Source organism: Stenella coeruleoalba (assembly GCF_951394435.1).
Source record: "Stenella coeruleoalba genome assembly, chromosome: 17".
NCBI lineage: Eukaryota > Metazoa > Chordata > Mammalia > Artiodactyla > Delphinidae > Stenella > Stenella coeruleoalba.
The window spans coordinates 18,287,750-18,431,928 of record NC_137163.1 but is presented as its reverse complement, the minus strand read 5'-3'; the positions used below and the strand labels follow the sequence as shown (position 1 = coordinate 18,431,928).

At 37.7% G+C, this 144,179-nt stretch overlaps 2 protein-coding genes across 7 annotated transcripts; both read right to left on the bottom strand.

Moving 5' to 3' along the window:
• Positions 1-44,270: 44,270 nt before the first annotated feature.
• TAF2 (TATA-box binding protein associated factor 2) lies at positions 44,271-123,980 on the bottom strand. 6 transcript variants are annotated; one of them, XM_079902186.1, is made up of 27 exons: positions 123,056-123,980; positions 120,198-120,336; positions 114,388-114,548; positions 106,637-106,755; positions 105,164-105,305; positions 103,708-103,939; positions 102,329-102,513; positions 100,904-101,017; positions 99,203-99,302; positions 97,487-97,572; positions 94,236-94,371; positions 93,074-93,228; positions 92,305-92,419; positions 91,844-91,953; positions 89,907-89,972; positions 87,622-87,874; positions 86,052-86,192; positions 83,348-83,458; positions 79,053-79,246; positions 78,046-78,185; positions 75,124-75,193; positions 68,928-69,037; positions 59,308-59,537; positions 57,841-57,996; positions 57,246-57,351; positions 54,747-54,869; positions 44,271-44,851 (listed from the first exon to the last, which is right to left on the bottom strand). In XM_079902186.1, the coding sequence occupies exons 2-27, from the start codon at positions 120,210-120,212 to the stop codon at positions 44,589-44,591; spliced, it is 3,633 nt and encodes a 1,210-aa protein (XP_079758312.1). In that variant the 5' UTR covers positions 120,213-120,336; positions 123,056-123,980; the 3' UTR covers positions 44,271-44,588. The 6 variants fall into 6 exon arrangements, 5 of the variants coding, with proteins under 5 accessions (XP_079758312.1, XP_079758311.1, XP_079758313.1 ...); XM_079902185.1 differs by lacking the exon at positions 120,198-120,336 and having other exon boundaries at positions 123,056-123,110; positions 123,529-123,980; XM_079902187.1 differs by lacking the exons at positions 57,841-57,996; positions 120,198-120,336 and having other exon boundaries at positions 123,056-123,110; positions 123,529-123,980.
• Positions 123,981-126,040: 2,060 nt separating this feature from the next.
• DSCC1 (DNA replication and sister chromatid cohesion 1) lies at positions 126,041-143,172 on the bottom strand. The gene is made up of 9 exons (XM_079901574.1): positions 142,891-143,172; positions 140,247-140,415; positions 137,660-137,794; positions 135,442-135,532; positions 133,227-133,365; positions 132,717-132,769; positions 132,371-132,525; positions 129,837-129,985; positions 126,041-126,595 (listed from the first exon to the last, which is right to left on the bottom strand). The coding sequence occupies exons 1-9, from the start codon at positions 143,067-143,069 to the stop codon at positions 126,487-126,489; spliced, it is 1,179 nt and encodes a 392-aa protein (XP_079757700.1). The 5' UTR covers positions 143,070-143,172; the 3' UTR covers positions 126,041-126,486.
• Positions 143,173-144,179: the final 1,007 nt, after the last annotated feature.

Genomic DNA, 144,179 nt, shown 5'->3' with positions numbered 1-144,179 from the left:
TTCTTAGACCACATTACACAGCAACCTGGTAAATTACCAAATTCCTGAGCTGGGGGAAGGAGGATACAGGGATTAGCTACACCTGCTACCGCAGAAGAAAGGGACAGCGGTTGGATTCCCGGATGGCTCAGCTCTGCCACACCAGTCCCGTCACAGCCAGGCCACTGGGACAGGACTTCCTGCACCAGAAGGACGCCACATCGAGGACAAACTGCCTGGATCAGACTCTGGCTTTGCCACATGTTAGCTGTTACTCTTCATTCCCAGCTACCTCATTTCTAAAAAGAGGATAAAAACAACCCTACCTTATAAGCACCACATCATAGGATCGTGATAAAGATGAAATGAGGGGATGCATAGCAAGTGCACGGCACAGCACTTGGGCCATTACAAGTGCCTGATAAATATTTATGGTGTGGTACTTGTCGATGTTTGACTACAGCTGTTTTCACATTGTTCTTCTAAGTAAAATTTAATATGCGAAGAAGGTTCTGCTGCTTTACAAAATAATTCAAACCGTTATTCTGGGAAAATTTCACACACCATGCAGATACCCACTGCCAGATGGTCGTCTGTGTTTTGCTTGATGACAGTAGGGACAGTGGCAAGATGTAGCTGAAGCCAAAGAGTACTTGTCAATGGAAAGTTGGAGGGAGGAGACGGATTAGGTCCATTCCTGGCATAAAAAGCTGATGGAGAGAACCTACTTCTTCCCACCAAATGCTCATCAGTGCCATTAGCAGGCAGAGGATGTAGGCTAAATGGACCCTGTGTCTTGTCTTGTTTATCTGCACTCCTCTCCAGCAATTTCTTTACTTTCCTTGTACTGTTATGTGTCAGCCCTGCCTCTGGCATCCTCTGCTAAGCCCTCCTACGGTGTCTCTTAGGTACATCTGAATTCAACATGTAGGTAGCTACAAACAACAAATGCTGGAGAGGGTGTGGAGAAAAGGGAACCCTCTTGCACTGTTGGTGGGAATGTAAATTGATACAGCCACTATGGAGAACAGTATGGAGGTTCCTTAAAAAACTAAAAATAGAACTACCATAAGACCCAGCAATCCCACTACTGGGCATATAGCCTGAGAAAACCGTAATTCAAAAAGACACATGCACCCCAATGTTCCTTGCAGCTCTATTTACAATAGCCAGGTCATGGAAGCAACCTAAATGCCCATTGACAGACGAATGGATAAAGAAGATGTGGCACATATATACAGTGGAATATTTCTCAGCCATAAAATGCAACGAAATTGGGTCATTTGTAGTGAGGTGGATGGACCTAGAGTCTGTCATACAGAGTGAAGTAAGTCAGAAAGAGAAAAACAAATATTGTATATTAACGCATATATGTGGAATCTAGAAAAATGGTACAGATGAACTGGTTTGCAAGGCAGAAATAGAGACACAGATGTAGAGAACAAACGTATGGACACCAAGGCAGGAAGCTGGGTGGGGGGGTGGTGATGGTGGGATGAACTGGGAGATTGGGATTGACATATATACACTAATATGTATAAAATAGATAACTAATCAGAACCTGCTGTATAAAAAATAAATTTAAAAAAAACCACGTAAGTGGCTGACCCTTGGTAGGCAATCCAATGGTCAGACACATCCATCTGTAGCAAGTGGGCACAGGATCTACCCATTTTGCTATCAAGTGGTCAATTATCCTGCCAGCTCCAGGGGTGCTGTTCTTGCCTATAAGCATCCAGTGTCTATTTCGAGTTACAGAGGGTAATTCGCGGACCTTCATCTGACTTCTGCTGCTTTGAATGGCCTTTCCTGCACATCTGGCAAACCTCTGTACAGATTCAGCTCAACTGTCTCTCTTTCTTGACTTCCTCCCCTCTGTGATCTCACAGCCCCTGTACATGCCTGTGGGGCAGAGCCTAGACAGTGTCCAGTCATCACCTGTGCGTATGACTGTGAACAACTAAAACACAAGGACCTTTTTCATTTATTTCTGTGTCTCCTATTAATAGCCCTGGGCCCAGCACACGAGGCTCGCTCCTCCAATTTTACAGATATATATTGAGAGCCTACTATGGGCTGACACTTCAAAATGCAAATATTTCAGAGAAGCACGGGAGTTTCACTTTGAAAGGAGTTTTGAGACAAGCAAATGAAGCCCAGAAAAGGTTGTGTCTTATCAAGTTTCTACAATGCCTGAGAAAGGAAAATATTGGGGATAGAATTCAACTCTCCTGACACATTGTTCTTTTAAGGCAGGGATTTTTTTTTTCCTCTGGTTAAAATAACAGATTTTGGGGGACTTCCCTGGTGACCCAGTGGTTACAACTCCATGTTTCCACTGCAGGGGTCACAGGTCGATTCCTGGTCAGGGAACTAAGATCCCACACGCCGCGTGGTGAGGCCAAAAACTAAATAAATAAAATAAAAATAACAGACTTTTGAACATGGTTAGAAAACTGGAGAAAATATGAATGATTCTCTTGTTCATTAATGGTTTTTCCAGATCAAACACTAGCGCTCAAAGCACCCCTGAGTTGGTGAGGGAGGATATTAACACAGACCAGTGCAGATCTGCAGTGTGGCTAATTCCCTTACCGTCTGACTCCCTGTCCTTCTCCCACCCACCCCTGCTGGCTCACATCTCACCCACCCCAGGCCAACCAAGGGCCTGTAAAAATTTAACTTGGTGCGATTGCACAACCACGAAAGCTCAAATTGCTTTTTGGGGTAATGAATGAGATTCTTCAATTGCCTCGTGAAAATGTTTCCGATGGGAGGAAAAACAGAACAAATTATCACAAACATCAATGTGCCCCTCAGGCTCAGGTGAGGTGATTATACAACAAAAGGTCATAGGCGATACTCATTTGGGCCAGCTTGGAGGACAAACAGAATCTCATGCTGTTTCTCTACCTGCTCCTTTGTTGAATGTCTATTGTTAAGAGTCCTTTTGGAGGTTATGGTTATGTTTGTTAACTTTGATTTGGTGTATGCATATGGCCAAACTCATCAGATTATATCCGTTAGATATGTGCAGGTTTTTTATGTCAATTACACCTCAGTAAATGTGTTTAAAAAGAAAGAAAAAGAAACTATTTCCTCACTGAGTCAAAATCATGGTGGAGCAAATCCACTATTCTGTGTCTCTCACCAAGGTGGGCTTTTTGTAAGAAAGAGCAAGACTAGAATTCCTGCCTGGCTCCTCGAAGGCTCCTGCTGAGTTTCTCTTAACTCCTCATGTGTTGGCACTAACTCCAGTGAATGCCACTCCTTAAGGCCAGGCCACCATAACCTCTCATAGGGACCGCTGAGAAAGTCACCTAACCATTCTCCTTGACTCCAATTTGAAGTCTTTTAACCTACCCTCCATGCTGCAGCCGGACAGATCGTCCTAAAATTCCAACCTGACCTAATTCCTCTGCTTAATACACTGCATGGTTTCCCATTGTCCCAAAGATAAAGTGTTAATTCCATAATCTAGTTTAGCGATAATCTGGTCAAGGTTGCTGCCTATAGACAAAAGTTTCTAGCTAAGGAGTCTAGTGAGCTAGAACCTGGTCCGTGTTCCACATGCCAAGCCATGAGCCCTAGCACTGGCCCATTCTGCCTAAGACACAGGAAGGGCTGGAGATCCCCCCTGGATGACCTATTACTTCCTGCTGTAGGTGCATATCTAATAGCCCCTATACGTGCTTCCATCCTAACCTCAGCATTATAATCCCGCCATATTAGCATCTCAAAATTCCCCTCTGTCTTGCTTCTGACTCTTTGCCCATGTTCTCCTCCACTTGAACTTTTCTTCATTCTTCTCTTCACGTAGGTAAGTCACATTCTTCTTTCTTCTCTCCACTTAAATATCGCCTTCCCTGACCCTCTTGGGTTAGATTAGGAGCCCCCAATATGTGTTCTCAAAGCACCATGTGTTTTTCATAACAGTGTGCTCATTCTATGGTTTTATAATTGCCTATTTATCTCTTTACTTGAGAGCAGGGACTGTACCATGGTTCTTTGTAACTTTCTTGTCTAGGTATTCAATGGATATCTGTTGATTAAAGAAATGAATGAATAAATGGATGGATGCATAAACATATTTTTAAAGAACCTTGAACTCATGTTTCCAATCAACATCACATTTTGACTAAAAATGCTCCAAAATCTTATTACCTACTGTCCTATAATGGGCTTAAATGTATTTTTTTCTGCCTTCACAGAATGCATTTCAAAGGGTGGAACTCTAGGTATTGGGATCTCATCTTAGCTCATCCAAAATCACAGCTTTCCCATTTTACAGACTAAAAATGCCAGACTTCTTTCTTTGTAGCCTTGATGGATGTTTCCAAATGAAAAGATGATGGTCTTTCCAAGGTGTCTTCAACTCATGGGCCTGTCCACCTTCCCCCAACATGGCACCCGGGGCAACACAGGGAAGGCCTTGAATATTTTCATGAGGAGTTTTGCATTCATCCTGCGGGTAAGAGGGAGTTCATGAAGAGTTTTAAACAAGGGAGTGTCATATTCATTTTTGTGTCTTGAGCAATTGCTCTAGAAGGGGTAAGGAAGATGAGAGCCTGTGGGCAGGGAAGTGAGAATGAAAGCCACTGGAATATTCTGGCAAGAGATGATGAAAGCCTAGACCTTGATCATGGCAATGGAGATAAGGATGCAAATTTTTTTTTAGAAATTGAGGAGGAAAAAATCACTTGGACTTGGTTAAATATGGTAATAAGAGAGGGAGAAGAATCAGAAAAGATCCTAGGATTTCTAGCTTCAGCAACTGGGTCACTGGTGGTATCATCATCTGGGCTCAGGACTATAAGGATAGAGAGTTCACTAAGATGTATTCAGTTTAAGTTATGGACTTTCCTAAGAAGTAAAGGTAGGAATTATCTCTGCACACACAGTTTCAGACATACCTCACACATAATAGGTGTTCAAAATGCTTCTTAAACTGAATTGAAGGTGGAGAACATCCTACATATAGAATTTTCAATAACTAATTTCAACTGTGTCTTTTGTCAAATTCCATGCAAAGACTCATCCAACCATGCTGCTCTCATATTAACATAAATGTAAGATTTATCCGTATGACAAGCTAAGAAATTTCAACCCCCTGGAAAGTATGACTAAGAAACTTTACTGCAATAATAATTTTCACTAAGTGGTGGAAGGAGTCAGGGAAAGGGATAGTTATTATAGCAACCACAAATTGGTCCAAGGGCTACACTTGGCTTTCAATTTCACTACAAATTTCAGAGAAGCCATAAAAGATTCTAGTGAAATCTGGTTGGTTGATTAGAAACATGCGAAGGAACCCCAAACAGGCACGTGTTTCACATTTCCTCCTCCAAAGTTTGCCAAGTATTAATCATCATCTTCTCTGTGTTATTCCAGAAAACATAATCACTCCAGCTGGTCTTTTGGAAGGACAGGACTGGGGTCAGGAGAGCATCCACAAATCCAGAACTTCCACAGAGGATTAGAGAGTAAACGCCACGCAGAGGGAAAGCTGCCACACATGACTTTCCCCATCTTCCCAGACCCCGCTTCCCCAACATGGCCCTCCATATCCCTGCCCTCAGCCCCGCCCTTGGTCACCTCCACAGCAGAAGAGAAAAGAGAGTTTGGAGATGTAGCCTCTCAAGTGAGAATACTGTTGCTTCAGCCGAACGTCTCCCTCCCCAGAACACAGATTCCAGAATTGAACAGGGACAGGCTTTGGAGCCAGAAAGTCCCAAATTTGAAACCAAACTCCACCATCTACTCTGGGTAATTTATTTAACCTCTTTGAGCCTCAGATTTCTTCATTTCCAAAACGACGATAATAAGACCTACTTTGAAAGGTGAAGAATGAATGAGGTAATTTATGTAAAACACATACGTGTGTGATATTAGCAAACGTGTCCAGACCCTTCCTGTCCCCTTCCTCCTGTATGGTGACCTGCCCAAGCAAGCATGGAGCCCAAACTGGCATTCAACACAATCCCTAATCGCGGAAGTCCCACGGGAATGAGTCAATTCTCCCAGCAACTGGAGCCCTGATCAGGTGCTCTGAAGGGGGCTCAGATTCACCTGCTCTTCCTGGGACTCACAGAGCAGCTGAGAAGACAACAAATCTAGCCTCTCTCAGATTAAAGTGCTACCAGAGCAAGGATGATGAAAAAGCTAGTTTTGCCTGGAACAGTAGGGTCAGAGCTCATAAATGAGGCATCATTTGAACTGGGCCTTAATGGATGACTAACAATTTTCTGGGAAGGAATCAGAGACATTCATGCAAAAGGGGGAAATAAATAAAGACAATGAAGTCATGACGTGCTCAAGAAACTATAACAAGATAGGTATGGCTAGAGGAGAGGCAATGTCAGGGGTGGGTGGGCAGACCCATGAGTGAAGACATCTTAGAAAACCCAGCATCTTTGCATTTGGAAACATCCATCAATACTACAAGGAAAGAAGTCTGACACTTTTAGTCTGTAAAATGGGAAAGACGTGGTTGTGGATGAGCTGAGTTCCCAGCTCCTAGAGCTTCACACTTTCAAATGCATTCTGTGAAGGCAGAAAAAAAAATACTTAAGACAAATACAGGACAGTACACAGTAAGATTTCAGAGCTCTTTTAGTCAAAATGTGATGTTCATTGGAAACATGAGTGCAAGATTTTTTTTAAAAAAATGTTTATGCATCCATCCATTTATTCATTCATTTCTTTGATCAAAAGAAATGCTGGGGAAGAACAGTATGGAGGGTCCTTAAAAAACTAAAAATAGAACCACCATATGACCCAGCAATCCCACTACTGGGCATATACCCTGAGAAAACCATAATTGAAAAAGAGTCATGTACCACGATGTTCTTTGCAGCTCTATTTACAATAGCCAGGACATGGAAGCAACCTAAGTGTCCATCAACAGATGAATGGATAAAGAAGATGTGGTACATATATACAATGGAATATTACTCAGCCATAAAAAGGAACAAAATTGAGCCATTTGTAGTGAGGTGGATGGACCTAGAGTCTGTCATACAGAGTGAAGTAAGTCAGAAAGAGAAAAACAAATACCATGTGCTAACACATATATATGGAATCTAAAAAAACACTATGGATGAACCTAGTGGCAGGGCAGGAATAAAGACGCAGATGTAGAGAATGGACTTGAGGACACGAGCAGGGGGAAAGGGAAGCTGGGACGAAGTGAGAGAGTGGCATGGACATATATACACTACCAAATGTAAAATAGATAGCTAGTGGGAAGCAGCCGCATAGTACTTGGTGCTTTGTGACCACCTAGAGGGGTGGGATAGGGAGGGTGGGACAGAGATGCAGGAGGGAGGGGGTATGGGGATATATGTATACATATAGCTGATTCCCTTTTTTGTACAGCAGAAACTAATACAACATTGTAAAGCAATTATACTCTGATAAAGATCTTTCAATCAATAATTAATTAATTAAAAAGAATGACCGACCATCTCAAGCGCTGGCAAGGCAATGAAGCAACTGACCCTCTCATATGTTGCTGGTGGGGCATCAGTGGTCCAAACACTTTGGGAAACTATTTGATAGTTTTTTATAAAGTTAAACATATACCCATCCTATGGCCCAGAAACCCCACTCCTAGGAATATGTCTACAGGAATTAATACATAGAGCCACAAAAATACTAGTACAAGAACATTGAGTAACTTTATGCATAATAGCCGAAAAAAAGAGAGAGAGAGAGAGAGAGAGAGAGAGAGAGAGAAATGCTGGGAGCTGGTGTTCGCAAGGTCAGCTGGGTTAGCTAACCATGAGAGGCAGAGCTTCTGGATTTATTCTACAAGTAATGCAGGATCATTAAAGAGATTTGAAATGTTCTCTTTTGAATTTGATTGTATTTTGTATTTAGCCTTTTTATTCTCATTATGAAAACCATACACATATTTGAAACATTATTCAAGCAGTACAAATGGAGGCCATAAACAATGAGTCCCTGTCTTCTTCCCAGAGTACGGGGCTTATTCCTGCTTCTCAGTCTGGGCTCTGTCCAGTTCTTAGAAATGTCTCTTCCTTTCCAATATTATTTTAAAATCCACCCATTTTTTCTTTCATACTTTTATGACTTCCTATTTTATGTTTACAGTTTTAATCAATCAAGAGTTTGTTTTGCTATAAGGTGTCATATATAGATTTGATTTTAGTTTTTCATTCTTTGTGTCTTTCTTTTAAAAGATGATGTTACCCTCATTTCAATTTATTGACAGGATAGAGGTGTTTGTCCTTAGTTACATTCTCTTTGTTATGTTTTCTATTCTTAATGCTTCCTCTGTTTTCTAACTTTTGGTCCGTGGTCTGTTTTTATCTTCTTCGATATGTCTGCTTTTCTTTTTTTCACTTTTTTTTTTTTTTTTTGGCTGCACTGCACAGCCTGTGTGATCTTAGTTCCCTGACCAGGGATTGAACCCAGGCCCCCTGCAATGGAAGCCTGGATCCCTAACCACTGGACTGCCAGGGAATTTCCTTTTATTTCTTTAGAGAGAACTACCTGCTGGAAGAACAAGGAGTCTGCCTGGCATACAGTGAAGGCTCTTATGTCAGCAGTGTTTGGTGTGTACGTGTCTACCTGTATATGTCAGTTGACCCTGATATGATTTTCACCTCTCTAGTGTACACTCTCACTCTGAGAACTCTTGTAGAGATGGCATATCTGCAGGATTCTCTTTTGATTCCACTTCCTATGACACTCCACAGTGGGGAACTGGAACTTAGATACTTTCTTAGTCCATCCACAACCCCACACATTGCTGTTTCAGGCACAGTTGGCTCATTAATGATGTGCTGCCTCTTTTTAAAGACGACTGTGGAAATACAGATTTACTATTACTGTCTTTCCTCAATTAGATCCAAATTTTACTATGCTTAGCAATTATTCTTCAGAATTTGAGGTTATAGGTATTTCCTAAGTTCTTTGAAAATAAAAATTCTCTTTTCTTTTTTTTTCAGTTGGTTTTAGAAGATGTCAATAGAATTGGAGTAGAAACAGCTATCCACCCCTGTCTTAGCCAAAATTTCTCCATTGAAAATAGTTAAGTAGAAGAGAATATGTTGATATAAAACTAATTATGATTTTGACAGATGGACTGGAGGGGAAAGATAATGGAGGCCGGGAAACCAATTAGGAGGCTATCGTGCTCATTCAAAATAGAAGAGAGGTGAAGCAAACCCGAACTAGGGTGGTGGTGGCAGTGATGGGGAAGAGAAAAAGTCTGTGAGAAATTCTGCAGGCCAAACTGACAGGACTTTGTAACCGATTAAAAGGGAAGATTAGGCCAAGTGGAAAAGAAAAACATAACTTGGTGGATGGCCATGTATTAGCTGAGAGAGGAAATATAGCAGAGGGAAAAGTTTATTTTTTAATCTGTTGAAGTTCCTGGGACATTCAGAGGAAGATAGAAAGCAAGCAGTTGGAAACACAGAACTGAGATTCAGGAAGGAGTCAGGGCAGAAGGTGTGGATTTAGAAGTCTCCAGCACATTGAAAGCTGTAGTGGCTGGAGCCATGAAATAGATTAATTTGCCGAGAAAGAGAGTATAGAGTAAGAGGAGGATGAAGATGGAAGCAGGAGAACACCAGTATTTAAGGGGCTGGTGGGGAGAGCTGAGCCCATGAAGGGTAGAATTGTAAAGGCCGGAAGAAAACAAGAAACAGCGGCATTATGAAAAACAACAGGAGAGAGAAGCAAGAAAGGGTGTACAGTCAGCAGTGTCCAGTGCTGACAAGGGTTATAAAGCAAGCCCTGAAATTGTCCCCAGAATTTGGCAATTGGTGAGAGCAATTTGGGCAGGAAGGAAGGAGAGTGGAGGGGAAAATGAGAAACTAATAATAAGTATCTAATACATACCAGGCAATACACTAGTGTTTTGCATACATCATTACAGTTAATCTTCACAAAAATCTCCCAGAAGAGGAAACAGAGGCTAACAGACATTAAGTAACCCTTGTGCCATCACACAGAAGCTAAGGAGGCAGCTAGATTTACACACAAGCTTGTCCTGCATTCAAAGCACCATCCTGTTTCCACTATGCTAATTTCCAAGTCAGATTACAATAACTTAACAAATACCTGTAAACTAAAAAATGTAATATACTTCAGATCATAGTTTCCTAGTGATTGTCATGCAAAACATAATCACTGTACCCAGGGCTGTGTTGGTACAATGTTAGCCTATTAGCCTCCCTCCTGTAAACCAGCCAGACTGCATTGGCTTCATCCCTGTCAATAGTTAAGTGCCCAGGAAATGGTAACTAAACCAACAGAGGTCACAAAATAGTGACAAAAGAAAGGCCACAATGCAAATAGCTTTATATTTTTCCTGCTCATTCTTTAATAGAAATTTGTCCAACCTGAGTTCTGTACACATATTCATTTCCAGCTACGTTGTACAGAGATGAATATGCAAACTTTCTTGACCTGAGAGCTTCTGTTATCATTATGCTTTATCTGGGTATCATCTCTTCCCTTGGATTCTGTCTCTGCCACAAGATATCAATGCTGTTCATTGCTCAATACGGTGCCTGCCACATATTCAATGGATATTTGTTCTACTGAGTTGTTTTTTTCTAGGCCGAGGTCACTGCAGGTGGTTCTATAACCTATTTGCCTCTGTTAAAAAGAGCCTGAAAACACCAAGGTTGGGGTAAATAACTAGTGCTCAACCTCATCGCTCAATTAATTCAAAACCAACCAACCAATGAAGATTCTGGAATTCCTGTATGCCATTTCCATCCAGGACACCTGCCCTGCAAACACAGAGGATCCTACAAGTAATGGCATTTCCCATGGGGCTACACGACCAAGACCCATATATACAGAATATTCACAGCAATGATTCCCCAGACCAACTCAATTAGAAGGAAAAATACAACTCCTTGTTTTGGCACGCTGGTGACTGCAGCTTATAAGGTATGCATCCTCCAGCTGATGGATGGTATATCTTTTACTAGACATGTTTTGAGGTATATATTTTCTCAACAGGGAAATTAGTAAGAAAAAAATGACAATAAACACCAGCATTTATTGCACATTGCATCTGTGCCAAGACTGTGGCTTAGTTCTTCCAACAATCTTATGAGTTAAGTTCCTTAACCAAAGTCACACACATGCAGTAATCAGCAGAGCCAGAGTACAATCAGATGTTTATTATTAAATCTACAATCTTAGTCATAAGACTAGAGATGGCTGACCTTCCCCTGATTAAAAAAGAAAAAAATACTGAAATACTGCAGTGAAATACTTTTTTCAGGAGCTTGAAGTTGTGTCAGATCCTGCCAGTTTTCTCCCTGATCTTCCTTCTCCTCCAGTAATTGAATCCCTGATTTTTTTTTTTTTTTTTTTTTGCAGTACGCGGGCCTCTCACTGTTGTGGTCTCTCCTGTTGCACAGCACAGGCTCCAGACGCGCAGGCTCAGCGGCCATGGCCCACGGGCCTAGCCACTCCGCGGCATGTGGGATCTTCCCGGACCGGGGAACGAACCCGTGTGCCCTGCATCGGCAGACGGACTCTCAACCACTGTGCCACCAGAGAAGCCCAAATCCCTAATATTTAATTGAATTCTTATGGTCCTGGCGGGGGGGGGGGGGACTACATTTCCCAGCTTCCTTTGCAGCTAGCTATGTCCATGACTAAATTTTGGTTAATGTGACATAAGCAGAAGTGGGGTATGCAATTTCTTGGAAGTATTCTTTAAAAAAGGGGGCATATCATTCTTCCTCACTTCCCTCCCTTCTGCTGGATAGGATTTACATGTCATCGCTATAGTTCTAGCAGCCATTTTGGAATGGAAGTCATACCCAGCAGTGCAATAAGAAAGAAGATGTCTAGACCAGTTGCACTGTGAAGCGCTGGCTACTGCCTACAGACCTCTTGAATGTGGGGTGGAAACATGTCTCTTCTTGTTTAAGCTACTGCTTTTCTTTCCTTTTTCCCACAGTTGGGTCTAGATGCCTTATGACATCTTGTGTATTATGAAATCTTTCTTGTATTGTTGTTAAATGCAAGTTCATTGAGTTAAACTGGTATTGGACATGATAAATATTGTAGATAGAAATGACTAAGATACAGTTTTACTTCAAGGAACTTTCCATTTAGAAGGGGAGAGGAGATGTGCCCCTGAGACTAAAAGAAAGGGAATACCTGGTATGCGAGTAGAAAAGTTTTATGCTTAGTGTATTTTTAGGTATATACTGGAGTGTTTATATCTAGTTTCCCTACATGGATGATGGAGAAAGCATAGAAAGAGTGCATTTTTCTGGGGCTCTTTTGTTTTTTATCTTTGCATACCAGCAGGTACTCAGTAGTTTGACTGATTGATAAAAATATTCTTCAGTTGATCCATTGCATGTAAGTAAAACTGGAACTTTGGCTAGTTTCTTGTTGGAATCCCTGAGCCCTGTCTCATCATCCTTCTGTACAAAAGGAAGATAAAGATTCCAAGAAGAGTAGCCCCAAACCCCACGCTTCCTTCCCCTGGGAGATAAAGGGCCAGGGCCCCGTTAACTAGCTCTGTGCACAGCATACACTCAGAACATCCCGAGAGAAATCCTGGAGGAAGGCTCTCAGGGACTTGGAGAATAAAGATGTAGGTTCTAGATCCTGGCTCTGCCATCAATTCCCTGTGCCCTCAGCAGACTGTCTCACCTTTGTGGGCTGCAAGTCCCTTAATTAACAACAATGAAGTAATCAATTATAACAAGAGGATTTGACTCAACGGCCTCCGAGGTCATTTAGCACAAATGCTCTGTGACTCTCTAGTTGGAACAAGCCCAAAATAGGAAGTTGAGGAACCTTGAATTCAGTTGGGTTAAGTCCTGATTCTTTCACTAATTCACAGGATAATCTTAAGAGAAATATGCCACATCTGCTAACCTCAGGTTCTTCACCTGTAAGATAAGGGAGCTGAACAAAATGCCTTACAATACGTCATAGAGTTCAACTATTCTATAAATGCATTATGAAAATTATTCTTTCTCGATGGAAAAAATCAAGTTAATAACATTACTAGATTTAAAATCCATATAAATTGTACTATCTAAATAACCTCAATCTAATATTCCATGCACAAAATTAGGATTTTTTTTTAAGTTACCACCCTGTGATAATAACAAAATCGACTCAGATATAGAATTTTGCATTATCTTTCATCTTTTTGCACAGGCTCTTATATGTCATGACTAAGGTCATAAATGAAAATGACCTCTATGGGAATAGAAGTGCCTTTAATAAGCATAGCGGTTCCTGTTGATAAGCATAACCAACAATCTTAATGTCGCGTTCTTCCCCTTGATCCCAAGTCAAAATGTTTCCTTTTATCCAAGTCCAAACAATTTGCCTATGTCCATTGGAAGAAAATTATTTAGCACCATCCATCCCATGTTTTAACACCCTTGAAATCCTTTTTATAGCAAATACCCTAAAGCCAGCAAAGTATCATGTTTTTTCTTCTTTTAGAGCTTGTACAATGTGTACACATTTCCAGAGTAAGATATTCTACATCAACTCTAGGCTGTAACTAAGGACTTAGTAAACAAAACAGTCAGGGCTGGTTAATGGAGTTTAGTGCCAAAAAAAAATTTTTAAATCACTATCTTTATCAAACAATCAAACCCTGAGTGAATGGAAAATTTTAATGCTTTGGATTCTTCAAGCTGGTTTTCATTTTGTTAAAAGAACCTATATTTATTTACCTATTAAAGGTAAATTTTAATAAAATAAACACCCCCAAGCTTTTCCCCTTCCCGAATTGAGGCTGAGTGTTTGAAGCTTCATGTTATGGGCTACATTTTGTCCCCTCAAAATTCATATGTTGAAGTCTTAACCCCTAGTACCTTGGAATGTGACTATATTTGGAGATACGGGGACTTTAAAGAAGTAACGAAGGTCAAATGAGGACATTTGGTTGAGCCCTAATCCAATATGATTGGTGTCATTATAAGAACTGGAGGTTAGGACGCAGGCAACACACAGAGGAAAGACTGTGAGAAGATAGAAAGAGAAGATGGCCATCTGCAAGCCAAGGAGAAAGGTCTATGAAACAACCCTGCTGACCCCTTGATCTTGAACTTCTAACCTCTAGAATGGTGAAAAAATAAAAGTCTCTTGTTTAAGCCACCCCTGTCTGTGGTGCTTTGTTATGGCAGCACTAGTAAACTAATACACTTTGAATATTCTGTCACAGATTTACAGAAATGGTGAGTTTCTGGGGTCTCTCAGAGCTTAGCACATTGCCTTGGACATTATCAACACTCCATTTGTGGTTGTCAAACGAATGAATTAATTTAAAAACGGAACCACCACTCACCTAGACTTGCCATGCTTAATTCTCTGTGAGGTGATATATGGAAATTAAAAGACTAGCCTATTCTTTTTATTCTCCTCGCCTTTCCCCCTCAGTCTCAGGCCAGCATTTCCATCTGAGTTCTTTTTCAGTCTGTGATAAGAACCAACACTTTTGTTATATTGTTTTCATACATGTTCTGGATTCTTCTAGAATTAGATACACTTCTGCCCACAAGTCAGGAAGTGATCTGAGTCTTTGGATACAGCCTTACAAGATGCTGGAATAGTGGAGAAAACTTGAGTCAATATCCAAGGTCTAAGGGTACTAATCCATTTGAGAGTTGGGGAACTGATATGACAAAGAAAATCACCTAGTTATTTGGGGCTATATTTTCCCATTCTATGTCTTCTCTTTAGGCCTTATTGAGTTGAAAATTTACTTGCACCCTTCCTTCTAGTCCATCCAAATTGGAAGAGTCTCAATTACAAAATTTCTCTTGAGGAATTCTTCCCTTCCTACTTTGCATTTATGAACACGTCCCCATGGGACTATGGAGATACGTGAGAGCAAGATCAATCTCACTTTAATCTTTGCACGTGGTGCCAGGCCCACAACGTGTTCAACTGAGGTACTGTTGTTGTTTAAATGGGTGAACAAACATCTCCAAAATATAACAACATTCATTCAACCGATTATTCGCTAAGTGCATCGTTGCTGCACGCACTGTACCAGATATGATGATCTAGAAGTGTCATCTAGGAATTCCAGATCAACTCAAAGTGCCAAGAGTGAACGACAACGATGTGATGTGAAGTCAGTCACAATGTGTTTGAAGTGTTAAGGGGAACACAGAACAATGAAAAACCAAACTATACTAGAGCAAGGACTCCCATCTTTTTCCCTACCCATCCTGGCTACCTTTCAACTTCTGTACTCCTGTAGCATTTGACTCATTACAAAGAGCATATATGCAATTTGTCAATTTTTGCAAGTCTGATTGTCTGAACTTTTTATAAACCCAGCTTACACTTTATCCTCTTGGGTAAATCCTTTCAGATGGCACCAGGGTTGAGTCATCTCTACACCTTCCTTACAATCTTCACCACTCATTTAGCAACGACTCCAAGACCACCTGAAGAGAGACCTCAATCACTCACTTGAACTTCTGTTTACATCATGCATTGCTTGTATTTTTACACCTGCCTTAGAGGCTGCAAGCTTCTTCAAGGCAGGAACCATACATACAGAATGTTAGAAACTGAAGGAATTTAACGGTTATTTGCTCCAGCTCCATCTTTTACAGATGAGAAAACCCAGAGTCAAGGACATTAGCACTTGCTAATAAGAACATAAAGAGTTAGTGAAAGAATAAAACTAAAATACCAAAATGATTTGAAACAGTATCAGAAGGCTGACAGCCCTGACCTATTTTCCCAAGTGTCTGGGTTCTTTGTTTCAGCTTCTAATATCCTCTCTCTCTTTATTTTATTTTATTTTTGGTTATCTTGGGTCTTCATTGTTGCAGGCGGGCTTTCTCTAGTTGCAGAGACTGGGGGCTACTCTTCCTTGCAGTGCACGGGCTTCTCATTGTGGTGGTTTCTCTTGTTGCGGAGCACAGGCTCTAGGCACACGGGCTTCAGTAGTTGTGACTCATGGGCTCAGTAGTTGTGGCTCGCGGGCTCTAGAGCACAGGCTCAGGAATTGTGGTTCATGGGCTTAGTTGCCCTGTGGCATGTGGGATCTTCCTGGACCAGGGATCAAACCCATGTCCCCTGCAATGGCAGGCAGATTCTTAACCACTGCACCACCAAAGAAGTCCCTCCTCTCTCTCTTGAACCTGGTCCCTTTAAAATGGAAGGCAGTTATGCTCACCACTATACCACCAATGCCAGTATAAAAAATGAAGTAAAGGAATAACTTGTCCCTAAGGAATAATCATCCATCTGTGTGTGTGTGTGTGTGTGTGTGTGCGCGCGCACGAGTGTGCATGCCCATAGCAAAGTACTATAGAAAACTACAAGCTTATGGTTGTACTTACTCCACACACTTTGGAACCAGATGGTCTAGTTTCAAGTTACAGATCTTCCACTACTTTTTGCTGGGAAGGGATTAACTTTGGTCATCTCCAAGTCTCAGTTTGCTTATCTGAAACATAAAAATTAGAATACTTAACTCTTTTGATTTCTTACAATATCAGACTTCTAAAGCAATATTATAACGCTTGGCATAAAGTAAATGCTCAATACATTTACAACTATTATGAAATTAAGTGGCACAGCCTCTGCTATGACCTTGGTCTGACTAATATGAAAAGGAGAGGTAGAGCTTCCCTGGTGGCGCAGTGGTTGAGAATCCGCCTGCCAATGCAGGGGACACGGGTTCGTGCCCCAGTCCAGGAAGATCCCACATGCCGCGGAGCAGCTGGGCTCGTGAGCCATGGCCGCTGAGCCTGCGCGTCCGGAGCCTGTGCTCCTCAATGGGAGAGGCCACAACAGTGAGAGGCCCGCATACCGAAAAAAAAAAAAAAAAAAAGTAGAGGTAAAAACTGTAAGAAAATTTATGATGTATAGAGTCATGTAAACTATTTGTAAGCAGTTACACAATTCAAACCTCAGCATTCCTTTATTACTACTTTTCTTTAAAAAACATTTAAGACACAAAAATCGTTCCTTGCATACTCTTCTATAAAAAAAGTTTTAAGATACAAAAATCCTTCCTTTCCAACCAGAAATGAAGACCACCAGAGATGCCCCTTCACTCGGTTAAACTGGTTCTCTCAGAAAATACTTCTGAGAGAGGGCATTTATTTCTGTTTGCAAGTTTGGAGGACAGGCATCAAGGTAAAAGCACTATTCATAACTTCTAATGCTCTTTCCACCTGCGTACAAAAACAGGAATCAATTCATTTCCTTCAGACACCAACCAGTCAAGTCCTACTGGAGCACTGAAGGGTTCTAAGGACTTTCCTTTGTAAATGATGTCATTAAAAGCCTTGTGAGTTTCCTTCCTCCTGCTTGTGTCTTTCTTAAGAGCAGAATATTCAATCTACTGCTTCTTGTCTTTCCTGCTGGATAAATAAAAATTTATGGTAAAAGTACGGGAAATAACCCCCATGATAGTTTTCCTCCAGCTCTGCCAAAACAAAACAAAAAGCAAAAGATCACCACAGAACTTACGGAACATGCAAACCAGTCTTACAAAATTGGAACGGGGTTTAGTGTGTTTCTGTACAACAGATTGTGGCAACACTTGCTCCCTGGAGATTTTTTGTCATGGACTGATGATCTTGTAGGGAGCTGCTAAACACTTTTTCTCTCCTCCTTGAAGCTCCAAACAAAACAATTCAGATATGCTCACAGTGGTACTCTACTGAACACAACTGGGATCAAAGGACCTGTGTATTTCTACCTGGGAGTGATGATTTTTGTTAGTGCAGAATAAGGAGTGAGTGTAGAGGGGATAAGGAAGATTATTCGCCCCCCTGGTCCTGCCTCTCCGTCTCAAGTCCGTTGGTACAGGCATTCCTTGCATGGAAGAGAAATAGTACCAGGATGCGCTCTACAAAGATGCTGAGGTACAGTAGATGGAATTTGTCTTAGGGGCAATTATGTAAGCAAATCTGTCATACATTTGACTGATTGAACCTTAATGTAGTTCACCCCTGGGGATTCTCCACCAGGGCAGGGACTCTCGAAGCTGTGATCAAATCACTCAAGCGTTCATTAAATACGCAGATTCCCAGGTCTTGCCCCTGAAAGATTGATTTGGTAGGGCACAGAAATCTGAATTTTTAATAAGCAGTCTAGGTAGGATTTGTGATATAGGTGCTCAGACCACACTTATTAAAAGACTTCCCAGAATAGTGCGTCAGGCACCACATCCTCCTCTTTCAAAATCACAAGCCCTGTGTTCTCAGCCCCACCCTCGGCAAGCTGTCTCACTGGAAAACACCCATCTGACACACAGCAAAGTAGGTAATAACTGGAAAACTCTCCTGAAAAGATTTTTCTTTTTTATTTTAATGAGAGACAAAAGGGTGGTTGGTTCAGAAAAACACCTTCACGTGAAAGGCAATTATGAGCATTTCAGCAGGTGAGGGAGGGATAAAATTGGGGGCTGAGCTCAGGAGTTACGGAGGTACCGCTCAGAAATCACTGCAGGTGCAGCTCCGTCAAGCAGAACAGATGAACACAGAACACCCATGCTCACGCCTCTCGGTAGAGCCCGGGGATGGTGCTTCTCCAGGGCAGTCTGGGTTCCGGGAACCCTGAGGAAGCCACTATGCCTGGTCCTTTGGCCTTTCTACCTATCTCTCTGGGGCTCTCAAACTTCCCTTTCTTAACTCTCAAATTTTCTCAGGAGACTTAAGCCCACACTGTAGTTGCCTCCCATCTCACGATCTATCTACTAGAACTGTGAATCAAGCCTGATTTGTTTGGCATCATCAGTTATTGCTTTCCTTTGCGGTTGTTTTTTTATTTTACACTTTTCCAATGCAGAACATCAGTGATCATTGGAAAGCCCAGGAAAGGGAAAAAGATGTCATCCTCAGTTCTCTGCTCGACTTGCCTCCCAGAACTTGCCGTATGATAAGAAAACTACTGAAGATTGCTCCCCCTGAACTAAAGACACCTAAATGCATGATGTGCTAATTCAGACTGTACAGATGTGATTCATTATTTTTGCTCATCAAGGCTGTTAAGATAGTAGAGGGTGTTGATCTGGTGTTCAGAAGCACCCACTAATTCCCAGACACTGAGCTGAGTACTCAACATTATGCAGTTTGAATCTCCTAACAGCCCTGTCCTGAGTAGGAGATGTTATTATGCCCACTTAAGGGATGAAGAAAGAGAGGTTCAGAGAGATGTAAGTGACTTGATGAAGTCAGACACCTAGAAAGAAAGCAGAGAGCTGGGATTTGTCCTCCTGACTTTGATGCCCATACTCTTACCGTTATACCATGCTGCCTCTCCCCTTTAAGCACATTATAAATGATTTAATTACAAGAAATTAACTTGCAAGTCTCAAGGTCCTGAATCGATGGAGTGGACCCTCTAAAAAAGCATTTAAGTACCGAAAACCTACACTACATGGATATGTCAGGGACATTTCTCCAGAAATGTGAATCTAATTTAATCAAAACCATACTGTACCCAAAGAGCCAACAGATATTCATAAAGTGTTTAACACTCTAGAGAAGGGTATACTGCAACATAAAGCCCATCCAAGCAACATGCTTAAAACCGCATTTGCAAACTTCATTCTCTATTCAACCAGAGACAGGATGACTTTTTAATTCCAGGGCATCTGTTCTAGATTTGAACTGACGGAAAATTGTTCCCTCCTGACAGCCATTCAGCAGTCCATATTCATTCTCAGTAAATTGGTGCTCCCAGGAGGCAGTGTTGCCTGTGCACAAACTCTGGATGCCACTGGCCTCTGCGGAACCACATGGCAGAGCTGGGAAAAACCTGAGGAAAAGATCAACTTCCTTTAAAAACATCCCCTAAAGGGACCCCATGCTTAAGGCAAAACAGATGCTCCCGAGAAACAACATCAGGCTGAGAGAAGCTTGTGTCGTGCCACAAACTATCCCTTAATTCGTCCCCTTGCCCAGGTCTCCTCTTTTTCCAATCCTCTTCTTTGCTATGTCTTAGCAGCCATGTCCACGCACGCACGTGAGCATGCGCACTCAGAGACCAGAAGTCAATCATAGACTTCCTCAAAGTAAAATCGCAGGATGATGGGGAATCTTCCAGCTTTGCACGAGACTAGTTGTGTGGGACTCTACTGAGCACTTACTGTGCCTGGCCCTGGACCATGTGCTTTCTGTGGATGTGAGGATGAGGAAATGAAGGCTTGTGGAAGTCATTATTTCCAGGATAACACATCTAGCAAACAGTGGTCCTAGGATACGAACCAGGTCAGTCTGACTCTAAAATCCAAGCTGTAAGTCCCCAAACTACACAATCGCTCATGTCATGGCACCTTTATAAGACTCCTCCGAGGAACTTCCCTGCTGTTGCAGGGGTTAAGAATCCACCTGCCAATGCAGGGGACACGGGTTTGAGCCCTGGTCCGGGAAGATCCCACATGCCGCGGAGCAACTAAGCCCGTGTGCCACAACTACTGAGCCTGTGCTCTGGAGCCCACGAGCCACAACTACTGAGCCCACGTGCCACAAATACTGAAGCCCACGCACCTAGAGCCTGTGCTCCGCAACAAGAGAAGCCACCGAAATGAGAAGCCCACGCACTGCAACGAAGAGTAGCCACTGCTCGCCACAACTAGAGAAAGCACGCATGCAGCAATGAAGACCCAATGCAGCCAAAAATAAATAAATAAAATAAAATAAATTTATATAAAAAGAAAAGACTCCTCCGAAAAACGAGCAAGTTGAACCAATTTGAGATTCCAGAGGGGCAAAAAAGCCCATAAGGCATTGTGGAATGTTTTTATTTGTTTTGTTGACTAATTGTCATTGTTTGCCGGAATTTTTAAAAATTCTGAATTTGACTGCCTTTTAGTCAAGACATCCACACTCTGGGCTCATCTTCCCACTTGGTCTCTACTCTTTGCCTGCTGTCCACTTGTCCTCTGAAGGCATTTGAGTTTTCAACCCCTAAACACTCTATAAATACTCTTTTAGCTTGACCATTCTGTGATCTCTATGTGGATGACAGTTACACAGCCATGAGCGTAGGGTGGCTGTAAAGTAGAAACTAGTAAAGTCAGTGAGAGGCATTGAAATTTACTGATGGCTGTGTGATAAGACACCAAGTTTGGACTTACATGAGGAATGGCAAACATTGTCCACCTAAAGTGCCAGTTCTGACCTGTTATTCATAGATAAGTGGAATACTTCGTTGAGAAGAACTCTGAGGCTGCACCTTGACTGAGCAGAGGGCCCAACTGATTCACAGACGCTTGTTAGCCACAGAATGCTTTCCCTGGACAAACGACTTTTAAAGACTCTATTAATAAAACAGGTAAAAGTGAAGTTGCTCAGGCCGAAGCAGAGATGGGGGAGCCTAGTGCTACCCTACTGGTTTCCTTTAATTTCTATAATTACTGACATGGAATCTTCAGAGAGATCCCGTGACTCCTTAGAGAATAATTTAGAAATCACTGACAAAGATGCTCCTCAAGGTTCTTTTATGCTCTGACACACTTTGATTCCTTGAGGCATCAAGAGCCTTTGTAGATGATCAGAAGTATCACAAAGGAAAATAGAGGCTTCTGCTTAAATTCATTTAATCAACTTTCACACAGTGGCAAAATGACATTAGGTAAAGATAGGCTTCCATTTCTGTTATTCCAGAGATATTCCAAGATGTCCTCTGTGTCCAAGCCACCGTCATCTCTCACCTGGATGATTGCAACTGCCTCCTAGCTGACCTCTCTGCTTCACCCTCATCCTCTGTAGTCTGTGCTCCACAAACACAGAGAGTGAACTTCTGAGATGTTAGACCAACTTATTTCTCTGCTCAAGACCCTACGATGACTTCAAATTTTACTCAGAATAAATTTCCAAGTCCTCCTCACAACCTGCAAGTTCCTACATGGACTCTCTGAGGACACCTTCACCCACTATTTCCTCAATTACTATGCTCTAAAGCAATGGTTCTCAAAACGTACACCCTGACACCCTTTTTGGGGTCTGGAGATCAAGATTTCTTTTATCCTAATACTAAGATGTTGCTTTCATGTCTATTTTCTCATGTCTGTGTCCCCAGAGAACAAATATTTTGTTGATACGGTCTCAGATCCCACTTTGCAACTACCCTGTGAAAGACTATCACTTGTTGAGTTTTTTTTTTTTTTTTTTGGTGGTACGCGGGCCTCTCACTGTTGTGGCCTCTCCCGTTGCAGAGCACAGGCTCCGGACGCACAGGCTCAGTGGCCATGGCTCACCGGCCTAGCCGCTCCGTGGCATGTGGGATCTTCCCGGACCGGGGCACGAACCTGTGTCCCCTGCATCGGCAGGCGGACTCTCAACCACTGCACCACCAGGGAAGCCCACTTGTTGAGTTTTGATGCACTATCAAAAGAGAATAACCACAAATATCTGAAAAGGCTATTATAATACCTTCCATTTTCCAACCACGTATCTGTGTGAGGCCAGATTATTTTCATATACTAAAACCAAAACAACACACTACAACTTATTGGATGCAGAAGCAGCTATGACAATTCAGCTGTCCTCTAGCAAGCCAGACACTGAAGAGATTTGCAAAAAATGCAGAACAATGCTACCGTTCTCATTAAAATTTTTTGTTTTGGAAAATACAGTTATTTTTTATAAAAATATTACTTATATTAACGTGTTATGTTTATTATTATAATTTTAAATGAATCAGTATTTTTAAATTTCCTCAATTTTAACTTCTAATATGACAAATATAGCTAGAATCCATATAAGCAAAGTTCTTGGGGATCCTCAGTAATTTTTAGGAGCACAACAGGGTCCTGGACCAAAATGTTTGAGAACCACTGCTCTAAACCTCTTGGCCTTCTTACTGCTCCTTCCCATGCCAAAAAGAGATCTATTCTAAGGAACTGGCACATGTGGTTATGGAGGCTGAGAAGTCCAAGATCTGGAGACCCAGGAAAGCAGATGGTGTACCTTCCATATACACACTACTGTATGTAAAATAGATAACTAATAAGAACGTACTGTATATAGCACAGGGAACTCTATTTCATACTCTGTAATGACCTATATGGGAATGGAATCTAAAAAAGAGTGGATATATGTATAACTGATTCACTTTGATGTACAGCAGAAACTAACAAAACATTGTAAATCAACTATACTCCAATAAAAATTAATTTAAAAAATAAAAATAAGATTTACAGTAAAAAGAAAGAAAGAAAGAAAGAAATTCCTGACGGAACCGTGCATCACTGGCATGATTTCTTTAAAAATTGTTTTAATATGTTACTTGCTATTTAATAAAGATTAATTTCTGATGTGAAAAGGAAAGTGTGTATGTTTCTGCCTCAAACACGTATTTTTGAAATTTTGCCTCCTTTGAAAATCTCCACCTGACCAAGCTGTCTTTTCCACTATCCCTGCCCACCTCTGCCTGCCTAGTGCCCTCATCTTTGTCACAGGGCACCCTGGCTGCCATCCAACATAATATTTCCCACATTGTATTGAAATTACTTGTTTCTAGGACAACCTGTCCCTTGAGATGAAAATTTCCTTGCAGAGAAGGGACTATTCTATCTCATTTACCTTCATATCTTCATACCTCCAGCACTTAACCTCACTACTTAGCATATAGTAATGATTATATTAAACCTGGTGTTGTAAATACATACCCACCATTTTTTTTTAATCACCACCTCATGATGAAGGGTTTAAATTACTCTTTGGAACATATCAGTTAAATATGGAAGTGGAAACTACAATACTAAAGTAACTAATTATACCACAATCACTGTTTAGCTGACTCAATTAGAATAAAATTCTCAAAAATGGAATTGCTGAAAGGTTTTTAAAGCAAAATCATTCCCAATTAGCAGGCCAATGCCTTTACTTTTAAATACATCTTAACAAAGATCAAATCATAGGAATATACAGACAAGGCTTAATTTATCACTGTAAAATTCATATTGCATCAAAGGATTTTTTTTTAAATTTGGTTCATTTTTGCATGAAAATGGTTTGAGGTCAGTAATTTCCAGAAGTTTCTCTCCTTGAGATGAAAAGCAAGGTCTGGTGCAAACACAGAGCCTAAGCAACCAATTATTCCAACTGGCTGTGTTTCAGCATCAAAAAATAAGTTTGCCTTCTGGGACATAAGTAGATATTAAATCAAATATAAATTTTTCCAGTTTGCAAAGAGAAAAACATGCAACTTAAAGCAATGCAAGCAGGTGCCATTTGCAAGTACTGTAGGAGAATATTTTCATTTCCTCAAATCCCTAACATCCATGATTCTCCCTCCCACTCCTCAACTCTTTGCATGCATACTTGTGAAATTTCCAATTCCAAGTCTTCTCTAACAAAAGCCTCCCACCCTGCATACTACTAACCTTCTTCCTCTCCTACTTTATGATCCCACGTATTGACAAAGCCTTCTCTAGCTCTTCCTTATAATTGTCTTTGCCATCTGACAGGCATGTTTCTCTTATCACCCCTCCCCTTTTAATAATGGCTTTATTGAAATATATTCATATATTTCACCCATTTAAAGAGTAAGATTCAATAGTTTTTAGTATATTCAGAATTGTGCAACCAGCATCACCATCAGTTCTGAATATTTTCATCACTACAAAGGAAACCCTGCACCCATTAACAGTGACTCATCTCCCCCACTTCCCAACCCAGCCCGAGGCAACCACTAATCAACTTTCTTTATATATATAGATTTGCCTATTCTGGACATTTAATTTAAATGGCCTCTTTCATTTTGCATGATGTTTTCAATGTTCACAATCCTTTTCATTTCTGGAATCTTGGTAGTAATATCTCCTCTTTATATCTAATTTTAGTAATCTGAGTTTTTTCCCCCTTGGTCAATCTAGCTAAAGACTTGTTAAATTTGTTGATGTTTTCAAAGAACCAACTTTTAATTTTGTTGATTTTCTCTATTGTTTTTCTATTTTCCACTTCATTTATTGATGCTCCAGTCTTTACTCTTCCTTCCTTATGCTTGATTTGGGTTTAGAAGGTGATTACTGATATGAGATCTTTCTTCTTTTTTTATGTAGACATTTACAGATATAAATTTTCCCCTAAGCAATGTTTAGCTGTATCCCATAAGTTTTGGTATGTGAGCCTCCATTTTCATTCATCACACAGTATTTTCTGAATTTTGGTTATTTAGGAGTTTGTTAATTTCCACCTAATTGTGATTTTTCCAAATTTCTTTGTGTTTACTGATTTCTAATTTTACTTCACTGTGTTCAGAAAACATTGTATGAATTCCATCCCTACAAATTTACAGTGACTGTTTCATGGTTGAACATATGGTCTATCCTGGAAAATGTTCCATGTGCACTTGAGAAGAATATGTATTCTGCTTTTGTTGAGTGGAGTATTCCAAGGATGGCCATTAGATCTAGATGGTTTATAGCATTGTTCAAGTCTTTTTTAAAATTTTATTTTGCGGTACGCAGGCCTCTCACTGTTGTGGCCTCTCGCGTTGCGGAGCACAGGCTCCATACGCCCAGGCTCAGCGGCCATGGCTCACGGGCCCAGCCGCTCCGTGGCATGTGGGATCTTCCGGGACCGGGGCACGAACCCGTGTCCCCTGCATCGGCAGGAGGACTCTCAACCACTGCGCCTCCAGGGAAGCCCCTGTTCAAGTCTTTTATTTACTTCCTGATCTTTTGCCTAGTGGCTCCATGCATTATTGAGAGTGGATATTTACATCTCCAGCTATTACCATTGAATTGTCTGTTTCTCCCTTCAGTTCTCCACTTTTGCTTCATGTATCTTGGAGCTCTGTTGTTAGGTACATATATAGTTATAACTGTTATATCTTCCTGATGGATTGAGCCCTTTATCGTTATAAAATGTCCCTCTCTATCTCTAATAACAGACTTTTGTTTTAAAATTTTTTTACCTAATATTTGTATAGCCACTCAGCTTTTTAAATTGACTACAGCTTTTTCATCCTTTGCAGGATATATTTTTATCCATCCTTTTACTTTCAACCCATTTCTATCTTTGAACCTAAACTGTGTCTCCTATAGGCAGTATACAGTTGGATCTTGTTTTTTATTTTTTAATCCAGTTTGACATCTCTGCCTTTTGATTGGATTGTTTAATGCATTCACGTTTAGTTTTGTTATTGATATAGTTGGATGTACATCTGCCATTTTACTTTGTGTTTTCTATATGTCTCATGTCTTTTTTTTCCTTCTTTATTCCTCCTTTATGGCTTTCTTTTGCATTAAGTGTAACATTTTATTTCCTTTAATTGTTTTCTCTATATTTTTATGAGTTATTTTCTTAGTGGTTGCTCTAGGGTTTACCATATACACCTTAACTTATCAAAACCTAGGTTAGATTTATATTAACTTAATTTCAATGAGATATAGAAACATTACTCTTACACGTATCTATTTCCTATTCCCCTTTTTTGTGCTATTGTTGTTATACATATTACATCTCTATATATTACAAAACCAACAATATATTGTTAAAAATGTGGCATAATATAATCTTATGTCTATTAAAGAAATTGAGAAATGAAAGAAAATATTATTTATAGAGTTTGATATAGTAACATTTTTATATACCACTTCTGGTTCTCTTCATTTTTCTCTTGTGGATTCAAATTATGATCTGGTGTCATTTCCTTACTTCAATACAGCTTTATTCTCACCTACTTTCATTGTGCTGTTATGTTAGATGTATTAAATTTCTACATGTTTTAGGTCCAACAATTGCTTTTTAGATCAGTTAAGAGTAGAAGGAGGGGAACTATGCATTTATATTGTCTTTTATAATTACACAATTACTTTTACCAGTGTTGTTTTTTCATGAGGGTTTATATTACCATCTGCAGTCACTTGCTTTCAGCCTTAAGAACTCCCTTTATTATTTCTAGTAAGGTGGGTCTGCTAGCAACAAAATCTCTCAGATTTTATCGAGAACTATCTTTATTTGCCTTCATTTGTGAAATATAGCTTTGGTGAATGTAAGATTACTGGTTGATAGTTTTTCTCTTCAACACTCCAAATATGTCATTCCACTGCCTTCTTGCCTCCATTGTTTCTGAGAAGTCAGATATTAGTCTTAGAGGGATTCCTTTATATGTGATGAGTCCTTTTTCTCCTGCTGCTTTCAGAATTTTCTCTTTGTCTTTGTATTTTAACATTTTTACTGTGATGTGTCTCTTTGTGGATCTCTTTGTGTTTTTCCTGCTTACAATTTATTGAATTTCTGAGATATGTAGATTGACTTTCATCAAATTTGGGGTGTTGTTTCTAGCCATTATTTCTTGTGATGTTATTTTCTGTTCCCTTCTCTCCTCTTCTTCTGGTACTCCCATTATGTGCATGTTTATGCATAAAGGTGTTGCACATTTCTCTGAGGCTCTGTTCATTTTTCTTCATCCTTTTTGTTTTCTGTCCTTTGGATTGCAAAATCTCTATCCATCTAACTTCCACTTCACTGATTCTTTCAAACTTGTTGGTCCCTCTAGTGAATTTTTCATTTCAGTTATACTTTCAACTCCAGAGTTTCCATTTGCTTCTTTTTTATAATTTCTTTCTCTTTATTAGATATTCTTTGTTTGATGAGATATTGTCATCATACCTTCACTCATTCCTTAAGTATAGTGTCTTTAGTTCTTTGAATATATTTATAATGGCTGCTTAGAAGGCTTTGTCTATTACATTTGAGATCTAGCCCCTCACAGTTTATATTGACTGCTTTTCTTGTAGGTATGGGTCATACTTTCCTGTTTCTTTCCATGTCTTGTCTTTTTTTTTTTTTTTTTTAATGGGACATTTTAGGTAACATATAGCAACAATTCTGGATACTGATTTTTCTCCTCTCCTTCTGGGGCTTCTTGTGTGTGCATGTGCGTGCACTTGTTTATTTGTTTAGTGGCTTGGCTATACTGCTTTAATGAAATCTAATTCTCCTTTCCCACCCCCCATAATGTGAAGGCTTGGCATGAACACAGTCATCCTGGGATGACAATGGTTTTAGCAGGGCTCTCTTTGACCTTCTTTGCCTCTGATCTCTCTGTTTAGTTGTCTGTCTCTTTCGTACCACACTTGGCTGTTAGGCTCCACTAATTACATGAGATTGTCCTATTCTTTTTGACAATGCCCTGGGACATAAACTGCTCCTCAGTTTTATCTAATTAAATTCAGGCATGGGTAGTTTGAGGCGAGTCTTTGAGGCTTTTTTTCTCAGATCAGGAAGGCTCTTAGAAGCTGTCTCTTTTCCTGATTCTAACAAACTACCTGGCCTATGGTTTAACTTGATGCTCTCAGAGCTACCAGCCTCTCTTAATTTCTTACCACCAAGCCTCCATTGTTTTAGAGAATGCCTTTAGGCTTGAACTTCCCCTCACTCTGTTTCAAATAAAGTCAACTCTTTTCAGGGACACGCTCAGAGCTCTTTGTTCTTATTGGCTGCATCTTCCCCCCTGGGCAAAATCTCTGAACCACTGTTCCAGGTGCTGGACAGTGACTGTGGCCTGCTTCTCTTGGAGTGACACCTCTGCTTTATGAGCAGAGATCTGGGGAGGGGTAGTAGCCACTGGCCTTCTCAGCTTGCCTCTTCTGGCATGGAATCTTCATCCTATGAGTTAGCTGGCGTGGCAATAATTGGTGCTGCATTATTCTCCTACTGCCACGCTTAGGGTAAGCTTCCACCCTTTACTCTGTGGGGGAGGGAGTGGGGAGGAAAGGTTGGCAGACAGAGGTAGCCAAATTTGTGGATGCACTTACCAGGAACTTAGCCTCTGTGACGTGAAGTTGGATGGGATTAGAAATGTTGTTGGCCTGTTCCTTCTGGTAAAATACTACATCCCTTGAATGGGAACTGAGGGAATGGGAATTCTGTCTTTTTGGCCACACCTGCCTAGACTAGAGTTTTCTTCAAGCTCAGCTAGTGGGGAGAGAGAGTGAGGGAGAGGGTTATGATTCAAGTGCCACTGATTCTCACTAGTCTTACACATTTGATAGATTTTGCCGAATAAATATTTCTCCATTTGCTATATGCTCCTAGGACAATTTCCAGAGACTTTAAAAAATAATAAATTTATTTATTTATTTTTGGCTGCATTGGATCTTCATTGCTGTGCACGAGCTTTCTCTAGTTGTGGCGAGCTGGGGCTACTCTTTGTTGCAGTGCACAGGCTTCTCGTTGCGGTGGCTTCTCGTTGCGGAGCATGGGCTCTAGGCGCAGGGGCCTCAGTAGTTGTGGCTCGCGGGGTCTAGAGCGCAGGCTCAGTAGTTGTGGCGCACGGGCTTAGTTGCTCCGCGGCATGTGGGATCTTCCCGGACCAGGGCTCGAACCCGTGTCCCCTGCATTGGCAGGCGGATTCTTAACCACTGTGCCACCAGGGAAGTCCCTCCAGAGACTTTAAATGTTGTGTTTTTTTATCATTTTCACCAGCTATGGTTGTTTCACTAAAGAATGGGTCTGTAGATCTCTTCATACCTTTCCAGAAGTTTTAGCCCCTTTTTAAAAATAGAATTCTGTAAGCTAACATTAAAATTGCCAGTTTTTGTTGTCATTGTTGTTGACTGTTTCATTTTTAAGTTGTAATGATAATTGCTAGTAAGGTAGATGCTATTTTTTCCTGATCAAGTTGACTTGACTCCTCTCAAATAAATTTATATGCAAATCTGAAAACAGAAATGGGGAGAGGGAACCAAGTGGGAATGACATTTTATAATTTGTCAAGTTAAGAGTACACTTTTTTTTCTTTGTAGTGTTAAAAGGCAAATACCAAGACTTAAAGTGAGTTTATATATATATATATATTTTTTTTTTTTTTTTGCAGCACGCGGGCCTCTCCCTGTTGTGGCCTCTCCTGTTGCAGAGCACAGGCTCCAGACGCGCAGGCTCAGTGGCCATGGCTCACGGGCCCAGCCTCTCCGCGGCATGCGGGATCTTCCCGGTTCTGGGCACGAACCCGTGTCCCCTGCATCGGCAGGCGGACTCTCAACCACTGTGCCACCAGGGAAGCCCGTGAATTTATATTTTACAAAAGAAAGCAAGCATGTAGGAACTGGCTACCAAGCTAAGACTCCCAAGTTTTTATTCTGATCCTATTATATTTGAATGTGGGTAAGTCACCATGAATCCACACTTAAATTTCTGCATCTACTACAGGAGAATCTTGTTTTCAACATGGCTTAATTAATTGGAGCCACTTTTGGCAGGGCACATATAGATTAATAAAAATAATTAATAGTTGTAAAAGCTAACATCTGTTGAGTGCATATACCAGGGCTTTACAAAAATTGTTTTAATTGTATTATTTCAATTAATTCTAACAACATTACTATGAGGCAATTTGGATTATTATTATCCCTTTCTTACAGATAAAGCAACTAAGGCACAGAGAGATTAAGTGATTTACCTAAGGTCACACAGCTCATCAGTCAGTGGTGGAGGCTGGATTTGAACCAAGACAGACTAGTTTCTAGAACTTTCACTGAACTTTTGTACTATACTGATACCAAAAATGTATACAGTAACCTCCTAAGTGTGGTACTTGAGAATTTTCTTAAAGAGAATTATTCATTCACTCATTCAACAAACTTACTGAGCATCTACTATAGTCATGAAACTAGATTGTTCAGTTAAGCATGGAAACAAAATACTGACCTTGCAGGATAAAAGCTGACTCCTCTCTGAATGGAAAATAACTTCATCAAAATCTAAACCTAAGGATTATGTTGTTAAGCGTTAACAAGGAGCTGTGGTTTGGGGAAAGGTCTTAACACTTTAATGAGCATGTACTACAAGCTGGGCACAACACTTTAATGAGCATGTACTACAAGCTGGGCACCATGCTAAGCTAAAATGCTTTATATAAGTAATTTCATTTCATTCCTCCGCAAACCATAAGGTAAGTGGTTAAGAGCTCAGGCTCTAAATTCAGCCTTGTGGGGTCTGAACTCCAGTTCCATCAATGACTAGCTATGTAAAGCAGACAAATTATTCAACATATCTGGGCCTCAGTTTCCTCTGAGATAAGAATGGTACTTCCTGTAGCAGTTAGGAATGTATTCAACTTCAAGCAAAGGACTATATGAATATCATGGCTTAAACAAATAACGGTTTATTCTTCTACATAATTGACAATCTGGAATATGGTGAATGCAGATGTTGGATTAGCTTTTCAACAATGTCAGGGGGCTGGTATCTGTGACTCTTTCAGCCTTTTCTGCAGAAGCACATGATAGCTGCTGCATTTCCAGACATCATGTCAATGTTTAAGGCAGAAAGAGAGCAGAAGAGGGTATGAGCCATAAGCGTCCTCTTTTTATCAGGAAAGCTGTGACAGAACCCCAGCAGATGGCCAGGGTTCTGTCATATACGGCCCCTTGAGCTGAAGTGAAGCTTGAAAGGAAAATAAGTAGGAGACACATTTTCACGCACACAAAATTAAGGTTCTGTAAGCAAGAGGACAGAACGAATACGACTGGGTGAGCACCTAACCAGTGTTTTACATCACAGAGGCAAGATTCAAAGGCAGCCTTCTGGACTCCAAAGCCTAAGCAGTAACAATGTAGAGTCATTAGGACAACTGCGTAGAGGTCTTTAACCGGTTCCATTGCTCCTGAATTACTTTTTGTACTCTACTTAAGATTCACATTTTTTCCCCCTTATAGACATGCTAAGGCACGCCTCAGCTGGAGCCCCTGCAGGAATAATTGGAAAAAGAAGTGAAGAAGTAGCCAGCTCTTGCGTTAAGTCTTCTGAAACACCAGGCAATCACCTAAGATGCAACAGAAGGACATCTGTTTTAACAACAACAAAAAAAACCCCTCTGTATTTAATAGAAAAACTGTCATGAAGCTCGATTGCTTGATTAAGCATGGAAACCAAATACTGACCTTTTAGGATAATAGTTGGCTCCTCCTGGAATGGAAAACAACTGCATGAGAATGAAAACCTGATGTGTGAAGTGTCCCCTCAAAGCAAGATATTCAAAAGATGTTAGAAGTTTTCGCCAGGAAAATAGACATCTCCATTTTTCAGTTAAAAAAACCCCTTACCATTACTAATTAAAACCACAATATTTAGAGAATGATGCCTCCCTACCGCATGAAAGGACTTGGTCCCATATTTGCAAGGTGTAAGGGACATGTGAGGTCTGGTGACCTCATATATAACTCTATGCATATAATGACTATGTACAGAGGTGTCTGGAGAGCAGATTTTTAATCAATGCCAGGACAAGCCTGTATTACATTAATAGAAAATGTAGAACACATGGTTCCAACTCTGTTTGTTCAACCATAAAATGAGCAGAGTATTACTGGCTTTACTTCCTCAGATAGGGTGAAAGAGCAGAAGATAAGTTCCATGGAGACATAAGCTAAGTCTGCATAGCACTGACAGCAGTGGTTACTACACTTGGGGAATTCAAGGATTATCAACTTTGACCTTGCCAAGTAGGAACATTAAAACGACAATCATAACAATCTACCAGCCAACCAAACAAACCACCTACCACTGTCATCATTTCAGAAAAGGACTTTTTAACACAAACAACTAGGATGGACATACTTATCCTCCAAGTAAAAGGAATGAGTTTTATTAAAATTTCACTCCCTCATCCTATTTTTTTTTACTTGATATGCACAGATTAACAGTGAAGAGTCATAGGATCTGTCCTGGCATTGTTCTCTCAGTCCTGGATAGACTTCCTAGACACTGGATTTCAAGGGTAAGAGGGCTCTCTGGTATAGAATTACAGGCAGGGACCAAGAATTTTAGAAAGTATGCAATTAAAAATCTTCACCAGGAATTTTTAGAGCATATCTGTAATTGGAGAAGAGAACTTGGCAAGGTTTCCCCTACTCCCTTCATGGCCTGCCTTAAAGTACTGAAGGTCCCCAACTTTCAATGGTTCACTCTATGATTTTTTGACTTTATTATGGTGCACAAGTCATATGTGGTCAGTAGAAATCGTACTTCGATTTTTGAATTTTGACCTTTTCTCGGGCTAGTGATATGCAGTATGATACTCTTGTGATACTGGGCAGGAGTAGGGAGCCCCAGCTCAGCCATGTGACCACGAGGGTAAAGAACCCATACATTTACAACCATTCTGGACCCAAACATTCTGTTTTTCACTTTCAGTTCAGTATTTAATAAATTATATGAGCTATTCAATACTTTATTATAAAATAGGCTTGTGTTAAGATGATTTTGCCCAACGGTAGGCTAATGTAAGTGTTCTGAGCATGTTTAAGGTTGGCTGGGCTATGATGTTTTAGTAGGTTACATTCATTTTCTATCTACAATATTTTCAACTTAATGATGGGTTTATTGGGATATAGCCCATAACAAATCGAGGAAGGTCTATCTATATCTCAATAGTTGAAGCTTAGACTCCAGGTTCAAGTTCCTATTACTGCTACTTATGTATTGATTTTAACTCTACTACTAGAACCTAGCCACCTTGAAGGCAGGGGCTTTATATTCTCCATGGAATCTCTCACTCAGCAGGCATTCAATGACACCTACTGACCTGGTGTGGGTTTGATGACTGTGGAGTCTGTAAAAGTTCTAAAAACGAATCATAGCAGCTGATGAGCATCATTGGGAGCCGGTCTTGGGAAAAAGATGAGTCTCTCCAAAAAGACAAGAAAAAATAGTTTACAGTCATTTGAAAACTTTCATGTTCACATATCTAACTACAAAATGTCTTAGGCATATGCTCCTAGCATTTGCAGACAGTCTGAAGTGGAAATATAAGTCCTTTTTAGAAAGTTCAAATAAAACCCATCAAGGCTACCTATATTTAAAAATGGAAATAAGGGCTCTACAACCTAGATTTCTTACCCAATGTGTAAATTTCCCTACGCATTCACTCTAGAGTGGTAACAGAATAATCACAGGATTTTGGAAACTTTGAGCCAATCTTATCCAGTCTTCTCATTTTTCAAGAAAACTGGCCCCAGTGAGGTTGGGTGATATATTTGAGGGCACAACACTAGATATTCCAGTTGGGACATAGAATCCAGGTTTCCTGTTTTCCAGAACCATGATCTCTCAATATTATTCAGAAGGTGATGAAATCACCTTCTGCTCTCATAGTCAATTCAATACAATCTGAGCCCATGTGAAGTTCCAACAGTGACTTGCAGTGATACTAGATGGTTAAGGGAGAATAAGCATCATAAACAGGATAGTGACATGACCTCTACCCTCAGTGACTCATAATCAAATGGGAAGGACTTCACATAGCCAAGGAACATGTTTTAGGGGTAAAAGTTTATCTTGAGAAATTAAAAAATTTTTTTAACCTTTCTGACCCATCCCGTTTGCCGAGTCCTTTCCTCTGTCTCTACTATATGCATAATAACTAATATGTGCATGTTACATAGAACATCTGATATAGGCAACTAGCTGAAAAAACAAAGCCCTCTAGAGCCTACTCCTCAATGTCTGAAAGTAAGAAAATGAAATAATATATTTTATGCAATTCTCCTTTGTACCAAACCCTGCACATCAGCCTATACACTGGCATACAAACTTGCAGCTATCATGCCAATCAAAATAAGAAAGTCACGTAAGTGAATGCCCATCAGTGTTACTCTAATCAATGTTCCAAACAAATGCCATCATAGTAAAGTACTGAAGGGCACACTAGTACCTAATAAACTATGCAGCACTATATGAGTTATACACACGATGAGAAAGGTGGGAGTGGAAAGACTAGTTCTGAGAGGTGTGATCTTTGAGGATAGGACTGTCTATCTTATTGACACTATGATCACAGTGTAGTGGGCATTCAAAAATACTCGTATGCATGAGTGAAAGGAAGGAAGGAAGGACGGATGGAAGGGAGGGAGAGAGGCAGGTTGGTTGATTAGAACATGAAAAACCTATGGGTCAGAGGAGGTATTTTAGTGGAGTCTCAATACAAGGTACAACTTCCTTAGTCAGGAAAGCATTGTATAGGAAAGGGGAAAGTATCCCAGGCAGAGATGTCTCTTGCTCATTTACAGCCGTGCAGGCTGTACACTGCACTACCCTCAAGAGGGCTGTTCACATGGACCCCAGCAACCCTAAGGAGGAGAAAGAACGGAAAGCTTACTGCCGAGTGCTGTTTGTCACCTACATAGATTTACAGTTCATCAGTTACAATGACTCTGGCTGACTAAATTCTTCTTCAGGAAGACAATTGGGGTAGAGGTAGTGGTAGAAATAGGAGACAGTTTTAGAAATGACAGATCTGGGTTAAAATCTTCATGCTTCTTATTGAGCTGTGTAAACTCAGGGCAAGTTCATTGAGGGCAAAATGTGTCTATCTTGTTCATGAATTTATCTCAGTGCTTAGTACGTAGAATGTACTTAACAAATATTGGATGATAAATTTTAATCACATATTATGCATTTAATAATTGTTTCCTCATCCATCTGTAAAATGAGAATACTGCCGCTCATGTCACATGTTACAATGAGTATGAAACAAGAAGATGCACATAAGGTATGTAGCACAGTGCCAGGCTCATGGTAGATGCTTAATGAGTAAGAGCTATTGTTAGAAATTATAAGGCTTTGTTTTGTTTTGTTTTTTATGAATGGAAATTTTTATTCAATTTTAACTAGAGATTTGTCGTAATATTCTCTCCCTTAAGCTGAGAGACAGTAATGAGAGTCTGGAGAAAATACTGATAGCCAGACAGTCCACAACCCGAGCAGCACCCACTCCAGGGGAGGCATTTGAAGATAGGTAAGAAAGTTCTGACTGTTGCAATGACTGGGCCTGTTATCGGGCTGGGACCAGAGTGTTAAATGTCCAGTAACACGTGGGACAGTCCTTCACAAAATACCCCAGCTGCCTAATCGTGCTCCCATTGAGAAGCACAGTGTATTCTCAAGAGATAATGAAGTCTACTAGTTTCATGTCACCTTTCACTTTAAAACACTACACAGACAACTGTTTGACAAGTATTAGCAAAGCTCAACTACTGAGCCCGCATGCTGCAACTACTGAAGCCGCACACCTAGAGCCCGTGTGCCGCAACAAGAGAAGCCACTGCAATGAGAAGCCCGCGCACCGCAACAAAGAGTACCCCCGCTCGTCGCAACTAGAGAAAGCCTGCGGGCAGCAACGAAGACCCAACACAGCCAAAAAAAAAAAAGTATTGGCAAAGGAATTACATTAATCCCAATTTTATTGTCTCATACACATTAAAAAAACAAATATCAGGCCCTATCAATTGTGAAATAAATTCAATTAAAATGTCATATTTTTTTATGATTGCATGGAGGAATTTCTAGTGAAATGGTAAATAAACAGAAAATGTGACACTAAGTTTAATACAAAGAAAGAAACAAGACTCAGACATAGAGAACAAATTGGTCATTATCAGCAGATAGAGGGAAGAGGGGAGAGGCAACATAGAGGTAGGGGATTAAGAGGTACAAACTATTATGTATAAAAGTTACAAGGATATATTGTACAACACAGGGAAAATAGCCAATATTCTATAATAACTATAAATGGAGTATAACCTTTAAAAATTGTGAATCACTATATTGTACACCTGTAACATAAAATATTGTACATTAACTATACTTCAATTAAAAAGAAGTTCAAAAAAAATTATCCACCAAAAAAAAAAAAAACGAGTGGTGCTAAAAGAAGAAAATGTGTTTGCAAGAAATGTTAAGAAGAAAAGATTTTTATCTTGCCAAAGAAGCAACCACAATTTTTCTTAAAAGAATCAAAGAAAGCAACTTTGAAGAACTCTTATTTTTATCCTTTTATTTATTGTCTCCTTCTGGCCCTGTATCCCACATAGTAAACATCTGTGTCCTGTTAAGATTTCAGTTCCCCTGCTGAGCAAATCCTGCTGGTCTCAAGCCCTAAGGTTTGCTTATTCTTTTGCAAAGCACAGGCCAGAGGAACAATGATTTAAAAAGCGAGGCACTGAAGAAGGATAAACAGGTCAAAAGTGTAAGGTCAAAGATCTACAGTAGGGACCTTACAAGTAGGGTGCCTATGTACTACAAGGAGCATGCAAGAGATCTAAGAAGACTGTTTAGAACATCTGCTTATATGGATCTATCTACATACAAATGACATTGAGATTCTCACTTGAATCCTGTGTCAGACAATATGTGAGGTATTTCACAACAGCAAGGGGTTGGGGACAGTGGTATCCTCGCTCGTTCCTGTATTTTGACATATTGCAGTTTATATGTGCCCAGTTAAATGGACTTATGGGTTATATCCTCTAGGTTTAACTAAACCAAACACAACAAAGTAGACAACTGTCTTGCAAAGATTCCTATAAAAAAAAAAAAAACACACTGGATTGAAGACAATACCAATCATATAAGCACAGACAAACAACTGAAAAAGAGCTACGCCCATGCTTGTTTCATAGCATGAGCTCTTCCAAAGCCACGCTGCAAGATAAAAACATGGTGACCGATCGTGTAAGTCAGTGCTGTCCAATACAACTTACTGCGATGATGGAAATGCTCTTGATGGGCGCTGTCCAACATGGTAGTCACTAACATATGGTTATTGAACAGTTGAAATGCAGCTAGTGCAACTGAGGAACTACATTTTTATTTTTCAAATATAATTTAAATTTAAATAGCCACATGTGGCTAGTGGCTACTACATGGACAGTGCTAGTGTAAGAGATAACAACTCTTAGGTTTGAGTCCAAATGCTTTCCCTCACAAGGTGTGACTTTTGGCTTAACGTTTCTACGCCTCAATTTCTTTATCATAATCACAACGCCTATCTCATATGGTTGTTGTTAAGATTAAATTAGTTAATGCATAAAAAGTACTTAGACTAGTGCATAGTACATAGAAAGTTTTTTTATTATCTCTTAATCAAATCAGAGAAGAAAAAAATAAATTATTAATTTGAAAGATGGAGGGACAAATACATGTTACTAATGAAACTTGAACAAAGTTTATACTGGGCTTTGAGATATTAAGTAGTTAGTACAAGGCTATCACAAATTGCAGGACATATACAAAAAATTTATTTCATCTTTATCTGATGCTTTCTTGTATACTTTTTTTTTTTTTTTTAACGGTACGGGGGCCTCTCACTGTTGTGGCCTCTCCTGTTCTGGAGCACAGGCTCCGGACGCGCAGGCTCAGCGGCCATGGCTCACGAGCCCAGCCGCTCCGTGGCATGTGGGATCCTCCTGCACCGGGGAACGAACCCTTGTCCCCTGCATCGGCAGGCGGACTCTCAACCACTGCGCCACCAGGGAAGCCCCTCTTGTATACTTTTTATAATGAATATGGTAGATATTAATACAGCTATAAACTATATAATTACTTTAAATGTGAATGATATGAATACACTATTGAAAAGACAAAGCTTGTCAGCATGGATTAAAGAAAAAAACCACCACCCAGACTGAACTGTTATGTATTACTACATACTTATAAACAAATGTACGTACATCTGATATATGCACTTAATTTCTTTTTAAACTAATGGAGTGAATAACAAAAATATTTGGAGATCACTGGGCTAAACCAGAGGAAATACATTTATTTTAGCAAAAAAATAAATAAATGTGGTGTGTATAGTCATTCAATTATTGTGCTTAAGTGACATAGATAATTATTAAGTTAAAAAACTAAAAAAATAAGAATGAAATAATGCCATTTGCAGCAACATGGATGGACCTAGAGATTATCATACTAAGTGAAGTGAGCCAGACAGAGAAAGACAAATATCATATCGTTATGTGGAATGTAAAAAAAAAAAGACACAAATGAACTTATTTCCAGAAAGAGACTCACAGACACAGAAAACAAACTTATGGTTACCAAAGAGGAAAGGGGGGTGGGAAATAAATTAGAAGGCTGGGCTTAACATATACACACTACTATGTATAAAATAGGTAACCAACAAGGACCTACTATAGAGCACAGGGACCTATACTCAATATTTTGTAACAACCTGAAGGGAAAAGAATCTGAAAAAATATATACTTATATATATGTATAACTGAATTGCTGTGCTGTGTACACCTGAAATTTATACAATATTGTAAATCAACTATACTTCAATAAAAAATTTTTTTAATAAAAAATAAAGACCACTGTTTGCCAAGAAACTTTAAAAGTCACAGTACTCCACCAGTGTGATAAACAAAGAAGGATCTCAATAATTAGGTTTTGTTTTATTAAACAGTAAGGATATTTTTAAGTAAAGCCTGATTATTCAATGACAATAAATTTTCTAGAATAGTTGGTTGAGAAATCCCTATTTTGGTGATAAAATAGTCAACACAGTATAAATATCAGGGTAACACTGAAAATCATACCTATGGAATAGAATTTTCCAAAATTCTAACAGGAAAAAGGTCCACAGTCCAGTAAGTTTGGGAAAATGTTGTGTTAAACATGTTTCTTTACTACAAGAATTCTTGGAACTGAGACTCAGAATCAGAAAGTCCTCATTTTCTTACAGCATCTTAATTGGAAACTTTAAAATTCTTTTTTTTTTAAAGCTCCTCAGCCTTTTCTTCTCGTCTTTAGAAAAAATTATTTTTTTAATATTTCTCCTCCTAAGTTTCACAATTTTCAACTTTCGGGTCTTTATCCTTTGACCTCTCTTCAAATATTCCTCCATTAAGTACATACATTTTCTTCTAAAATCATGAGGTGAGAAAAATGAATTTTTATATCTCTTCATGAAGTAAATAAGGTTACAGAAATGATCAAAATACACTCATAGCTTAGAAGGATTACAACTGCATTAGTAAATTTTCCCTCTTAGCAAGTATTCCTATCTATCCTTCATCCGGTTACCCCTATTGTTAGCATTCTACGTTACCACCAAACATTGGTCAAAGCTAAGAAATCATCATTGGGACATTAACAAAACTCCAGAATGTATTTAGATTTCACTAGCTTTTTCACTAATGTCCTTTTTCTGTTGCAGGATCCAATCCAGGAAAACCCATTATACTCTTGTCATACCTCCTTAGTCTTCTCTGATCTGTGACAGTCTCTCACATAATTGTTTTTCAGAACTCCAATCGTTCTGAGGAATAATAATCAGGTATTTTGTTGTGTGTCCCTCAGTTTGGGTTTGTCTGATTTTTTTCCCTCACGATTAGACTGGGTAGACTAGGATTGTGGGCTTTTATACCCACAGAGAAGTATATCTATAGAGGTACCCTTCTCATCACATCAGAACATGATGTGGACATGACTTAACACTGGTGATGTTTACCATGATCACTTGGTTAAGGCAGTGTCCTAACACCTTTCTTTGCTGTAAAGCTACTATTGTCCCCTTTCCATACTCTATTCTTTAGAAGTGAGTCAGTAAGTCCAGTCCAGTCCTCAAGCGCTTGGGGCTTGGGCTGGAGCACATTTGACATGAAGAGTTGCATTTATTTACAGTAAGTTGGAAACAGAAGAAATGAGTCAGGAGAAGAAGATGGGAAAACTAAGAAGCTTTCCAGCTATTTACCAGACAAGGATTTCAATAATTTTTATCAAAATGTCTTTTTAAGGAGTTTACAAGGCTTGTGTAGTAAAGTAGCTTTTCCATTTCCTCCTTAAGAATCATCCAAAAGAAATAAGAACATGAAACAAAAATTGTAAACTTCGACTTCTAAGAAATTAGAAATGCAAACCCACAACACATGAGGAAGGGCTATCAAATGCAGAGTGAAGATGTTGAGGAAAGATGCCCATCCCTGCAGCTCTCAGGCAAACTTAGCAAGAAAAAGAAGTCAGACAAAAGAAGAAATCGGAAAATGAAATGCACAAACCTTAGAAAAGAGGTAATAAAATTACCCATCATTTCGGCTTCCCTGGTGGCGCAGTGGTTGAGAGTCCGCCTGCCGAGGCAGGGGACACGGGTTCGTGCCCTGGTCCGGGAAGATCCCACATGCCGCGGAGTGGCTGGGCCCGTGAGCCATGGCCGCTGAGCCTGTGCATCCGGAGCCTGTGCTCTGCAACGGGAGAGGCCACAACAGTGAGAGGCCCGTGTACCGTAAAAAATAAATAAATAAAAATTACCCATCATTTATAGATGTGATTATTTTCAAGTAAAACCCAAGAAACGCATTTAAAATATTGAGAATTTAGTAACGTGGCTGTGATGGTTAATTTTACATGTCAACTTGACTAGGTCAAGAGATGTGGGAATAGCTGGTTAAACATCATTTCTGGTTGTGTCTGGAGGGTGTTTCAGGAAGAGATTAGCATTTGAATTGCTGGACTAAGTAAAGCAGAAGGCCCTTCCCGACGTGGGTGAGCAAAGACGTGGGTGAGCAATCGTCCAATCGCTGAGGGCCTGAACAGAACAAAAAGGTGGAGGAAGGTTAAATCCCCTCTCTGCCTGACTGTATGAAGGCTGGGACGCTGATCTTCCTCTGCCCTCGCAGTCTTGGTTCTTAGGCCTTCAGACTGGACTGGACTCTACACTGCGGACTCTGTTGCTCTCAGGCCTTTGGACTACACCACTAGCTTTCCTGGGTCTCTAGCTTGCAGGTAACAGATTGTAGAACTTCTCAGCCCCCATAATCATCTGAGTCAATACTTTTTAACAAATATATATTACGTTTCTCTGGAATTGATGAATACAGTAACAAAAGCACAAAATTAGCATAAAGGACTATATAACCTTATAATGAAAAGACATCATTTATAGAATACTAAATGAAAAAAAATAAGCTACTTTATAAAACTAAAAAGAAATATTATATTAATAGTTATACTGACATCCCTAATAAGAATAATCAACACCAAGATATTAATTCTAAGTTAACTCCTGACTTAACACACAGCCAATATCAACCTACAGATACAATTTCAGGGAAAGGCTAGAAAGATTGATTCTAATATTAATATAGAAAGATAAATCCACAAAAAATGGCAAAATAACAGGAGTGGAAAATCAATTAGTGGAAGCCAGGGGTTGGGTGTTGGGGGAGTTGACTACAAAAGAGCAACATGAGGGAGTTTTGGAGTGATGGACTGTGCTGGTTGGATACACAAGTTCAAGAATTCGCCAAAATCCAGAGAAATGTACATCACAAAGAATAAGTTCTACTGTATATGAATAAGTGTGCCAGAAAAAGAATATAACCCACAAGAATAGTCAAAAAGTTCTGTAAGAGAAAAGTAACGAGGAGAAACTAGCTCTACCATATCAAAACATACCACAGTGCTAAAACAATCTAAACAGTGTGGTGCTGGCAGATGAGTAGGCAGATCCATGAAACCGACAACAAAGTCCAGAAATGAACCCAAATATATAAGGGAATTTAGTATAGAACACTTGCAGTCAAGAGAGAAAAGATGGAGTTTTAAACACATTAGGTAGCATCTTGGAAGGAAAAAAAAACGTTGGATCCTTACCTCCTACCTTCTATCAAAATAAATTCCAGATGGATTCTAGTTAGATAAAGGATATAAATCTGAAACATAAAACTTTAAAACCAATAGAAAAAAAATGGCAGAATTATTTTACAGTCATGGAATAAGAAAAACCTTTGTTGGTATGACACAAAATGTGGTAGTCAGAAATGACTATTAAAAAAACTACATAAAACTATACAAAAATAAAAAATTTCTGCAAGTATCATTTGTTAAAAAAATGCATACACTGTATAGATATATGTATAGACTAGATCTAAACATGTAATACTGGCAACAGTGACTACCTCTGGGGGAGGAGACTGAGAAAACTAACACTAGAGCTTGTATTACTTATGTGTAGTTATCTACAAAAATATGAATATTTTTCGTTGTTTACTTCTATGCATCAACTTAAATAACTGAAAGCTCCCCATAAAAAAATGTTCCTCGTACGAAACATCCAATATAAATATCCAATTTAGAAATACCATGCATACCATACAGTTCCTAGTACAATGCTTGATATACAAGAGGTGCTTAAATTATGTAGGTAGCTATTAGTCATCACTGTCTTCAGACAATACATAATTATTTTGAAATTTATCCTTACTATTTTCAAAGTTGAGAATTCTATAGATGGTATCACTAAACACTGTAATAAAAAATATTCCTTTTTCCAGAAATAATTTCAGTTGGCCAACACTCAGTTAATGGGAATATTTAAACAACTGCCATTTAGGCTCTTCAACGTCTGATCACACACCCTTTGCACTTACACTCTCAGCCAACTGCACTGCTTTACAATTCCTGACTATGTCCTTGCTTTCCTCCATACTTTTGAAAATACTGTTTCTTCTGCTGAGAGAACTTTACCCCATCTGCCTACTGAAATCACTCTTCCTAACAGGGCCAGCTCAAATCCTGCTTATCCACAAAGCTCTCCTCAAACTTTGTGAACAGGTGTATTACATACACACACAAAGAGAAAGGCAACAAAAGATATAAGAAAATACAAAGGCAGAATGATCAATTTAAAAAGTTATTTATTAAACAAGTATATTCAAAAGTCCAACTTTACTGGATCCCTTTGAAACATCTACTCTGGGAAGAAGTATTTTGTCCAACTTTCTAATGATAAGGGAAATGATAAAAATAGAACAGGTATGAATAACATTTTAAAACAAACAAACAAACAATAAAGCACATGGTAAATTTAGAAATAAAAATAAAAACACACAAACATACAAACTATTGAAGTATGAAAGCAAAACATTTCGTATGTTTTTAAATGCTTCTGGTATACTCACATGAGAGCCAAACTGTCTGTGTCCAAGTTAATAAACAGTATATAAACACCTTTTTAAGGTACCATACTTAGAGAAATAATTTTAGAATATGTATTGGGCATTTAAATTGTCCACATTTGGCAAACATATTCTACATATGAATGTATTCACTCATACTTAGTGAAAAAAGGAACTTAAAATTTAAACATCTTGATTTGAGAACTGTGGATTTGATAGTTCTGTTAAATTCCAACATCATAATCACCAAATGTGCTATCAAAAAAGTGATTCAAATTTCTTTTTAAAGCTGCTTCTGAAAATTCCAGTATTTTAGAGCAAAAGAAAACATCATGTACTCTTGCTTATGAATTCTGATGCTTAGTTTCTATGGTTAACACGCAAAAAAATATGTAATAAAGAAGATTCCTATAGAAAAGCCTCTGTCTTTCAGTAGTTCCAAATGGTGTTATACAATATTTCACTGGAAATAGTGGTTTTACCACAGATTTGGCTGTAGCTTCTGTTTAAAACATAACTTTGCCCCATAACATCCATCAAAGGCTTTAAAACATAATTGACTTTGGCAGTACACATGGAGATCATGATGTGAATGGGGACTGCCAGTGGATATAAGGGCCTTATGAAAGGGTTTGCTGTGTGTGTGTGTGTGTGTGTGTGTGTGTGTGTGTGTGTGTGTGTGTGTGTGTGTGTGTGTGTGTGTGTGTGTGTGTGTGTGTGTGTGTGTATTTTAAGGAGGAAATAGGATGAAATGGTTTATTCAGAACTATAAAACACATTTTCCTAATTAGATTTCAATTGTATAAATAATGTAAATCAAATGTTTAGAACTTGAATCTCTATGGGAGGCAACTATTTTTTTTTCCTTTTATCATTCTTTATAGCTGACAAAGCTTTAGTTACATATATTCTTCTGAACACTGAGGAAAAGGTCTCCTTTGTCCCCTTCTCAGTCTGAAAGAGAAGGAGAACGAATAGACCTGCCACTGGCAGGGCTGGAAAAAGTGAAAGGCTCCTTGTCCTTTTCTTTGCTATCATGCTTATGCTTGTGCTTATGCTTATGTTTGTGCTTCTTCTTCTTTTTCTTGTGCTCATGGTGATGGTGGTGATGGTGGTCGCTGTGTTTGGAGGACGTAGATTCTTTAGTAAATACTGAGAGTGGAGCTGCTGCAACTGGATGCATACTCATCTCCAAAGGTGATTGTTCTTTACCTTCAAGATTAAAAACACCCAAATGAATTCCTGTTAATAACAAGGAAAGTGAAATGAAAGTAAGAGGGAGTTGGTGACAGTACAGAAAAGACAATGGATTCCCAAGCGTTTATATCACTTCCATGAAAAAAATCAGGAATGGGAGAAGTATCCAAGTAAGACATCCAATTAGTTACACAAAGGTAAGTTTTCAGCATTGTGACCAGGAAGTGAGTATTTCAATTCCTTGTAGTCTATACAGATTATGATATATACCAGTGTGTTATCCAACCATCTTCTAAAAATTAATATTCAATATTTTAAAGTACTATGAAGTGACAATGACTAGATGTGTGTGTTAGAGATTAAGACTGACATTGGTCAATGAAAACATAGCTCCTTAACCACAGTTCTGCTCTATGGTATTCGGGTGGGGGGGAGATTAGCACTACAGGCATAGTTCGTTTCATTGCACTTTGCAGATACTGCGCTTCTTACAAATGAAGGTTTGTGGCAACCCTGCCTCGAGCAAATCTATTGGAACCATTTTTCCACCAGCATTTGCTCACCTCTAGTCACTCTGTCACATTTTGGTAATTTTTGCAATATTTCAAAATACTTCCACCAGCAAAAAGATTATGACTTGCTGAAGGTTCAGATGATGGTTAGCATTTTTAAACTGAGGTATGTACATTTTTTTAGACACAACACTATTGCACACTTAGTAGACTACAGTATAGTATAAATATAACTTAGATGCAATGTCAAACCAAAAACTTCAGCATGTATTTTATCTCACCTAGAAATGGATCAAATGTCTTTGAAGGTTCTTTCCATTTCCAATGTTCTATCAGCCTAGGAATCTATAATAGTGAGTAGTTCTCAGACTCTAGTGTACGGGAATTTCTTGCTTCCTCCATACCCTACAATTCTTGGGCCATACCCAGAGAATTCTCTCTCTGTATTACTCTAGGTTAATGACACTGCTTTACATGCAGCCAAGTAAGAAAAAAACTTAATCATCTCAGGTGCCCTCCCTTCCAGATCTAGCTGCTTACCAAATCTTGTTTATTCTTACTTACAAGAATCTCTTTAATCTGACTCTCTATCCCGCCTGCAACTGTACTAATTCAGACCACCTCATCTCATTTGGATCACAGTACTAGTCTCCTATGAACTGGTTTCTTTGCCTGAAGTGTCTTACACTTGAATCCACATTTTACATAGCTTCACAGCAGTGGTTCTCAAACAGGGGCAACTTTTCTCCCCAGGGGTTGTTTGACAATGTCTGGAGACGTTTTTGTTGTCACGATTAGGGTGGGATGGGGGGAGGAAGTGTTAGCCTGACTGTGCGTAGAGGCTAGGGATGCTGCCAAACATTCAAAACACAGGACAGCCTCCTAGAGCAAAGAATTCTCATGGCCAAAAATGTCAACAGTGTTGAAGTTCAGAGGCCCTGCTGCATAGTTATCTTCCTAAAAACAAAGCTATCATGATTACTTGTTTAAAAACTCAGGTAGTTCTACTGGCAGAACAAAATCCTTAGACTTCAGTGCAGCAATTTCTGAAAAAAAATATATTCTTTATTCAGAGTAGTCAAAAAACCAAGCTTTTCACTAAAATGGACTTTAATGCAGTAGTTTCTTTTCCTTTTTAAAACATAAATTCTCAGTGCTGATTTTGATCCAATCCGGCCCCAAGCCATGTTTTTACCAAAACAAGCATCACCATAGAAGTTTTCTAAAAATCACTTTCACCACTAATTTTAAGGACAGTTTACAATCTCTCTTGAATTTATCTTATCTTCCACTATTCCTTTCTATATATTCCAGACTAGCCCTTTCGTAACTCTGTGTATTTGAAGTGGCTATTAGTATTCCTTGGAAAAGAGTACACTCAGTTGTATACTTGGCAGTTGCCTCTACTGCGAAGTACAGAGAAGCCCCCCCCCTTTTTTTTACATTACTGTTAGTGTTAGCTTTACCAAAAAATCATGAATATAAAAAATGTAATTTGGGGCTTTGCTGGTGGCGCAGTGGTTGAGAGTCCGCCTGCCGATGCAGGGGACACGGGTTCGTGCCCCGGTCTGGGAGGATCCAACATGCCGCGGAGCGGCTGGGCCCGTGAGCCATGGCCGCTGAGCCTGCGCGTCCGGAGTCTGTGCTCCACAACGGAAGAGGCCACAACAGTGAGAGGCCCGCGTACCGCAAAAAAAAAAAAAAAAAAAAGAGAGAGAGAGAGCTTATATATATAAGCTAGTTTGGGGACTCTATCTTTTGCAATAATTGGTGCCCAGATATTCTTCAGAAAAAGAAAAAATTTGAGAGATATCTGATTTATAGTTAAGTTAAATATGCCACTATATAATTTTAATTTATATTTTAAATGAACTATATAAATATATTCTCGATTCTATAAATATGGGAATATAGGTCCCTACCTAACAGAGTATAGCCAAGTGACAAGAAGGAGTAATAGAGCTTCATAAACAAATTCCTTTAACTCCTATCTCATTATTTAGTCAGTCTACATCAAGAGACTTTGCAGCTTTCCAATTGGCTGTCTGCACTACTGGGAGTCTGAGGTCCTTTTCTGCACTGAGAGAAGTTTCATCATCTAATCCTAAACACCTACTTGGATTGTAGAAAAGCCAACGATTATACTAGAAACTGTACTTCCCAGTAGAGGCAACTGCCAAGTATACAACTGAGTGTACTCTTTTCCAAGGAATACTAATAGCCACTTCAAAAGTAAATTCAATCTCTTGTCTAGCAATCTTACACTTTGCATTCAAGATATACTGATTAGAATTCTTGCATTTCTCTTGATTTGTATGAAGTCTATTAAGAAGACAATGGATTAGCTAGATCCAAGGATAAAGGTGTTAGAAACCAGGACTCCTAGGACAAATGGCTGATTCCAGGTCTGGCTAGAATATTTACAAGATGAGCCTGAAACATCTGGTATAATAATAGAAAGGAAGTTTAAAGCCTTCTCAAGAACTCAAGAGTCAAGAGTTCTCACCAATCGAAGCTGGGAAAATCTGAATATTGATAATATTCTGTAATTGATAATTGATAATTGATAATATTCTGTAATGGACTAGAACTAATTGATCACCATTGGAAGATGCTAGCCAAATTATTATTTTGAAAATTATTAAATACATAGAGAGAATCAAGTCTTTATCTTTCTTTTGCTATATGATCTATACCAATGGCTAACAGCAGGTGAGGGGCAAGTTAGCTTTATAGAAATAATCAGCTTATAAATAAAAACAGAAAGATGAATTAGAATATCACCATCTTGTAACCCTTAATGAATTAATGGATCCAGGCCTTGAACACCTTAGTGGCTAACCTCACAAAAAATCAACCAGACATTGTATGCTTCCAGATGGAAGAACACACTACCATCTATAACCCTGAATCCAATTAAGTTTCTAGATATAATTACAAATTTAAAGGAAATACAGAGGACTCTAACATGTTAATTACACCACAGGTATACAATTAGCAAAATACAGACTTGAAAACTACAGATCAAAACCCTGGAGTTTATAACACTGTAAAGGGGAAAAAACAATGGACTGGAAACTTTTAATTTTAAAAGATGTAAAGGATATATCAGCCAACTGCAATGTGTAGACCCTATGTGGACAGTGATCCAAACAAATAAATTGTTAAAAATTAAAATAAAAATAATGGCATTTATGATTCAACTGAAATGTAAACAGTGACTGTATATTTAATGATATGAAAAAGTCATTTATTTTTTAAAGTACAAGAATATTATTGTGGTTATGACTTTTTAAAGTCCTTATCTTTTAGAGATACACACAAAATTACCTATGCATAAAATGATATGTGGGATTTGTTTCAAAATAATTCAGAAAGGTGGAAATGGGAAAGGGTATAGATAAAAAACAAAGCTGACCATGAGCTGATTGATCATTTCTGCATCTGAGTAATGGATACATGGGGGTTCATTATACTAGTCTGACTACTTCACAGTTTTCTATAATGAAAGTGTTTTTTAAAAAGGAGAAGTTAAGGCAAATTGGCACTATTCATGAAAATGTTAAATGCTCACATTTTTTAAATTAGAAAGTTCATTTCTAGAAACATATCCCACAAACGTGCTCATGCATAAGTGCAAAGAAATATATACAGAAATATTCATTAGAATCGTGTTTCTAACAACAGAACATCTAATAAAACCTAATGTTACCCTAGCATCACCACTAACCTTTAGCTCGTAAGTTTTCATTTATTATAGACAATATATATTTTTTATTTGTTTAATTTCTTTCCTGAATAATTTTTACCAGGTCTAATTCAAGGTGATAAGAAAGTACAATTTCCCTCTCATGTGGACCTGTATAACAGTAAGATTTGGGACACATACGAGCTTACTTTCACACTAGCATAATGAGGTCAACTATAGAATCTCTATTGAGAAAAATGCATACATTACCATCCCTGTGACACAATGCATAATCCCACATATCATTTTAGGGGTTTACAAGATGCCTGGGAACTTGAGGCCCACCCAAGGTTAGGTGCCACTCATTTTAAGGCTAATGAAAGCCCTTTTATAATTAAACCGCTTTGCTGTACACCTGAAACTAACACCGTAAATCAACTAAACTCCAATATAAAACAAAATTTTAAAAAAATTAAAAATAAAACTAATGAAAGCACTTTTAGTGACACAAAATATATGTCTCTATTGCAGATAGGAGATATACCAAGAAAAGGAGATAAAAATAATTCACAATATTATGATTTGCCTATTTCATGTTATAGGGAAAGAAAAAAACATGTTCAGTTTTGTTGTTCTATCTAACATAAAATCTTTCCTAGAGACCTACTGAATTCACTATGGATAAGGGTTAGCTGCAGTCAATTTAACAAATGCAAAACAAACAGAAAGGGGTACTTAATACACACCTAAGGTGGAAGCTTTCGGGCCCATCTGATAAAAGTGCTGATAACAGTGAGTAACCTGCTAATTCTATTAAATTTATCGCACTAGGTATACATTTAAATTTAACACAAAACGTGCAGTTTCTATTAGGAAATGTGTGAAGTCTGTTCTTCAGTTTCTTTAGATCAAAAAAGTAAAGTGTAGAATTATATCATTATAATTTAAAGAAAAATATCAAAGTCTTTTTCATATTAGACTTTCAAAAGAAAGAACTCTAGCTTTTTTTTTTTTTTAAACGGATTTCTATACCAGAATAGTGCTTTTCTGACTTAGGCAAGAATTTGTCACATAGTACAGCAGCCCTGGCTAGGCAACTGCAGCAACTCTTCTTTTCTTCCCTACAGAAACCACCAGGGACTTCCCTCCGCTCCTCATCACTGCAATCCCCGCAGCAACCTGGGAGACAGACCAGCGGCCTCAGGCGCTGCAGCGGTGGGAGAGGAGAGGACGTGGTATGCTCAACCCATCACACCATGCGACCCACGCAGCCCTTTCCCCGGATTCCCTTCCTTAACTCAGGAGAAGGAGAAAGTTAAGCAATGAAGGAAAACATCCCTGCCGCTTCTCCTTTCTTACCCCAAATGGCTTAACCTACCAAACACATATCATCCCTACCCTAAAATATGCCCCTCACTATCATATGCAAGGAAAGAGAAAACTGGTGGGGTGTTAGAAAGTAAACCACGACCTATCCTCTACTTAACAGTGTCCACCCCTTCCAGATGACGTCTGCAACACATTCCAGTTCTCAACTGCCATCTGGCACGCTGGCTCTGAGGCAGCCATCTCGGACTTCATCTCAGCATATGAAAAAAAACACCAGGGGTCTCAAACTCAAAAGCCTTCAACCTAAGTAGACAGCATAAATGAGTAAGCAGACTACCGGGTGCAAACACAGAAGGAATCAATGGAATGGAAAGCACATCCCTGCCTAAGAGGGTCTCTCAGTTAACTCTTTTTCAAGAGAAGCTGGAAATCCAAATCTTTATTTGCAGTCTCTTCATTTTTAGTCAACTACTTCAAAAATGTTTGTAAGAATTCTATAGCCAAATAAAAGATGCCTCAGTTGGATAAGCTTCAATAAGGCCCCTCAAACCCACCTGTTAACTTTAATCTAGAATTCCTAGAGATTTAAGAGAGATCACAGCTTCCCTTACCACTATTCTGTGCCTCTTCTCCAGAACCCCCAACTCTCAACCCCAGGCCAAGGTAGCTACCACAGTAGGAGATCCCAGCTTCTGTTCCTGTTTTACTGCCAACTTTACCTGGGTTAGGTTAAAGTTGTGCTTCCAACAGCCCAAAATATAGAGCTCTTAGTACCCTTTCTCTTAGAAATACTGTGACACACAGTGGTTAGGTTTGATACTTCTATTCTTCAGTATAAGTTAAAAAGGGTTTTTGTTGGCTAGTTCAGGAAAGCTACTTATCAAATATAATATGTCTACGGGAAAACTGTTTTTAGAATTCCAAAATAAATACATGTATAAATAAACTTTTGGAACACTACCATTGGTAAAACAAATGTTTTCTAAATTCTAATAATGACACTGTTGAATTTTAAGACTTGCTCAGTGGTCGCAGGGTACTGGACAGCATAATTACATTTAAGGGAAATTACAAAGGCACATTAAAGAATATATTCAAAATTAAGTTTTACAGATCAGTCTATATAATATACTGGTATACAATTTACTTCGTGACATAAAAGGGCCCTACACTGAAGCAACCAAAGCTAAAATGTTAATGTTTTCCTATTCCCTACCACTACCCCTTTATCTCCTCTCTAGTCTTCCCATAAGATGCCATGAGAAATATAAGACTGTAAAGAGATTCCAAAAAAAGTAAAAATGTAATTTTTAAAGCAATATGAAACAAAGGCACACTGGTGGGCACAAAAAGGTGTTAAGATTTGTTTCTATTCATATGTTAGCATGCCACATCACTAGGATAAACCAAACAAACATACTCAGAATTTTTACTGGAACAAGAATTTATCTGACTGCTGGAATTTAGACAGAATTTACTTTTTTTTAAAGGCATGGAAGATAGGCAGAAGCATCACTCTCAAACTATATCAAGAGGTTTGATATGCCCTACGCTTCATAATTTTAAAAGATGTAGAAAACTTTTCGTGTCTGAAAAAGTTTTAATAAGTATAATGATAATAAAGCAAATTTACACCAAATCCCAAAGCAAAAACAGAGAATACAAAATCGGCAAGGGCCGAGAAATGTCAAAATTCACTTATTAAAGTTAAATGCTAAAGTCTCCAGCTGACTTCTTTCTGAAATATATTTTGTGAGAATCTGTTACAATAAATGCATAAAACACACAAAGAGATACAGGCAACCAACAGTCTGGGGTCTCAATACCAAAATATTTTGAGGTGTTGCTTTTGTTCAGTCTCCTACTAATCACAGCTGATTCCTAAGCTCCTCAAATCATTAAACAGTTACTCTTTTGTTTATATGATAAAAACATGGTTTATATAAACAAAATCCATCAGTTGGAATTTTAAAGCCTGACTAATGACTTCTGGAAGAAGTATTCTTTAAAAATGATTTTGCTTATGTATCTTGTTTTTCACTCCCTGTCCCTCCAAAACTTGAAAACTGAATCTTTGTTCATCAGCATCACAAGTTTACTCTTTATTTGGATTATAGTCTTCTAAGCAAAAGAAGAACAGGGTAAGTAGAAGACAATGTACAATAGTAAAACAGGTAACAGCCACATCTGAACTGAATTATCTTTCATTAACTTAAGTCCAATTAGTATGAAATAAATTTAAAAGACAAAATATGTTAGTTTTCTAGGTATATATAGCATCAAGTCTTCATGATTGACCATGAATGACCAATTGTAAACCTGTCAGGGGGAGGCTGAGAGGGAAGTAAGTAGTTGATTTTTATATTTTATAAAAGTATGAAGCTTTAGATTTCACACTTGCTACTGAAGCTGACATTTTCATATTACAGTATTCTTAGAAAAAGCACTGCAAGAAAAGATCAAAATGTTAATATAATGAGTATCTTTAAATGGCATTAAATATGGGATGCTTTTTTTCTCTCCTTTCTACTTTTCTGTTATTTCAAAGTTTTATACAATAGGAGTATATTACTTTTGAAATAGCAAAACGCCTAATTTAAAAGTCTTTAAGCCAAAGCAATATTAAGAAAGAAAAACGAAGCTGGAGGAATCAGGCTCTGTGACTTCAGGCCACACTTCAAAGCTATAGTCATCAAAACAGTATGGTACTGACACAAAAACAGAAACATAGACCAATGGAACAGGACAGAAAGCCCAGAAACAAACCCATGCACCTATGGTCAATTAATCTATGACAAATGAGGAAAGAATACGCAATGGAGAAAAGACAGTCTCTTCAATAAATGGTGCTGGAAAAACTGGACAGCTACATGTAAAAGAATGAAATCAGAACATTCTCTAACACCATATACAAAAATAAACTCAAAATGGATTAAAGACCTAAATGTAAGACTGGATACTATAAAACTCCTAGAAGAAAACATAGGCAGAACACTCTTTGATATAAATCGTAGCAATATCTTTTTGGATCTGTCTCCTAGAGTAATGGAAATAAAAACAAAAACAAACAAATGGGACCTAATGAAACTTAAAAGCTTTTGCACAGCAAAGGAAACCATAAACAAAATGAAAAGACAACCTACAGAATGGGAGAAAATATTTGCAAACTATGAGACTGACAAGGGATTAAGTTCCAAAATACACAAACAGCTCATACAGCTCAATATCAAAAACGTAAACAACCCAATCAAAAAATGGGCAGAATATCTAAATAGACACTTCCCCCAAGAAACATACAGATGGTCAACAGGCACATGAAAAGATGCTTAACATCACTAATTATTAGAGAAATGTAAATCAAAACTACAATGAGGTATCACTTCACTCCAGTCAGAATGGCCATCATCAAAAAGTCTACAAATAATAAATGCTGGAGGGTGTGGAGAAAAAGGAACCCTCCTACACTGCTGATAAGAATGTAAATTGGTGCAGCCACTAAGGAATACACTATGAACATTCCTTAGAAAACTAAAAATATCAAGTTACCATATGATCCAGCCATCCCACTCCTGGGCCTTTATCCAGAGAAAAACATAATTCAAAAAGATACATGCACTCCAATGTTCATAGTGGCACTATTTAAATACAATAGCCAAGACATGGAAGCAACCTAAATGACCAGCGACAGATGAATGGATAAAGAAGCTGTGGTGTATATATACAATGGAATACTGTATATATTCATCCATAAAAAAGAATGAAATGATGCCATTTGCAGCAACATGGATGGACCTAGAGATTATCATACTAAGTGAAGGAGGCCAGACAAAGAAAGACAAATATCATATGATATTTGTTTATATGTGGAATCTAAAAAAAAAAAAACAAATTAACTTACTTACAAAACAGAAATAGACCCACAAAGAAAACAAACTTACAGTTACCAAAGGGGAAAAGGGGGGAAGGCATAAATTAGGAGTTTGGGATTAACATATACACACTATAATACATAAAATAGATAACCAGCAAGGACCTACTGTATAGCACAGGGAACTATACTCAATATTTTGTAATAACCTATAAAGGAAAAGGATCTGAAAAAGAATATATATACACATATGTATAACTGAATCACTGTGTTCTAATATCAGAAACTAACACATTGTAAATCAACTATACGTCAGTAAAAAATAATAATATATGTAGCTTACATTTGAAAAAAAAGTCTTTATGTCAGATAATATAGAGTCAATGTGTTACAAGAAAAGCAAGTCCTGAGATCTGTCGTTTTTAATGTATTCGTTAAGTTGATAAAGAAACTTTATGAAGTTAATAGATTCGTTCTTGAGCAAAACAACAGCAATGATAATAATAATTTCACCTGTTCCCTTTCGTGCAAGTTCCATATTCCACTGGGGTTTTGTGATGGGTGTGCCATCAGAACCTGATGAGTGCTGGGGGATTAAAGCAGATCGGGAGCTGGCTGGCCGGTATTTAGAGAGCCCTAAAATGACAAAGAAGAGCGAAAACAGGGATTTATTTCTTTGTTTCCCCAAAGAAGAAAACAGTCTGAAGGTTTTTATAAATTAACCTTAAAGCCAGAATCAGTTCAACAGTAAAATTCCAATAATAAAAAGAATACTACTTTTTTAAAGTACTGAAGATCCCCCATTTGATTTACTTCTTTGTTATGGTTCCAATATACTTAAGTCTGAGAAAAATACACATTCAAGAAAGACAGTATACCTGACTGGACTGCTGAACATCTAAATTGGAGTCTACATTCTGGGGCAGAACCATGTCATGTTTTTTATTATTTATGTGGAACTTTGCATATAGTAAAGCATGCCTGCTCCCCCCAAAACTTATTAATAAATTCTATTATAATATTTACTCAACAAATAGATCAAAATAATTTAGGGATTACAGAAGATATTTAAAACAGGAACATTTTAATGGTATAACGTGAACAGCACTGTAGTATCAGGAGACCCAGGTTCTAATTCCAAATTATCCACAAATTAGATATACAGTCCAGGTAAGACATTTATTTTTTTGTGCCTCAATTTCATTTGTCACATGGAAAAGTTCAAGGATTTGGGTCTAGCACTGAGTTGGCTATTACTTGGGTGTGTCGTTTAGGGTAAATCATTTAATATCTCTCTGCTTAAATTTCCTTGTCTGTAAAATTGACAGAATAGATAAATAACTGTTAAGACCTCTTACAAGTATAAAAGCCAAAGAATTCACGACCTGTCAGTTTTCAAAGATAATTAGGTTCATATTCTACCTGATGCCAGTTTTCTACTAGCTCATCCTAGATTACTAGATAGTAAAAAGTACCTTAGGTCTCACAAATAAAATTAAACAAAAAGCCAAACAAACAAAAAGCAGACCAAGGTAGGTAAGGGAGACTTGCACAAATACAGCATGTTAAAAAAAAAAAACAAACCTCATGCAAATGTAAAGATCATAAAATATAACCACAAGCAGCATGAAGTATAAATAGGATTTTCCAGTAAAAAGAAACAGGAACAGGACTTCCCCCGCAAAAAAGAAAAATAGTCATATTCATAATAAAAGAAGTGCATTATAAACTTAATGATCATTTTATAGTTAATAAATATCTTTTAAGTTATTACATTGACAATAAAATAGTACCATGAGATACAAAAATGATAAATATTAATGAATTACACCTATGGATCAAGATGGATGAATTTGGGCGGCAAAAGGTTGAGTGAAGAAGACCAAGTCATACTGAGCATCATACCATTTTCATATAATTCAAAAACTAAGGGCAAGTAAACATATAGATCATATATATATGTGGTATACTGTAAAGAAAAGCAAAAGAATGATTAAAAAAAAGAAAAAAAATTCAAGGCAGTATTTATTTACTTGTAATGCAAAGACAGGTGAACAGAATCAGGGAAGAAGCATAAAGGGAATGGCCACGGCATGGAGTATAATATACATGTTAAGGTGGGTGGCAGGTTCACCAATATTTGTTTTATTACTGTATTTCACAACTTACATGCAAGTTACATCAAAGCTTTATTCCTGAAAATTTAAAAACGCTGATGACATGAACTAGGTATAATCTCTTCAAAGGGCATTATGGCAATAATATCAAGAGCTATGAAAATCTTCTAAAGGTAAGTATCTTACAATAAAGCTAAAAAATCACCAAAAATATATTTTGGGGAATTTATCCTAAGAGCATAATTTGACAAAAACAAAACCTTTTGTATGAAGATATTCAGAGAGAATTATTTGCAAAAAATTAAAATTGGAAACAAATGCCTGCCCACAGGGAAATAATTAGGTAAATTCAAGTGTATCAACTCAATACCGCCTCAGGTAACATTTTCAAAAGAAATGATTATGATGTTTGAGAGATGCATGCAAAAATCTATGATATGATATAATATTATGTGGAACAGGCAGTCAAGAAGAGAAAGTAGTTGTGTTACAGGCTGCATTTACTGTAGTCAAGAAGTTTTGTATATAATTATGGTTACATTATTTATAAAAAAACAAATTTAGTATTTTATTTTGAGGTTAAGCCTACTACAAAAAACAAAACAAAAAAAAGAAATGAAAGCTATTGGAAGGAATCTGATGCATGGATTTTTGAAAAAACAAATCTAGAAGTAAGCTATTTAAAAAGGACCATAATAAAGTAAAAATCAAATGAAATACTTTGAAAAACTCTATTCCTTTGCTGACATGTGTTATAATCTGATACAGTCTAGTATTTTATACTGGCTACTTCTAAACTTTATAGTTGTTCTCTTCAAAATAAAGCAACACACCTTAAAATAGTGATATCGCATGAACTTTCTCCATCAACCCGAGTGAATGCAATATATCTTACCTGGAGTTGACGGCCTTTCAAGCATGTTTAAATGATGGGAAATGAACGCCTGGCTATCATGAACAGTATCCATATCAATCTCCTCCTCATCTTGAGAGCTTGAAAACTAAAACACACACATACAAAACAAAGGAGCAAAAGAGTCATTATATCACTTTATGTTTGGATTTTTGCTCTTAAGAAAGGTAGCAGAAAGGCCACAGGATATACCCCCAAAAAATCTTAAAAGGAAAAGTATTTTTTCTCAAAAAGTATTAAGAGAAAGAAAAGATTATTTGGTTCAGCCTCCAAAAGAAGCTGATTGGAAATTACAGGAAATATAATAGCAACTAAAATCTGTTCCTATGTTGTGGGAAGAAATAGTGAGCTGTGGTAGATTGTGCACACACAGTTCCTCCTCCAAACAGAGAAGAAGTATGTGATAATAGAAGTTTAACAATCAGTTGGAATGTCTTAGATGGACATTTGAGTTCTTTTATGGTTCAGTCTGTCCCAACTGTTCCTGCTAAGGAAAAACCATTGCAAGTATTCAAAAAGATTTACAAGAAGGTGAATATCCTACACTGTTAATACAGGTTTAACCTGTATTTCTTACTCTGATTTTGAGTTTGACTTTACTGCTATCCTCATTCTTCTCCAGTATTTGACCAGGTTCTAGTGGGGACCCCAGTGGTGTATCAGCCTTCCTCTTCACTCCCTGCTGATGAGCTGATATATTACATGATGCTTCCTTGGCAAGGTGATCATCTTCCTGTGGCAATATTCAAGATCAAAATTAGATTTCTGAAGACAAGTAGCTCATGTTATAGCTGAAAACTAATACCTATAGCAACCATGCAGATTAGAGCATGCCCAGTGCCTAAAAGTAATCAGCAATGGGCTTAAAATAAATCTCACCTTTTCCTATCTGCTGGTCTTTTTGGGGGGGAGAAGGGAGTCGGTAAAGTGAACTTTTAAAGCTTTCCCCAAAGCATATATCTTTTGGTGTCATTTTCTTCTTTTATCCTAAAGACTCCAAGTATGAAAGTGGATAACTTAATATACATGGGCAAGAATTATAAACATATTCATTTCCACTGGTTTCTAAATATTCAGATATAAAAGAGCTCTTTAATGAGACTCTTTTTTTTTTCTATTAAAAGATGTGTCTTACTTCTTCATAACCCAAACTCTAGGATATATTTTAAATTTATAACAAATAAGTATGGTTATATTTCAGAAAATCTAGGTGGATAAGTACTTTTAAATGACTATTACTAACTAGCATAAAGAGAAATTTGAGTTTTAAAGTGTCAAAACACCAGCAGGGAATTGCCAGGCAAGTAATCTGGTCTAAATATTGGTGAAAAATGAAGCTTCAAGTACTGGGGACATTTTGTCATCAATAAGAAAATCATTTCTGGAAAACTTTCTTTAAATTACAGTGAAATAATTGATATGACCCTAAAGGTCTTTCTACAAAAAGTTTGGTAATTTCATAATGCATAGTTGGAAATAAAAGCTTTTCTAAAAGCACACATACACATATATGTAAATTTAAAAATATAATGCATACTCTCCTCCCAAAATCAGATTACGCTTTTACCTGACCATTCATTGTTATTTATTTGATTCAATAAGCATTTTCCAGGCACCCTTCATATGTTTAGAATTGTGCTATTATGCAAAGTAGCAAAAAAAAAAGTCAAGGCCCTGTGTTCACACAGCTTGCCATTACAATATATGGACAAGATAGGTTAATATGTAATAGGTTAAATATTCATTTCAGTATTCTACTACTCAAAGTAGAAATTCTATGCTCAAGTACAAAAAAATCATTGTCATCACAAAAAAAGGAGTAAATGGACTAGCAGCACATCATTTGTTATGTGCAGCTCTGTATCAATAGCTGTCAGTAGCACTTTATGAATTGTGAGTGCTAAACTAATGTCAGCTAGCAGTTTTCTAAATGGCACAAGAAGCTGTTAGTGGCTTTAAAATTCACCAGTTCAAAAGAAACAATTCTCTTCTTCAGAGCTCTACATAATAAAACTACACCTTCTATAACACATGTGATTCTTACAGGGTTCTGAAATCCAACTAGCTGTGTGTGACTACTTGGATTAACCGCAGCTTCTTGGTTGCCTGCTATGGCCTCTGGAATTATGGTTGGATTCAAGACAGCTTTTTTCTCTTTCAGATTAAGGACCAAGCCAAGTTCTGGCAAGGGTAAGCAGGAAGGTCTACTGAGGCCAAACAGTGTGAAGTACAAGTCCACAGCACCACATCGTAACCGCCAGTCATGTGAAGTACCTAGGAAGTAAATAACAGTAATAATAAAAGGTCAACATACACGTTTATCCATACATTTTTCAAATGCTCCAGAACCTGTACAGAGGGAAGGGATGAGAGGGTTATGATACCTAAAGGAGCCACCTATTGACCTAGGCCCCAATGGCAAACCCTCCACTCTAAAGACGCTTCTTATAACACGGGAACCTACACTGCTACAGAAACAATAAATGTTCAAATGCAATCATGAATCTTATAACTGGAAATATTTTATTCTTTCATTCTTCCTACAAAATAAAAATCAGACACCTAGCATAAATCTAATATTCCCAAAACAGTGTTTTTTCTGGCTCTAAATCCTCCTTTTATTTATTTTTTTTTGCTATACACGGGCCTCTCACTGTTGTGGCCTCTCTCGTTGCGGAGCACAGGCTCCGGACGCGCAGGCTCAGCGCCCGTGGCTCACGGGCCCAACCGCTCCACGGCATGTGGGATCTTCCCAGACCGGGGCACGAACCTGCGTCCCCTACATCGGCAGGCGTACTCTCAACCACTGTGCCGCCAGGGAAGCCCTAAATCCTCCTTTTAGTTCCTCCTCCTTGGTAACTGCTCCACATTCATTCATTCTGTTTATCTTGTCTGATTTTCTTCTTGAATAGCTTGTTAGGAAGACAGCACACCAAGAGCCTTCATGAACCCTACCACTGGAAACAAATTCTCCTAACCCTCAAATTTATTACTTTCAGGTTTTAAATACAGTAAGAAACCCTACAACTATTTGAAATAACACAATTCTAAACTTTGACTTATTTTAGAGAAGTAAACTATTTTGCTAAACACCTTCATATTTGTGTTGTTCTAGTAGGTATTTATTTTAAAAAACCAAAAAACAAAAATAAGCAAACCCCGGAGATGGCAACAGGTCATAAAACATGTATTAACCAGAAGAAAACTGCATCTGTAGAAATTCAGTTTAAAGTAGAGACACTTTCCAAGTTCTCTGATGAGTCTCAGTGTCTTCATCTCCAAAATAAGGGTTTTGGTCTCAGATTATACCTTACCCTATAGCAATAAAAGACCAGAGCACAGTGACATCAGAACTCTTCCTCACTTGCCTTCTTTTCCCCAGTGGAACACGCCAGGTAGATACTGCCACCAAACAGAACTGTCAAGGTGAAATTATCATCTAGGTTTAGATAATTTCTATGGTTTCTAGGCAGAATCTAAAATGACCTAGAGAATTTAAAACATGTGAGAATAAGAAATATTCTTCTGGATAAGAAAAATAAACCATATAAATACTTAATTTTGGCCAAGAAATGTGGTTTCAAACAGGTACCATAATGTTTTAAAAAGGAGAAACAAAAAGGAAAGAAGTTGCTACAGCAAACTTTAGACAGCATAAATATTAAGCTTTGTGGTTTTCAACAACAAATATTAGAATAAGTAAATACATTGTAAGCAAGTACGATTTTGATAAGATTTACTCTGACAGATAGGTAACTATTATATTAACTATGTGCAAAGAACATCCACATGGATTTATAATTTTAATTTACAGAGTTCTTACTATATACTACACACTTGCTTGGCAATATGCATGCCATTAAACAGCTATCAATCCTATTTGAGACATCTTCAGTTTTGCTACTGTGTGATAAGGTAACAGATACATAACACTGCTGAAAGCAAGAGAAAGAGGCAGGAGCTCGAGAAGTATGAGTTTTTATATCATAAAAACTACAGAGAAACCAGAAATCGGAAGAACAGTACAGAGTGAAAGTAAGGATTTTATACTGGAAATCCATTTCCTTCTCTGGAATATCCATATTTGGATACTTTAATGGACTGACATTGCCTAGTTTTTTGTAGGCACTCATTATTCTTCTCAAAGAATTTTACATATGTAAATGTTCCACAAAGGATAGGTATCAGATTCCTGGGCCTTTTATTACAAAGGCTGGAGGGGCTCAACCCTCTCAGGAAAGGGAGGGAATCCGGCCAGAGCAGCTAGCCCTGTATCTATCTATTTATTCATGGCTATAGCAAGAAAAGAAGTGAATCTCAGGCACTTTATCAGTAAAGAAGCTAGAATGGCTTAGGGTGCATTTACACTGGAATAAAACTTAACCTTGAAGAGCAGTATTGCCCAATATGTCCACTGCAAATAATGATCCTGGAATCTTTATACAATGTAGATGACATTGAAACAAGTCAGGCAACTGAGTATGAATTACTAAAAGTTTCTTAAAAAATTAATTTTAAAAAGCAAGTAGATAATGTATATTTTGATGAGCTAGGGTGTTGTTTTGTTTTTTAAAAGTCAGCTAAGGATGGTTAGGCAGCACAGTGAATGAAAGCTGCTAAAAGCACTGAACCTCTAGAATATGGTTTTTGTTACTTTTTATTTCTATGTGGGCTTTTTGGTTTTGGATTTGTAAAGGTTTTGGTAGACCTTCAATTTGTAGGGAGGAATGAGCATTATTCTTCTGTTCCTGGGGGAAGTCCTTGATTAAATGTTTTTTTCCCACAAAAAACTGACTTATAAATATTACAATTTAAGGCTGATAAGAGGGAGCTAAAAAAATAAGCAGCGCTTCTGTTAAAATTATAAGACAGAAAAAAAATGAGAACATCATGTTTCAAAATCATGGCATAACATCTTAAAATGGTTGTCACTTTATAGTGGAATACAGTCGGAAAAAACACTTCTGCTTACTTACTAGTCAGCTCTGTGATTTTGGGCAATTCAGCTGCCCAGGCCATAAAATGAGAACAATTAACTTAATCTTTAAGGTCCTCTCAGGTCTAAAATTCCATGATTCCAAATCAACCAATTCTATGAGAAATAAGCCCTGGAAGAGCTCCTGATTTCTACCCTCAGTGATAGCATTCTGAAGACCCTTCTTTAATCTTCTAGCTACCCCTCCCAACACAATCACTTATATGGCAAGGAATGCCCATATATATGGAAAAACAAGTCATTATTTTTTCCTCTCAGGTAAAAATGCTGTCCATTCTGGTCTCATTAGCAGTTATACTTTGGGACAAGCCCTGCTTACCTGAATCAGAAGAACAATGCTCAGTGTTGATGTTCTCTATTCAAATCAGAAAGTATCTAAAGACAAATCCTCCAAATAACAAATCTGATCTTAAAAAAGATCATCACTTCATTTTCTGAAGTAATTGACGTTAAAGCTGATCAAGCCAAAAAGCTGCTAAGACGAAAGCTCACTTTAAAAGCCACCATTTTCAGGACATTTTTCTTTTTCTGGCTGCGCCCTGTGGCTTGTGGGATCCTAGTTCCCCAACCAGGGATCAAACCCGTGCCCCCTGCAGTGGAAGTGCAGAGTCCTAAGCATTGGACTGCCCGGGAATTCCCCAGGACATTTTTCAATAAACCCAGCACTCCTTATTGATGACAGAAGCTTAAAAATTTGTACAGCTAGGCCACACAAGTATGACTGCCATATGGTAGTTCTGTCCTGATCTTTCTGTCTATCTTACACTAAAGTAAAAAAACACAGCAAATTTCATATATATTCATGTGTGCATTTACATATATAATTTCTGACAAAAAATGAATTACGTCTAATAAAAATGTTTTAATTTTCTTCCACCATTCCTATTTCTAAGAGGAAGGGTTTGGGGGAGAGAGAAACAGAGGGGCGGAACTTTGAAATCTGATGTTAATATCAAAATTGTTTATTTTCTTATTCCGAAACCTGGCAAATCCTACCGAACTGAATTTTAAGTAGTCCTTCATTCTACCCTCTAGAGCACAGCCGTAAACTTTCAAACATTAAAAGTTCTGATGTAAATAAACAGCCTTCAATGTTCTGAATAATTACATAAATGTTTTTATGTCATTCTTACAGTGAAATGCCAAACAATGAAGAGCAGCTTGTGAGTAAGGGCTAAAATTTCCTTCATGATGATATAGTATCTCTTCAATGAATGCTTATTATCTTAAGGGGGGAAAAAAGCATTGTTAAGCAGGCAAGACCAGAGAAAGTAGTTACATTTTAAAATATAGTATTTTAGACATTGTGGGCCTTTTGGTCTCTGTTCAATTACTCAGCTGTGATGCTGTAGTGTAAAAGTTGCCATAGACAATACGTAAGCAAATGAGTAGGACTGTGTTCCAATAAAATTTTATTGGTGGATGCTGACATTTTAATTTCATAAAACTTTCAGGTGTCATGAGACACTATTAACATTTTTTCCAATCATTTAAAAATGTAAAAGCCATTCTTAACTTATGGGCTGTACAAAAACAGACGGTGCGTCAGATCTGGCCCTAGAGCCACTGTTAGCTGACCTCTGCTCTAGATGACATATATACTTTGAAATCTGTAGAAATGAATTAGTACAAGTACATAAAAATTTACAACTGAAATTTACTGATGAACATGCTAATGAATAACATATTGATGGGACATCATCATGCAGCATTAATTTACTGCACACAGTTCCAAACACTTATCTGGCTGTCAGTTTACATGTAACTCTGTCAATATCAGCGCCAGTGGAGAATTTATTCTCAAACTGAAAATTTATTAAACATGATTTAAGGTCTACAGTATTACAAAAAATGTAGTCTAGTCCAGTGACCATTTCTATAGAATAAGACACAGTTACAAATAAATACTGGAATTGCTGTAATAAATTTATTTGCCATGGAAAAATGATGTGTAATTATTTTAAACAAATTACTATATTATAATTAGTTAACATTTTTTATTACTGTGATTACAATTTTGTATTTTATGTTCAGTAATTTGATTTGTGCATTTTATAAAGAATGACTTTACACCTGTTGCAGTTGTTATAACTGGGAAATAAACACTATACTGACTTAAAAAAAAAAAGCACCAATAAAAATTTCTGATTCTTAGGTTTTTATTTTTTAAATGAATTTTTTAAATTACTGTCATGTTGAGCTATAATCCAGTACTTTACCTAAAAGCTACAAAAAGTAGGATCTCATATATTTTGAATTTTGAAACATTTTTCTTTGGGAAAGGAAAACGATTTCTTTCAGTGTGCAAAAAAATACATACAGCTAACAGAAGTCAGACAGGTCATAATTCCACCTGCTCCTCGCTGCCTACAGGATAAAACACAAATTCCTGAGGCCCTTTGCTTTTGGATCCTAATCTATCTTTCCAGATTAACACTCACTATTTTCCAAATATCCTTTCAGAACTCAAAGGTTTTACATATACTTAATTCTCTTACCTAAAATGTCTTTCTCCTGATAAACTCTTTTCCATTCCTCAAGAGCTGGCTCAAATATCACCACTCCATGAATAGTCCAGCATTCCAGGCAGGGCTCACGGTTCTGTTCTTCAGGTTACCAGGGTATTTTGCTCTTCTCTTTATTTTAGCAACTACCTGTTTGTATTATGGTCTATCTGTTCCTATGTCTCTCTTTCCATTATACTAAGTTAATGGAAAAGGCATCTTTGTATGCAAAAACATAGCACAGGGGCTTCCCTGGTGGCACAGTGGTTGGGAGTCCGCCTGCCGATGCGGGGGATGCGGGTTCGTGCCCCGGTCTGGGAAGATCCCACATGCCGCGGAGCGGCTGGGCCCATGAGCCATGGCCGCTGAGCCTGCGCGTCCGGAACCTGTGCTCCGCAACGGGAGAGGCCACAGCAGTGAGAGGCCCGCGTACCGCACAAAAAAACAAAAAACAAAAAACATAGCACAATGGCAAACAGGAGGTGCTCAAGAAATAACTGATGAATAAATTAATACTTGAAACCCTTAAAAAGAATTGCCCCTGGACAATGTAATATTTTTAACTAAAAATAAAACTATTTAAGATTCTTAAGCAACGAGGGATGAAGACTATATAATGTGAAAGATGTTTCTCTTTAAAAATGTGTTACTTTCTGTGGAGGATTATTACTTTAAAAGCTGTATGGGAACTATAAGGACATTTTTGGGGACAACTGAGGAAACCTGAATATGGGATATATATGATAATGGTATTGTGTAGATGCAGGAGAATGTCCTTATTCTTAGGAATATATGCTTAGTATTTTGGGAAAAGTATCATGAGGCAACTTATTTTCAAATGATTCAGAAAAAGAGGGTTTGTAACATATACACAGAGAGTGAAAAGAGAGAAAGTAAATATGGTAAAATGTTAACAACTAGTTAACAGAGCTGAAAATATTCAATATATGGTTATTCTTTATACCATTTTTTAAATTTTTCTAAGCTTTGAAAATTTTAGAAACAAAATGGTGGGGAGAAAATGTTATATGGGAAAATTAAACCAGTGAATGAGTTAAGATATCTAATATGAGTATGCACGTGTACATACATCTATAGTTGTGTGTGTGTGTGTGTGTGTGTGTGTGTGTGTGTGTGTGTATTTTCACAGCAAAAACTGTTAGGAAGATACTTGAGTAGCGCCCAAAACTCAAGGATAAGTGGAGCTACCACACAGCAGGCAGAGTGCAGATACCAGGCAGTCCTGGCATCTTGAGAGTAGAAGTCTGAGAACACTCCTTCTGGCACAGAGCCATTAAAATCCCCCCGGTACATTTCTAAAAAGAGTATTACTAATAGTCATTGAATGATATATCAATTTTTTAAAAAGCACAAATGTGATTTCTTAGTTCATCTTACTTTCAAACTAATTTCAATTTTCTAAATCCTGTTTCTATGTATCCTACTGCAATTAATCTCTTATTGAAAAGTTTCTGAAACCAGCTAAGCAAAGAAACTTTGATTCCTCAGGAGTACCTGATGACCATCTCATAAGATGATCCTTCCTTAACTGCCATGATACGTCTCCAAATATTTCAAATGAGTTCAAAAATTTTATAACTAAGCAAAGTCAACACCTTTCAAATCCACCTTGGAACAGGACAAAAATAAATGAATTAAATATAATTAAATCCCTATCGCCCACAATTTATTTGTTCTCCATATGTAAATCAAGATAATGCTTATCTCAAGTGACGTGATAACCCAGGAACCCCAATAAAGAGTAAGGGGCAGGCAGAGTTCCAAAGGATTTAGGGACTTAGATGATGCTCTAGCTCCTTTTGTTACAAGTGAGTTCTCATTAACATTTCTTAAAACAGTAACTGTTAAGAAGATAATATAGCAATGTGAAAAATTCTCATGATAAAATGCAATTTAAAAACTTCACTACAACTATGTCCATACACCTATACACAAAAAGCAATTTTTTTCCCTAAAGACCAAATACACTCAAATCTGAACAGTGGAGATATAATGAAATTATATGGTATTTTCCTTTTATGTTATTTTGTGCACACAAACTCTGCAACATGACACTACTTATTATTGGAAAAAAAAACTTTAAAGGAATTTCTTCGATCAGATTCATTTATGTATCCCAGAGGCCCAGGCTTGGAAGGGAAATGGGCAACCTTCTAATCAATCTTCCCTAATGCCCAATGTTCTCCAAAAACATTAAAAAGAAAAACAAAACCAAAAAACCCTCCCAATTATTTGTGCCACTCCCACTGTTCATATTGCTCCCAGTTATTTATCTGAAGAACCAAGCAAAAAACTGCTTATGACCATGGCCTCACTGATCTGTTCTGTTTAGATTATTGGCACAGAGAATTCCAAACTGAAGCAGTAACTGTACTTTATACTGAACACTATCAAAAATAAATACTAAACATCAATCAGACCTTGAGTTTGTATAACCACAATCTTCCAATGGGCTTCAAATGTTTTACAGAGATTGTCTCATTAATCTTAAACACACATTTATTTTGTCCACGAAATCTTCCCTAGAAGGCGATATGAGAATTCTTTGTACTTCATTATGCCTTCCTCAAAGTTGTAATCCATCACAACCATGGAATCATGCATTCTTACTAAGAATATATTCAACACAGTACAGTTTGTGCCACATATTAACTGCTGAATGATCCTTTACAAGTTTGTGAACTTGTATGCTCATCCCCTGGATCTAAATGACAGTAATCACAACATTCTTTAAGGTAACCACCAGTAGCAAAATATAAAACATGTAAACAGTAGCACTTATTCTTCTAGGTATTAGGGAAAATATGAGAATAATAATTTGGCAATATCGACATAAACTGGATTATGTGTTGTTTTCTGAATATTTTGAGGACAAGGGCCATTCTATTTTCAATTTTATTAAATTTCAATGAAATATCTACTATGGTGCCTTTACTTGGGGTTATTGGACTATGACTATGAAACTGAGGGACAGAAGTTATACAACCACAACATCTCAGTGATAGTAAATTAAATAATTTTTGAAAAAGAATCAGAACTTGGTATTTAGTTGTGATTCAGTGAAGCAGTCACTAATAAGATAGGCAGGGCAAGTTATTTTCCAATATTCTAGAAAGAAGGTAAAGTGACATATTTATTAGAACGAATACCCACTGCTCCCTCACCGTCTATCTGTAACAACTTGTCTTTAAGCAAAACACTTTTCAGCCTAGCTTTTGATTGAATTTTAAATCAAAACCAGTGAATTTTAAATCAAAACCAGTATTACAATTTCAACATATCAGAGACATAAGGCAAATTTTTTTTACATATATACTACAGTTAGAAGTCAATAGGAAAAGACCAATAATTCAATTAAATAAAAATGGCAAAGAATATGAATGACTTACATGAAAGGAACTACAAATAGCTGACATATATGAGAAGTATAATGATATCATTACTATGTTAGTATAACAACATTTTTGAGCACATAATATGAACTAGTTACTGTGCTTTACAAATATGAACTCATTTAATTTTCAGTTTGCAGAAGTAGGTACCATCATCATCTGCATTTTAAAAATGAAAAACGATAGGCTTAGACAAGTCACATTGAGAGTAAGTCATCCAGCTGAGACTTAACCCTCAGCAAACTAGCTCCAGAGCTCATGCTTGGGAGCACTAACCGCCTCTTGACTTCACTTAAATAATGGAAATTAAAACTGTGATGAGATACCATGATCTCCAAGGTGCAGAACAGTAACAATATGCACTGCTCTGGAAAGGATACACAAGAAATTGGTTACCTCTGGGAAAGGCCACTAGGAGGCTAGGGAAAAGAGGTGAGAAGCCATTTTTTCAACCCTCTGTAACCTTCTGAAATAAAAATAATAATATTTGCAAATTCATGTCTACAGCTCTTTAAACATTTGGGACACTTTCCCATAAATTAATATTTTTGTTTCCTCAACCACCCTGTGGGGCAAAGTGAGTGTCTATGTCCTTAGCAAATATAATCACAGCCACTACTGTGAAGGTAAGTATTCTCCTTAAAAAAAAAAAAAAGGACAAATTAACCAAAGTTCTTTAGTATGGATAACCTGTTATAAAATGAAAATACCCCAATAATAAAAAAAATTTTTAAAGCCATTGCTGTCTTACCAGAATTCATAAGTTTCCAAAGTTGATCTACCAAAGCTTCATTGCATAAGGGAGACTCCATGTTCTTAGTAAATGGTGGGTTCTTAGTTAACATGTTTAGAATCTTATGTCTGAAAGATAAAGAAAAATTAAATTTTTGCTAACCATTAAATAAAAACTTTTGAAAATTATCTGCAGTTCCTCCTTCCTATTTTATCGTCTCTCTTCTGAGATCTACCTTTGCGTTTTAGTTCCATTTCAAAAGACATTATGTTGCATTCTAAACATTTACTATTGTTTTTTTACTAAAAAATTCTGGTGGATTTGTTCTCTCTAAAAGTGCCCTAGGGTAGAATGACGTCTTCTAAAACCTGACTATATATTCCTAACCAACATTTCCTATCCCACTTCTAAAATGAACATTTTACTCTTCTTAGAAAAGTTTACAAAAAAGACTGGTTAGCAAATATAAAAATCTTAAAATGAGGCAAAAAAAAAATCACATGTAGGCCAAGAAGTCTACATTTGAGACAATATAAACTTTATTATTATAGTAACTTTGCAAAGCATAAAAATGTGCAGCACTATTTTAAATATGGAGATTGCAAAAAAGTTTCCTCAAAATAAGCGGAAGCTTAAGAGAGTCAATTAAGAAAAGTATCCTCACAGAGGATAGGAGTTAAACTCCACTATTGGAAGTTTTTATCTTACATGAAAGGCTACCCAAACACATTATGGAGTCTTCTGAAAAATAGGACAATGTGATCAATACAAAATTTGAAAAACAAATGCTCAATGCTACGAGCAGGAGACACCATAAAAAAAGAATAGAGAAAGAAAAGGAGAAGCAAGGAAGCCACGGCAGTAGTCTAGCATTCAGGATAAAAGCCAGGTCTAGGACTAGGTCTGAGAAATTCAAGATCTCAGAATAATGGAAGGCTTGGGTATAACTAAGGAAGAAAGAAACTTAGGTCATTATATTTGTTGAGGTTAGCAAGACCTTAAAGAAGTTGAACCTGGGAAATTTTTACGTTTAGTGGCAAGAGATCAAATTGGATTTGTACTTGAAAAAAAGATGGGAGGAAAGTAGAACTGCAAGGCTGTAGTTTAAGTCACTTAACCCCTTTTGGCTTCAATATCTTGTCTGTAAAACTGAAAGATGTGACTTTCACATACTTTTGTGATTTGACATTTTAAGACTGAAGACTATTGAAAGGCTACGAGAACCAAACGTGAAATGTGGTTATAGATGCAATTTATACATAGGTAATACGAAAGGGGATACATACCTTATGGATATTTCATATCCATATTTTCATATCTTTATGAGTAAAGATATTTTCATATCTTTAGGAGCAATTTCTGTTTGTAAGAATAGATCGGTATTACAGGTAAATAACACCGTTTAAAACGTGGATGGATTTTTCTTTAGAAGATGTTAATGTTAATACTTTTAAGTTGCATGAAGAAGAAAAGTTAAGTTTCTATCCGGCTGCTTCCCCAATTACCCCAAATACCGTAGGGCCCAACAAATAAAACTTCATGGTATTTACTCAGATCATTACAAACTCTTTACAGCCATGCCAATGAATTGTAAATGGTACTCTGGGGATAGCTCTGAAATTATAATTAAAAGAGCAATAATGATTATTATGTGTACTACTTTTAGTAAATTAAGCATTTTTTCAAAAGTTATTTTCCTTTAAAGTTTAGATGATAGAAGAAAGGCTTTCACAAGGAAGTATTTATAACTGACTAAACACTCAACGCAATACTCAGAGGAGATAAAGTTTAAGGGCAGAAAATGAGAATCTTATGCTTAATTTTTAAGAGATTAAACAAAATTCACAATAAGCATACACTTCAGATATACGAAACAGACCTGAAGCAAATCCTGAGAAAATCATGGGTTTATGCCATGTTCATGGTAGCAAAAACAACACATTATTTCCCTAAACAACTGACAAATTTCTTGGTGGACTAGTCCAATCCCATTGCCAATCACTATCTATAAGAAATGCAGTCAAATCGAAACCAGAAAAATGTTCAAAATCTCTCTGGAGAAAAGGCATTCAGTGTAAGTGTGTCCCTTGAGGAAATGATATATTGTGATCATATATGCATGCCTGATTCCAACATGAGAAGATAATTCCATGTCATCTTTAAAATAATCCTACCCAAATCTAAAGTAAATATATTTAATAAGTTCTTCTTATTAATGTAAAAAGTAATATACATGCATAGAAATGACTGGAAAGGAATAATCCAAAATGTTAAGAATTATTGCTCTGGTTGAAATAATTATACGCTATTTTTAAGTTGTCTTCTTAATGTGAGTTTATATTTTTGCAAATCTGAATGAGCATTTTAAGTTATTCCCATTGAAAGGAAACTGTAATTTTCAAAAATGTAAATTTGTTTTAAAAACAATGCACCAAAGCACACTTACTTAAATTCTTAAGATATCCTAATAAAGAACTGATTTACAATCTGAAAATCTTTCATTTATTTATTTATTTTTGGCTGCATTGGGTCTTTGTTGCTGCGCACAGGTTTTCTCTATTTGTGGTGAGCAGGGTCTACTCTTCGTTGCGGTGCAAGGGATTCTCATTGTGGTGGCTCCTCTTGTTGTGGAGCATGGGCTCTAGAGCTCAGGCTCAGTAGTTGTGGCGCACGGGCTTAGTTGCTCCGCGGCATGTGGGATCTTCCCGGACCAGGGCTCGAACCCGTGTCTCTCGCATTGGCAGACGGATTCTTAACCACTGGCTACCAGGGAAGTCCTGAAAATCTTCTATTGAGAGAAGACTATACAAGGAAAGCCAACAACCCTATTATTACATTTAAAACATCAAACCCAAATAAAAGACCAAGAACTTTCCCAAACATTTAAAAATAATTAAACAGCTTAAGGTTTTTTTTTACATACAGTTGTCACTACAGAGATAAAAACACTTTTCTTTAACATATGAATTAAGTTAAACATATATATGATTAGAGGGGGAAAAATTATATTCAACCACTTGTTTAACATGTATTTAATTACCTATATGCAAAGCATCATGCTATGTGCCAGACATACAGTGGCAAAAGGAGACAAGGTCCCTGTCTTTTTAAAACTTATACTCTCATGGGGGAGACAGCAGTAACAAAAAAAATCAAACTATAATAATACACATACATAGGAACTATGTATGTACTTGAGTAAAGGAACAACTGTAGGATTTTATGGGCAATTATGACTTGAGGGACATGACCTAGTGCAGGTAGTCAAGAAAGTATCCTTGTAGAAATGGTGTTCAAATTTAGCTTTAAAGCATACAGGAGTAATTACAAGTAACTAATTTCTTTCCTCTAAATTTTAAGGTTTCAGCCCCCAAATTCTTCAGAGCTTTATCTAACTCTCAAAAAATCAGCAATTGTGATATACATAATAATACAGAAATTTTTTAAATCAACAGCTAAAAAAAATTTCTTATTAATGACCATCTTACTATTAGGAGTTTAAAAATCAACCAAAAGCCATAAAAATAAAACGCTCTTTTGGGGGCAGGAGAGACGAATGTCACTGATTTTAAGACAGACAGAAACAGAAACGTTTACCTACCTTTAAGATTAAGAATTCTATCCAATTAACACAGCAGAATATAGCAGTTCTATATGATGGCTACTCAACGAGTTTAAGAAAAAGTAACAGAACAGACTGGTGGTTGCCAGAAGCAGGAGCTGGGTGGTGGTGAAATGGGTGAATGGGGTCAAAGGGTACAAACTTCCAAGTTGTAAGATAAATAAGTCATGGGGAGGTAATATATAGCATGGTGACTATGGTTAGTAATACTGTGTTGCATATTTGAAAGTTGCTAAGAGAATAGATCTTAGAAGTTCTTATCAAAAGAAAATAATCTGTAACTATGTACGGTAATGGATGTTAACCAGACTTATAGTGGTGATCATTTTCTAAAACATAGAAATATGGAATCAATATGCTACACACCTGAAACTAATATGTCAATTACACCTCAATATAAATAGATAGGAAGAGAGGAAGGAAAAGAAAAGGTAATGATGGGGACAAAGAGAAAAGGACAGAGTTCCTATTCAAAGCATAAAAAATAGAGGAAAAAAAACCCCCACAAAAATAGAGACAGATATCCCAAGACACCAAATAATACACACATACAATAACTGTTGATGTGGTAATAACACTCCTATCCTGTGACCATTCACTGCCATTAAAGACTTTCTTTAAGATGTGTTGAACTTTTTTTAACTATAACTATGGGCTAGATGACATTAAGTAAAGCCTAAGAGGTTCCCTATTCGTGATATAAATGAATCACATCACTTATGAAGTAAACACATCAAATATAATCATGAAATATATCTTTATACAGATTTTCAGTTTAGAATGTAAATAACAGTGCTCTTAAAATTTGAATGACATTAACAGCTCCACATCTCAAAAGCAATCATTTAGACTGTACAGTATATAATTTAGAAACATAACTACAAGTATTATATAATATTATAATCTGCTGAAAATGATCCTCAAAACACAATTTTAAGATCTCAGAAATATATGCCTTGGGGCTTCCCTGGTGACGCAGTAGTTAAGAATCTGTTTGCCAATGCAGGGGATGCGGGTTCGAGCCCTGGTCCGGAAAGATCCCACATGCCACGGAGCAACTAACCCTGTGCGCCACAACTATTGAGCCTGCGCTCTAGAGCCCGTGAGTCACAACTACTGAGCCCACGCACCACAACTACAAAAGCCCACGTGCCTAGAGCCTGTGTTCCACAGCAAGAAGCCTGTGCACCACAGAGAAGAGTAGCCCTTGCTCGCCTCAACTACAGAAAGCCCATGCATAACAACAAAGACCCAATGCAGCCAAAAATAAGTTAAAAGTAAATTAATTAAAAAAAAAGAAATATGTGCCTTGATGTTAGTTCTTGATGTGAATTGAAAACATAAATGAATACATGATAAGCTTTATTTATACTGTATTTATACTTTCTGTCCCTACTTGTCATCAGCAGCATCTTATTATAAACTTTCAAATGCATGAGCTCTGGCAGATAAAGAGATGAGGCTGGTTTCCTGCCTATTCTCTTTTATATGAGTATTTACTTCAGAATGGGTGATTATGAGATTTTTGTCCATGTCAACCTTACCCCTGGTACACATCAATACAAGGACAAATTATTTAAAATACAATTCAGATCACAAATCAAGAACTATGAAATACAAAGAGAAGAACTTTGTACAAAGAATATTTATTTAATAAGCATCATTTAAAACACTTGAAATATAGATTTCAGTTAGCTGAAATCCCTTACATGGATTCTTCATGCTCAGATGCATTTCAGTGAAGTTAAAAGGCAGAGTTTAAAAAAAAAAAAAAAAGGCAGAGTTTATTTGTATGCTTTTTTAGATGAAAAATATCTGCCAACTGATGTGTAAAGTTGAAGAAGACAATGTCTCTGTGTTCTTATTTCTAGTTGGAATAGCTAAAATCTAAATTATCTTCCAGCTTTCAAATTTCATTTTATGAGACTGAATTATTACAACATGTGAACACAAATTTGAGTCTACTAGGTGTAAAGAAAGGACGGCAGAAATGGTAAAAATTTTAATACTGCACGAATACACTATAAATATCCTACTTTGCAAAAGAAAGCAGCAGAAATGAAAGAAATGAAGAAGAAAATACAAAAATGAAAATAGTTACCACGTCAGGACCAGGATTTTCTTTTATTATCCCTTATTTTCTAAATTTTTAACAATGTCATATTACATTTTAAAATCCTAAGTCCATTTATTAAAAATTAAGATTCTATATAAGATAGAAAGGAACAAATGGGATACATCAAAACACTGCTTTTATTTACTTTTAAAATAGATTAAATCAATCGATACAGAGGTTTTAGGATAAGGGCTTTCTTCCTCCATGTGCACTAAAAACGGATACACAAGCTTTTCTTTAAGTTACAATAGAAATCACATGTAAAATTCAGGGAATTACCCTTAGTAACAATGTATTTTTAAAAATGTCTTTCCAAAGGCAAATAAAATAAATAAGGACATGAGTAAATGGATAACATATTCCTATATTTTCAAAAATTATATACATGTTCCATATACATGGAACAAGTATAATGCTCTGAAATTATTTACTTTAGGACTTACAAAAACAAAATATTACAGCATAAAAAAACTAACCTTACATAGGGTACAGGGTCATTCTGAATCATATTAAGTAGCCATTGCAATTCTTCATAACTCCTGTCCACTGAAAATAAAAATAAAGAAATACTTTTGTTGTTAATTATAACAAATTTAAACAAGTGACAAATAGGGAATTTATACTTAATATTTAGGATTCTGCCTTTAATATTTAGGATTCTGCCTTAGCCGTATTTCCAATCAGAGTTGAAGGATGTAGGTGATTTCTTACATGTTTTAATGCAACAGGCCACTTGGCAAATTTTACAAGTACTGTGCTATATATGTAGCCAAAACATAAAACAGGACCAAGAGTATATTTTCCACTAAGGCGCAAATCAACAGTAAATACAACATAAAACAAATTGTAATTTATTAAGAGCTCTAAATTAGAGATGATTAACTCTAAATGGAAATGTGTTTAAATTGTTTTTCTAGATGCTTAAATCAAATTATAGAGAGGTTCGATACTCAATGGTATCTCAACTATATCATACAGTATGGTAAACTGTTTCTGCCCAAGTGGTTTCTTTCATTTAAGACAAAAGAGCAGCCTTAACTTTTCACTATAACATAAGAAACAACTGCAAAACTAGTACTATAAATATAAATAACTTTAACAAAATAACTTATTAGCTATTTCCATTTACCTTTTCAAAAAGTATTGCTTTTATGATTTGAAAAGCTTTATTTTTAGAATTTTATTTCTAATATTTTCCACTTTTTCATTTTCTAATGAACTGGATTTATGGTTCACACTTAAATATCTCTCAATTAAATTACACTTATTAATTTAGCATTCTTTTTGGAAATCATAATATTAGCATTCTATTTGATTTCAGGTAGTACTAATTCATGAATTCTTCATATTATATGATTTATGTGAGTGAACATCATTCATATAACTTGGCTGGGAATAATGGCATATTTGGTAGACCTCAAGATTTCCATATTTCACAAATTGGTAAAAGGCAAAATAAAACTGAAAACTGACATAAGATTACATTTTTTTTCTTGCCAAGAAATACGTGAAAAAACGTTCTTATTTTAACCAGCATTTTTTAAAAGAAAGACTACTTTAACCCTCAACAAAAAGGAAGAACAAATGACAGTCCTTTCTGAACTTGGGCCAACACATATAACACACACACTATATTGTTCTTACTCTTTTATAATGTCTTTCTAGAAGCAGTATTTCTATTGAAATTTACAAAAAATTATAAGGATTTGAGTATATTTTCCTCTACTTAACATGAGAAACTTAACCAGTATCTACTAAAGAATTTCCCTCACCCATTCCTCTCTTTCTACATTCAGATGAGAATGTTATCATAACTTCTTTATTCTTCCCATATTTTAGTATAATCTGGAATTTTAGATTAATTTACATAGTTCTTATACTGACATGTTATTTTTTAAGAATTTCTTTGAAATTTGCATTAAATTTTACAACCATGTTAACAAATATTTAAGCTTAGCTCTTTATTTTATAGGCATAGTTGCTTGTCACTGGGCCTTTCATATCACACTTTCATCAATCTTGAGTTATTATTTTGATTCCTTTACAGGTCAGCTGAAAGTTATCTTTCAGACTTTTGTTTTTTAAAATGTTACATAGGAAATGTACTTCTAAGTCTTCAAGGCTATAGGAACAACAACTTGGCAAAGTAGAAAATCTTAGGTCATAATTTTCCCTAAGCATTATGTTAGCCTGTGTTCACTGTCTTTTGAACTCTTCTTATTCTGAAGAAGTTACAGGCCACAGTATTTTTTCACCTTGTACAATAACTGGGTTCTGATATTCCTAGGAACTTATACATTTTTTTCCTTAACCTTAAAATTTTAAATTTCATCAGACTCTAGCTTAGGTCAGTCTCATTTACACTCTTTCAAAGTATTCTATTATTTCTGGGATTATTGCTTTTCTTCCACCTGCTCTATTCTTTATGACAATTTTTTTTTTTTTTTTTTTTTTTTGCAGTACTAGGGCCTCTCACTGTTGTGGCCTCTCCCGTTGCGGAGCACAGGCTCCGGACGCGCAGGCTCAGCGGCCATGGCTCACGGGCCCAGCCGCCCCGCGGCATGTGGGATCTTCCTGGACCAGGGCACGAACCTGTGTCCCCTGCATCGGCAGGCGGACTCTCAACCACTGTGCCACCAGGGAAGCCCGTTATGACAATTTTTAAAAATATTTTCATCTCCTTAACTTTCTTCTATTTCTGAAAATGTTTTGAATATGTAGTGTTCTCTTATTCATATTTTTCCTTATGTTTTTTTTCAACTTCACAAAGCCTTGCCTAATCCCCCTCCTGAAGTTCCTACTTGTATCTCTTGCTCTACTTTCACAGATAACAGTTTTGACAGGTACAAAATGTTTTCTTTTCTTTTTTTTTTTTTTTGCGGTACGAGGGCCTCTCACTGCCATGGCCTCCCTCATTGCAGAGCACAGGCTCCGGACGCACAGGCCCAGCGGCCATGGCTCACAGGCCCAGCCACTCCACAGCATGTGGGATCCTCCCAGACCGGGGCACGAACCTGCGTCCCCTGCATCGGCAGGCGGACTCCCAACCACTGCGCCACCAGGGAAGCCCCAAAATGTTTTCTTGAAACCTTATGTAATTAGAAATTTCTCCCCAACCTTCTATTTCTTAAAATAACATGTAATTAAAGCTATAAAATGATACACTAACTTTTCAGAAAGACCAAAGATATCTATCTATAACTCTTTTCTTTTCCCTCATTTACTAATTTTTATATGAATTCTACATTTACCAAAAACTCTCAATCAGTGAGTCAAGAATTTAAAATCAAAATATCTGTATTGTACATAATATGAAAACCCTAATAACTAAATAGTAAATGGTAAACAATTCTTTCTATTGATAAAATGATTATGGGCATATATTTCTAAAGCATTACCTTTAGTATAGTCAACAACTGCTTCCAAAGCTGCTATCCTGATGTCCACAAAGTGGCCATATTCTGCGTAAGATTTAAAAAGAGCTGGATCACTTGGCACATGGCCATTCTTCTGAAGCACTCGTATGGCTCTCAAACAACTAGGAAAATGTATTTATAGTTAAATACTCTTTTAAACTTGTTTCCAAGGCATTAGAAATTAATCTGTAACAGTAAGCTGAAAAATGAATGTAATTTGAATCCACTTTTTAATTTTTTAACATTCAATTTTTGCAATGACAATAAAAAACCCTATTAAAAGAAAACTAATTTCAAAACTTTGGAAATTCAGTTTCAGGTATTTTAACTGGAACACACTTCAGAAAAATGTATTTAGCATAAAACATAACTTAAATAAAGTATTCTCTCCAAAAGTTTTAGTAATACATATATAGTTTATTCACTAGTATATATGGAAAGTTGAAACTGTTCATAATGTTGAATGGGTAAATCAACTTTTTTTTAGCGAACTCCTCATGAAATAGACAGAACTTGTCGACAGTCATACATACAAAGTTGACAGAAGCCGTAAAAGAAGCCTAACAATAAACTAATAATATAATATAATAATATTATATTATAATTATTATATAACTATTATAATTATACAATAATAAACAATAAACTATAATAGAGTTTAAATTATATCCAATGGGATAAAAGATTATGCAGACATCAAATACAATGCTTATGAAGAATTTCTGATGACATGAGAAAGTGTTTATGATATAAGCAGAATATAAAAACTATATATACAATATGGCAAATAATTTAAAATTTATATAGTTACCAGAGGAAAAAATTTAGAAGGCCATTCTCCAAAATAGCAATAATTTATCCATGGGTGGTAGAATCATATAGGATTTTCTTTTACTTTACTATATTTCCCAATTCTCTATGCAAATAAATTTCTCTTATAATTATGAAAGCAAATAACTTTAAGAAACAAATACGAAGAATCATCATACCTGACAGTGATGGTGTGTCTATAACTCGGAAGAAGTTTTTCCATATTCAAAAACCTAGTGATTTCTTCAAGAATGAGTCGCACATCCGGATTTAAATTATCCAAAGTTCGAACTTCATTATTCACACTGACTGCAGGCGTAACAGAGTTGGCAAGGGCATCAATCATTTCTGCACGATAATAGTTATCTGAAAACTAAGCCAAAAAATAATTACGAGAAGACAACAGAATTTACATGTCTATTCAAAAGTTAATAAAATAAAATATGATAACTTAAAAACATAATTCATCTGAAAACATAAGCAAGTTTTCAGGTTAGTATTCAATTCCGTCCTTTGTATAGAGTCACACAGTGGAAAAAAGAGTGAAAGAGGTCTACTAATTAGAAATACATTACTTTACTTGACAAATGTTTACTACATGTAAGACACTCTCATAGTAATCTAGCCAGATTCCTCTAAAAGGAAGACCACAGTCCACAAATCCTGCTGGTAATACAGAGCTTCAAATCAGCTATTTCAGTGCTCTATTCTCATCTAAAACATCCAACCAAGGGTCACCAGATAGTTGAAGAAAGCATTAACATAAAGAGAGACCAGAACAAAGTGGGAAAAGTGACTTGGAGGAAATAAGAGTATACAAGGAAAAGAAAACCAGTAGAGGGAAAAAAATTCAAAAGTGACCATTAATATTGTCTGAGAAGTAACCAATGATATCCCTTCCAACAGGATAATACATTTTTTAAAAAAAGAAATATGCAGAGAATCAGAATAAAAATTAAATTGGAATATAAAATTGAAAAAAACTCCAAAAATTTTGAGCAAAAAAAAAAAAAGATAAAAAATAGGAAAGAAAGCACAAGGAAGTTGGAAGGCTGGTGTAGAACACATGACATACAAATAATAGGAGTTCTAGCAAGAGAAGCAGAGAAAAGGGAGGAAACCATCCAAAAAAACAAATAAAAATTCCTAAATCCATATCCCAGTCAATTCCCAGAGAAGCAATTTATTGAAAGCAATCTGGGTGTGGTTTGATTTAAACTCAGCAACTCAGATGCTCTAGCCTAGAAATCTGAACATGGAGCAAGCAAATTAATTACTTCTATCAGCAGTGTTGGGATTATGCTGTGGCAAAACAAACTGCTAGGAGACAAAGGAAGAAGACCTGGCCCCTTCTGACTTCCACCATGGAGCCAAGAACCTCCAACTGACACACATAATGGCACAGTCCCTAAACATTCCTATGTTCGAATACCAGGTAGGAAAAAAAACAAGGCACATAAAAACAAACAAAACCAAAGAAAAAATACTCCACAAGTATTCACCATGGACGAGTTTTGTTTTCAAACTGTTCTAATGATTAAAAAAATTAATCTCTATAACTTCAGTCAACCTTTTCTCTACGGTTTCTAAGTTTTGTTTCACACTCAGAAAGGCCATTTGCATTCAGAGATCATTTAAATAATGTTCATAGGTTTTCTCCAAGTATTTTTATAGTTTCATTGTTACCTCTGATAACTACTTTGCTAACAAAGCAAAAGACCATTTACTTAACCATTGTTTCTGAACTAAGTATTCAGAGCACAGAATAAATTCAGAAATTAAAAATGAGACAGGGATGTGGATGAAGTACAAAAACCAAAATATTTAACATTTACCCCTCAGACCATATCCAATTCTCACAGACACTATACTCCTAATCGAACAGGCCAGATTATCTGATCACCCCAAAGTCAAGTGAAGAATAAATAATTTGTGAAACACAACTGGGGGGGGTGTGGGGGCATTTAGTACATACAGCAAAACTTCCCACAAAAAAAAAACAACTGAAGGCATCAACGTCAACGTACTGCAGCAAAGGCTGACTGAAGTTTTTAACAATGATCGTTTGGTATCAGGAATAGTTCAACCCATGTTCTGCATACTTATTTAAGAAGACAAATTTCATAAATGTATATATGATTTATTAGAAATATGTTAGAAATTCATGTGTATATATAAAAGATTTTCATATAAAATGACTAATAACCAGGCTTGAAAGGGATTTAATTTTAGTCTTCTTGAAAACTAAGTTATCTAGAATATTGAATTTAACGCTCCTGCCCAATTCATGAGATGTTAAAATTTTAAAAAATATCTTCCCACCCCCAAATCCCAACTTCTTTTTGGCATTTAATGTTCTGTATTTCTAATTTAATCTTAATCCCAGAAAAATCTTTCATTTCTTCTCATGCACTTTATATAGTGAACCTTTTTTAAAAAATATGCTTAACCAAAGCCCTCAGAGACAAATCATTAGTGGTTGGAAGTGAAGTACTTTAAAAACGAACATAAGAAAATCAATGAACTATTCTTAGGCACCATCCAATCACATCTTTTCTTCCAGTTTTAATCCATTAATCTGCAAATCTTTAAATAACAACAAAATCTTTTTCTCTCAACAATAATTTTTAAGTTTTGACATCAGACAAATCTAGGTTTTGCTCCTGGCCCTACCGCATATATGACCTTGAGTAAATCTGTTAGCTTTTATTAGCTTCTATCTCCTCAAATGGAAACTGAGATAATTATAGTGTCTATCTCAGAGGTCTGATGAAGATCATATTAATCAAGTTTTGGTACAGGTCATGGAACATACAAAAAACTAGCTATTATTACTGTTGTTATTATTTGCATTTATTCTGTCCTTAATATCTTCAGGGATTAAGATGTATGCTAGTCTTAATTGAAGACAATTATATCTTCAAAAAAAGAAATTCACGTGTAGGTGAAGAAAGCAATACTATAAGTGAAAGTCAAAACAAACCAGCAGATTAGGAAGGAAAGAATCTTACAAAATCTTTTTTAACAATATTCAAAAATGGAAAGAAAGTGTATCAGCTATAATGCATTCTTTAAAGAACTAATTTTTTTAAGGACTCTCAAATCATTTGAATGTTACTCTACTGACTTAAAGAGGAAAATTTTGCCTTCTTGATTTTTCAATATAAATCACCATTTGTAAATAAAACACTTGTGACTTTTTAAAATTTAATTAATTAATTTATTTATTTATTTTTGGCTGCGTTGGCTCTTCGTTGCTGCGCATGGGCTTTCTCTAGTTGCGGCAAGTGGGGGCTAATCTTCGTCATGGTGAGTGGGCTTCTCACTGCACTGGCTTCTCTTGTCATGGAGCACGGGCTCTAGGCACGCAGGCTCAGTAGCTGTAGCTCGCGGGCTCTAGAGCGCAGGCTCAGTAGTTGTGGTGCACAGGCTTAGTTGCTCCGCGGCATGTGGGATCTTCCTGGACAAGGGCTTGAACCCATGTCCCCTGCACTGGCAGGGAGATTCTTAACCACTGCGCCACCAGGGAGGTCCACTTGTGACTTTTTTTTTACTGTTGTAATGTTTTATTAAACTTCTCATGAATTCAACTTATCCTACAAGTTACATGTGTCATTATATGTGCTGTTCCTTCTGCTCAGAGTAACCTTCCTAGACTGGCCCTACTCAGACTGGGAAAATCCTATTGTTTATGACTCAGTTCGAGGGTCACATCTTATGTACAAAACTTCCCTGAGTGTCTCTCTATACCCTTGGAAGAAGGCACTACTTCCTCTGAATATCCCTAGAAATTTGTGTATACATACCTCCACTTTAGCAGTTATGAATAACCTGTTTACCTATCTGATTTCCCCATTAGGCTGAATCCTTGAGGCCCCAGAATCAGACTGTGATATGCAGCAGTTCTTCAATAGACGTTTAATTTAAATGAAATTCCAGACGGCAACTACCATGCATTCTTTCTATGTAACGTGGTATACCGCCTAGCATAGCATATATTCTCAAAAACACTTGCTGATGGTTAGAATGATAACAAGTAAGGTGAAATAACTTTTGAAGCATGGCATTCAATAGCAATTTACTAAATAAATGAATAAAACACACATAATGGTAAAAAAGAAAAAAGTCAAATTCATCAATGAACAAGTTATCCCAAGAGGAACTGTTTTCTGGGTATCACTTGATAAAAGAAAAAAGGAATAAAAATAAAATTGAGCTGTCAGACGTCACCAAAACAAAAGTTAGCTGAGTTCCCAAAATTTGATGTACTTCTATCTCCACGTTATAACAGCATACAGAACATTTAAAAACCAAGTAATCTTGGTTTTCATGTACTGATTATAATAAATCATGTTTGTATATTTCTTTCTCTATAAATTTCAAGTGCAATGGACACAACAATGATTTCACAGTCTAAATATTTCTTTAAAAACAAAATATCACTGGCTACTTTTATAATACTGAGGTATCTTACCTTATTTTTTCTGTTGTCATTGTACTTGATTAAGTCTAAAATAAATGTTAAGACTTCTTTGGGACAAAGGTTATGAACATCTCTCAATAAAGCCATCGCAACTGGCATAGTCTACAAAAAAAAAATTTTGTTTAATTTTCATTACTACAATTCAATGAAGTATATGCTGAAACAGGGTTACTCTGGGGCTGACACAGGTATCTGGATGGACTCCAACCCCCACCGATTCCTACCCCTCCCACTGGGAACATGTCTCAAACATGCTAACAAAGGAACTGAGTAGGAAACCAAGGGGAAAGCTGCATAACTGGATACACTCTGTAGCCCATTTGTCAGAAGAGGTATGTGTAATGTAAATTCAGTTCCGTGTTTTACAAGGGACAAGGTATGGGCTTTAACATTAGATAAGACCATTGTTCAACTTCTACACCACTGCCTATTAAGATGGATTATTATAGCTAGTTGCTTACTGGGCAGGAGTCTAGTTTCCTCACAACCATTTTCAGGATTAATGGATACAGTGGCTGGAGGCATGTGGCAGGCAGACAGTAGAGTTCAATCACCAGTCTGAGAAGATACTGATTCTCCAGTACCACTGCCCCATTCTCAGCCTAAGGAAAAATGGTAAATTATCTAAAATCCAGCTTAACTTTCTCCTCTCCAAATTTTCATAGGCAACTTTTCTAAGGAAGTAGAAGCCTGACTCACAGTGGTAACCTCTACCAGTAAAACCAAGCTATTCAAACTCGAGGCAGAACTACAGACAAATAGACATCACAGTCCCCAGTACACAGAGAGATTTGGACTACCCCGTCTTCTGATTCAAAATAACTATTCCCTCTAAGCTGGGGGACAGAAAGTAGCAGGACTCCTTTGCTTGCTTGAAGGACCAGAAGCAAGGGGACGGTCAGTGCTACAATAGTTACTATTAATGCTGTAAGAACTGAGGGAAAGTTTTTTTTCCATAGAAATAGGACTTAAATTTGATTTAAGCACTAATCCTCTCTCTCTCTTTTCTGCCACTAGAAGTATTATGTGAAAGGTGAACTAGTCTAAAAGCACTGCTTTTCCAATTTTTTTGACTGTAACCCACAGTAAGAAATACATTTACATCCCAACCTCACACACACACACACACACGTCATGTATACAAAGTAAAAAATAAAACAAAAAAAACCTTACACCTACCCTTATTTCATGTGTCGCATTCTGATACTGCCTATTGTTTTCTTTTATTTAAAAAAAAAAAACTTCCAAATTGATTTCATGACCCCCCTCATTAATGGATCACAACTCCCAATCTGAATATTGATCTCAGGTATACGGAAGTACAATGGCATAATGAAGGGGACACATTCGGTAGTCAAAGAAATTAACTTGCTTTCAGACCATACATTAGTGAAATGGCAATAGAGAGCTGAGCAACATGTTCAAGTACTATGAAATGCTCGGTTCTTTAAAATAACAGGATGCCTCAGACTTCTTTGATCACACCAATATTGGCTTTTCCCAAACCCGATCTCCTGAATCTGTTCTGCTGATGAAATTCACTATCAATATGTCATGACTTCCACTCTCAGCATGTGGCTGGGTAATTCTTTTCACATTTCTCTCCATCACATACAAATCTCACCTTGCTTAACATTCCCCTCAACATCTATCATTTCATTTACTTTTAATCTGCTTTCTACCTGCCTCAGAAAAAGGAATGTTCATATCTTTTCTAAAATTAACCTCACAATTATGTCCCCACCCACTACTAATAACTTCAGAATTTGCTCTGTCTTATGTTTTTTATATTTACTTGCTCCCAAGAGATGAATATTTCATCTCTGCTTCTCCACTGGTTCCTTTCTCTGTGCCAAACATGCCTCAAGCTTTTTCTCCCTCTATACAAAACAAAACCTGAAATGTCCTTTCTCAGCCTTGCTTTATCCTCAACCTGTCACCTTTCTCACACTCTTCAACACCAAATCATGAAAGAATAGGCTTCATTAGTTTTTTTCTACTTCAACTTTACTCCTCCTTGTAGTTAATCCAGTTAATCTAATCTGGGCCTTCATCACTAACTTACTCAAAATATTTTACAAATGACTTCCAAATTGCCCAAATGCTGACCACCCTGCCATTCCCACATCACTTCCTAAAACAGTGGCTCTATCACACCACCACTTTCTAAATTACCATTTGTAAAAAACTTGCTATTTGATAAGAATATAGTACGAAACACTTCACATGCTTGATATTATTTAATTTTAAAAAAAGATAAATTTACAGTTGAGTAAACTGAGGCTTAGAGAGTTAAGAAACTTGTCCTCTTGCAAACTGCTAGTGAGCAGCAGAGCTGGGACTGAAACTAGAGCTGTGTGCTGTATTGTCTCTGACTCAGAAATGCTGTCCACATCCTACAAGGATGGCCATCAGAAGGACCCACCCATACCTCCATCCCCCATGTAACCAACCAAAAAGTCAAATTATCCATTTCTACTTACTTTAGTATTAATATGGACAGTGACTTACTCGCACACAGTTCATAAAATCAATGAACAACTGAAACTTTGGAAAACATTTTAGGAGCAAAAAGAGAACACAGACAAAATCATTTATAAGAAAGTAAATAATATTTGAAGAGTCCCCAGGTTAAAATGAGATATACAGATATTGGCAAAAAACAATCATAAGAAAACTAGAAGGGAGACTGTACCTTCTGTAGAAAGTAACTTTGAAAGCTCATAAAGTTGTTTGTTTTCACAATGTTTGGACAAGTTTTACAACAAAACATCCTAGTGAAGAGTGACTTCATGGCTGGTGGTCCTGTCCATGTGCTCACCATTGAATTTGCAATCTGCAAGGAATTAGAAAATGAAGTAATTTGACCACCATGGAAAACATATTTTTAAATAAATAAAATAGCTTTCTAAAAGTTATCAATACAATCGGATTCATTTTTAACAATTTCAGTTCTTAGAAATTTAATACATTTTAGCTTTTCATGATCATTTCCAAGAAAATGTATATAAATACATTTATATATTTATAAATATATATAAACTCTACCGCCCCTAAAATTCTTATGTACACTTGTAACTGTTTTCAACAAGTTAGTTTCCAAACTGGAGCACTCTTCTTATGTTTTAAGAAAACTTGTTTGCAAAGACTTTATTCTGAGTAAGTTTTGTCCATTTAGGCAGATGCAGTTCTAAAGTTTTAAATTTATCAGATAGAAACATCACCATGGATTTTAAATAAGGCTTTTAAATCTACCCTAATTTAAAAATAAGCAAGTACAGTGCTACCACCTAAGTCTGTAAGAACACTTTACAAAAAAATCCACATCTTGCTATTGATACTTTTAGTGTATATAAAAATCATGTCTGAAAAGAATGAAATTATAATTAACTTCAAATAAGTCTATAATTTTACAGATCTGCTAAGAATTTTGCATGTGAGAATCACGAAGAACTTTATAGGAGCAATGAAATTACATCCTTAGCAGATGATTATCAAAGAAAATCACATTTTCCCTCATATATCTGAGTAGATGTAGGAATCAAACTGCTCACTAGTTACCATTAGAGATAAAACAAATCTAAACCATTATGATCTGTTGAAATGCTGGACAAGTGGATTTAGCAGGGAGGAAGGCAAGAGAGTTACTATATGGGAATGAACCTAGTACCAATATGCTTTTTAAATACCTGGAACCCAGTATTTCTGGCCAAATATTTGTCTGCATTTTCTGGGTTTCATTTGTTCTACCTTCAGGGGTTTTTTTTGTATCTAAAGAAAAATATGTAGTTTTCTTAATAAATTAACTTTTCTATTACGTTAAATAATAGAACCTATCATTTTAAATTCCATATCCCTAATATTGATTACTAAGCTCAAACCAACAAGAAATCACCACCACAGTGGGATAATTAAGATGAACTGATTTCATGTACTACAATATAAAATATCACTCAAACCAAGGACTTTCTTACATTCTTTGCTTTAACAATTCTTTGGTCGGCAATCCAGTAAAATGGGAAAATTCTCTTTGGTTTTAAACTCAGTTTAACAACTATAAAATTTTAGTGCATTATTTATTTTCAGGTCAAAACGTGTTTCTTCAAATCAGCCTTGTTAAAAGCATTTGGCAAAAGCTTTCAAGAGACCAACCACCAAGTAAAATTAAAGACTACGGTGAATTTTAATTCACCTTTAGAGATAATTTTGTTTTTTTAAAATACGCATCAGCCATCTTGTTTTCTTTCTACTGTACATAATCTCACCTTTGCAAGGCAGAAGCAAGCTGACATTCTCACGCGGTAGAAACACTGCTCCTGTTCTAATATGTCAGTTAGGGCAAGCCGAGATGCTGGAGTGGGGAACTTTTCCAAGGCCAAAATGGACTCTTGCTGTGCCACAACATCCCTCTCATAGCGGAGCTGATACTGCCACATAAAATCTGCTTGCTCAAATTCTACTTTCCTCAATACCGACATGTCTGGGTCTATCCTTATCCACAGCAAAGGAGAATCAGCACTGAAAGAAAATATAATTTTCTTTTTTATTTATTTTTTTAATTTCATATATTTATAAAAAACAGCATTTATTAACCAGATTCCCTTCTCCATGCAGTTTTACTGCGTTCATGTTTTTAAAGATCACGTTGACAATTTTCTCATTATGTTTAATATGAATTTCAAGTTTCTCACAATGTCCATCTATATGGATCCTTTTTTTTATAAATTTATTTATATATTTGTTTTTTTTTTTGGCTGTGTTGGGTCTTCGGTGCTGCATGTGGGCTTTCTCTAGTTGCAGCAAGCGGGGGCTACTCTTCGTTACGGTGTGCAGGCTTCTCTTATCACGGTGGCTTCTCTTGTTGCAGAGCGCGGGCTCTAGGTGCGGGCTTCAATAGTTGTGGCTCGCGGGCTCTAGAGCTCAGGCTCAGTAGTTGTGGCGCACGGGGTTAGTTGCTCCACGGCATGTGGGATCTTCCTAGACCAGGGCTCGAACCCGTGTCCCTGCATTGGCAGGCGGATTCTTAACCACTGCGCTACCAGGGTAGCCCTATATTGATCTTGTTGAAACAAAAAAATCCATCTGAAAATATTAATTTGGGGATTTTGATTAGTGATTGTATGATGTGAAAAGGGGAAATTGGACCAAATTTCTTCATTTTACTTCCTAAAGTCTAATACTTGCCAATGGCTATAAATGCCACTCTTTATGAGACATCAATCTGTAACTAAAATAAACATTTCTTTTTTTTCTTAATTAACTAATTTATTTATTTGGCTGCATCCAGTCTTAGCTGTGGCACACGGGATCTTCCTTGTGGCATGCGGGATCTTTACTTGCGGCATGCAAACTCTTAGTTGCAGCATGCGAACTCTTAGTTGTGGCATGTGGGATCTAGTTCTCTGACCAGGGATCGAACCCAGGCCTCCAGCATTGGAAGTGCAGAGTCTTAGCCACTGGACCACCAGGGAAGTCCCAGATAAAATTATTTCTTATTAATTTATTAAATTAATTTGTTTAGCTGACTTATTTTTTAAAAAATGCTAGACTCATGATCATTTTTATCAAACAAAGTTCTGAAATCATAGTTCAGAGGTATAGCATAAATTTATCCTCATGTACCTCTCAAAGTAACAAGCACAGTTTTAAAAATCTAGTCTAGAGACTTCCCTGGTGGTCCAGTGGTTAAGACTCCACACTTCCACTGCACAGGGCTCGGGTTTGATCCCTGGTTGGGGAACTAAGATTTCTCATGCCGCCTGGGGCGTGGCCAAAAAAGAGAAAAGCAACCAGCCTAAAAATCTAGTCTAACACTCTTATCAAAGAACACCACCTGAAATATAAACTCAATTCAACAAATACTACTGGGTACTTACTACAGGCAAGGACTTAATATGGAAAGATTATATAAACTGTGTAATAAATAGAAGTGATATTTGGTAACCAAGTTAGTAAATAATTACAGATGTTTTATAAAAACTACACAGGCACAATATGGATGGGCGAAATAAACTCTGAGCTACATTATATTTAAAAATAAAATGCCTGTCAATCAATAAATATTACCACAAAATTTTTACAATGATATTTAAATTGTTTTTTGCAAACATAGCAAGTCTCAAAGTGCCCTGGGGCTTTGTCCAAAGACAAAGAAAACCAGTAACATCTGAGAACTCACTGGAAATGCAAACTATCACGACCCACTAGTGAAGAGCTGGGTCAGAAACTGAATTTTAAGAAGATTCCCCAAGTGACTTACACGCACTTCAGTTTGAGAAGCAATGCTCTAGAGGCCACGAGGGAAGCAAGAAAACTAATTCAAGGCTACTTCCTCTGAATTTCACCTGGGCCAGGCTAGATTCACTTTTCTCTCTTTGATTAATTATAATTTTATGTTAAAATTTGTTTTCAACAAAAGGTTTTTATTGCCTTCTAAAAGTATTAAATGTACTAATTTCAGGACATTTACATACTTTTAGATGTAAATATATTACAAGACAAATGAGAATGCAGAAAATGTTATATCCTTAAACTTAAGTAACTAACTTACTCCATTGCAGAAAGATCCATGTCAACTTCTTCTCCATTCATCAGTGGAATTTTTTTCTTCTTATTCCTACATTTAAGGAAAAGTAAGTCTGAAAATTGTGACATTTCCAATTCTGAAAACAGATAAAGAGCAGCTGAAGTTCAAATTAAGAATTTCACATAGTGTTGAAAGATATCCTAAGGAGGAAGAGATAGAAAATGTAATGGAATTTAAACACCACAAAACCTGTCTATTTTGAAACTGAAGGGAATGAAGTAAATGATATTAAAATGTCTTCCTGATCAAAGTTTAACAAAAATCAGAAATATACAACTAAATGTTAACTTAAAACATATATATATTCCCAAAAACTGGTACCTGGAAGTTTTATACAGAAAGATAAGAGATCTACCAAATAAGGAAATCCTTTATAAAAAAACGAAAAAATAACCAGGCCTGAAATGAGACATGTATAATTCTGAACATGTTATGTACATGCAAGGTGCTGTCCTATATGAAATAAAGCAAGTGGTAAACCACAAAACATCTTAACAGTACTAATTAATATGTATAATTAATTAATATGCACAAGATTTAAGATAAGCCAAAACAAAAGCAACTGCTTCCATGCAAATTACTCCTGAATCATAAAATCTACTGGACACTACACTAAATGCATGGTCACATGAGGACAAAATAGGAAAAGAGAGCACAGTCTTTTTATGTTCCTCACACCAAAGGATACATAAATGATGTGCTATTACTACAGAGAAAACAAAACAAAGGAAATATTATGAAAAGGGTAGCAATCAGATGTTCTCAATTTCAAAGGTGCACAGGACAAAAAGAAGAAGAATTTCACTTTGAACTAAGAAAGAATTTTCACAGAGAATGATTACAGAGATTTCAGAATCAAGTTCTCTAAACGCCTTCAAAATCAACTGACATTCTTGTCTGTGTGAGATAACCTAAGTATAGTCATAAGTATAAGACTTCTGTCCCTGAAATTTTGATATTACTACACATTCCTTTCACTATTCAGAGCATATGCTAATAGCTGAATTAAAAAACAAAAAAAGTGGTAAAGAAAAAATATATTAAACAAAAGATGAACCATTGGACATTTTTTAAGTAAACTGGTAACGTGCCTTTGAAAGACATCAAGAATGTTCTTTCAGGGCATGGTGATACAGAGAAAAGGGAGAGTAAAGGAGACGTAGTAAAGAAGATGCAGGGGCTTTTCGTGACATATGTATTCAGCTACTCTCCTTATAGTCAATGATCATTTCCCCAATATTTTCTATAGACATTAATCAAATGAGACTAATAAGAATGAACCTAAGAGATTTGTCTTGAAGTTTTCCTGGCTCCAAAAACTCGAACTTCCATTCCACTTCCCCCTGTCCCTACAAAATAAGGATTCCCAAACCTAAATTTTAAAATTAATTATTTAATTCTAAGGATACAAATGTTGTCAAGAACAGAAAGCAAATAAAGAATGTTTGGGGACTTCCCTGGTGGCACAGCGGTTAAGAATCTGCCTGCCAATGCAGGGGACATGGGTTTAAGCCCTGGTCCGGGAAGATCCCACATGCCGCACAGCAACTAAGCCCGTGCACCACAACTATTGAGCCTGTGCTCTAGAGCCCACAGGCCACAACTTCTGAGCCCGTGTGCTACAACTAATGAAGCCTGCACACCTAGAGTCCACGCTCCGCAACAAGAGAAGCCACTGCAATGAGAAGCCCGCACACAGCAACGAAGACCCAACGCAGCCAAAAATAAATAAATTAAAAAAAAAAAAAAAAAGAACGTTTGGTAATACTAACTTGAAGTAAAAGGGGGGGGAAAATACTAGATAACATGTTCTCTACTTAAAAATTAGGTATACATTAGGGTTTTTATTTTGGCATTTTAATCTGTGAGACTGAAGTTTATAGTTATGATCCAATGCCTACCTTCTGCTTTTGGAATGGCAGGGTATATCATGTTTAAGACTGTTTTCTTCAATTTGCAATGTATGATTGAAGGATCCATCTAACTCCTGTACTGTCACTTTAAGTGGTCCCTTTAAAAAGAAACATACTGTTCAAAGATAGTACTAGAAAAAAAACCAATGTGTGTTCTTATGTGTACAGGTATATATATCAAGATATAATATAACACTATACAAGACCTCCATGTGGAGACACAGAAAGGCAGCTGGTACCAGAGCTGGGGATAATTGGGAGAATTTGTTTCCTCCAAGATCTGTATCAGCAACCCTCTTCTCCCTTCCCTGACGGTGTTTTCTCAATTTCATTCTTTGCAAACAAAATCTCACTATGAAACTTCCAACCAGCTCCCCAACCATAAACCCTTCCTTTATTTAAACTGGCGAGAAAGCAGTGCAGGAGGCCATTTTGGAAAAAAACCTTACCACATATTTCTGAGTTCCAGGAGATGTATAATCTTGTTTTATTTCCAATTCCAAGACATTTCGTTTTCTATTAAAGGCAAAACTTCCATAAAATTTTACCACTCCGCTCTGGTCTCTGAAGAATTGTAAAGGAATTTTTGCATACTAAAATAAATACGTACTAAACAAAATAAATTATTCATTAGGGTAGTAATAATTTTCAAATGCATTCCCCCCGGTTCAAAGCTTAAGAGCGTACTCCACTCTAAACCAGGTGGCAAAGTATTCAAAATTCTTGTGAAAAATGTTTCCCCAGATTTAAAAAGAAATTCTGAAACATTAAGAAATTAGTTTTTTTGAAAGAAGCAAAACCACTCTACTGGGTTATTAATATAGTGCCTTGAAATGAAAAAAATGTAACAATTGAAAAGTTCCAAGATACCACTCAAATTGTGCCAACCTCTAACCACATCTAGAAGTCACCAGACCACTGCATCTTACAAGTAATCCTACAGGCCTGTCTGGTGGATTATTTACCTCCCTCACCATCAAACCTATTGCTATACTCACACACTAAAAGGTACTTTAAAATTATGCCAAATTTTACAAATACAGATGTGTATGTATGTGTGTCTCAATACTTAGTAGGCACCTTAGAGGAAATGATTTACAGTTCCTGGTTATTTCTACTATTACTTACCTCCTTTCATCCCGCAAAGCCCTTTTCTTCCTCCTTCCCCTTATACACATAACCTTCCCTCCTTTGCTGAACTGCTATTGAAAAGGATACACCCACTGCTTTATTAAAGGCTGGATGTCTTTGCCAGAGACATTCGAGATGGATTTCAAAAATCCAGATGTGGAAACCAACATCTGACTCCACATATGTGACTGGAACTTCTGAGATGAAGCAGTACTAGCCAAACTTAGCAGTTTATTGAAAACCTGCAAGAATCAAAGTATCATTTAGTTTGTATAAGATAATATACATTGCTTGCAATTCTGTACTATTCCCACTTTGCATTATAACTTTATTACAGACAATTACAAAAGACAATTTCACATTTACTTCATTGATTGTTTTAATTAAAGACTATTAGCAGTGGAAGCATGAAAAGATTTAAACAGCCAGACTATAAAATCATTCTTCCTCTAAATATAATTGAATTTTAATGACATCCTGGCCAGACAATGAATACTGTGTTTTTAAGAGCTATAATACTATACAACACCTATAACATACTGTGCTACGAGCTTTACATAGGAACCATACGTTCTTTAAGAAGTTGAGAACACTCATTTGCATTTATACCACTCTAAGAAGTGAACCGGCTCTTTACAGACCACATCTCATTTAATATTTCTGTTCTTTAAAGGTAAGATAAAGGACAGAAGGATTCAAGAAACTTAACTTTAAGGCAAATTTAAAATGCTTTTTAAAAAAAGATTACTAAAAAGTTATTTTCCACTTACCTCTAAGAATATTATCAATGGAAAAAGAATAGCTGAACATTTATAATACAACTGGCTTTCTATTACCTCAACTAGTACATATCAACTATTTCCGCCAAAACTTGCTTAAGACATATGGCAGAATTTAGCGATAGCAAAAATAACCATCTTTTAGATAAATGTGCTTTTTTCTATTGAAAATATTTGTAAATGGCACTTCATCCTTAATATTCTAAATAATGCCAAACACAAAATCATAGCATAAACAGGTTTTACTCTTAACCTCACATTTTAGTTTTATCTTCATAAAAATCCTGCATTAAGTGGGTCAAGTATTCATACCCACTCTACATCTGAGGAAACACAAACAAAAAGAACAGGTTACTTACTGGGCAAACGGCTAATTGGATGCCCTGACTCCTATTCTACAGAATAGTATTCAGATTATATACATATAGAACAGATCTTTCTTTACAATTGTTAAGTTCTTTAATACTTACTTGTAACATAAATTCCATACTGATCCTGTTTTCAATCAATCTCATCACAAGGTGAGCTTTACACTGAAACATAGTGTAGTATTCCCAGGAAAGCGTATGTGGATGCTTTATGGAAAAGTGTAGATGGGATGCTGGACTAAAAAAATAAACAGATTTAATATAACAAATTTGAATTAAATAAACAATAAATTTCATAGCTACATCAAGACAATAAATCCAAAACCTCATGGGAATACCTTAGCAGTTTCCTTAATATGAGAGCAACGAAGACTAGGAAACATCTAAAAATAACTTAACTAGACATAAAGGAAAATCTGAATGAACAGAAACACATGCCAACCTCCTGGTAGGAAGACACAATAGTGTAAATATTTCAATGCTTTCCAAATTCATCCATACAATCAATGCAATTCCAATCAACAGCCCCAGGTTAAAGCATATACAAAAAACATTCAAGATGGATTATATATCTTAAACAAAAACAACTATAAAAGTACTAGAAGAAAATAAAGGAAAAAAATTTCTTTCATAATTTTGGGGTGGGAAAAATCTTCACAAGGAAAAATATAAAATCCAGAGGACATATAGACCAGACTATGTAAAAATTAAAAATTCTGACATGAGATCATCAGTAAATTAAAAGATAGGTACAGTCTGTAGAAAATATTTACAACATACATGAACATTTAAGGTGTTTATACTTTATTATTTCAAATAATGCTACAGTGATTATCTTTTCATACATGTGCAGTATTTCTGTATGGCAAATATCTAGGAGAATAATTTCTATATGATAACATACTCAGAAGTTGAATTGCTGAATCTAAAAATTACCCATTTTAAAATTCTGATCGGTACTAACAAATTACCCTTCAAAATCAGTGTACCAAATTATACTCTCACAATCAACGTGTAAGAATAGTCATTACACTTCCTTAAAAAAGCATGGCATACTGAAATATAAAATTTTGTAATTTGATATTTGAAAAATTACTTTTTTTTTTTTGCAGTACACGGGCCTCTCACTGTTGTGGCCTCTCCCGTTGCGGAGCACAGGCTCCGGACGCGCAGGCTCAGCGGCCATGGCTCAAGGGCCCAGCCGCTCCGCGGCATGTGGGATCTTCCCGGACTGGGGCACGAACCTGTGTCCCCTGCATCAGCAGGCGGACTCTCAACCACTGCACCACCAGGGAAGCCCGAAAAATTACTTTTATACTCCACTATTACTTCTGGGCTTATGGACAGCAATATGAAAAAGGTTAAATAAATTCCAAGGTATAATGGAATACTATATAGCATATAAATAGAACAAAGTAAATTCACATACAGTCACACAGAATGCTTGCCAAAATACAGATACGGTTAATTTTTAAAAAGAAGAGAAGTACACAGTAACACGCATGACTAAATTGTATTTTGTAACTGCCATATACACATAAATAAAGACCAGAAAAAAAAAGAGGTCTGGAATATACCAAATTTATAATCAGGTTATCTCCAAGGAGAGGAAGTGATGGGAGTGAGAAGTGGTAAGAGGGCTAAAAAAGATCTTTTACTTTTTACTCCACATGCTTCTGAACTGTCTTGTTTTGAATCTCTTCAAAGAGCATGCGTTCATGTGTTGCTTTTATACATAAATTTTGAAAATCAAACATACAAAAGGAACTAAATAAATGGACAGAACAAAGGTAAAAGCATTTAGTGTAAATAATTATTTACACACAATGGGAATGCTCTAATTATATGCTGGGAAACTGCCATATAGCAGGCAGTCAAGAGAAGAAAGTGAAAGGAACTAACATTTTAATGAGTGCATACTATGTATAAAGCTTTACCTCAAGTAATCCTGGCAACCAACATGGTTAAGATGGATAATCGTTGTTTTACACGTTAAAACGCACACACTCACAAAGGTTATACAATTTTCTAGGCTCACAAAAATCAGTAACTACAAAAATCCAAGTCTGTCTAACTCCAAATTCCTATGCCTTGCCACTGACCTAATCTTGTCTCAGTGACCATACTTCCACCAAAGAAAAGACTACTGATTATACAACTTGCAGTTTCTTAACCTTTGTTGTACTTTTAGACACTTGGGTAGTCTGGTTAATCCTACGGACCACAGAAAAAACTGCTTTTAAATGTGCACAATAAAATACACAGGTTTACAAAAGAAACCAATTATAATGAAATACAGTTATCAAAATATTTTTTAAAACTATGACATTACCAACATATGTGCTAGTTTATTAATGCATTAAATAACAAGACCTAGCAGTGGTCTACTGTACTAATTTTAAGGTAATGAGTGCAAAGAATATTTCAAGATACTTGCTAACAATTAAAATGTGACAAGAAAACATCCACGATTTCTACTGTTGACAAAGTCACGGCACTGTCTGTTACCTACAGTCATAATTAAAAGAAATATAAAATTTCAGTTAATGGTGAGTAAAAAATACAGAAAAACTTTCCCATCCAATTCAATCCATATTCCCTTAGGGAATTAATGGACCGTAGAACAAATAAGAATCCCTGCTAGTACCATTATGTTGTTATAAGTGGTTGTCTCAGTGACTTGCTAAAAAATAGAAAGGGAAAGAAAAGAAGGAAAGTGAGAAAAAGGGAAATAAAAGGAAAGGGGGGGGGGGCTTCCCTGGTGGCGCAGTGGTTGAGTCCGCCTGCCGATGCAGGGGGCACGGGTTCGTGCCCCGGTCCGGGAAGATCCCACATGCCGCGGAGTGGCTGGGCCCGTGAGCCATGGCCGCTGAGCCTGCGCGTCCGGAGCCTGTGCTCCGCAACGGGAGAGGCCACAACAGTAAGAGGCCCGTGTACCGCCAAAAAAAAAAAAGAAAAGGAAAGAGTAAATAAGTGTCTAGGCAGCTGACTATTCAGATAAACAGGTATAGGTAGGATGTGTTGATGCTGAAATCATCTACTTAGCCTTTTCTATTATTTTTAAACATTTATGAGAATAGTACAATATATTAGCATTAGGAAATTAACATGAAAAAAGAAAAAAGCTTTATTATTTTTAGTCTTTTTTTAATGCTTAAATCCATTTACAGTCATCACATGCAATAGTAATGAAAGGAGTAATTAGAATACTACCGATGTCTATGGGCTCAGTATTATTACAGACCATTATTAACACTTCTTTGGCCTGTGTGGGCCTCGATACACATACAAGTGATCCTAAAAGATTAATCCCATAAAACAAGGTTTGTAGTATCTCTGAACAATAAACATACTTATCCTTCTCTTTTCCTCCACCAAATATGGGATGTAATAAAACTCCACCAGTTTTTAATTCATATGCCACTATTTTGTCCAGCTCCTTAAAAAGACATAAAAATAGGGGTCAGTGAAAATTATTTTACATATCAAATTTTAGAATTCAACTGTGGTTTCCAATTTCCTGGAATCAGAATGTAAATTTCTGAAAATAAATGAAATGTATTTGAAAGGTAGTTTATGTTATAAACAAAGCAGACTACACAACTGGCCGAATGATAGAGCCAAAAAACCTTCTCTACTTTGTGACTTTAGGGCTGGCCAGTAGCCTGGCAAGTTTTCCTAATGGCTCTCCCCAGCCTCTCTGACCTGTTCTCCAAGTTTATTTCTTCCTTCTCTGTATTTTGCTTCTGGTGGAGGATTTAAGCAAGTAAAAACAAATAGGGATAAAATTATGACAGGATCTATAATTTTAAAACTTCTCTAGTTTTCTTTAATATGACAGATCAAAATGAAAAAATAAAAGTTTAAGTGGAAAAAGACAACACAACTGTGCTGGAAATTCATGACTAGTTTAGGTAACATACAAGCAGTACAGAGAAGTGGGAAAAATCATAATGAAGTGGTTAAAAGCCGGGTTTGAATCCTGGCTCTACTACTTACTAGCTGTGTAACTTTAGCCAAATAACTTAACCTCTCTGTGCCTCAGTTTCCTTATCTGTAAAATGCAAATAATAAGAGTAGTTAGGAGGATTAAGATAGTTACTATTTATAAAATGTTTGTAACAGTGCCTGAAACACTTTAAGTTTTTGAAATTAAAAATGGACTCTTCAGTTCTAGATGTATGAATCTTTCATAGTTCTCAATATTTGAAATCTTTTGCAATTACTTTTTGGCTTACTTAAGTTTAGGTTTAGATGGTGAAGGTATATAAAATGAGAAAAGGAGGATAGAGGGGGTCTATTTAATGAGGCTATTAAAGGCTGAAATTTTTCCCCCTGAGAGGTGAGAAGACAAACATGATATGATTAAAATGTATATGAACAGAATGGGCTAGGCAAAATACAACTGACTTTCTCTTTTTGGCCAAATCTTTAAATAATGGGAAAAGATGTGAAAATGACAGAGAACATAAATACACTGAAGGACTAGCCAACATACAATAAGTACTTATTATGACGTAGGCACTATGCACATTACACGTATAACGTCTCACAATCCCTGTCCATACTAGTAGTAGCAGTAGATACTACTAGTAGTAGTAGATACTACTACTACTTTACTCTCCTTATACAAAAGACGCTTGGAAAGATTAAGCAAAATCATAAATAAAGCTTGTGAATGTCTGAAGCAAAATGAAAAGCAAACTGACTCCAGAATCTAGGTTCTCAGCCTAAACAAATTTAGAAAGCACAAAATTACATTAAAAATGACTACTATGAGGAGCTGGAATATATCTAACAACTAACTTGATGTTTAAGGAGCTTAAATATTCTCGTCCTTAGCAAAAAAGTCTTTGGAGGCCAACACTGACAATGGAAAGCAGATAAAATAGACCATTAGTCTTTCTCTGTAAAATGCTTCTCATTTTGCTGGAAAAACTCAAGGACTTTCAAATGACAGTAAGTATTTTATAGTTACTAAAAAATAAAGGACACACGACTTGAAAATCTGGAGAACACTAACATGTCTTATTGACTTCTAAGTGGAAAATGGATCTAGTTGCTTTTACCTCTTTAATCCAATGGCGATATTCATTAACACCAAAAGTTTTTTTCATCCAGAGACCATAAATATAGCCTGAAATTCCCTTCAATACCCATTCATCAGACCTAAACAAAAAGTCAAATAATAATACATTATTTTATATATTTTTAATATAAATAAAATATAATAAATTTTATTATTTTAATAATAAAAATTCTTCAGATATTTTTGGCCAAAGGCCAAAGAGGGTAACAGAACAAGCATTAGCATGTACTTCTCTGCCTTCTTAAAGAAAATGAAAGTTATCAAACCATTTGGTTTTCCCACTTCCTCTGACTGAATTCTGCCTATCCATTCATTGTACCTTCTTCACATCTGGCATCAACTTAATTATAAGACCACTTTATACTCTTGGCTCAAGGTACCTATGTTTGTGCTTTGCTCTGGCAGTGCTGCTTCCCTTATACCCAAGTCTGCCCATACTGTCTGCCTCTAAGGAAAGAGGTGCCCATAGCCAGGACCATACTGCTCAATTCTTTCTTTTTTTTTTGATTGATTGATTTGATTGATTGATTTATGGCTGCGTTGGGTCTTCGTTGCTGTGCGCGGGCTTTCTCTAGTTGCAGCAACCGAGGGCTACTCTTCATTGCGGTGCCTGGGCTTCTCACTGTGGTGGCTTCTCTTGCTGCAGAGCACGGGCTCTAGGCACGCAGGCTTCAGCAGTTGTGGCTTGCGGGCTCTAGAGCGCAGGCTCAGAAGTTGTCGCGCACGGGCTCAGCTTCTCTGCGGCATGTGGGATCTTCCCGGAACAGGGCTCAAACCCGGGTCCCCTGCATTGGCAGGCGGATCCTTAACCACTGTGCCACCAGGGAAGCCCCAATACTGCTCAATTCTTAAAAGTCCACATTCTTTTATTACCAATCCCATGCATAATTATCAGTGAGATTCTAAGACCTCAAGTTTAATTACTTATTTTTTAGTTTCTTAAGTGGAAAGGCAATGACACCTTTCATTCATTTATTCTTATGTTTATCCATTCATTCATTCGTTCATTAAAACATTTTGTCTATCATGTTCCAGATACTATCCTTTAATGAAACTATGTCTTAGGAAAATTACAAATCAAGAGGCCTTACCCTCCACCCTTTCCCCTCCAGAAAGAAAGAAAAAGACACCAAGACTTACATACTATATATTATAATCATAAGTTATAGTCTTAAGGGAATTTTGTCTATTTCTTCAAATTCACCTCAAGTTTAAAAAAGAAAATAAAGTGTTGTATTTCTCACATCTTTCAAGTAAATTAGTACAAATCTAGGAACTAACAGGAAAATCCCTATAGCATCATCACTATTGTAGAGGACCATTATTTTACCTTAAGTATTACCAATTGCACTGAATACTGACATCAGAATTCTAACTATAGTTCTCTGTACACTGAAGTCCTTGTATCTACAGTATTTATTTAGTTCTTTAAGAAACTGATGTTATCAAAATTCTTACCTTATTCTTATTGCATATTACAAAATTAACTCTATTGATATACTGAGGACATGGCCAAAAATTTAGGATGAAATTTATACTGATTACTTTTCTTTAAATATATATAATAGTGTCTGTTAATTATCTGCAGTTAGGACAAAGTTCAACTTACACTGCAGGAAAAGAAAATAAAAATAAACTTTCCTGATTCTTCTCAGTAGTTGTAAACTTCGAAATTACTCACCAAGACATTCTGGATATGAAACATCCAAAAAACTGCTGGGCCAAGGACTGGGCTAAACACCTTCTAGTCAAAGGTGTCTCATCTATAATCATGGCACTGTGTAACAGATTTGTGCTGGAATTTAAAAGAAGAGACAGCTCATTATAACCAAAAAATAAATAATTATTCAATCAAAATAAAATAATCACACTTTTAAAATAACAGAATTCAATTAACACATAAAAGAGAAAAACCAGAATACTGTCCCCAACAGCTTTTACAATTTTAGTTGAAATTCATAATCTTAATAACTTTTGTTTAAAGCAAGGACTGTAATGTTTCCCACTTATTTCCATGAAAAATATAAATACCCTTTTAGGAGGGTAGGGGGTTGTAGCATCAATCAGAAACTGATATGTTAAGCAGAGACTAACCTTTTTATGAAGGGTTCTTCTAATTTCAAAAATCTTTTCCTAATAATACTTTAATGTTTTGTGCTATATTATTTACTTTCAAATGCACTGACCCATCAGATTGTCTAAACAACTCGGAAGAATGCAAGAACACTATTACTATGTCCATTTTACAGAAGAGAAAATAGACCCCCCCAAAAAAATGACTGACCTTGAGACATACAACTTCTAAATTTGGCACTTTTCAAGGAATGAAAGAAGGGAGGGAGGTAAAGAGGGTAAAAGAAAAAAGAAATAAAACTTTTTTTTTTTTGCATACAAATTTCTGATGATATCAATAAATTTTTAAATAGTGCTAGGACAAAAACCTCACTAGATACCCATATAGTAACTTGCATCATTTTTGTTTTTAATGCATAAGCCAAAAAGAGACTAAAACACATATGTAAAAATTAGTATCAGTTAATTCTGGATAAAGATACTATGCATCTTTTGGGTTATTTTGAAATGTTCCTCTTTATGCTTTTCTACATTTTTCAATTTTGAAAACACTGGATTTTCTACAAAGCCAACCATAACTAAATTGAAGGGAAAAGGTTCAAACTGCATCTTAAAATTGATCACAGGGGCTTCCCTGGTGGTGCAGTGGTTAAGGATCTGCCTGCCAATGCAGGGGACCCGGGTTCAAGCCCTGGTCTGGGAAGATCCTACATGTCGCGGAGCAACTAAGCCCGTGTGCCACAACTACTGAGCCTACGCTCTAGAGCCCGCGAGCCACAACTACTGAAGCCCGTGCACCTAGAGCCCATGCTCTGCAACAAGAGAAGCCACCACAATGAGAAGCCTGCACACCACAACGAAGAGTAGCCTCCGCTCCCACAACTAGAGAAAGCCCGCGCACAGCAACAAAGACCCAACGCAGCCAAAAATAAATAAATTAAATAAATAAATAATTTTAAAAATTGATCACAAAATAAATAACCTATCTTCACATCATTAACCTAATTTAGGCCTTTTGAATTTGGATACAAACCTAAAAATGCTCATGGAAGCATAAGCAGCCACTTCAACATAAGCCTCATCGATGAATACAGTCTTAAAACAAGAATATGGGTATCGACATGTAAGAATTTCTTCATAAAATTCAAAAACTTCATGAAGATACGACGTGGTATGTTTAAGCAATGGAAGAAGCTGAGGTAAACAAAAATGAGTAACCTAAAAATAAAAAGCAGGGAACAAGATCATTAAATAAAAGAGTTAACTGAAATCTTAAATTTCCTAAATATCTCAGTTATAAATGAAGCTGCATATAAATCCCTCCCCCCCACCTTTTTTTTTTTTAACAAATCCATGGCACTGAGAGAAAATACTGGTATGAAATTAGTGACTATTTACTATGCTTACAAAATATTCATTACACTTAAGACTTAAATTCATGATGGATTATAAGTCTGAAATGCTTAGACCCAATGAAAATAATAACTTTGGTTCCAAATTAAAGTTTCTTTTGCATATGCATACAAAACAATCTAAATTTCCAAGGTTTATTGTAAACCTGCCTTTGATTCATAAATATCTAACCTAGTGAATACTGCACATCATAGTACTATCTTAAATAATTAACAGTCATTATACTATCTTCAGTACATATAAAAAACAATATGAAAACTGCAGGGAAGCTTACTGGTAGTGAGGAGATAAGAAATATCAGCAACAGAAATAATTACATCTTACATTACATCCCACTTTGGACACAGACACTCAAATATCACATACTGTCTCACTGTCTCTTATTATGATTCTGTGCCAAATGAACAACATCAATAATGACATATCACTCTGACTAGAATGACTCAGCAAGGTTTCATGAAGACTACATTTGTGCTAATCTTTATGAATTGAACAAAAGTTTCATAGGTAAGGAGAGGAGGAAAAGAGGACATCCCAAACAGTCAAAGACGGGAAAAAATATGGTCTGGTCAGAAAAAAATCTAAGTAAACTATATTGAATATAACAACCATAAATAGAAAAGTAATGAGGAAAAAGCTAGAAAGGAATATTAGGGTCAAATTCTAGAAGCTCTTGAAAGCCATGCTAAAGAAATTTGATTACTGCAGGATATGGAGGCAAGGAAAGTTTTTAATATACAATAAAAAAACTATCCTTCTGACAACATTATAAAAGAACAGATTAGAGACTACCATAAGTGAACGGTGAGCATTTATTTAACATTAGTGGTCAGGGCCCAAACTGCATGTCATTATATATTTCAGATAAAGAAACCTTTTCTCTCTAGTGATAGTTCTAACAGTTGAAAGAACAATTAAGAAAAACTTAGTATTTAATTAATATTCTTCTGATTAGGCATGAAAGAGTGGGAGGGAAAGAAGCAAGAAGCTATGATTTACCTCATGCATATATGGATCTACAAGTATTTCAAAAGGTCCAATGGCCAAGGAGATATTCGACGCAGCTGTTGGAATGGTAAGCATGTAATGGAAGGTTTTCTTCCTCATATCATGGGTATACACTGTCTCCACCAAATCTCCATTGGAAACAGCCACCATTGCAGCATCCACTGTAAATTCTAATTTCCATGTACATAATTCAGAGTATGAATCAACACATGGGAACCAAAATCTAGAAAAAAGATCAACAGTGCAGAAAACATGTTGAAAGTATAACCTACATTGTTTCTGCCACATATAAGTTATTTTAACATTTACAGAACATGCACAAGAAGAAATTTTAGCTATCTGCCCACTGATGTTTTTTACTGAGCAACCTGAAAGAATGTGATTAAAGATAAAGTTCTGTCTCCAAATATTATTGGCAATATTAATAAAATATATCATGTAGTACCCTCCAGTTTAAACCCTGAAAAGAGGTAAGCAATTCTTAGTTTCCAATTTTTTAATTAAAAATAATTTTTACTTGTATATTCATAGTCAGTTTTTACGTAGCATTCATTTTTGGAAACTAAAAATGCTTACAAAAAAGTTTTTAAAAGTACAATATTCAGAATCTATTCCATAATGTCAGGAAACTGCTTTTCTGGAGTATGTGATGCATTGCATAAATTCAAACAATGCTGGTAAAGCCAGACATAAAATTTCTATTCAATGTTCTATTCAGATCAGGTTTTACTATGTGCCAGGGTCTGTATTTGTTACCGAAACACAGAGAAACATAAGACATCATCCCTGGCTTGGAGGAGTTAATAATCTGAGGAGACTACACATAACATAATATTTCAATAACATGGTTAACTGCAGAGCTATGAGAATGAACTACAATTACATGCAACAATAAAGGTACATCTCACTACCACAATGTTACACAAGAAAGGCAGATATAAAGAGCATAAGGCATATGCTTCCATTTAATAAAGTTCAAAGATAGGTGTAATCAATCTACAGTATTTTAGATATCAGGATGGTGGTTGCCCTAGGGCAGGAGGCTATCAGGTGGGCAAGAGTGAATGGAGGTGGGTAGAAGGGGTACTCTGCGATGCTGGTAATGTTAATGTTCTTTTTCTTGATGTGAGTGTGAATTACACGAGTTTGTTCACTTGTGAAAATGTATTGAGCTTTCTATTTACAATTCGTGTAATTTTCTGTATGTTTTACTTCAATACGAAAGTTTAAAAAATGAAAGAATTGAGACAACTTTAGAACAGTAGACTTGAAAAGGAAAGGAGGGAAGACAGGATTGAAGAGGAACAAGATTCAGAAGAGGTTCAAGTAGTTGGGGATCAAGCTCATACTTCTCATTTTACACTAAATACATGTATTGCATATTCATAGAAAAAAATGCAATTGAAAAAATGAAATCAACTGAAATACGTAAGAATTAGTAATCTACCTTGTGGAATTTTGATACCCACAAGAGAAAACATGAGCACCTCTCTCTGCCATACTTCCCTCTACACTGGGTACCACAAAATGAAGACCTCCTTTTGGCTGATCCAAAGAAAAATTGATGTGTATCTTTAGCACCTTTAATTCTGCAACAAATAAATACATACATACATTGATATATAAAAATATAATTAGGTAACAGTGGTCGATATAATAAGGGCAAAGACTTGCACTGAACATAAAGTGGGAATCAAAGGCTGAGCTTTACATAAAAGATCACACTACTTAACCTAGTTTAGGCTTTTACCATCTCTTTGCCTATAAGGAACTCAACAGTCTGCTTCCACTGGTGTTCTTACCTCCACTCAATTCTAGTCACTGCTACTTGTGTTCTCCCAAAATACTGGTCAGACCACATCCCCCTCTCAACATTTCTGACAATGCTATACTGCCTAAAGAAAAGAGTTTAAAACTACCACATAGCTAAGGCCTTCCAGATCCAATTCAAAACTTACTTTTCAAGTTTGTTCTCTTAGTACATTCTCGCACAGATTGTTAACCCTACTTGTGACTTTAAGGAGTACGGAGTGGGGTAGGAGGGAAGGACTATCCGAAAATTTACATCATGCAGCATTATTTACTATGTTTGATTTCTAAGTAATAAATACGTGTTGCTTCCGTAAGATTAAAGAAAGATGTTCCTTTTAATTTCCCTCAAAACATTAAACCATATGGATTTTCTCCAACCCGTGAACATGTAGCGATGACCTTCCACGCCTGCACCCTAAACTAGGCAACCCCCCTGCAAGGTAAACCCCTCCCCCCACCATATACACATACAAACTATCCAAAAAGAGCAAAAACAAAACAAAGTCTTTTACCTCCTTATCTTGATTAATTTTATAAAGCAAAATAAAGGTAGGCAGAAGGTTATGTATGATAATTATAATGGCTGTAACTTTATACAAGGAAATAAAGAAGATTCAGAAATAATAAGACAAAGTAAAAGTATGCAGAGTGGGTGTTAGCAGCCCTACATTCTAGCCTTGGCTCTACTACTAATTAGTGACATCCAGCAGGTCACTTACTCTCTTTAAACCTCAGATTAATCTTCCATAAAAGGAAAGAATTGAATCAGATGACTTTTTAGGATCCTTCCTTTTATAAAATGCTATAATTCTAAACTGAGTTAATACTGTGTGGGTTCTCAAATCTTGACAAATTGTTCCAACCATCTAATTTTTGTTTTATAACTTTCGCTTTAAAAGCAACAGTGAAATGAGTTGCTTTTTGTCATAGCCCTTGATTGCTATTTTCCTGTTAGCCAATTATCTTTAAGGAAAAAAAGAGCTTCCAACTCCTGTGTATTTCAACTGATTAATTTATAATTTAGGTACCATTAATTTTCATGAAAAGTTTCTAGTCACTGAATCCAACATGATTTTACTGTATACTCAACATGTTCTTGGTATTTTACCATCAACGTGCTTCCATAATTCTGATGGAACCTTAATGCAAAGTTCTCCATTTCCTGCATCAGGATCCACAGCACTAACCGCAGCTGCGTAAGCATTGGAAAAATAATTGAGATTTCTCCTGGGGGAAAAAAAAAGAGAAAGCCAGCTTTAACAATAAGCCATATATTTCACCAAGCATTTTCTTAAATACTTGGCACCATTTGTCTGTAACCATTATATCATCTTACATAACTCATAGGAATGCTCTTTAGCCAAGTAACTGTTGCTCTATTTCCCAAGACTAAAACTATTAAACTATAAATGCGGGCTTCCCTGGTGGCGCAGTGGTTGAGAGTCCGCCTGCCAATGCAGGGGACACGGGTTCGTGCCCCGGTCCGGGAAGATCCCACATGCCGCGGAGCGGCTGGGCCCATGAGCCATGGCCGCTGAGCCTGCACGCCCAGAGCCTGTGCTCCGCAACGGGAGATGCCCACATACCGCAAAAAAAGAAAAGAAAAACAAAAAAAAAAAACAAAAAAAAAACTATAAATGCAATGGCATATATAGTCTACTCGCCAATGCTATGTGATCATTATGACTATCACATCCTTCATTAATTTTAGAATGCCAAAGCCACTACACTTTCCTAATACAAATGTAAAGAATATACGTAGAATTGAAAAAATAATTATTCTTTATCAATCTGGCAAAAATTTGAATGGATTCAACAAGCTTTATAATCTGATAGAAATTAAGGTGTTTAAAACAAATCAGAATGGGAATTAATTCCTCAAAATTTAATACTGCTCCCCTCCACTCCCCAGTACATGACAATGTAACCTTAATGAAGGAGAGGAACTTTCGGATGGTTCACTGTTATATCCCCTAAATGCCAGGGGACACTCAAAAAATATTTGTTCAATAGGTACTTGGCCTTATTTCCTACTGAATGAAAACAATACACAGAAGCCTTATGAAAATATGAAAATACTGTTCTCATATGATTTTCTAATTTTATTCCATAAAAATAACTCATATATATATATATATATATATGTATATACATACACACACATATCGCATTTCCTCACTGAAATCAGTTAAAGTAATATGGAAGAAGTGGAAGAAAGAAAAAAGACAAGGAATGGCAAGAGCGAGAAAACAAGATTAGACACGATACTGTGAGCCATATTCTTGCTGTGCACCTTTATGTCTATCATCTTGCCATTAGATAACTCCATAAAGTCAAGTCAGTGATATTTCACTAGCTTAATAAATTTTTAACCTAGTTAAAAGACAAGTTTCATATACTCTACAGAGTAATTATAGGGAAAATAAAAGAGGAAAAGCCATGAAAGAAAACATTAAACTTACACACTGTCAATATGATGGAGGCCATTCCTCCCCCATCTCCAACTCTCTCCTAACTAGTAAGGATGTAATATTAACTATGACTTTTAACAACTACAAAACACAAGGTTCTAAAAGTAGTTAAGCAGACTTCTCAATAATTTTAACACTTTCTTTCTCTTAGGTAAATATGTAAAATAAAGGTATTAAAAACTCCAGGACCACAATAAAAAAACAAATGACTGTTTTTTCACATACCATCTTTTTTTTTTTTTTAATTATCATACAGTAAAAGTAACTTTTTTCCTTTGGTATATAATTCTATAAATTTTAACATGTGCAACCATCACCACAATCAGGATATAGAACAGTTCTGCCATCCACAAAGCCCCTTGTGCAATGCCCTGTGTCAAATAAATGGAATCATACAGAATGCAACCTTTTGAGGCTGGCTTATCTCACTCAGTATGTCTTTGAAATTCATCTAAGGTGTTACATGTATCTATTGTTTGTCCCTTTTTATAATGAATAGTATCACATTGAATAGACTGTACCACAGATTGTTTATTCGTTCGTCCACTGAAAGACATCTGGGTTGCTTCCAGCTTTTGGCTATCAGGAATAAAGCTGCTACAAATAACTGTGTAACAGTTTTTATGTGAATTTAATGTTCATTTCTGTAGTACAAACACCCAAGAGTGGGACTGCTGAGTCATATGGTAAACATAAGTTTAGCTTTATAAGAATCTGCAAAACTGTTTTCCAGAATAGCTATACCATTCTGCATTCTCATCAGCAATATATGAACATGCCAGTTGCTCTGCATCCTTACCAGTACTTAGTTAACATACTATCTAATTTTAAAAACTACTTTGTACATTTACAGGTTGCAATTTCTTTTCAGTAAGGTTTCAAAAACATGAAATCTGAAAGGTAGCTGAAGAACTTGTAATATCCCCCAGTTATCTGTGAAATTCAAAAATAAAAAAATCTTTGTTACACAAAAGGCCAAATTTAAACATTACATATTAAACCACTCATTTTTTTTTAATGGAAAATTATTCTCAATCTCCTTATTTCCTGAGAAAAGGTAAAGTGGTCCAAATAAAATGGTGAGTCATTATAAATGGAATCTATTGGAAAGTCAGTTATGAGGAACAATCTTCTCATGGCTTGGATTTCAGTGTTTCCTTTCATAATATGAATCAAAAATGTTTCCTTTCATAATAACCTAATAAAAGCCAAAAATTACAAGACAAGATTATAAATGTTTTCAATTTTCAGAATAATAATGATTGCAAAATATTAATATGCCCCTGCCCTATAACCACCACCCATTCTTCCTTAAGGAAACAAAGCTTAAAGATGAGTAATGTTGTTGGGGATACTTAAAAACTAGTAAATTAAGGTAATCAAAAGAATTTTCTCCAAGAACCTATTATAAACATCTATATTAAATTAAAATAATCTGTTAATTCTTTATCAGATAAAGAACGTGTGCTTCTTAAGACTGTGTGTGCAGATTTTGCAAAACTTAAGATTTAATTATTTGTAAACTTTTTCTCCGTTTAAAAACATTTCATGGAAGCACAATATACGTCAGAAATATATATATACACTCTAAGTATACAGTTCGATGAATTTTCACAAAACCAAAGTAACCAGCATGCAGAGCAAGAACAGAACTTTACCAGCCTCCCAGAAGCCCTCTTGTAATCACTAACCTAGCCCAGCTTCCTACCACCAAGGGTAACCTATTATTCTGACATCTAATGAGATAGATTAACAACTTAATACACATTCTTTTGTGTCTGACCTGTTTTATTCAACATTAAGTTTGTGAAATCCATCCATATCATTGCATCTAGCTGTTGGTCATTCAGTCTCATTACTTTTAGAATTCCAACAGTGTAAGAATATACCACAATCTACCATTCTACCATTGATGGGTTTTCAGGTAATTTACAGTTTTGACTATTACAAATGCTGCTGTGAACAGTTCTGCACTTTTTTCTTGGTGAACATATTGGATATACACGTAGGAGTGAGACCACCAATCATAGACTATGTATACTTTCGATCTCAATTTACATTTCTATTAGCTGTGTTTGAGAGTTCTGCTCTATATCCTTGTCACACTCAGTTTTTTCTTCTGTCTTATAATTCACATACAGAATAAAATAAATAAATAAATAAGTAAAAGCCAACAGAAAAATCCATTTTCCAGAAATGGAACCAATATCAAAATTAATAAAAATGACTTTTCAAAAATAATTGAAACAACATTTGATAATGATGCCATGAAATAAGGTTGCTTAGAGAAAATTCTACCTTAACAAGTTTTTCTATGAAAAAGCCTATGGTATTTCACTGATAACAAGCTCAAACGTGAATCAATTACTTTAAAGTAGCTATTTGTGAAAAGCTAATGAATTTCAAGCCACTAGAAACAATGAGTATAGATAAGAACAAAATGGCTTTACTGCTATGCATGTGTGATTACAAGTCCAAATAAGAAGAACCCTATCTAGTTCTAGGGTTACCACATTCAAGAAAACACAATGCCAAACCAGAGAGTATTCAGAGCAGGGCAAAGAGAAAGGTTAACAAATTTGGAAAGAGTTTTAAATGAGGAATAGTTGAAAGTATTGAGATACTACAGACTGGAAAAGAAAACTTACAGGAAAACAATTTTTAACTAGCATAAGTTTGTGAACATTATAGCAAAACAGACTGTGGCTCGATGTAATAAAGAACTTCCTAGCATTCAGAAATGAAAGGGGTGCTTTAAAATATAATAAGCTCTCCTGAGCTAGACATATTCAAGCAGAAGGTAGAATAATATAGGAAAAATTCCTGCTGAAGTTTTGACTAAACAAACCCCAAAGTTCTTCCAATTATGACAACTCAATTCCAAGCAATACTACTAAAACAACTGCCAGTGAGGCACTGTGGGCTGAGTTAAAATATAAAACTAGTATCCATATTACTTAACCATAATCAAAAAAGGAATCAACCACTTCTACCATATGATATCAGTAAAATAACATTTAAAATCCCTTTGTAGACGTCTGTATTAAAATAAAGGACCTAGAAAATCTTTTTCTAAAAGAAGCAATTTAAAAAATCAATTCTAATCACTCTAAAAATTGCTCCAATCACTCAAAGTTACTTCATTTATATCTTAAGTTAGCTTCATTTCTACTGCCACTCCTTAATGGAAATGAAGACAGGAGACAGGAATTAAACTGATTCTTGAAACTCAGGAAAGTGGAGACTTTTCAAGTAAAATAAAAAAGGTCTTCTCAAAGCAGCAAAGCCTATCCAGGGAAGGAAAAGAAACAAGGAGGAAAGATATGTCAGCCACTGTAGGCTACTCATGCACAGAAACAGTCTCTCTGGTAAAAATCTACATTTACTTTATTCTAAGAAGAGAGAACTATAGCAAAAAAAAGAAAAAAAGAAAAACAGAAAAACCACCAAAGAGACATAGCTTCTATGGAGGCAAACTATACCTACAATATGTAAGATTCAAACAGAAAATATATTTAGAGAAACTTCAAGTGCTTAAATTATTTTCCTGGCAGACAATAAGCTAGAGAGAGAGAGACAGAGAGACAGAGACAGAGACATGGAGAGAAAGAGAAGCCTTATAGATGTTACATAACCAACAGGTATTTTATTTGCTAGTACAGGTAATTTAACAACTCAGCTAACGTTTAGTTGGATCAAATAGGTAGAAATGCCTCTTAGTCCCTTATCTTAATGTTTCCCTTCCTTACATTCCCCCTGCAGTTTAAAGGTGCTGAATCTCAACCAAGGTAAGCACACTCTTGCCATTAAAAATAGGAAGGCCTGGCACCTTAACTTTAAAACAAATAAGGAGAAAGTGTGATGAAGTAGCATATTACTTCTTTGAATGTTAGGACATTCTTGTACATATTCAAGACCAAATTTAACCACTGAGTTTTAAGTTTAACTTTCAAATCAAATCTGCTACATTTAATTTGTTTCAGCTTTAGCAGAAATTTTACTGCTTCATTAGAGAAAGAAAGTTACTTTAGAAACAAGAAAAGTAACAGAAGTATCTAGGGACATGCTAAAGACCTTAACTATCTGCCTTTGCCAAAGTTCTCTTTAAAAATAAATAACATCATTCACACGAGATACCTTTCACATCTAACTGCTAAGCAGCATTTCTTCTGAATAACTGGTAGGTTTCTGTCTTTTGCCTTACAAATCTTATAAACAATAGTGTTTCCCTCTTTCGTATGGCAACCAGAAATATCAAAACCAAATCTACAGTTTTCCTCTAGTAACTTAACAGTGTGGTACCCACCATCCTATACTTTTTTACCCTTTGGGCTAATTTCATTAGCTACTTTAAAAAACTGTTGTCTAATAAAATTCTAAAACCACTCTCAAATCCTCTTCTGAACAAGTCAGAGAATAAACAAACACCGGCAAAAATAACTGTCATCTCTCTTAAAAAGTAATCAGGATTCTAGAGCCAGGCAGAAAATACTAAGTGACCATGGCTAAGAGAGCTCTGGTGCTACCTGAAAAGTTTAAATATATTCTATTGTTCCCAATTTCCTAACCTAACCTTCGACACTATTCTCCTTTATGACTTCCTTTTCTTTCTTTATAATACTAAAAGTGATGAGGTATCTTCCCTATCACTAGAGAAAAGTTTTAGGGGATATCATCACCTCAAAATTAACATAGCAAAGCTTGCTTTCTCAACAGATTTGAAGTCCACTGTTGCTGTCATTGCACTGTCACAGATCATCTTCTTTGAGACCTGAGCAGCCACAACTGGTAAAGCAGCTGTGCAAACACTGTTTTGTGACTGGCAGATGGAGAAGCTTCTTACCCTGTCATCAATGCAGAGTTCTAGGCTCGACAGGGTGGCTATTTTGGCCTCTGGCAAGGTAATGACTCCCCTACCTGCTCTTTTACACATGACTTTTCCATCCATTAGTGGTACATACTTACTGCTCCAAAGGCAAATGATTGCTTTTTTCTGGGGGAAAGAGGATGCAGATGATTTTGTAATAAGTCTTTTCATGTCAGTTCCACAAGTGTGGCTGTAAAAGCATGTAATTTCAACCACTCACCTTTATAGAATGGGAAGTCACATGAGCAATTCAGAGACTCCCTGAATTTTCCCAACACCGTTTTCTCTTCTGAGTTTCAAAGATTTTAAACCAATGATTATTGGGATGATAAATATGTCTATTGATAAGTGTCCTTTCTCAACCCTCCCAATCCCTTAAAGCAGTGGTTCCTGCTCAAGCTTTACCTTTTATCAGAATCACCTGGCAGGCTAGTTGAAACACAAATTGCAAGACCCTATCCCCAGTTTCTGAACCAGTAGGTGTGGGGTACTGCTTGGAAATCTGCATTTCTAACAAGTTCCCAGGTGATGCTGATGCTGCTTGTCTAGGTGTTACACTTTGAGAACTGCTGCCATAGTCAAATATTATACATACAGACTAGTTAAAATATCACCTTGACTAAACAGAGTTTACAGTTTGGGGCATTCTAACCCAAAATACTAAGAATCACAGAAATGATATAATGCAATGCTATCAAAACGGAAAAAACAAGTGCCTCCAAATGTAGTTGACAGTATTTAAATCAGTACAAATCTTCCCAGGGCACAATCAAGTGAAATGCTAAAAAGAGCCATAAAAGAATAATAAGTAATCTTATTTTCCTAAGGAAATAATTCAAAGTAAAAGAAAAAAAAAAGATCTAGAAAATAATCATGTAATCCACAGTATACTGAATAAATGGAATATTACCTGACCATAAAAACAATAAAAAAACGAAGCCTATCATATTATACGTGGAAAGGTGAAAACAAAGTATTTAAATGAAAAATGCAGAACATAAAGCTGATCACAAAGATATAAGTTTACTGATAAAAATCAGAAGCAGCCTCAACAGATGCAATATTTAAGGTGAAGGAATGAGATATTTCAGACTATTTTTATATGATATTCGAAAGCTGTCAAATATTTTATAGAATATTTTAAAGTAGTTTCTGATCTACAGATTACAGTATCATCTAATTCACTGAAGATTACATTAATATCTATGAAACTAATATTTTTTTAAAACTTTAAAAGTAGAAAAATGGCTAAGAAAATGTATTTAAAGTTCTCTGATAGTACTTCTTTAAAACTGCAGTCTGAAGAAAGGAAACTTAATAACTTACTATGTTCGCCAGAGCTAGTAAAATTTTTTGAACCAAATGTGTGTAGTGGTAGAAGCAACAGAAATTATAATTAGAAAAAATAAATTGGGAACCAAAATCTAATAATAATCTAAGAAAAATCTGTTGAAAAAAATTAATCCAATCAATGAAAAAAAAAACTGTTAGAAATATCGACTTTTAAAGTATGTAACTTACTGTTTTGATTCATTGTGACAAACTTCCAAGGTTGGATCATTATAAATAAAAGCAGCTTCTAAATCGTTGATCCTTACTCGGTATATTCTACACTGTTTGCTGTTCAACTTGATTCTATTTAAGTTTGCAACTGTGGGAAATATAGTCAGTTCCACAAATCCCTGTAAAGATAAAGAATAATAATTTCATTAAAATGAACACAGGTATGTTTTAGAACATATTTCTTTGATTTCTACTTCTTATACACATACTACAATCCAGAGACAGAATCCCAAATAGCTACACACATACAATCTCTCCAAGGATCCTCACTTCAAGTATGGCTGTCCTAGTGACTGAATGGGTCTGAATTATGTTACTTTATCATCCTGGTGGTTCACATTCACTATCAGTGAAAAGTACACCATCTGCTAGAAAAGAAAATAAAAGGACTACTCACAAATATAAGAATTTATAGACAGACTGGAATCCAAACAGAAAGGAAGGGAAAAAAAAAAAAACAACAGAGCAAAAAGAGAATCAAAACCACTTCAGTGAGTAAAAGAACAAGGCCCCTCAAAATAGGGTAAAAAACCATACCACCAAAGCTAACAAGTATGAGCCTCTGCTCATGGGAGGTAAATCAGGATGTGAGGTGGCAAGAGTTACAAGAAACATTTAGGCAAGTAGGGAAAAATCTACTGCCACCTCCAAGAGCAGCAGACACTTCAAAGCACTGCATGATTTCCTACCAAGCAGTCCCAAGGCCATATACAGTTCTACCACCTTAGCTGTGTGGCAAGCCATCTATCTGAAGCAGGTACATAAGACATGAGAGACAGCTATATATACCGACTGTCCACCACCCTCTTGCATTGAATCAAATGGGAAAGATGGACCATTGAAACAATGAATGTATGTCCGGTGAGTTTAATATTCTGAGTTGGAAACATAAAATATGGAGGACATGAAATAGTAACATTTCAGGGGCTGCAACAGGAATATCTAAGATGAAATTCAGGCAATAACCGTACAGAAGTAGATTATAACAACTGCAATGGCTACTATTTAATGAGCCCTACTATATGCCAGACATTACACTACTTTCATATGTTCTAATCCCATTAACAACTTTAAGAGACAAGTACTACTTTATACTTTTTACAGATTAAGAGTTAAGAAAATCATACCAAAAAAAAAAAGAAAAAAAAAAGAAAATCATACCATTAATAAGTGGAGAACTGAGATTCAAACCCACATCTAAATGATCCCAACTGATTCCCATTATGCCATAATGTCTCTCAGTACAATGCTTTTAAATAACATGCAAGAACATAAGAATATTTTTTAGAGAACATTCAGCCCAACTGCTCAAAAGCCTATTGATTCTACAGCCCTTTTTCCCCCAATTCCCAAATAAGAGAGTCATACATCCTTAAATTAGACCATCTGGACAGATTTATGTGGAAGCAAATAAGAACAGAAAAAAGCAGAAGCAAAAATACTGCTGATGAAGTCTCTGAGTTGAAAGGTGTTAAACTGTGAGCAATTGTATGAAGATCCAAATTCCCTTAATTAGCATACCAGCAATCCAATGACCAATCTACATAAATGAGCTAGGATCAGCTGAAAGACAGCAAGGAGAACCAAGATAATGTCAAAAGTGAACTAGAAAAGATTATGTAAAGTGCTGTCATGAAGTGGTTACAAGAGTGAGACATAAGAATAGGCTTTTGCTTTCTAAACTAAGTTTAACAATAATAAAACAGTGAACGGAGTATACTTCATGAAGATAGGGAAAGCCCAGTCTCCTTGAATCATCAGGTCTCTGACACCACCTACAGCCCTAACCTACACCTGCCTGCAACATACAGGCCCACTGACTGGCCTCCAATCCCTGTCAACCTTGGCTACTAGCATAACTGCAAGCCACCAGGTCACCTAACCTCTCACTTACTCTCTCTTCTTGCTCCTGCTCTCTCCCCACCACCTGACAGCGGACCATCCTCCTAGAGTCCCTACCCCATTTGAAGTAACTCCCCTGTGCTATTCAGCCCTTTCAAAAACTCCTCTACCTGTCAGCCTTAGATGAAACATCTCTTGAATCCCCTTTGAAAAGAAGCTACTTATTCTTTCACTCACTATAAATTAGAAGAAGGGAAAACAGGAAACCTCCTACTTTCCACTATTTCTAGATCATTTATAGGCTTTTATACAGCATATGCTATAAGAGCAAGGGCAGAATAGTGTCACTGTCTTCTTGAGGTAGACTGCCCACATTCAAGTCCAGCTCCACTACTCAGTAAGTATATGATCTTGAGCTAAGTTACTCTAGCTCTCTGTACCTCAGTTTCCTCATCTGTAAAACAAGAATATTGACACTACCTACCTACTGGTGTTATTATAATTGAGCAATTTAATACAAGGAATGCACTTAAAATCATAGCTGGCATCAGTAAATGTTTTTATTATTGTCCTTTTCTACTTCTTTTCCTATGTGTTCAAGCCATACAGGTACACCATCCTCTGTTCCTTTCATTAATGTTGCCCAAACTCCCCAATACTCATTGAAGGTTCATTCTTTACCTTTCTAACCCATCTCAGCCATCACTCTACATGACATGAATGCAGATATAGCTGATCCATGCAGTATCACTGCTTCAAAGTTCCTTGATTTCAATTCCTACAATCTTCACTGCCATTCCAAGATAGCAATCAAGACCACACTCTGAAAGACACCTCATCACTCCTCAGGACTGCTCTGACGTTGACATTTTAAACTGGAACGTCCACAATGCCCGTACTTCTCTGCCAGTCCTCCTGTTCAACCACATGAAATTCTCCTGTCCCTTGGCCTCCTCCAGTTTCTCACTACAATCCTCCCTGGTATTTTTAGCGCTACATTCTTCCTCATCCACCCAAGATCCTTAACTTGAACCACTCAACTGCCAACTATCAATTCTCTTGCCCTTCTGCTGCACATACCTATCTTTCCCTCCTGTTTAGGAATGATCCTTCCACTACTGCACTAGAGGCCATCCTCTGTAGTATTCTCAGAAATCCTGCTCTATTAATTACCCTCTCCTATAATTACAATCTCTCCTCTTTATAGGACTTTTTTCCATGCCTACAAACATGTTCGACTCTCACTTATCTTTCTTTTAAAATCTTGACATTTATGTCACCTCAAATAAATTAATTTTTGCCCTTTTCCTGGGGTTACTATATCTTGGTTCTGAACTGACACTAATCCCTGGAGTCCCAAAACATTACAGTAGTCCACTAGTCAGACTGGAAGTCTTTGGGGTCTTTTTTGTTTGTTTGTTTTTGCCTGTGCAGTGCGGCTTGTGGGATCTTAGTTCCCCAACCAGGGACTGAACCCGGGCCCTTGGCAGTGAAAGAGTGAAGTCCTAACCACTGGACTGCCAGGGTATTCCCCAGACTGGCGGCCTTTGGAGGTCAAGTAATAAAGGGGTTCCCACGTCTAACGCAGAGTAGGACTGGAGATTATCTCCCCAGTCCAGAACATACAGTATACATTTTAGTAATTGGCAAATCCCCATATTCATTCTCTGACCTCACTCTCTGAGTGAAGATTACAGTGGAAGGACTAAGTGGACACCACTGGAACACCCATCCCCCTTCTCCAAGGTAGTAAATCAATGCAACTAGACATCTTTGGGGAATTGCAGAGATTAGTGCCACCACAGAGACTTGAATGATGCCTACTACGTCTTCATTTAACTCAATTATTTGGCGAGTGCAAAAGTCAAGTAGGTTTTCGAGAATGATAGTGATTTATTGCAAACTTGCCAATCACAACCATGTTTGCAGATGCAGTACTTTGACCGCAGCAAATCAACACAGTTCTTGGTAGCTAATATTGCGACTAATTATCAGGCAAATTTTTTTTCCCCCAATTCCTATCAGAAAAAAAAAAAAATCAATCAGAAGCAGGTTGTCTTCCAGATGTCAGAAACCCCTCACTGTCATCTAGTAACTAATAACTCTATCAACTCTCCTGCTCAGTCAAGACATAGTCCAAAAGTCCCCTGATAGCCCAGAGGACAGGACAGCCCAGAGAATTACACTGGCATGTTATATTGACAACATTATGCTATCTGGACCTGGTAAGAAAGGAAGAGTAAGTTCTCTAAATGCCTTAGTAGAAAACACGTGGATAGCAGAGGCTGCGAGTTAAATCCCATGAAAGTTCAGGGGCCTGTCACATCAATAAAGCTTCTAAGGTTCCAGTGGTCTGAGGCACATAAAAATAAACCTTCTAAAGTGAAAGACAAGTTGCTTCACTTTGCACTGCCCACCAAGAGGGGGAAAAAAAGGAGGCACAAAAATTGGTAGGCTTCTTTGGATCCTGAAAGCAATATACACATTTAGGCATACTACTTACTAAGCAACCTATAAGGCTATCAGCTTTGAGAGGGGTCCAGAGCAAGGAAGGGTTCTGCAGTAGGTCCAGGCTGTGGTTCAAGCTGCCCTGCCACTTGGGCATTATGACTCAGCATATCCAACGGTATTGGGAACGTCCACAGCAGACAAAGATACTTTACTGACTCTGGCTTTCTTCAACAGAATGACAGTACACCATCATTCCTGGGGTTTCAGAGGAAACCCAAGACTTCTTCTGCCAACAACTATTTTCCATTTGCAAAGCAACTACTGGTTTGCTACAAGACCCTGCAGTAGAGACTGCACACATGATCACGGAACTCCCCAAAATTTCATGTAATTTTTGTTACCTAAAATGGCCATTACGAACTCAGTATGTGCAGTAGCTTTCCATTTTTAAATGGAAACAACACCTCTGGACCAGGCCCAAGGAAGTTCACAGGCACAAAGAGCAAACAGCATGAGCAGGTGACTCAGAATCCAACGGGACTTGTTCCCATTGCATCTCCACCGCTCCCTCAATCCACACCCATGGCCTCATGGAGAGGTCCCCATGCTCACTTAAAAGAATAGGACAAAGCACAAGCCTGAATTATGAATAAGTCTGCACAGCATGCCAGCGCAGTTGGAAGTGGATGGTAGCTACCATCAGAACCCACTGAAGTGTGGTCCTGAAAGACAACGGAAGAAAAGCCTACTGTGGGCAGAACGTTGAATACAACTGACTGTACACTGTTTATAGAAGTAGAGATGACCTGAAGTATACATCTACACTGATCCATGGCAACTGCTGGGTTAGCCAGCTGGTTAGGAATATGGAAAGAACAAGACAAGAAAACTGAAAACAAGAGGACGGTGGGAGAAGTAAATGTAAAAATGAATTTCTCAGAGTAGCTATAATATGAAAATATTTATATCATCACATGAATGACCAACAGAGGCATCCTCAGAGACTGCAGAGGGAGCCCTCAAAAATCAACTGGCAAGATTATCTATCCAGTAGATGTCCAGACTCTTTCCCTAGCCACCCTGCTCAATATACAAAGTGGTCATTGGGGCAAGACCCCAAGGCTATGCATGAACCCAGCAACAAGGTCTTCCCCCAACGAAGCTTGATCTGGCTACCACCAGTGCTGAGTGCTCACCTCCCAACAGCAGAGGGTCAAAATGAGCTTCTAATACGGGACCTTCCCAGGAAGGATCAGTTAGTCACTCAGTAGTAAAATGACTACATTAGACAGCTGGTATCATGGAGGGAGACAGTAATTTGTCCTTATATAAAAATAGACACATATTCTAGATTTTCCTTCCCTATAATATACGTGCAAAAAGCCATACATGTCAACATGCTATCCCATACATGCCTCCATGTGTATAGAAAAGTGTGGCAGTGGGCTCTTACACACAAAATTTACTCGTTTTACCTTTTGTCCTATCATCCAGAGCAGCTGACACGATCAACTACTGAAGGCTCAGTTACAGCACCAATTGAGACCTCCAACAGGATGCCATCTTAAACTAGTGGACAATATATCAGGTCATCTCTTCATAGCCAAAATAGATCTGGGAACCAAGGGACAAAAGTTGGAGTGACTATGTTCACCATTCCTCCAAAAAGCCACTGAACAATTTTTGCTTCTTGTCTTCATGACCTCAGGGTCAGTATGTTTGGAGGTCTTAGTAGCTAAGGGAGGAATGCATCCACCTGGGCACAGAGTCATGGTTCTATTAAACTGGAAGCTGAGACTTGACCACTTTGGGCTCCTCATGCCTGAACTAACAGGCAGAGAAAGGGGTCACTGTACTGGCTGGAATGACTAGCAGCAGCTGAGATTCTACTACACAATAAAAGCAAGAATTCCATCTGCAATCCAGGGGATTCACTGGAATGCCTCTTAGGTCCACTTGACCAACAGTCCTAACCAATGGAAAACTGCAACAACTCAATGAAGTCAAAACAAGCAAGGATGTAGATCCTACAGGAATGAACGTCTAGGGCGGACCAAAAGAAATGCTGTCAAAAGGAAAGAGAAAAATGAATGGGTGGAGGAATAAGGAAGCTGTGTATATCAACCCTGACCTTGACACCAGCTAAAGAAAGCAGAGGCTGTAGCAATTAATTTTCACATCCTTTCAACCACTTTTCTTCTACTGTCTTATATGAAAGATATTGGTGATAGCTAATATCTTAGATGGGAATAATGCTGAACTGCCATTTCTTCACACCAATAGATTAGTCCAGGGATCAGCAAACTTTTTCTTAAAGGGCCAGATAGTAAACAGACATAACGGGCCACACAGTTTCTGTCGCAGCTATTCCACTTTGCCATTGTAGCTCCAAAGCAACCATAGACAGTGTATAAATAAGTGGCTGTGGCTGTGATCAAATAAAACTTGACTCACAAAAACGGGAAATTAGCTAATGCCAACGCCTACAATAGCTGATAGGGCTTCATTAAGTTGGGAACACTTTCGTCATAACAAAAGACAAGAGAGGATGATCTGGGGCAAAAGGGGTAGACTGTTCTAGATATTCTCCTTTTGCCCCTCCTAATCTGCCCTCTCTGCTTCATTCTGCGCCCCAGGAGTAGCATTAACTAGGCACTAGCCCTCTGGCTGCCTGTTGGGGTGATCAACTGGGAGGCACAAAGAGAAAACTAAAAGCAGAAAATCGAGCTCCGTATATTTATTCCCCCAGGATCCTCCCTGCCAGGCTGAAGGAGGCAGTAGCCCCACTCTTCTATCAAAGACCATAGCTCCTGTAAGCTAAGTCTTTCCTACAGGTACAGTAGGTTCTTGTAACCTCTCTCTTCCTTTGTTCTTTCAGGTTTAGAAGTGATAACTATTTGTCATTGCTAACCTAGGGTGCTCCTCCAACTTTTGTTGGTTTCTCTTAACCCTAAGTAGTCCCTTCATTACTTCCCTCAATTAATCTGTAGAATGTGCCTTCTGGGACCCTAGCCCATAGGCCATCTAACCAATCTTTCCAACGGGAGATGTAAAAATCATCTACAACTCCTTTCTAGCATTCCTAGTTAAGAGTCATCTGCAATTCCTTTCTACCTGTCATTGTGCCAGGGGTAGAGGATGTGGAAAGGGGAATGTCTGATTAAAAATGGCTCAATCACTTGCTATCTTCATGCCCTTAAGAAATTTACTTATCCTCCATTCTTTCAGCTGCTTTACTTATAAAAATAAGGATGAAAATAGTATCCATCTAAAAAAAAAATAGCATCTACCTCATGGGGTTACTGTGAAGATTAAGTGAGGTCATACACACAAAACCTTAGAAGATGGTCTTACATGTAGTATGTATATAATAAATGTTCACTATCAGTCAATCATGTCAACTCTATTTCTATGCCATTCTACTAATGATACCTCCATTCAGGGCTAAATCATTTCTACCCTAGATTATTACAGTAACCTTTTAACGAGACTCTTTAATCCTCATAACTTCCATACCCAGTTCACACAACCCAACATACCTAAAGTATCATTCCATGAAGTATAAGGTAAATAATCATATGTAAGGGATTTTGAAAGAGAAGTTCCTTAAATGAGGATATGGGACTTAATAAACCTTTAAGGATCCTTATAAATCTAAGATTCTGTGATTCTAATGAAAAGGTTACATTTTTAAACAGCTCATCTTAAGTAAACAAGTTTGAGAGGGAAGTTGATGTCCTCACTCAAAGAAAACCGGCTCTCACTGAGATTTTGATCTAGTTAATACAGATCTCCCTGAAAGAATAAATTATTTGGGTTATCAAGGACTTTTCCTCGAACAGATATATCAACAATCCATACATCTAAACTGGGGCGGGGCGGGCAGTTTACTAGGTTTTAAACACCTTATCTAGAGCTTCAGTGTAAAGCACTGCCACCTCAACAAGGTCAGCCGAGAATCAGAAAACACAAGTGGCCTCTTAACAGCCAAGTTGAAAAGTCAGTGCACGTACCAACCTTAACTTTTTTCATAGAAAAAATCTCGCTGTGGACTTATTCTTCTTTCATACGCGATTCTAAAATGTTTGGTAATACGGACTTTCATATTCCGCAACAGATTAAAAGAAATAAAACTTTAATCAGGAAACAGGAAGAAAAAGAAAAGAGAGAATTGAGGTGGCAGCCAATACAGCACAGCCATGGCCCTTGGAGTCATATAGACTTCTGAGTTCTAATTATTACCTATTCTCGAAACACAGTTACCTGGACAGAAGTTTCTAAGTACTGTAAAGGATGGACTGTCATTGCTTATAACCGCTGAGGATATACTTACCACAACAGATTTTCTCTGGAAGTTTATGTTGTTGATGCAGACGACCTGATGAGTTGTACATTAAAGAATAAAGAAAATATTTCAGTTATTAAATAAGGCGTAACTCTATCCAAGTACAAACAAGAACTGTGTTCTAGGCAGCTCAGAATCACACTTATCTTTCATGCTAAAACCCTACAAATTAGGGTAACTTGCTCATTTTAAATTTAGCAACAGCCACGAAAATAAATTTCTTTGGGCAAAAATGCAACTTAGTACTTTAAGAAAAAGGTTTATTAACCTGCAAGAAGCAGATCTGCTGAATCACACTGTCATTCAAACCAGTTTCGCCCTACAAACACCATTCCCATCACCGTGAGTGGCTCCCAGTTTCCCACTAGGCCTCCCAGGCCCACGATATCAGTTTCAAGCAATCACAAAATATAATTAATGAAAACCAAACGTAGAAGAAAGGGAGATGAAAAAATACTTATAATTTATAGGGCCTTGGGCTTTCAAAGCCCTTGTCTCCTTTCTTCCTGTTCATTCTGGCGGGCTCTAAACCAGTCGGCGGCATGAAGAGACCCCGCGGAGCTCGGCTTCCCGGCTTTCCGAGGGGCGGCGGGGCATTACCGGTCTCCGGCACCTGACACTCCCCGCTCCCCCGCGCACCCAACAGTCACACCCCGCGGCCGGGGCTCCCTCGGCACCCACTCCCGGCCCTGCCCGATCTGCCGCCGCCAACGCCTCCAACTCTCTCCCGCGATTCGGCTCCGTCAGCTGACTCCGCCGAGCTTCTGTCACGGAGATGCTCCTCACACCAAGCACCGACGGCGCCAGCCAGCCGACATCTTGCCGGTCACCTCTGACCTCCGACGTCAGCGGAAGTGGGACAGCCGTGAGGGCAGGAGTCGGAAGTTACGTGTAAGTGGGCGGGGCTTGCCCGAGCGCCGGAGTTTTTGTTTTCGTCTACTCGTATACGGACGGTGGGTGAGAACTATTAAAATTTCGGAAAGCAGCCAGAGATATTTTGTGGGTGAGGCGAACACAGCGAGAAGGAAAAAAGGAAACACTAAATTTTAGAGGACTAAAGATCTAGCGCAAACATATTGAACAGTATGGGGAAAAGGTTTTCGAAGAGCCAGGGTCTGGCGACTAGGAAGCCGGGAAATAGGAAACCAGGAGAGGTGTGCCTCTGGTCCGCTGTGTGAAAAAACACCATAAACTCACTGGAGCTCAGTGATTTAGGCTGTAAAATACGTGATTAGACCTCAAGGAGTCTAAATCGAATTCCGGAGTCCTCACTAGGCACTGCTGCCTCAGTGTTTATTGAGAAAAACATGAAATTAGTGGATTATATAGATGCAGAATTTATTGAAAAACCGGACAAATATTTTAAAGCCATCGTATTTGCATTTTATGCATGAGAATAAAAGTTGTCAATTCCAATAAGTTAAATCTTGGTTAATTGTGGATTACGCAGTTAAAAAAAAAATTAACTTCGGACCAGATTTAACCTTGGCCTACCCCTTCCAACTGTCTTGGTGACAAGTTCATTAGCTAAGTTAAAATTTGAACTTTGGTCTAAACGAAAACACACTAGGAAAGTAAAGATGTAAAGGAACTTTATCAAGCATTCCAAAACCAGCCAGAGATTACTTGTAGTTTTCAAGTATTACCTGTGTCAGTATCCTTTATTATAGGATTATAAACTACTGTTAGCATTCTTCATTTAGGATTAGTATTGAAATGGGTCTTCTTGAATTATAAACTTTAACACCATTTGCCATGGAAGATGGAGGGGGATATTTAGGGAGATAGATGCAATTGGTTTAAAGAGAGGTCACTGGATTAAGGAAAGAATGGGAGACAAAGAAGCAGAGAGGGAGTACGCAAACTTTCATCCCAGAGTGCTTATCTGAGGTGGGAAGTAGATGGGTCCCTGGGCTGGACACCTGGTGTCTGTCAAGTGAAGTAAAATTGAAGCTTTGTTTCCCCCCCATACGCCAAGGATAAAGCTAGTGGCAGAAGCTGACCTCTGCTGATGTAAAGAGATGAGGTGACCACTCCTGAGGTCAAGAAAATTTCCCTGACTGCACAGGCACAGAAAGGCTCCTTGGAGTTCAAAAAAGAGAGGGGTGCCACCCATGATACGTGTGGACACATCCCCACAAGCCTCTGCGGTGGAATCCACCTTAGCAACAAGTTGGGCACGCATGTTAGGGAGTGTCCTAGGACAGGTTAGATGTGGGAAAAGAAACAATTGGCCAAAGATAAACAAAGACCCAGAAAAACTGTCTTATGTAAGTGATTTAAATCACCTCTTTCCTGCGCTCCTCAGTAGGGAGGACACCCACACCCTATCTCTCTGAGTGTGTATTTCTGCCTTGCTTCTGTCTTAAACAATCTGTTTCTCTGTGTGCTCTCCCACTTGCGCCAAGTCTCTAATAATAAACTTTGTACCTGTTTTTACAGTTTTTGCCTTCTAGAAACATTCTTGCTTTCAAACCGGGCAAGAGCCAGGGGAACTTTGCTTCTCGCCTCTAGCCCCTGGTGGACTAGTGGCTAGGATCCCTGGTTTTCATCCAGGTACCCAGGTTCAATTCCTGGGCAGGGAACTAAGATCTCTCTTTAGAACCTCTCACTGCTGTCTCTCTGAAATCATATCTACATCAGCCAGGTGAACAGAAGCAGCTGTCAAGCCAATTTCATCAATATAAACAACTAATTTAGATAAATGATATAGTATCAGGTGACCTCCTGTTTGGGTAGAAAGTCAAAAGTAGAGGGGAACTGACTTGAGAAATGACATTTAAGTGAATAACTAATTCTAGGAAACTATTTAGCTCTCTGAAAACTTTTAAATGTATTAATAATTAGAATGTCAAATCCTAATTAAAGAAATGCAATTTTAAATATAAAAAAAGCAAAACTGTTATTCTATAAATAAACCCACAAAAACTACTAAGAGACACTAAATATAGGAAATAACTTTCTTTTGTCGTTGTTTTCACTGTGTACATAATACAAATATAACCTGAAAGATATAAAATACCCTACTACATTTAAGGAAAAAAAGAGCAGTAGTTTTTAAATGCTTAAGATGAGGAGAAAAATGCCTCAAAAGGGCTTCCCTGGTGGCGCAGTGGTTGAGAGTCCGCCTGCCGATGCAGGGGACACGGGTTCGTGCCCTGGTCCAGGAGGACCCCACATGCCGCGGAGCGGCTGGGCCCGTGAGCCATGGCCGCTGAGCCTGCGCGTCCAGAGCCTGTGCTCTGCAACGGGAGAGGCCACAACAGTGAGAGGCCCGCGTACTGCCAAAAAAAAAAAAAAAAAAAAGCCTCAAAGAATTAGGTTTTTAAAAGTCTGGAACACAAATACATAAAAAATTTTCTTATAACCAGCAACTTTACAAAGCAACTTTAGTTGCAAAGACAAGACTGTTGTTCTTTTTAAGAAATGGGTCTTCTTGAGTTATAAACTTTAACACCGTTTTGAATCGAAGATCGAGAATATTTAGTGAGTAATGCACCAATGGTTTGCTTCTCTCCACACAAATCTCTGTGGGAACAGTAAAGAAATTAATCAACATCATAAATATTCTAGGGAACATAGCACAATTTTCACAGCACTAGCTATTTATATCTCTCTCCCCCAAATCCATCTTTCCAACAAACATAAGGGTGTGTATTTGTGGGAGAGAGAGGGTAGGGAGAGATTACTAAGCCATAACTGAACGAGGTACATCACATGCATGTATGATCTCCAACCTGCACGGTAAGAGTAATGTATTATTTAACCCCACGTTAGATATAAGGAAACTGAGGTTCAGGTGGTAAAGGATGGAGCCAAGTTTTGCAGCCGGCTCTGTAGGTCTCCAAAGTCTGGGTTTTTTCCATTATATCACACAGGCTTCCAAATCAGACATAAAAGCAATGTGATACAGTGGGGTCTAGACTCAGAGAACCTGGATACCCGGTTACCTGTGTGAGCTTATCTAGGTTACCTACCCTACCTGAATTTTAGCTTCCTCTTCTGTACCTCAAAGGAGAGAAGACTTTGACTGGAACATCATGAGGGAAGGGAAGATATGGGAGGACCTGAGCTGGAGAAGGGATCAAGGGAAGATCACACAGGGCCTTGAAGAACATGAGAGGGAGTTGTAATTTAATTGTACATATAATGGGAAGCCAGTGGAGGGTTTTATTTCATAGAAAAGCATAATGTGATCTAAGTTTTAAATAATGGAGGCAATGAGTTGATGATTATGGAAGCTAGGTAGTAAGTACATGGAGTCCGGTTCCTTATATTTTACTGTTACTTTTGAATGTTTAAAATTTTCCAGAAGTTTAAAAGGGGGGAGAGGAGAAGGGAGCAAAAACTAAAATAGGGAGACCAATCAGAGGCAGGTATGAGATGATCCATCAGGATTTGCTCAAAGTTTGAAACAGGAGGCAAGAGAAAAAAAGACAAGGAAGATTTCTAGACATTTTGCTTGGGTAACTGGATTAATGGTAGTGCTGGTAGCTGAGATGAGGGTGATGGGGTTAGGACAGGGGGAATCAACAGTTGCATTATGAGCATGTTTGAAATTCCTATTAGATATCCAAGCAGAAATTTAGATTAGGTAACTAGATGTAAGAATCTGGAGCTCAGGAAAAAGGTCAAGTATGAAGATAAAATTAGGAAGTCACTGGGCTTACATGAGGGCACCAAAAGAAAAAATACAAAATGAAGAGAAGATAGCCAATAATAGAATGCTAGAGCACTCCGACATTTAAAGAATGGGAAAACAAGGAGACATCAGCAAGAGATGGAAAAGGAGCTGCCTTGTGGGAGAAGGGAGAAGGCTGGTGTGTTTCAAGCAGGAAGTGGTCCACTGCGTCAAATAGTGTTAAGAGGCCAAGTAAACAAGGACAATTGACCACTGAATGTAAAAAAGATAGATGCCATTAGGTTAAGGATCTGTCATTGGGTTAAGGAAAGCATGGGAGACAAAGAAGCAGAGACTGAGTACACAAACTTTTAAAGGGAGCTTTGTTGTGAAGGAGAGCAGAGGACGTGGGGTACCATAGACTGTTTTTTTTTTTTTTTTAAGATGAACAGTACTACAGAATACTGTTCATAGTGATACATGTGTTGCTGGCCATAATCCAGTTGGTGGGAGACGTTGATAACACAACACGGGAAGGGACAACTAGAGGATCCTTTTAATAAGGCCAGAGGGGATGGATCTAGTGCAGAAGGAGGGTTGGCCTTAGGAGCAAGGACAGTTCATGCATCACACAGGATGGACGGCAGAGCAGGTGTGTGCCCACACAGGAGGCCGGCAGACTAGGCCATGGGAAAGGAGGTAGTTGTCTTGTCTTGTCTGCTTCTGTTTTCTCAAGAAATATGGTCGTGGGCTTCCCTGGTGGTAGAGTGGTTAAGAATCTGCCTGCCAATGCAGGGGACACAGGTTCGAGCTCTGGTCTAGGAAGATCCCACATGCCGCGGAGCAACTAAGCCATGTGCCACAACTACTGAGCCTGCGTTCTAGAGCGCGAGCCACAACTACTGAGACCATGCGCCACAACTACTAAAGCCCGCGTGCCTATAGCCCGTGCTCTGCAACTGCAACAAGGGAAGACACCGCAATGAGAAGCCCGCGCACTGCAATGAAGAGGAGACCCTGATCGCCTCAACTAGAGAAAGCCCATGCACGGCAATGAAGACCCAATGCAGCCAAAAAAGAAAATACGGTCATAAGCTGATGATGAAGAGGAAACGGGGTATTCCTGCTATGAAAAGAGAAAAAAAGATGTAAAGTAAGTTCCAATGGTTGAAAAGTTTCATGAGGAAATGGTGCCTTGCCAGGGGCCCTGCTAATTACCACTTAAATTTTTAAGTGAGACTAGCAAGCCACACTGTGTCATTTCTCTCCAGGAAATTTCAGCTGCCCTGGTGCAGGTACAGAGTAAACAGAAAGTTGGGTTTAATCTTTGCAGATTTTTGCCAATGAGGTATGACAAGACACAGAGATAGGGTGCAAGGAGTAGCGCGGGTACAGTAAGAGTTAGAAAGGCTGACCCTGGAAAGCAAGCCGGGGAAAGAGAAGAGAGAGACCCTGAGAGGTGGGAGATGCAGTGAGGAAGTGGTAGTGTTTATTAGTGGCTTTGAGATTGGTTCTACAAGCAGTGGCTTCAGGGCTAACTTGTTCTTCCACAGTCTGGCTTCTACCAGAATGTTAAAGTAAGGGAGTGGGAAAGAAAGAAGGTGGCCATCAGAGAGGGGTGCTTGCCTTAGAGTCATAGGAGGGTATACAGTTGACTGTCCCTCTATAAGCTGCAGTTTGAAAGGAGAAGAGCAACGAAGTGATTCTAGAAGTAGTAAGGAAGAGAGATGACACATACCCCACCTCCCCAGATCAGCAGTTGTGAAGAATGATAGAGAAGACAGCCACCACTGGAGAAAGTTTGGAAGGAAGCAGTGTCTTCCAGGAATACTCAAAAAAAAAAAAAAAATTCTGATAATCTAAAACCCTATGCCACTCATCATAAGAAGAACAGTCAAAATCCACTTGTGGGCTTCCCTGGTGGCGCAGTGGTTGACAGTCTGCCTGCCGATGCAGGGGACACAGGTTCGTGCCCCGGTCCGGGAAGATCCCACGTGCCATGGAGCGGCTGGGCCCGTGAGCCATGGCCGCTGAGCCTGCGCGTCCAGAGTCTGTGCTCTGCCAGCGGGAGGGGCCACATCGGTGAGAGGCCCGCGTACCGTTAAAAAAAAAAAAAAAAAAAAAATCAATTTGTAAGAAATTACTTACTCAATATATGGAGCAATATCTTCTTCTGTCCACTTCTCCCTCAGAGAGAAGAGACTATTAAAACGTTCCTGATTATCCTCAGGCAAATCATCTACTTTCAGCAAAAATATGATTTCTGGTCTTGAGTGTCTATCCACCAAGGCTAAACCCTATAAGAAATGAGAAAAAGGACAGTTCAAGTAATGGTCTGATGTTTAAAAATGACTCATTTACCTTACATTTAGCTTAGCCCAAGGTATTTAAAACATCATCCACATGAAACTTACACAAACTACCCAGAAACTTACACTAGCCTTTTTCATAAAAGAGCTCCTCTAAGCAGTGACTTACTTGTAATCTGGCTTTTACTACCACCAATATCTTGAGATGGCTCTAGTTCTAAAGGTCACTGATGACCTGTCGTTGCCAAATCCAGTGGGCCCTTTTCTTGGATTCATCTCTCTAGACCCGTTTATTTTGTTAGTGTTGATCACTCCTTCCTCTAAGCCTTTAAGCCTGCATCACGATCTCATTATTTTTCTCCTAACTTGATGTTGTAGTTCCCTGGCCCCCTACTCCATCCCGCTACTTGTTTCACCGTCACTGTCCTAGGTAACCTCTCTAAACCCATGACTTCAACCACCACTTACTTACAAATATTACAGTCATCAGCAAGTATCTTCAACTCAAATCCCTCTTCCAAGCACCAGACCTCTATATCCAAACCTATATATGCACTCATTGTGTTTGTCATCCAAACCTGTTCTCATCCTGCTAATCCTAGGAAACCAAGGCATCATCCTAGATTCCATTATTCAAACCCCACATGTAAGTGGTCACTAAATCATATAGATTTTAAGGCGTTAACATTTCTCTATCCTTTCCCCATCACCTATTTCTTTGGCCAATACTCTCTTAGTTAGGAGTAAACTGTTGGAAACCTAGATTTTTCATAATCTAGCCAACTTTCCATCAATCCATCCTCATTACTGTCACAGTGTTCTTTCCAAAAGGCAAAACTCATCAGGTAGCATTTCTAACTGATGCCACTCAATGGCCCCAAAGAGCTTTCTAGATAGAGTTGAAATTCCTTAGCACAGTCCATAGTGTCCTTCACCAACTCACCAGCACCCTTCTCTCAAGTCATGCATCCCTACTGTGTGTCCCAATTTTTATCCCTCCATGCTCTCCTGGAACCTTGTCTCTGCCCTTCCGTCTAGAGTAACACATGATCCTTTCATACTCGGCAGCTAGAACATTCATCCCTTCAGAAAATCATCCCTGATTGACCAGTCAGATGGACAAGCCCCTTCATGTGCTCCCATAACACCTTGTGCATGCTTTTCCCATGGCACAGATCACTCTACATTGTCAGAAGAGATATATACGTGTAACGTGCACCCCCACTGCCGGACCCCAGGCTGAGGACCTAGATGGCACCTTGTGTGACGTTTTCTGCTCAGCATCTAGCAAGGTGTTTAGACATAAAAGGAACTCTGTAAATATTGAGCAAATACTTTCACTTATTTAACAAATTCTCATTGAGCATATACTACATGCCAGGCAGTATGCTATATATTGGCAAGCAACAGTGAAAAAAATTCTATTAAAGTGGAGAGCAGGGAACCACATAATGAAACATTTTTCTGAAGCTAAGTGAGAGTACCATGAAGGAGAAATCCGGTCTGCCATGGAGAGTAAAACAGGAAGTATTTTTTTTAGAGTAAAGGAAGGCCTCCTTGATGAAGTGACTCAAAGATGTGTAGGAGGTGGCCAGGTGAAACTGGGGAGAAGTTTATTCTAGAACAAAAAGCTTTGTGTAAAAGTCCTAAGGTAGGAAAGAGCTTGATGATCTTAAAAATCTGAAAGAAGGCTGGTATGCAGCAGACAGGAGAGAAAGTATCAAGAGATGAAGCTTACAGGGGATGGTATGAAGAGCCTTGTAGACCAAGATTTTACATATTTTATTGTAAAATATTATTTTATATTATAATACTCTGGATTTTATATCTTAAATGCAATGGGAAATCATTAAAGTGATTTAAGCAAGAAGTTCATCTAATCTGATGGACATTTTTGAAAGATCGTTTTAGTAGCACCGCAGAGAATGGATTGGAGGTGGGCAGTTAAAAGTACAGAAGGCCCGCTTCGGGATGCTATTGTGAGCCAAACATGACAGTTTCAGCTAAGACAATGCTGATGGAAATGGAGAGAAAAGGAACAAAATGAGATACACCAGGTGGGAACCAGGATAAACTGTAAATGGGCCTGAGTGATCTCACTGAGTTGACAAATGTTCTAAAACTAGACTGTGGTGGCTGGTAACTCATTAAATTTACTACAAAATCACCCTTTTCAAAAGGGTGAACTGTGATATGTAAATTACACTTCAATAAAGTGGGATTTGGGGTTTTTTTTTAAGGATTTTTTGATGTAGAATGCACTCCTAATGGGGGACTAGGAAAATAAACAGGCTCCAAATTCAGTTCCAATACAGGCTTCATTTCACCTAGTCACCTGCTGAGTTATGGAGGTAATCACCATCGCTACCTTACCTTAAGCTGATCGAGCCTAGTTATCAGTCCTTCAGGAACACTCTGTTGCCACACTTCTTGAAACTCAGCGAGATTGAATTTCACTGCATTCTGAAGTAGCGTTTCTGCTGTAGCTCTGCAGATTTTATCTGCGCTCAATTCAAAATAAACTTCACCTAAGGAAAACGTATCAAAGAGAGTTTCATATGGTCCTCTGACAATTAATTATACTACTCATTTTTATACACAACTCATCTCCCATCACCCTATGGAGTTCTTATTTTTAACAGGAAGACACTTGAAAAAGGCATACCAATTTTAACACCTAAGAGTTAAAATACCCATTAAAATACTTTCCCAATCTTACCTTCCTCTGTATATCTCTTTCCATAACATTTAAGACAGTGTCCGATCATTTCCCTGAAAAATTTTAAACACTAATTTGAAAAGTTTTTCACATATTTATACGTTATCTTTTAAACACCATTGCTAACTAGAAACTAAGATATAAATTTGAAATAACTAAAGGATTTTGGTTGCCAAGTATAAAACTTTACATTAGAAACTAACTAAAATACACTGGACAGTTACTATATACCAGGTCCCATGCTAAATATTTTTACACAAATTATATGAGCATACCTTTATTATAAAATAGCTTAAATTATTCCTTTATATTTTTTATGGCAGAGAAAAAAAAGATACACATTTATTCACCAGAATGACCAAAATTCCCAAGTCCTTCTTGGTTGTATATTCTTTAGATTTCTATAAGATATCAAAATATAAATAGTCTATGCCCTGGGTTTAGTCCTACCCTGAAAATAATTTTCTTCCCCTTAAGGAAATCTGGAAGGACAATGAATAACATACTTACTCTGTCTCTAATGGTCCAAGTTCCTGAAGGCATGTATTCAAGGGAACTTTACTAAAAGACCAAGATTCAGAATCCACAAGCTGAGTTATGTGATTCAGAAGTTTCATCTCATAATCAAATTCAAGAATCCTCCAATATCCTACAAATTCCAAAAGTTATATTTACCAAAGGACATTTTAAACAAATGAATTGGCTGATAGACCGATAAAGCAGCAGTAAACTCTTGCCCACTGCAAAAAAGAGACATGAAAAGCCTTAGCTTTCTCTATAAACAATGCTTCTGTTTATGCTTGTCTCCTGATCATTACAAATTGTGTCTTATGGGAGATCAGATGGTTTTTAAAGAGTACTTTTCATATGACTAACATTTTAATTTTTTTTCAAGTGCTTTAATACTCAATTATCTCACAATAATCTTCTCGTTCTAAATGGAAATGTGGAAACCTGTAGCTGGTACAGTCATTTCACTAGAACGTCATACAAATGAGGTGAAGGTCATAGGTTGGATATCCCACACAGTGATCTCTGCTATGGGGCACTGCCATGGTTACAACCCTCATCTCAGCGATCTTGGAGAGGTGTTCTCATGCTCATAAAGAAGTCCAGCTCATTTAAGAGATAACAGACTCAGAAGTACAATGTGGACCAGCGGCACAATAAAAGCTGAGCCTCAAGACACATTTCCCTATTCCTGTGAAAACTATGAAATGTCATCTTATAACCAAAGGCACTACCACCACCCCTGGAGAAACAAATCACATACACACCCACCAATTCAAGTACACTCACACCAAGGGAGAATGTTCCTATTCTTACTCTGAAAAAATAAAGGCAATGTTAAAAAATGGAATGCGTGATGTAAAACTGAAAAAGAAAACTAGGAAAAAATAATCTTTGCATCCCCACACACACATACCCCCCAAAATGTTATCCATTCCCATGCAATAAGTGAATAATACAGAGGGCTGCATTAAGCCCATTGGTTCTTCTTTTTTTTTTTTTAACCTTAACATTCATGGTACCCCCTATACCATAGTAATTAGCAGCAGGCATCCACAATTAGAAACTTTATGCCCGATGATTAGGACCAAATGTGTCTCAAGGAACCACAACAAAGAGCTAAGTGTTTCCAGTTAGTAATAAAGTCATCTGCAGCTGCTTCACTCAGCAGAATTCACCACATTTGAGAGTTACAGTCTCACAAAAGCTAATCTTGCTTAAAAGATTTAAGAGTGCATCCACCAAACCATGCCAATTTCCTCCTTTCCAACACATGGGTGCAGAACTAAGCTGCTTCTCTGGGCAAACTTAAGAGGGCTGAAAAAGGGCTTCCCTGGTGGCGCAGTGGTTGAGAGTCCGCCTGCCGATGCAGGGGACACGGGTTCGTGCCCTGGTCCGGGAAGATCCCACATGCCGCGGAGCGGCTGGGCCCGTGAGCCATGGCCGCTGGGCCTGTGCATCCAGAGCCTGTGCTCCGCAACCGGAGAGGCCCCCGTACCACCAAAAAAAAAAAAAAAAAAAAAAGAGGGCTGATAAATGCATACAAACATCCACTCAAGTATTACTGCAGGCCCAGATGCCAGAAAAAAAAAATAGCTCCTACTCCACCACTCCAGACCAGGAGATAATCAAAATACAAGATAGTACTGGGCTTCTCCACCAACCCCTGAGACCAACACATACCACTACAACTTTTATACAGGTTTCTTACATAAACTACTTAACACATTTAAAAGTATGTTGAGTTATCACAAGAAGAAACACATCTTCCAAGCAATTTGGAAATACAGTGAGTTAATTCTGAACCAGGAGTTGAAGTACCTGGGTTTTATGCCTTATCCTGTCACTAACTCAACATGGAACCCTGGACAGGTCCGTTTCCCTTCCTAGGCCTTAGTTTCCCTCACCTATTGAAAACAATGAAGGGATTAGACTACCTGATATCTAAGACCTTTCCTGATCTAATATGGTTCTTCTATTACCACTCAGTCCAAAGAAAAAGGCCTGTAAGGAGTAGAAAAAGTCACTGGTCAGAGACTGTAAAGGTGATCACACGTAGTGTCTACCCCACACCCCAAAATACAAATATCATCTCTGAGCCCAAAAGAAGGTTAAATAAATAGCATGGAACAGCAATAAACAGGTGAAGATGTCCAAAAATGTCTCTCATATGATGCCCAATTCCATCATTATTAATAATAGTAAGTCATGCTACCTCCAATCTCACAGGCATTTAGAACTTGTAACTGGGTCATTATTTCTTCCTCACTTGCCTGAATTTGATCAAGCAAATCTTCAGTTGTATACTGAAACAAGAAAACAGGAAAAAAAAAAAAAAAAAAAGCAAGCACATTTTAAGGCCAACGAATTTTTTTAGACTTATTGAATAAATACATAGAAGAGATTAAGGCAAGGTACCCTAGTTTAGTTTCTTTTGTTAATCTGTAATGATTACTACAACAGAGGATAACTCTTTGTGATGTTGGATGTGGCAATGGTTTTAGATATGATGCCAAAAACACAAGCAACAAAAGACAGATAATGTGGACTTCATCAAAATGAAAACTTGTGTATTTCAAAACATCATCAACACAAAAGGACAAATACTGTATGATTCCACTTACATGGGAGATTTGGCATAGACAAATTCACAGAGACATGAAGTGGAATAGTGGTTGCCGGAGGGTGAGAGGCAGGGGAAACTGGGGAGTTAGTGTTTAATAGGTACAGAGTTTCAGGTTGGGAAGATGAAAATTTTCTGTAGATGGATACTGGTGATGGTTGCAGAGCAAAGTGTATGTAATGCCACAGAGCTGTACAGGTCAAAATGGTTAAAGTGGTAAATTTTATGTTCTGTTTATTTACCTCAATTTTAAAAAATCAAGAAAAGACGACTCATAAAATAGGAGAAAATATTTGCATATCATGTATCTGTCAAGGAGCTTGTATTTAGATTACATAAAGAACTCTCCTACAATTTAGTAATAAATAAATAACCCAATTAAAAATTGGGCAAAGGGGTTTCTGTAAAGGCATTCTCCAAAGATACAGAAATAGTCAACAAGCACATGAAAAGATGCTCGACATCATTAGTCATCAGGGAAATGCACATCAAAACCACAGTGATACCACTTCAAACCCATTAGGATGGATACAGAAAAGACAGATAGAAACAACTGTTGTCTAGGATGTGGAGAAACTGGAACCCTCACACAATGGAAATGTCAAATAGTGCAGCCACTTTGGAAAACAGTCCGGGAGTTCCCCAAAAGGCTATACAGGGTAAGCACAGGGCCCATCAGTTTCACTCTTAGGGGTGTGTGTGTATATATCTCCAAGAAAAATGAAAACACAGGTTCCCTAGAAACTTGTACATGAACGTTCACAACAGTGTTATCCATAATTATCAAATAATCAATAATATTCAAAAAGTAGAAACTACCCAAATGTCCATCAACTGATGAATGGATGAATAAACTATGGTATATCCATAAGATGGGGTACTATTCAGCAGTAAAAAGGAATGAACTACTGATGCATGCTACAACATGAACGAACCTTGAAAACAGCATGCTAAGTCAAAGAAGCCTGTTGGAAAAGGCCACTTACTGATTCTATTCATATGAAAGGTCCAGAAGAGGCAAATCAATAGAGACAGAAAGTAGATTAGTGGCTGCCTAGGGTTGAGGTGGGAGAGAGAAGGAGGGAAAGGTAGGATTAGAAATTAACAGCTAAGGGGTACAGGGTTTCTTTTGGGGGTGGTGAAAATATTCTAAACTTCATTGTGATGACTGCACAACTCTGTTAATGTACTAAAAACCGTTGGATTATATACTTTAAAATTAGTAAATTGCTTGGTATATGAATTATATCTCAATAAAGCTGTTACAAAGAAAAAAATTCAGTCAAACTTCTAATACAAATATGGTCTTCAGAATACCAGGAGAGTTCTATAACTTTGAATTACATTTAAAACTTAAAATTTTTTTACCTGGTTTATAAATATTTTTCCATACTTCCAGGAATTAGTCCATTCTGACTTTCCATTTTCATAATGTCTTTTCTCAAGAGCCCCTAATTATAACTTTTAATTAAATAAATTATCTTAACCTCTAAAAAACTATCATTTCTTAGTTAGGAACATGAGAAGCTTTCAGCTACATAAATGTCACCATGATATCTAGGACTTGCTTTAAAATACTCCAGAAAAAGACAAAAAACAAAAAAGGTGGAAGGCAGCAGGTGGACAGAATAAATGAGATTGACAAAATATTGACAGATGTTCAAGAGAGTGATGAATATATGGAGATCTTTCCGTTTTGGGGTATGTTTGAAATTTTCATAATATGAACTTTAAAAAAAAGTCAGCATTAAGTGTCTCTATAGCTCGATTTTTTAAATTCCAAATTAAAAAATGAAAATACTAGTCTTACTTTTGAGTGATTTGAATCCTTTTCTTTTTGACTGTCAGGTCCTTCATAGGTATTTTCCATCAAAAGTTTCTTTAGCTTCTTTAATTTAGGTCTACATCTTCTTAATTCCCAGTAATTATTAGAAAAACCAAAGATCTAGAAATTACAAATACATCATAATCATTTAGGGGCCATTCTAAAAGAAATCTTCATATAAAATTTCAACCAACCCATCTGCCCTCCACAAGAAGCAAGAAAAGGGAGCCAAAGTGTTCTTTCTGTTGAGAAGGCCCCCGTCCAGCCATCTCAAGCAGATGGATGGGTATCTTCAGGTAACATCTTTTCAATCCCCAGTTAAGAAGAGACTGCCAACATAGTGAGAATGGATAATTAAGCTCCATATCTCAAGTATACGCTGGAAACTAGAGTATGCCCAGAAAAGAATGACCAGGATGCTGAGAATTCTGCAAGCCAGGTAGAAACACAGAAGAAGAATATCTTTAGGCTGACAAACAGAAAATAAAGAAAAAGCATTACCACTGTCTTCAAACAATTAATATATGATAAAGGGAAGGGGGGGAACCATTGTTCTGTGTTGCTCATTATGTTAAGGAAGAAAGACTCCTATTCAATATAAGAACTTCCCACTAGTTAGAATTGCAACTAATTCCTTATGGACTTGGGAAACAGTGAGAGGCTTATCACTTAAAGAAATCCAGGTGACAGTGGCTAAATGATGGATAAATATTTCTTATCTCTCTCTGTATCTCCAGGATTTGCCCAATGTCTAGCACTTAGTAGGTGCCCAATAACTGTTTCACATGAAAGAAGGGAAAAAGGCAGAAATGGACTGTCTCCTTCCAGCTCTAACATGGAAGGTCAGGGAATGCATCTACTCTAAAACTAGTAGAAGCCTTGATTGACAAGACAAGGCCCAGAGCCTAATGGAGATGCTGCTGAATCTGAGAAAAGTTTAAGGACCAAAACACAAAGGTTGATTTCATCCACAGTTCACAAATGGGCAGCCTGCTGGCTGTATCCAACGCACAGATGTTGGTGTGTACTTTTGTGTTGGGGAAAAAGGGAGGTTTAGTATAGAGTTTTCATTAGTTGCCAACATTGAAAAATAAGATGTTGCCCCCCAAAATCTAAATTTTAAGCTTCACTTGGACAAAGGAAATCAGAAGATCTGGCAATGCTGGGCCTGCTTTCCCACAAGGCCAAGAAGTGCCCATGCACTTACTTGGGGCTTGTGTGCTGCAATCTGCCATAGAGCCCCCATTCCCTATTACTCCTGAGACTGGGTATCCACTCCCATTTATCAACACCAGTCTGCTTTGCTCACGTGCATTCCTTACCCAGCCTTTTTAGGCATCTAAAGTGTAACCACAGATTTAAAAACTCTGGTTAGTAGAGCTTTGTTAAGTTTTACTCAGTCTCAGAACACAGAATTCCCATAAGAGCTCAAAGATACTCACAGGTGTTGTTATACCCTCCCCCAAACACCTACAAAACAGCTACATGATAAGAAAAATAACACCTTTTCCAAAAGGATGAACTGTCAATATTTCTAGTTAATTACAATGAAAGACACAACCCTACAAAAACCAAAATACAATATTTACTGGCAGCTCTTCTGTTCTAGCAACATATATGAATCACTGAAATGTCCCAGTATTTTCCCTTATTTCTATTCCAATTCTGTTTTTAGGAAGTAGCTGGCCTAAAGTTTAATAGATTTAAGGGCTGTGCTTTGATTGTGTATATGTAACAATCTAGCCAGGATGGAGACTTTGGTTTGGTATCTGCCAACAGCAGTCTCCAAAATAATTAAAAATTTGTTATACATGGCTATGAATAGTAATGAACTAAACTAATTTCAAAGGTGAAAAACACACTTCCCTCAGAAACAAATTTCTTCATTTCTCTACCTCATCTAATGCACTAGTTATGGTTTGAGGGAGTCCTTTCAAAACCTATCCATGGTAAAACTTCTTTTTTTTTTTTGCGGTACGCGGGCCTCTCACTGTTGTGGCGTCTCCCGTTGCGGAGCACAGGCTCTGGACGCGCAGGCTCAGCTGCCATGGCTCCCGGGCCCAGCCGCTCCGCGGCATGTGGGATCCTCCCGGACCGGGGCACGAACCCGTGTCCCCTGCATCGGCAGGCGGACTCTCAACCACTGCGCCACCAGGGAAGCCCCACGGTAAAACTTTTAAAATGAGTCACCTAATAGCAGATTTTCTATATTACAGAAAATGGTCAGCTTATCTGGGACTTAAAAATCAGATTGGGATAAGAAAGACAACTTTACGTGACTCTGAACAAACAAAAATAATGCTGAGAAATTTCAAATTTCATTAGGGAACTTTTCAGATTCTCTATGATTGTACATTTCACACCTCAAGTTTGTTTGTTTGCTTTTTTTGGCCACGCTGTGCGGCATGCAGGATCTTAGTTCCCCCGACCAGGGATCCAACCCTTGCCCCCTGTATTGGGAGCACGGAATTTTAACCACTGGTCGGCTAGGGAAGTCCCACACCTCGAGTTTTTAATTAAACGCAAGATTGGCACATGTGTTGTCATTCTCACATAAATCAGGAGACCGTACCTCAGTGTGAATAATGTTACAGTGTGTCCCTTCCATCTTCATCTGGTCTGGAGTTTTACAACCAGGAATAAAAAGCAACATATTGGAAGTGTCTGCTATTTTCAAGTCATACGTTTTGTCTTTACTGCACAGAACGGCCTTCTCATCCTTATCACCACGAATCACAAGACTGCAGGAAAGTGGGAAAAGAAAATACTTGGTTTACTGAGACACCAATGGACATCTTCATTATAAACAGTTCCAAAATTGCCTAGGCTTCTAGAATTTAAAGCTAAGTCTTAAGGCTGTGTCTGGCCCCTGCTCTCACAGCCCTCCCATGAGCTCCACAGAGCAAGGCCTGGGCCAATTGAGACCCAGAGGGGCAGCCGGTGCCCTCACTAAGGAAAAATAATTCCACATGGGCAAAAAAGATCCAAGGAGGCCAAGAGGCCAAATGTTACCACGTGGCATCTTTGTGCAAACTGCTGGGAAAAGCTTCCAAAAGCTTCGGTCAAGATTTCACAACTTTCTAAAATTACTGAAGCAATACTTCTCAAACTTATGTGTAGGCACGTTAGGGAACCCTGTTAAAAAGCAGATCAGGATGCAGTATGCCTGGGATGGGACCTAGGACTCTGCACTACTAATAAGCTCCCAGATGATGACCATGCTGCTGGTCCTGGTACCCACCCAAGAGTTGTCCTTGTTTTGGCCTGCGTATCCCCTAACAATCAAAGGAGCACAACCTGGCCTAATCGTCACCTATGCTGCAAAGAAATCGGGACCCTGAGAAAAGAAAGCTGCAATGTTGAACGAAAAATACGAAAATGGTATGTTTACAAACTAGACTAAATGATGTCTCTGACAAAGGGTCACAGGTGGAAAAAAGCAAGAAGAAGGAAGAGGGGAAGGACAAAAGTGAGGAGGTGGAAGAAGAAAAATGATAAAGATAATGGAGATGACAAAAAAGGAGCTGATTCTAGTAGTTTTCCTTGTCTATAAAGTATTTAAACCTCCTGTACACAATTCATTTCTTTTAAATAAATAATAAAAAACCTGAAATAGAAGACTGAAAATAGTTTTTTAAAACCAATCCTTTGGGGCTTCCCTGGTGGCGCAATGGTTGAGAGTCCGCCTGCCAATGCAAGGGGACACGGGTTCGTGCCCCGGTCCGGGAAGATCCCACATGCCGCGGAGCGGCCTGGGCCCGTGAGCCATGGCCGCTGGGCCTGCGCGTCCGGAGCCTGTGCTCCGCAACGGGAGAGGCCGCAACAGTGAGAGGCCCACGTACCGCAAAAAAACAAAAAACAAAAAAAACTAATCCTTAAGTGAAAATAAAAGGTTTTTTAAAGCTTCTTGGTGCTAACAACATTTAATAGTCCCAAGTACCTACTCTTAACATTTATTTCCACGTGGCACTATCCCTGCTTTCAAATATTTCGTTTAAAACAACTACCCCTTCCCTCTACAAAAAAAAAAAAAAAATTAAAACACACATTTTCATTCTGGTTTTTGTCAGCTAGATTAACTATAACTGTACAAAGAAGGTCCTCGCACCTGAAGTCTTTTCTCAAATTCCTGCCAACTCAGCTGGGATGAAAACCCATGAGTGACGTTCTCCTTCAGTTCCCTTAAAGATACGTTATTGCTAGCATCTGAAGACTGGCCAGTTAACTATAACACGGCTAGATGAGTAAAGTAGGCAAAGTGAAAGCCTGAAGGATTCAATTAAAAAAACATAAAAGAGAACAAACGATACCTAATAAAATACAGGTGTGGGAGGAACAACAGAGCAGAACAGAATTAAACCAGAGCCCCTAACTCCTCATTTCCCTCATTTCCAGGGACTGCACAAAGTTGAGAGAACGGACTTCTGTTTTTGCTTTGTTTTGTTTTGTTTTTGCGGTACGCGGGCCTCTCACTGCCGTGGCCTCCCCCGTTTCAGAGTACAGGCTCCGGACGCGCAGACCCATCGGCCATGGCTCACGGGCCCAGCCGCTCCGCGGCATGTGGGATCCTCCCGGACCGGGGCACGAACCCGTGTCCCCTGCATCGGCAGGCAGACCCTCAACCACTGCGCCACCAGGGAAGCCCTCCTCTGTTTTTCAACCCATGGTCTTGCAGCAAATGCGTAGCTGACCTAGAATTAGAAAACAGCTTCCGATCCCCACTGAGTGACCCCAAGCAAGTTTGTTTTTTGAGGGCCTTCCACAATTACCAAGTCTGTAAAAACAGCTTTACACTTATTCCCCCCCAGTCCTATCTACTGAGTAAAATACATATAAGTAGCAGGCAAGAGGAACTCCATAAATACTGGATATTACCAATGGACTTTAAGATAGAATGGCAAAGCGTTCTGTGTAGTGCCTGGCCTCACTGTTAACATCTCCAAAACTTCCCCGAGACTCTATTTCCGGACTTGTTTTCGCTGACAGAGGCCTCCAAGACCAGCCGGACTAGTCCAGCTAACTGGACGGATTAACAGTGGCGCGGACTCCTCGGGAAAAGGTAGCCAGCTGGGGATCAGGTCACCGGCCTGCTGCGAGAGACCTGGTCAAATCAATGCACCTCTCTGGCCCAGTTTCCCCATCCTGTGTTTCCCCGCAGGAAAATCAGAAGGTGGATAGCACGAGGCTGGAGGCGGCAGGTCCCGGCCCCGGCTCACCTGTGTCCTGCCTCAAGCTGCTGGCACAGCGCGGGCTCCAACTCGAGCAGGCAGAAGTCGCCGGCGGCTGCGCTGGCCCCGGGGCCGAAGGCCAGGCAGTGCACGGTGGGCAGCAGCTCGGCCGCGTTCAGCTTGGCGATCTGCAGGGTCGCGTCCACCTCGTCGCGGGTCCTCCTCATCGCTGCGCGGGGTCGGGGGGGGTTCCGCAGTGCGCGAGGAGCCGCAGGTTTAAGACAGGAGAACAAAGCTCCCCGGGAGGCCGCGACCCGGCGAAACAAGAAATAGAACAGTGCCTGTTTTAAAAGCGCGCCTAGGCGGCTGGGGGCGTGTTTCCGGGGCGGAGCGTGCCGCGGGGGCGTCCCCGAGAGAGTCCGAAAGCTTCCCGGACTCGTGCTCCGCGGAGGACTGCCGGGTCACCCCAGGCCGAGCAGCGGCTGCTGGAAGGAAACCCGGCCTCCGCGGGGAGCTCTCGGCGGAAGCTGGCGGGAGCTGAGCTGCGACCCCGCGGGGCGCCACGTAGAACCTTCCTGCACCGCTTCCGCTGCCCTCCTCCCCGCCCTGTTTCCTGCCAATACCCCCATTTCCTCGCCATCAAAATAGTCGCGTCTTCCGCCAGTGGCAGGTCTTGCAATAAGCACTTTGCATGCATAATTTCATGAATCCTTCACCACAGCCCTGTGAAGTGGACCCTTTTAAATACCGTTCTGCAAATGAGGAAGCAAACTCCTTACCCCAGGTGGCACAGCCAGGAGGTAGTAAAGTCTGACTCCAGTCTCGTCTATTACGGCTCGAAAAATACCGCACCGAGTTTGTGCAAACACCTTGGACCGGCAGTGAGGTCCTGGTAGAATTGCACAGGACATCTCACTTCTTTGGGTCTGGGGACCACTCATTATATCTGGGAATCTATGGCTCGGACTAGATCCATCCATTCGTTGAGTACCTAGTCTGGGCTGGGTGGCAGGTGAGGGGCTGAGACCCCGTGTCAAGAGGAAAGCACCTTCCTGAGGTAGGCAAGGCCCTGCAGAGTCCTGGGGAGACAAACTCACCACTACAGGATGTGTAAAGTGCTCCCTCGGCTTTCTCTAAGGTGTCTTCTAATACATCAAGATAAGATCTTCTACCAAACCTAGATCTTAGGCTGTGCCGAATGTAGCATTTTTCCCCCGAGCAGATCTACACAGGCTCGCATACACGGTATGCAAATTTAGATCTAATATAAATATTTGACTGCTTCTCTTTTTTTTTTATTTATTGAACATTTTTGGTTTTGTTGCTTCTTATTTTTT

Coding starts and splice junctions, on each gene's coding strand:
- TAF2 (XM_079902185.1), bottom strand. CDS start 123,611: ATGCCGCCGACTGGTTTAGAGCCCGCCAGAATGAACAGGAAGAAAGGA. Junction 106,756..114,387: donor TGTCACAATGAATCAAAACA/GTAAGTTACATA, acceptor TTTTTCCCCCAG/GAGAAATCTCAATTATTTTT. Junction 83,459..86,051: donor AAAGTTACTTTCTACAGAAG/GTACAGTCTCCC, acceptor TTTTTTTTGTAG/ACTATGCCAGTTGCGATGGC.
- DSCC1 (XM_079901574.1), bottom strand. CDS start 143,069: ATGAGGAGGACCCGCGACGAGGTGGACGCGACCCTGCAGATCGCCAAG. Junction 135,533..137,659: donor AGGATTCAAATCACTCAAAA/GTAAGACTAGTA, acceptor TTCTTGTTTCAG/TATACAACTGAAGATTTGCT. Junction 129,986..132,370: donor CTAGGCTCGATCAGCTTAAG/GTAAGGTAGCGA, acceptor CATTTCTTATAG/GGTTTAGCCTTGGTGGATAG.